The 122,069-nt window shown below is 36.2% G+C and overlaps 1 protein-coding gene across 6 annotated transcripts; it reads right to left on the reverse strand.

Annotated features, from left to right (window-relative positions):
- Window positions 1-24,169: 24,169 nt before the first annotated feature.
- LOC149822661 (uncharacterized) lies at window positions 24,170-99,663 on the reverse strand. Of its 6 annotated transcripts, none has more exons than XR_016425705.1 (19): window positions 99,539-99,663; window positions 97,636-97,796; window positions 96,850-97,113; window positions 96,619-96,716; window positions 56,426-56,588; window positions 56,221-56,331; window positions 54,657-55,718; window positions 54,414-54,566; window positions 54,221-54,320; window positions 54,055-54,149; window positions 53,796-53,981; window positions 53,656-53,712; window positions 53,498-53,569; window positions 52,876-52,974; window positions 52,599-52,730; window positions 52,337-52,510; window positions 52,104-52,270; window positions 24,730-24,826; window positions 24,170-24,594 (listed from the first exon to the last, which is right to left on the reverse strand). XR_016425705.1 is itself a non-coding variant. In XM_089979947.1 (18 exons), the coding sequence occupies exons 2-18, from the start codon at window positions 97,732-97,734 to the stop codon at window positions 51,426-51,428; spliced, it is 3,060 nt and encodes a 1,019-aa protein (XP_089836073.1). In that variant the 5' UTR covers window positions 97,735-97,796; window positions 98,532-98,722; the 3' UTR covers window positions 51,293-51,425. The 6 variants fall into 6 exon arrangements, 2 of the variants coding, with proteins under 2 accessions (XP_089836073.1, XP_089836074.1); XR_016425706.1 differs by having other exon boundaries at window positions 97,636-97,799; window positions 99,539-99,661; XR_016425704.1 differs by lacking the exon at window positions 99,539-99,663 and adding an exon at window positions 98,532-98,723.
- Window positions 99,664-122,069: the final 22,406 nt, after the last annotated feature.

Raw genomic sequence — 122,069 nt, forward strand, 5'->3', positions numbered from 1 at the left:
TGAGGTATTTAACGACATTTTGAAGCATCGCTAAAGGTCCCAGCAATAGTGTTTCAAAAGCACTATTAAAAGTTGTTTTTAAGCAAAAAAAATATTGAGCATCCATCACGCATGTGCGATGAATGCTTAGCACGTGTGTTTTCATTAAGCAACAATGTGATTAAGTAGCTACCACTTTTCTTATATATATATATATATATATATATATATATATATATATATATATATATATATATATATATATATATATGTGTGTGTGTGTGTGTGTGTGTGTTAGCTGCCTATCACTTTTCTAGCCTACTGCGAACCTACCAAGCTTTTGAAGTATTTTTTTTTTATTTTATTTTTTAAATCTGACCATACACACTAAATTTTATATAGGAATTGACTTTTGGATCATCCGATTCTAACATGTAAGTAAGATCTTATAAGATTTAAAAAACCGCTGGTCTATAATTTTCATAAATATTCAATTCTTAAAATTTCATGTTTTTTATCAATTATTAAAAAACATTATTCAAGTATCATTTCCTAGCAAATCGACCGTGTCAAACACATCTACAGGGTCAGATTTGTGAAAAACAACCTGAAAAAAACTATTCGCTGGTGGTAGGCAACTAACACTTTTCCTCTATGAGTAGGTGATAGTTGCCTACCACATTTCTAGCGTACTGTGATTTTGAAGGGCTTTTCTTATTTTTTTAAGTCTGACATGTGATCTACATGCTTGATTTTGTAAGAATCAACTCTTGGATCAACCGATTTCGTCATGCAAGTAGATTTTTATAAGATTTAAAAATTGATAGTCTACAATTTTCATAAATATTCAATGCTTAAAATATCATATCCAACTTCTTATCATTATTGTAAGAAGAAGATTGTTCTCTCCCTCTCCTACAGGTAATCTCTCTTTCTTTCTTGCTTCTAGTTTTTTTTTTTTGCATTCTTTTTTTATCAGTCATTCTTTTTTTTTAATGTTAGCCTTTTTTTTTGCCAACACAAATTCTGTACTCATTTGTTTAGATAAGAATGCATTTTTTTCTCCCTACATGCACATTTATATGAAGGCATTAATTCAGGAATACAAATTACAACAACGATAAGAATTAAGAAATAATACATTTTATATATTTTCATACAAAAATATAAACAATTAAAAAGTTTTTTTAAATATAAAACAAACCAAAACTGAAAACAAATACTTAAAATATACTAAAAAGATGTTCATATTCTCTTCAATCTTTCTCAGGCATGGTTTAGGTTGTGGGTTCTGTTTAGTATTGAGACCGGGAATTTTATCATGTTTCTTTTTTATCAGCTAGAATTTTAAATGCAATGCCATGTTACATGTTTTTGGTCTTTTCAAGTTCAAAGTGTTATACAGATGTTAAATTGTCAATGGTTATATGCATTTTCTAATGATGACATGATGTTGAGAAATTTGATTGTTAGAGATTTTATTACTTAATTTTTTATTAAATACTCATATTTTATTTCTTAGATACTTACATAGATCAAGTTGTTGCATCAATGTTATTTTTACATGTTAATCTCACATTTTTTGATATTTTTTTGAGCTATTCTATTTCTTATTGATCGTTGCTTAATCCATAAAGCATTTTTTTTGTTTATTTGTATGTTTAGATATTTTTTTAAAAAAAATTAAGTTTCAAAAAAAATTAAGGCTTATGCCTGGCTTTGGTTTTTGGTGGAACATCTCGTTGTTAAAATGCATTGTATACAATGAGTAGAGCGTAGGTGCTTGAACATTAGGTGCTTGCAACATGTGCTTGATAGGTTTTTTATTTTTATTTTTCATTTTATTTTTAAATTCTGACCGTACAGATGTGATCTATGTACTTGATTTTATAGGGACCAACTCTTGAAGTGTTCGATTCTGACACATTAGTGGGTTTTTATAAGGTTAAAAAAATCAATGGTCCAAAAATCTTTATAAAATTTTGAGGCTCCAAATATCATTTTTTACATCGAAAACATATGATCTAAGTGTGGTTTCCTTGTAAATCGACCATGCCCAACACATTTATGGGGTCGGAACCGCAAAAAAAATACCAAAAGAATAAAAAAAACCCATCAAGCAAGTATCGCACGCACCTAATGTTTAGGTACCTTCTCTCTCTCTCTCTCTCTCTATATATATATATATATATATATTGAAATACCCATCAAGGGCATTTTAGTCATTTTATCATTATAATAAGTGTAAGTCACACTTTTTGCATTTTTTGCTATTGTAAAAATAGTTCTTGGACCAGTCCCAACGGCTATAAATCTAGCTTTGTTGTGTATTGGAGTGCCAATTTAAGGGCACTCCCGCCTTTGTATTTGTTATGCTTGTTGCAAGCATATTTGAATAAGAGATTATATTTTTTCCTTGTGTTATTGCTCTCTTTTGAGAGATTTATGTTTGGCCCAACACATAGGTGTATTTGGAGATGGAACAATAAGTATGATTCTGGAAGAGAACAAGGACTTTTGTACAAGTTCAGCACACTTAGGGGCTTATAATTTCCGGCAAGTTCCAGAGATTTTTTTTTTGGCGAGTAGGAGAGGTGGGCAACCTGTGGGTAGATGAAAGAGGACCGATTAGGTAAGGTGTGTGAAGTTTAAAGAGGGGTAGAATGGTCATTATGAACTCATCAATTAAATAGTAAATTTTAGTGAAATGACATAAAAACCTAATATCAAAATTATAAAATGGCCACATTTAGGGGCATATCATGTTTTAGAATTCTTTGTGCAGGATATTACAATGCATGAATGATTGTGCATTGTAACTATATATATATATATATATATATATATATATATATATATATATATATATATATATATATATATATATATATATATATATATTGGAAGGTGCTTAATCCATAGCTGATTTATGGAAACACACTCATACTTTGGACGTTCGGCATTAAAACAATGCAAAAAATAGTATTCAGCATCGCTTTTAGAGTTTAGAGTGCCGTTAAAAGTCCGAGTTACCCTGGGACCTTTAGCGGTGCTAAACATCGCTAAAAACAAATGTGTTAATACTCGTGGTTCCCCCTGTTCCCTTGCGACTTACAGTGTACAGTTGCGCTTAGAGTCTGTTTTGCTTTTGTTGAGTCTAATGTAAGCTGCCCGGTTCAGGTGAATTAATACCCCGAAGGGGCAACCCGTATACTTGAACTGTAATAGCCTGCGGGCAAAATTGTGAATGAATCAAATGCGTTGAGCTTTCTTTTGTTCACCCTCGTTGTGATTGCTTCTTGTGATTGCAACTTCTCTCCCTCTATTCTCTCTTGCTCTCTTGCACTCTGATCATCAGCTTTCGCGACCGGCAAGCGAGCTGACGAGTAGGCTTGCGGCGGTAAGGAAGGACCGTCGCGCCACGCTGGCCCATTGAAGGAAATAGGCCCGTGACAAGTGGTATCAGAGCCCGTTCTCGTGCTGGGGAAGGGACTCTGGAGTCGGTGTCGACAGACACGCCGACAGGCTGCGATTTGTGAGCAAGACATCGTGGCGCCTTATCAACACTTGCGCAACACCAGAGGCAAGGCAGTTGCCGAAGCTGAGGAGATGGGTTCACCTCAGGGCCAAGAAGAGTTGGCTGCAACTGTTAATAAGTTGGTGGAAGATGTGACTTCGCATGATGAAGCGATTTCACGTGCATGTGAGTCATTCAATGGATTGAATGATGTGGTGGCGAGCCTGCAAGAGCAGGTGAACTTACTAATGGGGCAGGTCACTTCGTTGACGACTACAGTGGCCGATCTTGAGTTGAGAAACCGTACGTTACAGCGGACGGTGACCCTGAATGGCGGAAATGGTGAGAGATCGTCAAGGATTGATGTACCTAGACCCGCAAAATTCAATGGTTCTCGCGACAGCAAGGCCATTGAGAACTTCTTGTTCCAAGTAGAAGACTACTTGGATATCCAAAATGTGACCCTTGAAGATCTGAGGATCAAGGCTGCAGCGGCCTTACTTGATGGTGATGCTATCGCTTGGTGGAGGCGGCAGCGCAATGACATGGAGAGGGGTCAATGTGTGATAGACACCTTTGACGACTTCAAAGTAGAGTTGCGCAACTACTTCATGCCAAGAAATGCGCAGAGACAGGCTTACCGGATGGTTCGTGAACTCAAACATACTGGTTCGTTGCAAGACTATGTCCGAACGTTCCAGAAGCTTATGCTGGAGATACCTAACATGCCAGAAGATGACATGCTCAACTGGTTCATTGTGGGACTTCAACCATGGGCACAGTTCGAAGTGGAAAGGAGCAACCCCCGTATTTTGGAAGATGCATATGTGGCGGCGGAGCGCTTAGTTGATACTCAGCGCAAACCTTTCACCCCCTCAACCAAAGTTGGGAAGAAGCCTGACTACGGAGGCAAGAAGGATGAGCAGCGCAACGATAAAGGTGAGGCGTCGACACGCCATCAATCCGAAAAGAAACAGAACTACACAAAGCATAACAACAGCAACAAGGGTGCGGTTGTGACATGTTGGTTCTGTGGTGATAGACATATCGCCCGGCAATGCCCAAAGCGCCTTGTAAAGGACGACGGGCAAGCCAATGCTGCACAGGAAGAATGCAGCGATACTGAAGGCAGTGACACTGAGACCATGCAACCGAGGATGGGCGCCATGCGATCGATTAACGCAGCTAGAAGTTGCGCAGCTAAGAACATGCAGGTCAGTAAGGAACTTATGTACGTAGAAGTCATTATGAATGGAAAGTCTACTTCGACAATGGTAGACTCCGGGGCCACACACAACTTTGTCTCGCAGGAAGAGGCAGAGCGATTGGGCTTGAAAACTGGGCCAAAGCAGAGGACTATCAAAACAGTAAACTCTGAGGCCAAGCCCATTCTTGGTGAAGCAAGAGATGTAGCTACTCAAGTGGGGAGTTGGGTCGGCAAAGCTAACTTCTCTGTGGTGCCCCTGGACGATTTCAAGGTGATTCTGGGTATGGAGTTTCTGCGAAGCCAGAATGTGATGATGCTGCCAAAGTTTAACACGTTGACGATCATGGGATCAGACCTGTCCCACACAGTGCAGTGCCTTACGCAGAAAGGCAAGTCTTCAGTGTTATCAGCAATGCAACTGAAGAAGGGTGTCAAGCATGGGGAGCAGACATTCCTAGTTGCAGTGCGTGCAGATGAAGGGAAGGTAGAAGCAGCAGTGCCGCCGACCCTAGCCCCTCTATTGGAGGAGTTTCGGGGGGTGATGCCTCCGGAATTGCCAAAGCGTCTTCCGCCAAGACGCGAGGTCGACCACAAGATTGAGTTGACCCCGGGAGCAAAGCCTCCCGCATTTGTTCCATACCGTATGGGGCCAGCAGAGTTGAAGGAGCTGCGCAGGCAGCTAGACGAGATGTTGGACGCAGGCATTGTTCGTCCATCAAAAGCCCCATTTGGTGCCCTGGTCCTTTTTCAGATGAAACATGATGGCTCTAAACGGTTATGTGTGGATTACCGGGCCTTGAACAAGGTCACGGTGAAGAACAAGTACCCATTGCCATTGATAGCAGACTTGTTCGATCAGCTAGGCAGTGCCCGTATCTTTTCCAAGCTAGATCTGCGATCGGGTTACTGGCAGGTGAGGATTGCCGAAGGTGATGAGCCGAAAATAACTTGTGTCACCCGCTATGGTGCTTACGAATTTCTAGTAATGCCATTCGGGTTGACAAATGCTCCAGCCACATTCACGACTTTAATGAACCAGATTTTCTACCCTTACTTAGACAAGTTTGTGGTAGTCTATCTGGATGATATCGTGATCTACAGCAGTAACATGGAGGAACATGTCGGGCACTTGCGAACAGTGTTTCAGGTGCTGAAGGAGAATGACCTCTGTGTTAAACGAGAGAAGTGTCTCTTCGGGCAGGAGGAGATCAGCTTCCTTGGCCACGTTGTGGGGCGTGGTGTGCTGCGTATGGATGGGCAGAAGATAAGGGCCATCCAGGAATGGGTTCCGCCAAGCAAAGTGCCAGAATTGCGGTCATTCCTCGGCTTGGCAAATTATTATCGGCGTTTCATCGAAGGTTATTCCCTCATTGCTGCGCCCCTCACAGATTTGTTGAAGAAAAATCGGGTATGGCTCTGGACAGGAGCGTGCCAAGATGCCTTCGAGGGCTTGAAGAAAGCCTTAGTGAGAGAGCCAGTGCTGCGACTGCCTGATCATTCGAGACCCTTCGAAGTCCACACTGATGCCTCAGACTTTGCCATTGGTGGAGTTATTATGCAAGACGGGCATCCGATCGCATATGAGAGTCGTAAGCTGAAGGATGCAGAGAGGCGGTACACAGTGCACGAACGTGAGATGACCGCCATTGTGTATTGCCTCAGGACCTGGCGGCACTACCTTTTGGGTGCCGAGTTCGTCGTCAAGACGGACAATGTGGCCACGAGCTATTTTCAGACGCAAAAGAAGCTGACGCCCAAGCAAGCTCGATGGCAGATGTTTTTGGCTGAGTTCGACTTTGCCTTGGAGTACAAGGTTGGAAAGACCAATGTTGTGGCGGATGCCCTGAGCCGTAGGGCTGAACTGGCAGCTGCGCGTGCGGAGTCTTCTGAAGTGTATTTGGAGGGTGCACTGCTGAGCCGCATCCGCGAGGGTACGCAGCAGGATCCGACCGCACAACACCTTGTTTCTCTAGCGCAGACAGGGAAGACTCGACGATTTTGGCTACAAGATGGCCTCCTCATAACAAAAGGGGGACGCATCTTTGTACCACGGTGGGGAAGCCTTCGCCGAGAGCTACTCAAGGAGTGCCATGATACACTATGGGCCGGCCATCTTGGTCAGGAGCGGACCTTAGCACTCCTTGAGCGCGGCTACTATTGGCCGCAGATGAGAGACGATGTTGAGGGGTATGTGCGGACATGCCTCATCTGCCAGCAAGATAAGGGGACAAACCAGAAGGCTGCCGGTCTCCTTGAGCCTCTACCAATTCCAGAACGTCCTTGGGATAGCATCTCCATGGACTTTATTGTTAGTCTGCCAAAGGTAGAGGGCCTCAGTTCTATTTTGGTCGTGGTGGATCGTTTCTCAAAGTATGCCACCTTCATTTCAGCTTCTAAGGAGTGCCCTGCAGAGAAGACTGCAGAGTTGTTCGTAAAGCATGTGGTGAAGCACTGGGGCATACCAAAGAGCATTGTGAGTGATCGCGATGCTCGCTTCACGGGCAAGTTCTGGCGTGAAGTATTTCGGCTACTTGGCTCTGAGTTGCTGTTTTCAACTAGCTTTCATCCGCAGACTGATGGGCAGATAGAGCGTATCAACGGGATCTTGGAGCAGTACCTCAGACACTTTGTTAGTGCCAATCAGAAAAAATGGGTGAAGCTCCTTGATGTGGCACAGTTTTGCTATAATCTGCAGAAGAGCGAGTCTTCAGGCCACAGCCCGTTCGAGATAGCCACGGGGCAGCAGCCACTGACCCCGCACACGCTTGCCGCACAAGAAAAGGGAAGGCCATCCTTTGCCTATCAGTTTGTTCGCGACTGGCACAAGCAGAATGAGTTGGCGAAGGCATTCCTACACAAAGCGGCAAAGAGAATGAAGAAGTGGGCGGACAAACACCGTCGGCCCGCAGGGTTCCAAGTTGGGGACCAAGTGTTGGTGAAGTTATATCCTGGTCGCACAGGCATCTTCCGCGGGCGGCACCGCGGACTACTCAGAAAGTATGAGGGACCCTTCACCATCACAAAGAAGGTGGGCAAGCTAGCCTATAAGCTGGAGTTGCCCCCAGACTTCAAGGTGCACCCCGTGTTTCACGTGTGCAACCTCAAGCAGTTCCATCCAGATGATGGATACCCGGAACGCAATGTGCCGCAACGCGCTCCCATCATGCAGAGGGCCCCGGCAGCACAACGGGCCGAGAAGCACCTCAGTCAGATCCTTCGCCACAAGGTCAACTACTTGGGGCAAGCGAAGAAATACTTGGTGCAGTGGGAGGAAACAGCGGAACCAACGTGGGAGCCTGCATTTCGAATGAACAGCCGCTACCCGGCTGAAGTCAGGGCTTACCACGAAACAGATGGCGCCGAGGACGGTGCATGATTTGAAGGGGGGAGCATGTTCCCTTGCGACTTACAGTGTACAGTTGCGCTTAGAGTCTGTTTTGCTTTTGTTGAGTCTGATGTAAGCTGCCCGGTTCAGGTGAATTAATACCCCGAAGGGGCAGCCCGTATACTTGAACTGTAATAGCCTGCGGGCAAAATTGTGAATGAATCAAATGCGTTGAGCTTTCTTTTGTTCACCCTCGTTGTGATTGCTTCTTGTGATTGCAACTTCTCTCCCTCTATTCTCTCTTGCTCTCTTGCACTCTGATCATCAGCTTCCGCGACCGGCAAGCGAGCTGACGAGTAGGCTTGCGGCGGTAAGGAAGGACCGTCGCGCCACGCTGGCCCATTGAAGGAAATAGGCCCGTGACACCCCCTGCTGAGGTATTTAATGATGTTTTGAAGCTTGTTTTTAAGCAAAAAAAAAACATTGAGTGTCCATCACGTGTGTCCCATGAATGCTCAGGGCACGTACGTTTTTATCAAGCAAGAATGAGATCAAGAAACTCCCACACTATATATATATATATATATATATATATATATATATATATATATATATATATATATTAGCTGCCTATCACTTTTCTAGCATACTACCAACCTATCAAACTTTTGAAGTATTTTTTTTTTTTAAATATGACCATACAGGTGTGATCTACGCGCTTAATTTTATAAGAATTGACTCTTGCATCATCTGATTTCAACACATAGGATTTTATAAGATTTAAAAACCGTTTTTCATAAATATTCAATGCTTAAAAATTCATGTTTTTTTTATCAATTATTAAAAAAACATGATCCAAGTATCATTTCCTATCAAATCAACCATGCCGAACACATCTACTGAGACAGATTTGCAAAAAACAACCTAAAGACACATTCGCGGTAGGCAACTACCACTTTTCCTATATGAGTACCCTATTGTGCTTTTAAAGGGTTTTTTCTATTTTTTTTTAAATCTGACCCTATAGATGTGATCTACAAGCTTGATTTTATAGGAATCTCCGACATGTAGGTAGAGTTTTATAAGATTTAAAAATCAATAGTAAAAAATTTTCATAAAATGTCATATTAAAAAAACATGATCTAAGTGCCATTTCCTAGCAAATTGATCATAAACACATCTGTAGGATCATATTTGCAGAAAACATCCCAGAAACACTTATTCGCCATCCCAGAAACACTTATTCGCTAGGATGATAGTAGGTTAAAAAAGTGATAGTGATGCAGTGCATCCTGAAGATCCGAGCTTTGAAGACGAATTGGATCCAAATCAAATTCTCAAGATCCAATCCAAGATGCGATCAAGGGTAGATCCAATCATGCAGGACTATCAGGGTTCAATTGGACCTCTACCAACCCAGACCTATCTAAGATATTTTGCATCGTTCTCAGAGATTGTATTTTTATTATTCGATTTCATTTTGACATATGAGGAATCTCGTTAAATATGTTTTTATTTATAATCTTTTTTTTTAGGATCCGAATTCTACGGATCCGGATAGTTTTGGTGCCCTGTAGGTTCTTTTTGTGGTACTAGAGGGTGTATGGAGAATGCAGGTAGTTTTTTATTTTTTCGTATTTGCATTTTCTAATGTGTTTTGGTGCAGGATCCAATTCGTTGCACGATCCGGATCTGGATCTCGATCCATCTCAGTGGAGCCCTAGTTGACGCTACTTTGGGGTGGACCAATTTGGGCCTGGTTCAAATTCAGTTTTGACTATTCCAAGTCAAAAATAGTTGTTGGCCCTTGTTAATGCTCATGGCCAAAAATAGGCTAGTCAAACTCATTTTTGGAGCTTGGCTTTGGAAGGCCATTTAGCTCTTTAATGTGCCCCTTTCCCAAGCCCCAAGCCTTTTAATGTGTGGAGGTCGACCAATGGGAGGGGAGAGCTTCTTCATTTTCGTTTTTTGTGTGTGGCTGGTTCAAAAGAGGGGAAAATTTCTATTTTGGTGGTTGGTTTTGAGAAAAAAAACTCCTTTGGAGAAGGTGGAACCGAAAGTCGTTTTTGGTGTAAAGGTGATCTTATCAAGATCGACCTTGGCGTGTTGACGTTTGTGGTTCGTGTTGGCTGTTGGTTTGAGATGCGGTTCAAGAGGATTCTTCCTGGTGTCGATTGCTTCCCAGCGACATCCATTGTCTTCGTCATCCAGATATCATATTCTCGGGTTCTCTTATTCTTACATCTTCGTTGTTTTATCATTGGTGTTTTTTTTTTCTATCAAAGTATATTGCTTGTGAGTTGCAATAGGTTATGTATTGTTTTTCTAGTGAATGAATAGAAGTCTTTTATGTTACGGAGTGATTCTATTGTTCACAAATATCCAGTTTTATTGGTTAATACATAACTTGGATTTTTCTGTCAAAACCCGTATTCACGAGTTGTCTGAAACGACTCTGAAGAATTACCTGTATCAGCTTCGATACTGGTTGGATTCTTGCGTTCTTTAGCTTCCAAGAAAGCTAAAACAATTTCCTATAACTTTGTAGTTGGGGTCATTTCATGAATCGACCGTTCCTGAAAAGTGTTGTCAAAGTCTCAGAATGATAGGAATCCATTGTCTCTTGTTTGGTTCAGAACACTCCTAGCAGTGTTCGGTATTTTTTTGTTATCTGGAGATTCCCTGCATGAAAAATCAATTTTTTTATTCTGTGGAAAGCTAGAACCTAGATGTACAATGTTCATGTTGTGAGTTTTAATTGAATCTTCGTTGAAGTACCTCAAAAATATCAATCTTTGCTACTGTCGACTAGTAGAAAATTTAGTTCTTTATTCAATAACTCATACCATTTTCCAGAATTCAAAAATCCATAGAGCCTTATAGAAAACTCAGAAAATTCTGAATTTTAATTCATTAGAAAGGTTTGAATCCGACCTTCGATTTCTCAGTTGGGAGTTTTTGCAAACTCCACTGTTTGCAGGGTCAAAAACCCTGTTGAACAGACTGTCCGCAAAATCCAGAAGTCTGTCATAACTTTGTTCGTCAGTCCCATATTTGAGTTTGTAGAACAGACACCGCTGATCTGAATCCAGTGATTTTGGATTCGTTGGAAAGCTGTGCGAGTCGCGCACAACTTTTATTTGGGCTGCATCTGTCAAAATAGAGTGTGTGGGTCCCAAAATTCCATTTTCCCAGAGCCTTGTTCGGACCCATTATCGTATAAGCTTCCACGTGTGTTACGATCCATTTGGATCTTGGATCGTAGATCAGAGCGTACCAAATTCACATCATGTTACTACATCATTTTGGTATCAGAGCGAGGGTTGCATGACATGATTTCCGGTGTTGTGGTAGTCTAAAAAAAAACTAGGTACCATTCACCATGGCGGGTCGAATGGGCGGGCGAGGTCAAAATAATTTTAATAGAGGAAAAAATGAACGTGATCATCGATATGAGGTGCGAGATTTGCAAAGACAACTCACCGAGACTAATTGCCTAGTTGAAGATTTAACTCGTCAAATGGCCAAAAATACTAGAGTTAACGAACGACGAGTTGAGCGGAGTCTACACAGTTCTGGAGGAACACATGAGACTCATTTATATGATTCTGATGAAGACTTCGAGTCATATCGATAAAGTCCAGAGAGGAGAAAGAACTTACAGCCTAGAAGATCCCATTGGGATTCGGGCTTGTGTTTTGATATCCCAGAATTCAAGAGAACTGGAACTCTAGAAGAATTCCTAGATTGGATTAGCGAAGTCCGCGAAATCCTCAAATTTAAGGAAGTCTCGAAGGATCGACGTGTGTGATTAATCTTCCTCAAATTGAAGGGTCGAGCTGCAACCTGGTGGCGTCAACTCAAGAAAACACGCAGATTTCAAGGTCATGCCCCGATTAAGCGTTGGGAGCACATGGAGCATAAAATTCATGCTTAATTCTTTCCGTTAAACTATCATCGTGAACTATATCAAAAATATCAAAGTCTGAAACAAGGAACCCGTTCGGTGGATCAATACACCGAAGATTTTTATAATCTCATTGCATGGAATGACATTCGTGAAAGTGAGGAACAATTAGTATCGAAATATATTAGAGGTCTGAACTTCCAATTACAGGATATGCTGAACTTCGTTGAGTGTTAGACTGTGTCTGAGGCTCATCAAAAAACACGTCAATGAGAAAGGTCTACTTAGCAAAAGACCTTGGTGAAATCTAGTCAGACTACTAAACCCCCAGTGCGGGCCTCAGTAGTTTCAAGTGAAAAGGTTGACCCACCATATTGTCACCCCAATGCGTCAAACCCAGCTAGGGTTACGAGCCAGAATGACCCGATAGGAAACCAGGCTAGGACCTCGAATTTGAGCACCCCCATCAAGTACTATATTTGTGGAAAACCCGGTCATAAGTCCACAGAGTATCGTGGCAAGGCCCTCTTCATTGAAGGATCGCAATTTGAGGATGATATTCGAGATTGGATCTAGAATCCAATCCCATTTATGATGAAGAACAAGAAGATTTTAAGGAAAATCCTAAAGAAGAGTATCTGGAAGAAGTGTTACTACCTGATAGAGGTGAAGCACTTATCTCTAGGCAGATTTGTTTAGCCCCGCGTCAAGAAACGAATGATCGATGGTTAAAAACTCACATATTTGAGTCTGCTAGTACCATCAATGGAAAAGTATGCAGGTTCATCATAGACTCTGGTTGTTGTGAGAACGTGATTTCGGTCGAAGCCATGATCAAGTCAGGTTTGAGTTGTAAGACTCATCTCCATCCATATCAGATGTCTTGGGTCCAAAAGAGCATCAATGTTCGTATCGACCGACAATGCTTGGTCAAGTTTTCTATTGGAAATACCTACTTCGATCAAGTCTGGTGCGATGTGCTCCCTATGGATGCGAGCCATCTTATTCTCGAAAGACCTTGGCAATATGACTAAAATGTCATACATCATGGTAAATCCAATGTCCATTCCTTCACTTTTGAGGGTAGAAAGATCAAGTTGCTTCCTTCAAAAGATTTGCCTCATTTGTCTTCCACTTCATCATCCGTAGTCCAATCCACCATTCTTGTTATGGTTCCTCCATCTCATGCTGTTATCCCCATTTCTCCTCATGAGTCCCTTAAGATCGTTGCATCTCAAATCAAGGGACCCAGTGTGTTCATTGTCAGGCATGAACCTCAAGAGTTATTGAAATCTCATGCTATCGCAAAGGATTTCCTAGCAAATCCTTCTCCCAAAGTTGATAGTGATCCTATCATTGAAGTTAAAGAGGAAACATGAAGGAGTCCTCACCTGTATTTGAGGATGTTCCTATGAGTGCGTTCATTACTAATCCAGTCTTTGAAAAGATGTATGAAGAGATGCCTCACATCTCGTCATTTTGAGAAATAGCACTTCTAGAAGACCTGTCCTATGTCAGTCTTGATGATCCGGTCTTTGAGAAATTTTATGAGCCCATAGAAGGTACGATTTTGCCTCGAGATGCGTTTGACATGATTGTCAACATTAATCTGTCAAGTCTCATTAGTTCAACCATTTTCGAGGATGATTTCAAAATTGAAAAGACTAATCAAAGTATTAGAAATTCTCTTAGTGCACCATTAGAAAATTTTGAGCCTCATGTAAACCCAAAATGTGATTCGGGTAAAGCTAAATTGACAATCATACATACCTCAAATTTATTTTGAAAATATAAGGATTTAGTCAATAATGTTGATTCTGTATCCTTCATAAATCCTCCTAGTAAGTTTGAATTATTGTTGTATTGTCTTGCTTGTGACTTGCCTTATAATTGCCAAAATTTTAGTAAAAATTTTGAAATATTGAAAAGCATGATAAATGAGCAAATTTTATCTCTGGTTGACCCAAAAATTGTTACTATCTGCAGAGTGTTGATGCAAGGTAAAATGATTAAATATAATGTCTTAGATGCTTTTGAGATTCAATTTCATTGTTCTGCTTTGAATTTATCTGAATTAGATTTTATAGAGCATATTGCACATATTCTTGTCATTCTTATATAGAATTTCCTGCCTTGTTTAGTTCTCTTTTATTTGCCTTGAACAGATTCTGCGCTGATTATATTTTGAATGTGTGCAGGGATTATGGAGTGACACTTTAGTAGAAATAGGCTTCGAGGATGAAACCTTTCGACCCAGGAGGGAATGACTGAAGATCCGAGCTTTGAAGATGAATTGGATCCAAATCCAATTCCCAAGATCCAATCCAGGATGTGATCCAGGGTAGATCCAATTGTGCAGGACTATCAGGGTCTACTTGGATCTCTGTCAACCCAGACTCGTTTTGATTATCATGCTATAATATCTGAGATATTTTGCATCTTTCTCAGAGATTGTATTTTTATTATTCAATTCCATTTTGGCATGTGAGGAATCACGTTAAATATGTTTTTATTTGTAATTTTTTTTAGGAGTCGGATTCTACGAATCCAGATAGTTCTGGTGCCATGTAGGATCTTTTTGTGGTACTAGAGGGTGTATGAGAAATGCGGGTAGTTTTTTATTTTTTCGTATTTACATTTTCTAATGTATTTTTGGTGTAAGATCCAATTTGCTGCACGATCCGGATCTTGATTTCGATCCATCTCAGTGGAGCCCTAGTTGGCGCCACTTTGGGGTGGACCAATTTGGGCCTAGTTCAAATTCATTTTTGACTATTGCAAGTCAAAAATAGTTGTTGGCCCTTGTTAATGCTCATGGCCAAAAATAGGCTAGTCAAGCTCTTTTTTGAAGCTTGGCTTGGGAAGGCCATTTGGCTCTTTAATGTGGCCATTTCCCAAGCCCCAAGCCTTTTAATGTGTGGAGGTCGACCAAGGGGAGGGGAGAGCTTCTTCATTTTCGTTTTTGGTGTGTAGCTAGTTCAAAAGAGGAGGAAAATTCTGTTTTGGTGGCTGATTTTGAGGAAAAAAACTCCTTTGGTGAAGGTGGAACCGAAAGTCATTTTTGTTGTGAAGGCGATCTTGTCAAGATCGACCTTGGCGTGTTGACGTTTGTGGTTCGTGTTGGCTGTTGGTTTGAGTTGCGGTTCAAGAGGATTCTTCCCGATGTCGGTTGCTTCCTAGCGACATCCATTGTCTTCGTCACCCGGATATCATATTCCTGGGTTCTCTTATTCTTACATCTTCTTTGTTTTATCATTGGTGTTTTTTTGTTGTTGTTTCTATCAAAGTATATTGCTTGTGAGTTGCAATAGGTTATGTATTACTTTTTTAGTGAATGAATAGAAGTCTTTTATGCTATGGAGTGATTCTATTGTTCACAAATATCTAGTTTTATTGGTTAATACATAACTCAGATTTTTCTGTCAAAACCTGGATTCTCGAATCCTGAGTTGTCTAGAATGACTGAAGAATCACCTTTATCGGCTTCGATACTGGTCGGATTCTTGCGTTCTTTAGCTTCCCAGAAAGCTAAAACATTTTTCTACAACTTTGTAGTTAAAGCCATTTCATGAATCAGTCGTCTGAGTCCCTGAAAAGTGTTGTCAAAGTCTCGTACTGACATGAATCCACTGTCTCTTGTTTAGTTCAAAACACTCCTAGTGGTGTTCGGTATTTTTTGTTATCTGGAGATTCCCTGCATGAAAATTCATTTTTTTTTATTATATGGAAAGATATAACCTAGATCTACAATGTTCATGTTTTGAGTTTTAATTGAATCTTTGTTTAAGTACCTCAAAAATATCAATCTTTGTTGTTGTCGACTAGTGAAAAATTTAGTTCTTTATTCAATAACTCATACCATTTTTCAGAATTCAAAAATTCGTAGAGCCTTGTAGAAAACTCAAAAAATTCTGCATTTTAGTTCGTTGGAAAGGTCTGGATCTGACTTTTGATTTCTCAGTTGGAAGTTTTTGCAAACTCCACTGTTTGCAGGGTCAAAGACTCTGTCGAACAGACTGTTCGCAGAATCCAGAAGTCTATCATAACCTTGTTCGTCAGTCCCATATTTGAGTCTGTAAAATGGACACCGCTGATCCGAATCAAGTAATTTTGGATTCGTTAGAAAGCTGGGTGAGTCGCGCACAACTTTTATTTGGGCTACATCTATCGAAACAGAGTGTGCAGGTCCCGAAATTCCATTTTCCTAGAGTCCTATTTGGACCCATTATCGTATAAGCTTCTACGCATGTCAATATCCATTTGGATCTTGGATCGTGGATCGAAGCGTACCGAGTCCACATCGTGTTACTGCATTAGATAGGCTATTACCACTTTCATATATATATATCAATGTTATTAAAAATGCACCATATAAGGCACAAAAGGAATGGCACTTTGCACCATGATGCCCATGGTTAATGCATAAAATCGCTCAAGGTGCACGCCTCATGGCATGGCACGCCTCGATCAAATGGGGGTCAAAGCCCATATTTTACATGTATGAGGGGAGAGGCCCTACCCCTCTTTCCCCATTTCTCTCTCTAGATATTGCTCTCGCCCTCTCTCGTCTCCCAATCTCTCTTTCTTTCTTAGTCTCGCTCACCCTCCCTCTCTTTATGTCTCTCCCTCTCACTCTCTCTCTTGTGCTTCCTCTCTATCTCTCTATTTCTCTCGCTCTCCCTCTCTGTCGCTCGCTCTCTTCTCTCTTTGTCTCTCTTTGCCGAAAGGAAAAGGAAGAAAAAAAATAAGATTGCTCTCTCTCTCTCTCTCTCTCTCCATGGAATATGTCTTTTGGTTCTTTTTTTTTTTTGCATTTTTTATGTTAGTCATTTTTTTAATGTTAGCCACTTTTTTTTATTTCCTCCAACACAAGTAAGAAGAAGAAAATTGTTCTCTCCCTCTCCCCCTCCCTCTCGCTCTCTACTGATAGGTAATCATCTCTGTCTCTTGGTTGTAGTTTTTTTTTTTTGCATTATTTCTGTGTTAATCATTCTTTTTTTTAACACAAATTTTGTACTCTCTTTTATTTAGATAATACTGCATTTTTTTGTCCCTACATACACATTTATATGAAGGCAATAATTCAATAATACAAATTACAATAATGATAAGAACTAAGAAATAATAGATTTTATATATTTTCTTGCAAAAATATAAACAATTAAAAAGGTTTTTTAAATATAAAACAAATACTTAAAATATGCAAAAAAGATGTTCATATTCTCTTCAATATTTCTCGGGCATGGTTTAGGTGATGGGTTTTGTTTAATATTTAAACCAAAAATTTTATCATGTTTTTTTTTTATCAGCTAGAATTTTAAATGCAATGCCATGTTAAGTGCTTATGGTATTTTCAAGTTCAAAGTGTTATACAGATGTTAAATTGTTAATGGTTATATGCATTTTTTGATGAAGACATGATGCTGAGAAATTTGATTGTAAGAGTTACTTAATTTTTATTGAATGCTTATATTGTATTTCTTAGATACTTACATAGATCAAGTTGTTGCATTAATATTATTTTTACATGTTAATCTCATATTTTTTTATATTTATTTGAGATATTTTATTTCTTATTGATTGTTGCTTCATTAATAAATTATTTCTTCTATTTATTTATATTTTTAACTATCTTTTAAAATTTGTTAAGTTTTAAAAAAAATGAGAAATACGCTTAATGTCTTGAGGCTTGCACCTTGCTGTTATATATATATATATATATATATATATATATATATATATATATATATATATATATATATATATATATATATTGTGTGTGTGTGTGTATGTAAACCGAAATACCCATCAAGGGTATTTCAATCATTTCATCATTGTAATAGATGTCAATAAACTAGGGACTAACGACTTTTTTTTTGCTTTTTTTATTTTTGTAGTTTTACTTTTTTTCTATTGTAAAAATAATTGTTGGAGCTGGTCCAACAGCTAGTTGGGTCAGCCCCTTGTGTATTGGAGTGCCTATTTAAAGGCATTCCCTCTCTTGTATTTGTTATGATTGTTGCAAGGATATTTGAATATATTTTTTACTTGTGTTCATACTCTCTTTTGAGAGATTTATGTGTTAGCCCTTAGTGGCTCATTATATTTGGCACATAAGTGGCTTGTGTATTTGTGGATGTGCACACTTGTAGTTGTGTTTGTGCACTTAGTATTTCATTACATGGTATCAGAGTCAACGGTTCTTAAAGGCATGTAGACTCATAAAGCAAAGGCACTGAAAGAAGGTGTTGGAAGCTTAAAATGTACAAAGAAGCCTACGGCATATCTACATCAAATTGGAATGCCACCTCTTCTTCTCATCTATCCCTCTTTCTTACTCTTACCACTCTTTCTCCTCTTCTTCTCCACTATGGTCGATAGAGAAGTTGTAATGGTAGTTTCCATAAAATTTAATGAAAAAAACTACAATATGTGGGTTGCAGTGGTTAAGATAATTCTTATAGGAAAAGATATGTAGCAATTTGTTGATGGTTTTGCAATGGAACCACAACTAATTCTCACAAAAATAGTTAATGGAGAAAATGATGAATGCAAGGAAGAGAGTCTTAAGGGAGTTAGAGATAAGGCTATGATTGAATATAAAAAAACCTATAAAGAATGAAAAGTTGGCAATGCCAAAGTGCTCTCCTTCTTCATGGATAGTATGCTTGAGGAACCATGTTCTGACATACTTGCATTTGAAAGAGCCAATAAAGCTTGAGAATATGTTAAACAAGCATATACAAAAAAAGATGTGGCTCATAAGTGGGATCTCAAATACAAAATACATAATTGCAAATAAGGTGACAAAACAATGAGAAAATACTATATTACCTTCAAGAGGATTTGGGATCAATTAGCTAAACTTGACACTATACGAGAAACTCCTAATGATGCTCAAGAATGAAAGAAATACAAGCACGAGGAACAATTGTTTTAATTTTTTGAGGTCTTAGACCCGAATTTGAACAAGTTCAAGTCAACATTATTTATATGAAAAAACCTCTTTCCTTATATAAAGCTTTGTCTCAAGTATGTATGGAGAAGACAAGATTAAGATCCATGTCTGAATCTAAGGAGATAAAAGATAATGTGTTGGTTGTATCAAGGCCGAGTGTCAATACAAATGTTTATAAACCACCACATTTTTCAAAGTCTTACCATGGGAGGTCTAAATATGATGACAACAAGAAAAGAAGTATATTGACTTGTAATAATTGTGGAGAACCGGGCCATATTAGGCCATATTATCCCAAGTTCAAAAAAAGAGACGACAAAAAAGTAGCATCCGTGAAAGCGTCGCACAAAGAAAGAAGTATAACCAATGAATATTCAAAATTTATTGGAATCATGTTCTCTCAAATCATAGAGGCCCTTCATCCACTGATCAAAAACTCCTCTCTTTTCGATGTCGTGGTCTCTACATCATCACCTCTCGGTAAGGTTTCACAGCTTTTGGATTCTAGAGCCTCATTTCATATGGCTCAACATTCCTCTTTACTTTTCGAGTGTTGCATTAATTCAACATAAAATAATGTTTTTACAACCGATGGATCCTCTTTTAGCATAAAAAGCATGAAAATTTTGAAAGTACTTCAAAATACTCTATTCTAAAAGTTAAGCTTGTCCTAAAACTAAATTTAAATCTCTTTTCTATTTCATAAATTATCAACCATGGGTGTAGTGTCTTCTTCTCATCCAAAAAGTGTTTTGTACAGGATCTCTAATCCGATAAGCAAATTGGGAAAGGACATAGAGAATGAGACCTTTACTACACGGATCGTCTTCTTCTTCCAAAAAAATAAATTTTGTTATAATGTTCAAAATATAAACTTAGCTTTATGGCATCAAAGATTGAGACATCCTAGTTTATCAAAATTATCTCATGTACCCCATTTAAACAAATTTTGTAATAAAAAATTTTCTATTATGAGAACTGTATTTTTGGTAAAACGAAGGCTCGTTCATTTATAAAAAAATATTTTGTTCCTCTAAACCATTTGAATTAGTGTACTCGGATGTATGGGGACCTTCTCCTATTTTTATCTAAAGGTGGTTTTTCTTATTAGTAATATTTGATAATGATTATATAAGATACTCATGGATATACTTTTTTAGGCACAAAAATAAGGTTTTTGAGAACTTTAAAAAATACCATAACTTTATCAAAAACCAATAAGACTGGAATTTCTTTCGCTCTGACTTTGGGGGAGAATGCATGTCAAATGATTTCAAAACTTATTTTGAAAATAATGAAATTATTCACCAAAGATTATGTGCTTATACTCCTCATCAGAGAAAACATATGCACATAATTGAAACTACTACAACTCTTTTAATTGCAAAAGATGTTCCAAAACATTTTTGGGCTGAAGCATGCTTGACGGTTGTGTATCTCATTAACAAACTTTTGTCATCTAAGCTTCAAAACATTTCTCCTTATAAAAAACTTTTTAAAATCTCTCCTAATTATCTTAGACTAAGACCTTTTGGATGTAAGAGCTTTGTTCTCAATGAAAAAAATGATAAAATCTCTCCTAAAGCCCTACCATATGCTTTCTTTGGATATGGAGAGACTAAAAAAGGATTTAAATATTTTGATTTCAAAAAGGACAAACTATATATCCATGAATGTTCACTTTTTGGAAAATGAAAGTTTTTTTTTAAATATGCCTAAAAAAGACTGAGTATTCTTTTTTGCTTGTATTATTGCCTCAAAATAAGGATGTTTCTTTGTTTGAGAATGATAGAAATAAATAGCCTCAATCAAATCAAGATGGTGAAAATATTAAAACTGAAGGACCTAGCATAATTTAATATAGAAGAGGTGAAAATGATAGTCAACCAAATGCCTTAGAAAGATATTCCACCTTAGAAAATCAACAATATGAAGGAGTTAAAAGATCATATAGGACTTTTATAACCCCTAATAGATTTGTCTCATATAAATCCTTTTCACCATAATATAGGGCTTATCTAGCTAAAATTTTGTCCTATTTTAAACCTACCACATTAAAATAAGCAAAAGAATATCTTGAATGGATGAAAGCCATGAATGAAGAATTAAGGGGCACTAAAAAAAATTATGACTTGAAAAATATTTGATTTGCCTAAAGGCAAGAAAACTATAGGTTGTAGATAGGTGTATAAAGTCAAAATTAAGAGTGATGAGACCCTAAAAAGAAATAAGGTCAGGTTAGTTGCCAAAGGGTACGCACAAGAATACATGATAGACTATGATGAGACATTTGCACCAGTAAATAGGATGACTTCAGTTAGGATCCTTATTATTGTTGCTGCTATTAAAAGTTTCCCTATTTACCAAATGGATGTAAAAAAATATATTTTAAAAAAAAGATTTAAAAAAAAAAGTTTATATGGATTCACCTCCTGAATATGAAGTCCCTTCTGAAAAGGGCTTAGATTAAGAAAGGTTCTTTGTGGTTTTAAATAGGCACACAAAGCCTGGTATGATTATTTTAGTTCTGTTATGCTAAAGCTTTGTTTTAAATCTTGTTATACTGATATTGTCATGTTTACTAAGAAATCTAATGCAGAGATTGTTATACTTCTCATTTATGTTGATGATATGATCATTATAAGTGAAGATAAATAGAGAGTAAAGTATATTAAATGTTTTCTTAAAAAATATTGTGAGATGACTGATCTTAGATTTCTTAGATTTTTTCTTGGAATTAAAGTTGCTTGCTCTCCTAAAGAATACTTGTTTTCTCAAACCAAGTTTGTTAATGATATCATTGATAGGTCAAGTATTACTGATGAAAAAATGGTGGACACACCTGAAGTTATTAATGCAAAGATAAAGATTGATGATGGGACACCTCTCGATGATCCTACTACATATCGCCAAATGATTAGTATCCTGACTTATTTAACTATTATTAGGTCTGATACTGGTAGCCAATTTTAACATTCTTCCACCACAGTTTGCATGACTGTTGTGATGAGAATTGTTAGATATTTACAAACATCTACCTCTAAAGGTCTTTTGTTATCCTCTCCTTCCTTTCTTGAGTTGATTGCTTATTTTGACTCAAATTTGAGAGGAGATTCAAATGATTGACATTCAACTATTGACTTTTATGTTTTTTTAGATGATTCTTTGGTACCATGAAAGTACAAAAAACAATAAAAAATACCATTATCATCCATTAAGGCTGAGTATCGTGCAATGACTACGACAACATCAAAGATTGTTTAGTTGTGAAGATTACTTAAAGATGTGAGCGTTCATCTTCAGACACCTTCCAGATTGTGTTGTGATAATAAGAGTGTAATATACATAGTTGGCAAGCATACATTTCATGAAAGAACCAAACATATAAAAATTGATTATCACTATATGCGTGAAAAATTTTTGAGGCAGACCATCGGCCTACCTTATGTTACTTCTAAATATCAATTAGCAGACTTCTTCACCAAGGTGCCTTCATCACTTTGATTTTATTTTTTCCCTGACAAACATTCAGTGATCACACTGTAAGTTTGAGAGGGTATGTATATATATTCTGTGTATATAAACTGAATTACCCATCAAGGGTATTTCATTCAGTTCATCATTGTAATAGGTGTTAGTCCACTAGGGACTGACGACTTTCTTTTTGTTTTTTTGTTTCTTTTTTGTTTTTTTAGTTTTGTTTTTTTGCTATTGTAAAAATAGACCAGTCCTAACGACTATAAATCTAGCTGTTGGGGCTGGTTCATCAGCTAATTGGGCCAACCCAGAGTTACCAAAAGTGCCCTTACAGTAGAGGAAGCACGCTTCCCCGATACACGCTTCGGAAGCGCGAAACATCGCACTTCGGAAGCACGAAACATCGCGCTTCCGAAACACGTGGGGAAGCGTCCTTTTTTTTGGGAAGCGTGTTTCCTTTTTTTGGAAAGCACACTTCCCATTCCCCCTCACTTCCCCCTCACTTCCCCCTCGCTTCCTTCTTTTTTCCATTTTATTTTTTATTTTTTATTTTTCTTCTTTTTTCGCTTCCCCCTCGCTTCCTAGGTCGCTTCTGAGACGGTTCGTGACTCGCTTCTAAGTAGTCCCACACTTCCCGCTTCCTAAATTTTTTAAAGTGCCTCGCTTCCCGTATCGCTTCCCGCTCCCGCTTCCTCGACTGGCAACCATGGGCCAACCCCTTGTGTATTAGAGTACCTATTTAAAGGAACTCCCTCCCTTGCATTTGTTATGATTGCTGCAATCATATTTGAATAAGAAATTATATTTTTTTACTTGTGTTCTTGCTCTCTCTTTTGATGTATTAGCCCTTAGTGGCTCATCATATTTGACCCATAAGTGGCTTGTGTATTTGTGGATGTGCACACTAGCCCTTTTGTGGCATTGTGTTTGTGCACTTAGTATTTCATTACACTCGCTATGCCTCAGTCACTTTTCACAACATTGATATATATATATATATATATATATATATATATATATATATATATATAGAGAGAGAGAGAGAGAGAGAGAGAGAGAGTTTGCTATTGCCGTTTGTAGGTATAAATGATACCTTTTTTATTTTTTTTGTTGATTTTCATTAAACAAACCTTATAATTGTGATTTACATGTTTTTTGAGTGAAAATTGGCTCTTAAATCGTCCGATTACAACATGAGGCAGGTTTTTATAAGGTTTAAAAAATTAATGGCCTACAATATTCAAATATTGAATAAATAAATTTATTAAAGTCAGGGTTATCTTCTAAAATAAATAAGCCATGACCATAATCAGATTTACTTAACAATGCATGAATAATGAGATAATACTCCTTGATACCAACATCGTGGTGTGCACATTTGCACTAATACATTTTTATCAAAGGTGTTTATATCTTTTGAGGGCACATATAAAAGATGTAAAAGATGATTTGTCCAGATTTTAAGGATTCATAAATTGCTGAGAACTGTTAAAATCCTTTTTGATAACCAAGAATGTTGCCTTTTAAATTTGACCAAGTGTTTACTCTCTTAGATCCATCAACCACCAAGTCAATCGTAAGCTTTTCAAAATTTCTTAAATTTCTAAGAAGCTCAATCCATGCAAGGGGCAACCTTTTCTCTCTCTCTCTCTCTCTCTCTCTCTCTCTCCATACATACATACATATATGTGTATGTGTTATTGAAAAATGTGCATATATATAAGAGAACATACATGCCATGAACAAGGAAAGTGAAGCAAAAAGAAAAAGAGAACAATGAAATTAAGAAAAAAAGAGAATGTTTAAATTCCTTTTCTGGCTTTTCATTTTAAGCTGAGGCACAAGGAAACTCTTACCAATATATTCAATTACATAACAATTTGGCTAATGCACGAAGTCAATCTAGTGTTCGTCTTTCCACAATTTACAAAATCCCAACCTAGCATACAAAGCAAAAGCTCTACATAGTATGATCTTGAAATGAGGAACCAATATTCATTTAAACAATCATACATTTATATTTTATCTCTTTTCTGAAGTGTCGCTGAGTATACATACATACCACATTGCACCTGGATGACTTAATGATAGTCTTCAAATCCACACCAAGATGATTCAGGAATCAGACTATCAACCCAGCCCAGATATTAAACTCCTTTGCATCATGATAACTGGAAGGAGGAGTGAGCCTGACTGTGTTGGTCTTAATCTTCTATCATCCAGCCTGACTATTTAAACCAACATTGATGAGTGTGATCTAACAGAATTGGTTTTAATCTTCTACCATCCAGCCCGACTAATTAAACCAACATTGATAAAACCGACAAACCATTTATCAAAGCAAAATCTATACACTCACCTTTATCCAACATAGAGATTGAGAAATTCAAATTCCTTCCAGTAACCACTGGACTTGATTGGCTTCTCTTCTTTCACACTCATAATGAACTTCCTAACTGCATAGAAAATTTCATTCACAATGCATGTCATTGCATAAATCTTCTACAAATAGATTTTTATTCTTAATATCCCTTGATTTTTTTAACAATATGGAAAGTAGTCAGCCAGTATTGATGAACTACATCATCTCTAAGAATTCTCTTACCTAAACAAGCAACGGTTTCCCTCATGTCCAAGACAAAATTAATCAAGAGAAGAACAAATAAAAAGGAAATCCCACAATAGATTTACAAAGAGTACACTGTCTAACCACATATTCACCCCATAAGCACAACTGACCATGAGTGAGAAGCCATCATAATAGATTTACAAAAAATAAAGTCTAACCACATATTCACCCCATACTGCACAACTGATCATGAGTGAGATGCCAATTATCACATATTCACCCCATAGTGCACACCTGATCATGAGTGAGAAGCCGAAGGGTAACCACTGCCTTCATACTATGAAATTTCATCCAAATAGCCTCATGAAATGGAAGAAGACCTCCATGATCTTCCTGCAAATTCCATGCTGCTTCAATGAGAACCTCAAAACATTTGATTCCAATTTATCCCCATCAGTAGGGTGCTAGTTCTCACTTTCAATCAAGATCATCATTTACACAATGCCCCCTACAACATCAAGCACTTTTAACACTTGAGACACCTAAACATGGATCTGTGATCATGTGACTCCAAGATACACACACATAATATAATATAATATATATAGGGTAAATATTTGGTGCTATTGAAGGCATGGAACTATGGAGTATAAATCACTTTCTTTTCATATTTTTTAGATTTTTTTTGTAAATCGGACCATATGGATGTGATCTACAAGGTTTAGTACAAAATGAGTTTTGAATCATGTGATTGTGACATGCAAATACGTTTCTTCAGGGCTTCAAAAATCAATGGCCCACAACTCACTAAAATTTCACGACTCAAAACATTATATTTTTAGATTGAAATAACATGATCTAAGGCTTGATACCTTAGCAAACAAAGAGAGCTGAACATGTCTACGTGGTCAGATTGAGTTGATAAGGATTGAACCTATGATTTTCAGCTCAACAGTTTCATGCCTTCAATTGTTAAGATGAATGTAATATTTTATATATATGTGTGTACATTATATATATATATATATATATATATATATATATATATATATATATATATATATATATATCCTGTCCGCACCCCCACACCCAAGTTTTTTAAAGTGCCGCATCGCTGCATTCACACCCACATCCGCACCTGCACCTATGTGACATAGCTAGCCGTTGGACTAGCCTCCAACGACTAGTTAAAGTCAACCCTTATAAAATATATATATATATATATATATATATATTTATTTATTTATTAACAGTTTTAAGTTAACACTAATGAAATAAAAACAATTATCATATCATCAATTCATCATGCATAAATTCATGCAATAAATCAAATTAATAATCTACAATTGTTATTCCTCATAAATAAAAAATAACACCACACTAGTGCGGAGGTGCATATATATATATATATATATATATATATATATATATATATATATATATATATATATATATATATATATATATATATATATAAATAAAACTGAAATTCGTTAGGGTTAACTGAATCTACTTTTTTATAGAAATGGACCTCAACGTGGTTGACTTCACCTGACACAAAGGAAGCCGTGTCCAAGTGTTGCACCCGCTACGGTGCCCTGTTAGAGGAGTATGTGTTACATAGACGGCTAGATACCTAGCCATTGGAATAGGTCCAACAACTAGTCAAACTAGTCGTTGGATCCACTCCAACGGCTAGATAGGCTCTCTCTTTGTGTATGTGTGAAGGTTGAGAGATTGATGGGTAGATCTAGGTTATTTGTGAGTGTTATGAATGTTTTGTAGTGAGGTTATATTTTATTTTTTATTTTCTTATGTATTTTTGAATTTCATTTCACTCTTAATGAAATTATTCATTTATAATACTTGTGTTCCATTTTTATTTCTTATGGTGAGCTTGTATTAAAATATATTATATTTTGACTCTTGGTATTCATTTTGGAGTGCATTGGCATCCACACCATTCTGTGACATGGCATCAGAGCAAGGCATTGATAAATCTGCTAATAAACTGACGTTATCTGCAGAAAGTGTGAGAAAAGGAGGGGAAGAGAAGAGGTTTCAAAAATCGGCAGTCAATCTTTCTTGTTGTTGCACTAGTGTTTCATTAGTCTTAATAGGGTTACAATGATCTTTTTACAAGGATAAAAGTGCCCCTTGTTAGTAACACATGTTACATTATAATACAACTAAAGCAAAACTCGTGAATGGATAAGGATCCTTTATCGGATCCATATCCAATCCATATTTCACATTCTAATACCCTCCCTCAAGTTGTGCATGGGGTTGAACCATGTGCAACTTGTTCTTCAGATACCAGAAGCGGTGACTTGTAAGACCTTTTGTAAACATATCAACAACTTGGTCTTCTGAAGGCACATAAACTGGTTCAATCTCTTTGTCGGCTATCTTTTGTCTGATGAAATGTTGATCGATTTCAATATGTTTAGTCCGACTGTGATGAACAGGATTGAATGCAATTTGTATAACACTTCTATTATCACACATAAGTGTCGAATTTGATATATCATCTCCCATCTCTGTAAGAAGATGCTTAATCCAGGTCACTTCTGCTGTGGTAGTTGCCATAGATCTATACTCTGCCTCTATGCTAGATCTTGCCACAGCCTTCTGTTTTCTGCTACTCCATGAGACAAGATTTCTCCCAATGAAAACACAGTATCCTGAAACAGACCTCCTCTCATCTGGATCCCCTGCCCAGTCTGCATTTGTATAGGCCAGTATGTCATGTTTTGGTGATTTCCATGAACATTGAGTATATGTGAGTCCATCACCCACCGTTCCTTTTAGATAGCGAAGCATGCGTTTGACAGCATCCATGTGACCAGTCTTTGGTTCATGCATGAATTGAGATACTTGATTGACAGAATACACAATGTCTGGTCTAGTGAAGGTAAGGTATTGTAGCATACCTACTAAACACCGATACTTGACTGCATCAGGCTATAACTCACCATCACAAATACTCAGCCTTTGGTTAACAACACTAGGTGTGGGTAGAGGTTTACAATATGTCATTCCTGCTTTAGCCAGAAGATCAAGAGTGTATTTATGTTGAGTTAATGACATTTTATCACCTTGTCTGTCTACCTCTACTCCAAGAAAATATCTCAGCTCCCCAAGGTCTTTCATTTTGAACCGCATACTCAATAAAACTTTAATTTGTTGAATGTGGTCTGGAGCATTACCAGTGATAACAATATCATCAACATATATGAGTAAGAAAACCATAGTGGTACCGTTCCTATATATGAACAGAGAATGGTCAAGTTGGGAACGAAAGAAACCATGTTTATGGATTTCTAAGGAAAAGCTTTCAAACTATGACCTAGAAGCTTGCTTCAATCCATACAAAGCTCTAGTTAACTTGCATACATATTCTTTTGGGCTTCCCTCTGCATAACCTTGAGGCTGCTCCATATAGACCTCTTCATTTAAGTCCCCATGAAGGAATGCATTCTTAACATCAAGCTGACTGAGGATCCACCCATGTTCAATTGCCAGACCAAGTATAATGCGAATAGTTCTCATTTTCACCACTGGGCTGAATGTCTTATCATAATCCTGACCATATTCTTGAGTGAAACCCTTGGCCACAAGACGCGCCTTGTACCGTTCAATGCTACCATCCAGTTTATATTTAATTTTATAAACCCATTTGGAACCAACAACATTTTTGTCTGGAGGACGGCCAACTATCTCCCATGTTCGACACTCATGAAGTGCCTCGATCTCCTCATTCATCGCTTCAATCCATTTGTTGGATTGAATAGCTTGATGAAAACCAAGTGGTTCATCATTTTTTCAATCTGGGATAGAAAAATCTGAAAGTCCATAGAAAAGTTGTCATAACTAACCCATTTTTCAATAGGATGCCTTACCCTGCCTGATCTTCTTGGTGCTTCTCTGTCATTAGACAATGCAATGTGTTCTTCAGTAGGTACATTCGTTTGCTCTCTAGATCTCCTGGTATACACATTTCCTTTGTATCTCAAACACTCTGCTTGTGATGTATCATCTGAAACTGTCTCACCATGTATGTTTTCAGGAGACAGAATAGTATGCTCGGCAGCATGTGAAATAAGTTCAGCACTAAGCCATGGATCATACCAATTATCAACTGCACCAGTAGGTTCACGATTGACCTCCGCTTCTTTTCCCAGAAAATTATTTTCATCAAAACATTTCTGAGAATTCTAATCTTCTTACTGGCAGTATCATAGCATCTGTAACCCTTGTGTTCATCTGCATAACCTACAAATTGGCATATAGAGGCTTTGTCCTGGAATTCAGTCCTCATGGATTTGTCAATATGAACATAACATGTGCATCCAAAAACTCGTAACTCATTATAATCGGGATGTGCACCAAAGAGAACATAATAGGGAGATTGATTTTCAAGAATAGGCATAGGAAGACGGTTTATCACATGAGTGGCAGTGTGAAAAGCTTCAGTCTAAAGACTAATGGGTAAGTTACTCCCATGCATCATACTCACTGCACTTTCCACAATATGTCTGTGTTTACGTTCAGCAATTTCATTTTGTTGTAGAGTGTACGGGCAAGAAACTCTACGATGCATCCCATTATCTTAGAGAAAATCTAAAAATTCTTTGGAGGAATACTCACCACCTCCATCACATTGGAGAATTTGGATATTTTGAGAGAATTGATTTTTAACATAGGCATGAAAGTGACGGAAAATGGAAAAGACCTCTGATTTGTGTTTCATAAAGAATATCCAGGTAAAACGAGAGAAACTGTCAATAAAGGATACATAATATTTACTTCCAGAAGAGGAAGGATTAGGAGCTGGGCCCCAAACATCTGAACATATTATCTCAAAGGGTATAGAAGCTCTTTTATTTATTTGATGAAAAGGAAGTACATGACTTTTGCAGACCTGACAACTGAGACATATTTTATTCCTCAATGAAGGTGAAATAGACTCCGAAAGAAGACCATTGGACACTAACTTTTCAATAAAGACTTGACTATAATGACCAAGACGAGAATGTCAGAGATCTGACTTATTACATTTGGATGTACTTAGGACACTTTTGGAGACGAGATCAGACTGGGGCTTCAGGACATTGGAGGTTGGATCTTCATTAAAGACATACATGTCTCCACGTCGCTCTCCTTTAGCGAACATCTCCTTCGTTTGAATATCCTTGACAAAGACAGAAGTAGGAGTAAATTCCACAGAAGAATTGGTAGAATCAACAAGCTTGGAAACAGATACAATATTTTTCTTTATATTTGGTGCATGAACAACATCAAATAAAGGAATAGATGACTTAGACAAAGGAATGACGACATTGCCTATGTTTGAAATAGGGTGGTGAGTCCCATCTCCGGTTACAATATTAGATTTTCCAAAATAGGGAGTCAGAGTAGAGAACTTACCTGCATTACCAGTGACATGGGTTGCTACCCCAGAGTCAACATACCATATTCCATCATCATTTTGCTTCAGATTCAAATTGGCCATAGCAGATAGAAGGAGATCCTTAGCATCTTCACTGACTCGAAATGTACCTGCAGTTTCTGATATACCAACATTTCTGGCGTTTTACATTCTATTCTGATTTTGTGGGTTGAACCAGCAGTTGGCCTTGATATGACCTCACTTGTTGCACTGAAAACATATGGGAACATTCTTTGAAAATTTGACATTAGCATTTGGTGTAGGTAGAATCCCACGTCCACCCTGGATTGGATTTCCCTTGCCTCTGCCACATCCTCCTCGTGCACGATCAGCTATCACCCCTGTGGCAAGAACCTCATGCGTAGATGGTTGTCCTGTTGAAGCTTCAGACATGCTTTTCAGTGTCATCTCATACTGAAAAAGTTTGGCGTGTAATTCCTCAAAGGAGAGCAACGTAGGCAAGCATAATAAGGATGTAACGAGAACATGATATTCTGATCCCAGGCCATTCAGTGTTTGTTGCACCTTTTCTTTATCTGAGACTGGATATCCAACCATAGCTAATTGATCTGTGATGCTTTTGACTTGATTTAAGAATTCAATAATGCTCATTGCACCCTTTTTTTAACATTTGAAATTCACGTTTAAGAAACAACACTTTACCCTCTGATAACTGAGAGTAGGTCTGAGCTAAAGCATCCCACAAAACCTTAGAGGTGCAATCATCAGGAATGAAAATCAAGACTTCTTGTGACAATGTGGAGGTGATGTATGCGACGAGTGCCTGATCACGCTTCATCCAAGCAACAAAAGCAGGGTTGCAAAAAATATTTGGCAATCCTCCATCCTCTTTGGCTTCGATTGTGATAAATTCTGGAGGCATTGGAGTTGATCCATCAAGTAACTTGAAAGATCTTGACTCCGAATGAAAGGGACAATCTGTCTCTTCCAAGTCAAATAGTTGTTGGTAGTTAACTTTTCTGACACTAACTGCCCTAAGAAACTGGAAGAGAGACTTGAATTCCCTGAAGAATCCATTGATAGAATAAAAGGCTAACAAAGAATTAAGATAAATGAAAATAAGTAGGTCGAGGCAAATGGATTTGAGAATGGCAGCAGTATTGAACTTGGCTTTATGGGGCTGAAATTGCCGAAGGACAAAGATAGAATAGCAGATCTGAAGTGATTTCAGATCTGCGAGGAATAAAAGAGGCTTAAATCAGACAATGATCTTTAGAAATAGGTGAAAGAACTGATGGCAGATCTGTCGCCACTTTCAGATTTGCGACAGTGAGAAAAGAAGGATAAGCAAAGATTATAAATCTGAAAGTATTTCAGATTTACAAGGTAATGGAAGAAAAGAAACAGATTGACATTTAAAGAAATATAAATAATAGAGAGAAAAGGAGGAAAAACAAATGTTGCGTGACCTACCAACTTTCACGCTAAAAGGGATATTTTCTGAAAGTATTTCAGATTTGCAAGACAATGGAAGAAAAGAAACATATTGACATTTAAAGAAATGTAAATAACAAAGAGAAAAGGAGGAAAACCAAGGTTGCGTGACCTACCAACTTTCACGCTAAAAGGAATGACCAGGCAGGCACGTGATTTGGAAGACTGTTCACGCTGAAAAGGGGCTCTATGAAATAGAAGAAAGGAGGTTTCAGATCTGCGATTTTTAGATCTGTCAGAAGTTGTTCACGCTGACCTCAGAAGTTGTTCACGCTGACCAGGCACATGATCTGCCTGCTTTCAGATCTACGAACTGCCAACTTTTTCACGCTGACCAGGCACGAGCTTTATGTATTCATCACCCACAGGATTAACCCTGCTCTGATACCATGATAAATCTGCTAATAAACTGACGTGATCTGCAGAAAGTGTGAGAAAAGGAGGGGAAGATAAGAGGTTTCAAAAATCGGCAGTCAATCTTTCTTGTTGTTGCACTAGTGTTTCATTAGTCTTAATAGGGTTAAATGATCTTTTTACAAGGACAAAAGTGCCCCTTGTTAGTAACACATGTTACATTATAATACAACTAAAGCAAAACTCGTGAATGGATATGGATCCTTTATCGGATCCATATCCAATCCATATTCCACATTCTAATAGGCATCGTGGTCTTGGAAAAGATTCGTATTAATGAATGATATGGATTCAAAGATTTCACATTCCGGTATGTATCTTTGGTTTTTCTATTTTATATGTATGGTAGGTGTTTTTACAAGGGTTATATTAAAAATAAATGTTTCTTTTTTAAATTAGAATATGTAAAAATTGTTGTCTTTTCATATATGAAATTTATGTTTTTTAGATTATGGATATGTGTATTAAAAAATTATATTTTTCAAAACATGTGGTTTCTTAAAATCTTGTGTCATGTTTTGCAAAATATTAATTTTTATATTTTGTCTCTTAACGTATGTGTATACATGGATTATCTTTGAGATTTTTAATACATCGTGATGTTTCTTTGATGTTTTAATTATGTGATCGAGCATGAATTTTAAGATAGATTGTCTGAACTCCATGATTAAGATTGTGAATCTTAGAAGTTTTCTTTATATGGTATTATCATTGGTTATAACATATATGTTTTCTATGCTCTCGTAAAGTTTTTTTATCATCGTGTGAATGTATTATTCCATGTATGTTTGAGTGATATTGCTCTATTTAAAATACCGTATTAAGAATAATTATTCTCAAGTTAATGGCTTGTGTATAATGTTGGATTAAGGAATTCTTGCATTATATTCTTAGGTATATGCCACGAGTAATTTTTATGATTATTATTGGATGGCATAAGCAGGGTTTGTCATCATGTACTCAAATGTATTTTTTAATAATACTAAATGTGTTTCTCTATTATGCGAGTTCTTGTATTTATGCTTCTTCTTGAGCACTTTATGAATAAAACTTATATTTTTTGAAGACTTGTATGGTTGTGCTTTTGCCTATTGGTGGCTTATTGATTTGAGTATTTGTGCACTTTTGTAACCTTTAGTTGTTTCTTTCTTGTGCATTGATATTTCATTGGTAACGCCCCAAAATCCCGAACTTGTAACCTTTTAGAAAAAATTTGAAATCTTTTTTCAGAGTTTAAAATGGCAATTCAACAAAAAATGGTGTTTGAAATAACAAGTCAACAGACCTTAGGCACATTAAATGCAAACTTTCCTTTACACAATAGATTTGCATCATTGTATAAGCAATGAAACCACATAGATTCAAAACAAGGTTTTTGATAATTAAAGTTTATACAAAAGAGGGATTTCAAAAGAAAACCCCTTATGCAAAATTACAAAACATGCTCAGGAACGAAACGTCAGAGAAAGAGTGGGATCTTGATATCATCACGTCATCGCATCATCGCCTGCCGTACCGACCTAATCATCACATATATCCCATAAAACGGGTTAGACTTATAAAAATTTGATAGGTGCATAGATATCAAAATTCAGAACAAAACTAACATATGCGTTGTTCCTCTCGTGATATGTAATTCAGAATAAGTAAAATGAGCATGATAATCTTGTTTCGATATTAACTGTCCTAAGGGTACGCACAAAAAAAGCGTAGAAACAACTGAGACTACTCGGGGGTTTGTTATTCTATGTATTTTGATACCCTGAATAATTAATTGAGTTTGCTCTTAAGGAGACGGCCAGTGACCGAGAGAGAATTCCCGAGAGGCATACATAGCAAGGAATGCATCCAAACTTCTGCAGAAGTCTATGGGATCTACCACCTAGGATAATTTTTGGTAGCCCCATCCCCTAACTCCGATGACCGAGGATACCGAATCAATTGCTACTCGAGGAGCATAGTTGTTAACAACTTGTCCATCAGAGTTTTTGTACAATTTCATCATCTCTCTTGACGGAACCAAAGAGACGAATAGGTATGTCATGCTCTATTTTTAACTAACGACCCATTCTACACACTTTGGTCTTTCAAACCAAATCGAGCATCTTGCCTGTGAAGGCGAATCATCACCATTTATGTAACTTTATTTTAATCATCGCGCAATTTCACGCTACGAGGTTACCATAAACCTCTCATCCAATCATCATAGTACTAACATGCCATGCATGTCTGATAGTACCACTACGATGAAAGGGATATCGGTTTCTCAGAAAGAAACCCCAATATCATTTAAAAATTTCCAAAGTCCCATGCTTTAGGACGGGAATATCCAAGTCATTTCAGATACCAAAACGAATGACCGAACGTACGAACCACTTAAGGCTAAGTAATTGAAGCCCTTCCGTTACGTAGGTTTGAGAAAAACAGTCAGTTGCGAATACGCAAACGCCAAATACTTGTTTTGCTTTTCGAGACAACGAATAATACGAGCTTTGAAATCTCGCATGTAAAAACCTTTTGAAAATAGAGACTTGGCGAGGATGTGCAAATTTGCATTTTTAAATGTACACATAATCTAAAGTAGGTAGGAGTATGTGTACCTTATAAAGTCATATATATATACATATATATATAATACATATATATATATATAATACATATATAGTAAAGCGTAAGTTTGTGCATATTACAGCACGACGACAAAGTAAATGACATAAAGCAAGGCCCGATGTGCGAAACCACACATCAAGCTAAATAAATTGCGTAAACGACGCGCGATGTACGAAACCGAACATCAGCTAAATAAAATGCGTAAGCAATGCACGATGTACGAAACCATACATCATCTAAATAAATTGCATAAGCAATGCACGATATACGAAACCGTACATCGGCTAAATAAATTGCGTAAGCAGTAGCCTGTGCATATAACAGCACGGCGACAAAGTAAATGACATAAATTTTAAATGGACAAGAATATGCAAAAACTGCATCTTTGAGTTAAAAGCATATATATATATAAATATATATATATATATATATATATATATATATATATATATATATATATATATATAAGTTAGAAGTATTCTGTCATTTGTCCTCGTATGCAACTTTTCCTTACCTCGAAGATGGTCGGACTCACTGACGATTAGGTTTTTAAAAGCTCGTGCCTTAGTAAGCATGTCGCGTCCGTTGTGTCGGTGTGAAGCGCTAAAAAGATGATGTTGTGCTGCATAAAGGATGGTATTAAAACCTTATCGTGACGATGATTGCATCGCAGGGGTCAAACCTAAACCCAGTTTGACCGGACCGAGCCGAGCTCGGTACCAGAGGCGGGGGGTAAAGCTCGACTGAGCCAAACTCAGTTTGCTAACTGAGATGGCTCGGTCTGAAAGCGGAGACCGAGCTGAGATCGATTCTAGCCGAGCTTAGCTCGGCTAGCTACGCGAGCAACAGGAGGGGGTGGACTCGGTGGTCAGGCCGAGCTCGGCCTGGTCCCAATCTTGGACAGCAAGGGGGGACTAACAGGGGGCTACAAGGGAACGACAAGGTCCAGACACAACAAGGTTCTCACCCTCTCTGGTGCCCCCGATTAGGGCTGCATTCCCAAACAACCCAACTCGTTGACAGTGCCTCGTGGTGCGACAGGGGAGACGACACCCCCTGTCGGCTGTCTCAAAAAAGTAGCAGCAGCCTACGACTACTGCTGAAAAAAAAAGGGTGCTCACCTTTAGGTGAGTCAGCCTTCACCACAGAGAAAAAAATAAAAGGGGAGGGTGCTCGGCACCCTCCCTTTAGGTAAACTAGAGCTACCCTCGCAGGTGGCTCTGGTCTGCATGTCGTAAAGGTAGAAGAGAAGGGAAGGGAAGAGAGAGGGAGCAACAACTGTTCGACTGTTGCTGTCTTCGGGGAAACAGAGGAGGAAGAAGGGTGTAGCGGCACCCGCATGGTTCCGCTGCTTCTGGTAGGGCAGCAGTGCCACCACCACAGAGAGAGAAAGAGGGGCAAAAGGAGCAGATTGGGGCAAAGCTACCCTCTCTTTGTCCGGCTGAGTGCAGGGAAGAGAGACGGAGGAGGGGCGGGGCTGCCGCCCACAACCTATTTGTCGGCATCTGATGATGGATCGGTGGTGCCCCCCCCCCTGCCGAAAACAGAGAGAGAGAGAGAGAGATAATACATGAGGGGTGTCGGGAGGGCTCCGACGAGGTGTGCTGGTGCGCCAGCGAGAGGAAGAGGGAGAACTCGGGGTGAGCAGGGAGGTGTTGGGTCTCCGTCGTGAGAAAGGCGGGGGGAGAGTGACAGGGGGAAAGGGAGTCGGCATGACAGAGAGTCGGGGGGAGAGTGATAGGGGGGAAGGGAGTTGGGGAGGTTTGCATTTTGTAAAAAGAACCCCCCCCCCCCTTGGGGGTTTAAGTAGACCACGGGGGGGCATTTTTTTTTAAACCGCGGGTATTACAATGCTTCTTGCATTTTATGGATTGAATAAAATATTTATTTTATATATGTATATATATTTTAGCATTCTTGTGTGTGCCCTTTTGTGGGCTTTGTTGGTATGCCCTTAGTGGACACTTGTTGTGCTTACTCACTTGGATCTTTGGTGGACACTTTTATTCTTGATTGAAGGCTCTTGCCTCTTAGAGATTTTATATTTATTGCATTATGATAAAATTTCTTATGATATACTTGGGTACATGGTTGGTGATAGTTATGCTATTAAACTTTTATATAGTTCTTTGGGAATCTCTATATATGTTTTGACCCTTTTTAATGTTATGTGACGATGTTGTCTCTTAGTAGACCTGTAATCTAGATTGAGCTCACTCTCTATATAGCTTGTTTATATTGACCAGACATATGATTGCATCAATTGACTGAGACCGACCGATACGGGTAACAACATGATACTTATAACCTTGCTTATAATTATGTTTATCTGTGATGGTTATCTATTTTTGAAACCATGGTATTTCAAAAGATTGTTAAAATTGATGCTCTTTCATCTTGTGTGTTTCCTCCTATTATGTATATCTTATTTATGTGTCATTTTAAGCAGACAAGAGATATTGTTTTTTTAATATGGTGAGTTATGTGCACCCATTAGTATTGTTTACAGTTTTACAGTCATTTGTGAGGTGAGTGTAAAAATCTCTATAAAAAGAGATTTTGTATATAATCACAATGCTAGAAATATGAGGTGTGCACAAAGGCACAAAGGAGAACTTCTCACAAGTGCACAAAGGCACGGATACAAATGCACAAAAGTAAAAAATATCAACTTCAATACATTGGGTCCCAAAAGGGGCTTTACAAAAGCATAAGGAAACAAGAAGGGGAACACCCCTTTTTATACATGTTGGAGGAGTGAGGGGGCTCCAACATATATGTTGGAGCCCCTCCAATGGTTATAAATATAACCATTGGAGGGGACTCCAACGTGTATGTTGAGAGCCCCCCCCCCCCATGTGACACAAAAGACAATAAATAAAAAACTAAAAAGAAATAAAAGCAAGAGAGTACAATCATATTCTCAAATGAGAATATGTGCAAAAATGCTAGATGGTCGAAACACCCTTTATCGGGTTTTGAATATATATATATATATATGTAAATGTATCTCTCCATATATATATATATATGAATATATATAAAAAGATCATTACATTTTAACACCCCCCCCCTCAAACTTAGGGTGACATAACCGAAAGTTTGCCAAGAAGAAAGTTAAATCTTGGAGAGCACAACGGTTTGGTGAAGAAGTCTGTCAGTTGGAATTCTGATGTAACGTATGGAAGGTCTATGGTTCTTCTTAAGTATTATTCACGAACATAGTGACAGTCCATCTCAATATGCTTCGTGCGCTCATGAAATGTGTGATTTTTGGCAATGTAAATTAAACTTTTATTATCACAACACAGTTTTGTGGGCCCTTGAACTTGAATATTCATATCTTCCAGCAAGTTGTGAATCCAAACTATCTCCATGGTAGTAGATGCCATGGCTCTATATTCGGCTTCTGTGGATGAAAGAGAGAACTTCTGTTGTTTCTTGCATCTCTAAGAGATTAAAGATTCCCCTAAAAAGATGCAAAAACTAGTGGTGAAGTGATAGTTATTCGGGTCACCTCCCCAATCAGAGTCAGTATAAGCAATTAAATTTAATTCAGAAAAAGAAGATAGAAATACCTCCTTGTTCATTGTACCCTTTATGTATCTGATGATGTGGAGAATGACGCTCATATGAACTGTAGTAAGTGCATGTTGAAATTGACTAGCAATATATACTGCATGAGAAATATCAGGCCTCGTAATGTTGAGATACGTTAAAGATCCAACCAGTTGCCGGTAAGGTGTGGGATCTTTTAGGAGAATCCCATCATCAATCTTCAACCTTGAACCTACTATTTCAGGAGTTTCAGAGACCTCGTCATCTGTGATTCTTGGTCTGTCAAGAATCTCACAAGCAAGTTTAGTTCGAGACAAAAAATAGCCTTTGTGAGAATAGGCAACCTCAATTCTCAAAAAATATGTCAGAAATCCCAAATCTAACATTTCAAATTTTGAAGTCAAGATAGATTTAATATTCTTGATTCTTTTGGTATCATCACCTATTATTAACATATCATCAACATATAACAGTAATGTAACAATCCCTGTATCAGATTTCTTAACAAATAATGCAGTGTCAGTATAGCATGAAGAGAAACCATTTTCAGTCATTACATTGTTAAACCTATCGTGTCAAGCTTTGAGAGCTTGTTTCAAGCCATAAAGATCTTTACGAAGACGAAAAACTTTATTTTTAGGAATTTTCATACTAGGTGGAGCATCCATATAGACTTTTTCATTAAGATCACCATTTAAAAAGGCATTTTTGACATCCATTTGGTAGATATTCCATTTTTTAATGAAAACAATGGTGATGAGACATATGACAATAACCATACGAGCTAATGGAGCAAATGTCTCTTCATAGTCAATCTCGTATTCTTTACTATATTCTTTAGCTACGAGATGAGCTTTATACCTCTCAAGAGATTCATCACTCTTGGTTTTGACTTTGAACACTAAAGCATCCTATAGTTTTCTTTCCACTGGAAAGTGTTTGAAATTTCCAAGTGTTGGCTTTCCTAAGCGTTTTGAGTTCACTTTCCATGGCTTCTCTCAATTCAAGACATCGTTTGGCATCTTCAAAAAATTTTGGTTCAAAATATGAGTGAACGACACTTAAGCAAGCCTGATATTTAGGAGAAAAAAAATCAAAGGATACGAATCTAGAGGGAATTCTTCTAGTTCTTTTAGTTCTTCTAGGATTTGAATCATGTGCGGAGATAGATTTGCTAGGTTCACTATATTGCTCAATAGCACTTCTAAAGGTGCGTCTATCTCTATGAGTATAGGTGACAGGATCTCTAGTTATATTTTATTTTTGAAAGGTAGTAGGGTTAGAGTTGTTGTTGATTTCAACCACTTCATTATCACTGTTATATGTTGATTCATCATCGCTAGAGATATCAACTTTAGATAATAGATAAAAAAGAAAAGAATAGTCAGCATTTTCTAAATGAGATTCATTCTTTTCAAAACCACTATAATTTTTCAAAAAAGTTACATTCCTTGAGACATATAACTTATCATTCTTAGTATCATGACATCGAAACCCTTTTTGGGTTCGGAATAGCCAAGAAAGGCACAAGGAATGGCTTTAGGTGAGAGTTTATCATTTTTATCTGTAAGGACAAAGCACTTACAACCAAAAACTCTCAATCTATTATAATTGAGTTTTTTTATATAGTCTCAAAATGAGAGATTTTATCTAAATTTTTTAATGGAAGACGATTAATAAGATAAACAGAAGCAAGAGCCATCTCGGCCCAAAAAATTTTTAGAATACTTTGGGAAATAAGAAGGATTCTAGTGGTTTCAATGATATGCCTATGTTTCCTTTCGGCCAAACCATTTTGTTGTGGGGTCTTAGGACACGATCTTTGATTGAAAATACTATAGTCTTCAAGATATTTCTTAAATTCATTAGATAAATATTCACCTTCAAAATCGATCCTAAATATCTTTAAATTACTATTAAATTAATGTTTGATCATCATATGATATGATTTAAAACATGTAAAGACTTCATGCTTATGTTTGAGAAAATATATCCAACAATATCGTGAAAAGTCATCCACAAAAATCACATAATAGGCAAAACCTCCCTTTGATATGACGGGTGTCGGTCCCCAAACATCCAAATGAATCATTTCAAAAGGTTTAGTGGTAAACATAGATCTTTGTTCAAAAGGCATACTTCTCATTTTTCTAAGAATGCAATTATTACAAGAGAAAGTACTTTTACAAAGTTTTTTAGCAAAATCCAAATAAGATAACTTGGTGATATTCGGATGACCAAGTCTTTTGTGCCAAACATTTATGTCTTTATGTTGGGCCACATTACAAAAAGGGGTTTTAGGAATTTGAAGAGAGTCCACATAATATAAGTCTCTCTTCCTAGAGCCTTCCCCAATCAACCTCCTGGACCAGTGATCCTGTATTAAACATTTATTAGATGAGAATTGAATGTCACACCCAAGGTCCGAGAGTTGAGAGATGGAAAGTAAGTTCAAATTCAATTTTGGTATAAATCTAATTTTTAGAATAAAGAAGTTTTTGGGTTTTAAAATTTTCAATTTCCTTAATTTTAAGAGAAGTGCCATCCGCGGTTGAAACAAAAGATGGTGACGAACTTTCAAAATATTCGAAAAGAGAGAAAATGTTTGGCGGCACCGGAAAAGAAGCACCAGAGTCTAAAAGCCAAGAAGTTTTACCTGAAGGAGGAGTAGATACGGCGGCACCGGAAATAGCTCCCTTAAGAAGAGGTTGAAGAGCTTCCACAAATTGATTTAGAGATAGAGCTTCATTTGTAGATTCCGCTTTTTGTGGTTGAGATGTGGTGGCCATTGCTAGTAATTTTTTCCACTTAGGACAAACCGGTTTGATATGACTCGGCTCTTTGCAAAAGTGACACACAATTTGGCTATAATTCATTCTTCCGCCTTGACTACCTCGATTTTGGCTTTTAAAATGAGGAGGGTTTATATGTCCTCAAGTTGTTCCCAGGCCTAGAAACAGCATTTGCACCATCACACTCATCCTGATTTGTGGGCATTGCAAGAACACTTGGATTTTGCTTGCTAATTCTCATACGAGTTTCTTCTCCACTTAACTTGGTAATAACATCTTCAATGGAAGGAGATGTGAAAGAAGATAGAAGAGAGGACTGAATTTGTTTAAATTCGGGTCTAAGACCATTTAGAAAGTTAAAAAAGTGATATTTCTCTAATTGCTTGTATATAAGTTCAATAGCTTCGCCACTCCACTTGGGCTCAAGCATGGCAGGTTCATCCCCAATAGAGGATAATTCGGCAAAGTACTCTTGAATAGACATCTCATTTTGTTATAGGGTCAAGGCCCTCTTTTGAAGATAGTACTTGTGAGACAATTCTCGTGAAGTATACATCTTCTCAAGATATTGCCAAGCTTCGGAGGCTTTCTTGAATTTGATGATGTTGGCATTGATCTTGGTTTCAACGGATGAGAAGATATAAGATAGGATCTTGAAATTTCTCATTTTTCATTCCTCGTGTTTCTTTGAATATTCTTTAAGAGCCTTTTGTCTTTCTTCACCTTCAAGAATTTTTATTTCTCCTCTTTCAACCATCGTAATTTTTGGTTTGGGTTCCGTTATTGAACTTTGAACATATCCCCAAAGTTCATTTCCTTTAATATGGGCTTCCATGTTTCCGGCCCAAACATGATAGTTTGAGCCATTGAGTTTAAACCCAAGAGAAAAGTGAGTCTTTTTCGCCCATTAGAGAGGAGAGAGGGTGAAAAAAGATACATACCACAATAGAGATTTAGGTCTTACTTGACGAAGAAGCCTTCTAAAATATTGAACAAAGGAATGGATTCACGCCAATTTCCAATAACTTGAAGGCACATTTTTTGAGGCACCCAAGAATGTGAAGAACCACACGATCTTTCTTCTTTAAACCTTGCTCTGATACCATGTAAAAATCTCTATAAAAAGAGATTTTGTGTATAATCACAATGCTAGAAATACGAGGTGTGCACAAAGGCACAAAAAGAGAACTTCTCACAAGTGCACAAAGGCACGGATACAAATGCACAAAAGTAAAAAATATCAACTTCAATATATTGGGTCCCAAAAGGGCCGTTATAAAAGCATAAGGAAACAAGAAGGGGAGCACCCCTTTTTATACATGTTGGAGGAGTGTGGGGGAGCTCCAACATATACGTGTTAAAATATGATGTATATATATATATATATAGATTACGACACATACACATATATATAATATATATATGTCTATGTGTCTATCTACATATATATATATATATATTTATTTTGTAAAACCCGATAAGGTATTTCTGTCATTTCATCTGTACACGCATATCATTGATATGCTTTCTTTTCTTTCTTTCTTTTTCCTTTATTCTTTTTCCTTTTTGTTTTTTTAGTTTTTCTTTTTTCATTTGAGAGGGGTCCACATAGAGTCGTTGGACCCCTCCAACAGTCATAAATATGACCGTTGGAGGGGCTCCAACGACTCTATGGGAGCCCCTCCTTGGGTCCCTTGCTGTGTATAAATAAGGGGCATGGCCCCATGTATTTCCTAAGCTTCTTGTGAAGCATTCTATGAAGTGAAATATATTTTTTACCTCTTTTTGTGCTTGACCACTTTTGTGGTTTATTTTGCCCTTTTGTGGCCTCTTGTGTATGTGCGTGCTTTCGCTTGGAGACTTCGCCCTTTTCATTTGGCACTTTATTACATGGTATCAGAGCCTTGGTTAAGAAGGCTTCATCGGATCCTCCCTTGACAAGTAATACATCTCCTCTCTCTTGTCTTATAAATTCTTTTTCTATAAATGGCCAACAAAGATGCAAAAATCGATCTCATTCAAATTGGATGGGACCAATTACCGCATGTGGGCGGCCGCTATGGAGAATAATCTCAAAGGTAAAAAGCTTTGGGGTTACGTATGTGGAACCATTCCGGAACCACAATTGAAGTTAACTAAATTTGAAGGAGGTGAGGAAAAAGCTTTAAACGAAGAAGAAAAGGAAAAGGCCATTCTTGATTACTCTTCTAAAATGGAAGATTGGGAAAGTGAGCATGCTAAAATCTTAGCATGGTTCATGAACAATGTCGAATTGAAGATTTGTGCAAACCTTGCAAAATTCAAAAAGGCTAATGAAGCATGGTTTTTTATGAAAGGCATGTACACCCAAAGAGACCTTGATAGGCATTTTTTTCTACAAGAAAAGGTAAGAGCTACCAAGCAAGGTGATATGAGCATTGGGAACTACTATAGTGCCATATCCTTTTTATAGGATGAACTTGTCCTTCTCGAACCGCAATGGGAAGGAAGTGTTATTGCCATGAGACAAGAGCAAATGAAAAAAGAGAGGTTCTTTCAATTTATTCATGGGCTTCGTCCCGAATTTGAACAACTTAGAGGATCTCTACTTCATAGGGTCTCTACTCCTCTAAGCGATATTTTGGCTGACTTATGTCAAGAAGAAACTCGTTTGGCCTTGAAAAGAGATGTTGATGAAGTGCATGTCGTGTCTAGACCCGGCAACAATGTAAGATCATATAAACCACCACATTTTTGGAAGAATAATGGTGGTGGAGGAAGAAAAATCATTTGTCATAATTGTAATGAATCGGGTCATATTCGTCCCGATTGCCCTAGATTCAAAAAGAAGGTGGCTTTTGTGGGGGAAACTCCTCCAATCGTCAATGAAGATTCAAAGAAGGATGGTGACATAAAGGAGTCCATCGCTCATCTAATCGAAACTCTTCAACAATTTATAAAGATGAACGCCTCTACATCATCCTCTTCACCTTCCACTTCCGGTGCCGCCATCTCCTCTTTTCCAAGTATGACTTCTTGGATTCTTGATTCGGGTGTCTCTTTCCATATGACTCCAAATGCATCACTTTTATCAAAACCAAGTCTCAATAAATTTAAATCATATGTATCCACTGTCGATGGAACAACTTTAAATGTTGAAGGCATTGGAAACCTTGAGAAAACTTATGACCAAAACAAAGAATTTTTTGTTCCCAAAATCCGAATTATTCCAAAACTTAATCTAAATCTTTTTTCCGTCTCTCAAATTACCGATTTTGAATGTAATGTCTCGTTTTCATATGTGCAGGATCTCCGGTCCGGGAAGCGGATTGGGCAAGGCCATAGAAGAGGGGACCTTTACAATATGGATTTTTTGTCTTTGCCATCCAAATCATTTTGTAATCATGTTCAATCCAAAGATATTGAGACTTGGCATAAGAGACTTGGACACCCTAGTATTTCCAAGTTATACCTTTTTCCGTTTTTGGAAAAAATTTGTAATACAAATACATTTACATGCAATGATTGTATTCTTGGGAAAATTCACTCTCTTTCATATTCTCATAGGAATTTTGTGTCAAAAAGGCCCTTTGAACTTGTGCATTCCGATGTATGGGGACCGGCACCCGTTATGTCCAAAGGGGGCTTCTCTTAATATGTTTCTTTTATTGATGATTTTACTAGATACACATGGGTTTACATTATCAAGAATAAATCCGATGTCTTCACTAATTTTAAAGAGTTTCACGCTCTTGTTCAAAATCAATTCCAACACAATATAGCCACTTTTAGATCCGACTCGGGAGGAGAGTACATGTCTAAAGATTTTCAAAATTATTTTAAAACAAATGAAATTTTTCACCAACGATCTTGTCCTAAAACTCCGCAACAAAATGGTCTTGCGGAAAGGAAGCATAGACATTTAATCGAAACCACAAGAACTCTTCTTGTGTCTAAAAATGTTCCTAAAAACTTTTATGCCGAAGCTCTTCTTACCGCAACATATCTTGTAAATCGTATGCCCTCTTCTTCCTTAAAAAATGTTTCGCCCTTTGAAAAATTATTTAAAATTATTCCAGATTTTAATAGACTAAGAATCTTTGGATGCAAATGTTTTGTACTTAGTCAAGGACAAGATAAGTTGTCACCTAAAGCTATTGAATGTGTGTTCATTGGCTATGGTGAGAATAAAAAAGGCTATAGATGCTATGATATTCGAAACAATAAACTATATGTGTCGAGAAATGTAAATTTCATTGAAGAACAAAACGGTTTCGATATCCACACATCTAAGGAAGACATCGATTATTCTTTTCTATTCGACTTAGCTCCTAGAATTGAGTCCCCTGAGGCAATTACTTGTGATACTAGTTGTGATGGAATTTTACATTATAATGATATACCACAACATGATAATACTTCCCAAAATGAAAACCTTAATGATATAAATGTATATACCCGGCGGATAGGAAATGAACATCAAACTGCTATTAACAGATACTCTCAAGACTTCTCTTTAGAAGAATCTATTGACAACAATCCACCTAGGAGATCTTCTCGTACTAGTAGGCCACCACAAAAATTTGTGTCTTATGAATCTTTTTCTCCGAATTATAGGACCTGCCTCATGTTAATACATTCGTATCATGAGCCTACCTCATTCAAGGAAGCTAAAGATCACCCACATTGGATTAAAGCTATGAAAATCGAATTAGAGGCTCTTAACAAGGCCCAAACCTGGAGCATTATTCCTCAACCTTTAGGAAAAAAGGCAATTGGGTGTAGATGGGTATATAAAGTCAAAACCAAATGTGATGGGTCTCTTGACAGATACAAAGCTTGCTTGGTTACAAAAGGCTACGCCCAAGAATATGAGATTGATTATGAAGAAACCTTTGCTCCTGTAGCCAGAATGACTAGTGTACGAACCCTAATTGATTTAGCATCCATCAAACAATGGCCGGTATATCAACTTGATGTTAAAAATGCGTTCATAAATGGAACTCTCTGTGAAGAAGTTCTTATGGACCCTCCGCCGGGTCTTGAAATTGGGAAAGGCAATATTCTAAGATTAAACAAAGCTCTTTATGGTTTAAAACAAGTACCAAAAGCTTAGTATGATCTTTTTAGCAAAGTAGTTCTTGATAATGGTTTCTCCTCATGTTACACAGATACTGCTTTGTTTGTTAAATCTTCTAATGAATACATAACAATTTTGTTATTATATGTTGATGACATGATTATCACAGGTAATGATAAGAAAGGTATTGATCTTATTAAAAATATTCTTAAGAAAAATTTTGATATGTCTGATCTGGGTTTTCTAAGGTATTTCTTAGGAATTGAAGTCGCATACTCCCCCAAGGGGTATGTCCTATCTCAGATGAAACTTGCCTATGACATTATTGCTAGGTCTGGGCTGACAGATGACAAAAGGGTGGAGACTCCAGAAGTGATCAATGCCAAGATGAGAGCCAATGATGGCACTCCTTTAGCATACCCCACACCTTATCGTCAATTGATTGGATCTCTAACATATTTATCTATCACCAGGCCTGACATTTCACATGCAGTTCATAGTGCAAGCCAATTTCAGACTGCTCCTACCACTTCTCACATGGCAGCAGTAATGAGGATTATCAGATACTTAAAAAATTCCATAACTAAGGGAGTATTCTTATCCTCTTTTTCACCTCTTACTTTACTTGCGTATACTGACTCTGATTGGGGGGGTAACCCCAATGATCATATTTCTACCACAGGTTATTGCGTGTTTCTTGGTGAGTCGCTTATCTCCTGGAGGTGTAAGAAGCAGCGTAAAGTTTCTCTCTCATCTACCGAAGCAGAATATCGTGCGATGGCCACTACCACAACTGAGATTATATGGTTAAGAAGCTTACTTAAAGATATGGGTGTCTCATTCTCAACTCCTTCAAAGTTGTGTTGTGACAACAAGAGCTCTATTTATATTGCTAGCAATCACACTTTTCATGAACGAACGAAGCATATTGAGATGGACTGTCATTATGTTCGAGATGAGTTCTTACGAGGCACCATTCAACTCCCATATGTTCCTACCGAATATCAGTTGGCGGACTTCTTCACCAAAGCTTTGCCTTCGCCTTGCTTCTACTTCCTTCTTAGCAAACTCTCGGTGATTTCACCGTGTGTTTGAAGGGGGGTGTTAAAATATGATATATATATATATATATAGATTACGACACATACACATATATATAATCTATATATGTCTATGTGTCTATCTACATATATAAATATATATATATATATATATATATATATTTATTTTGTAAAACCCGATAGGGGTATTTCTGTCATTTTATCTGAACACGCATATCATTGATATGCTTTCTTTTCTTTCTTTCTTTTTCCTTTATTCTTTTTCCTTTTTGTTTTTTTAGTTTTTCGTTTTTCATTTGAGAGGGGTCCACATAGAGTCGTTGGACCCCTCCAACGGTCATAAATATGACCGTTGGAGGGGCTCCAACGACTCTATGGGAGCCCCTCCTTGGGTCCCTTGCTGTGTATAAATAAGGGGCATGGCCCCATGTATTTCCTAAGCTTCTTGTGAAGCATTCTATGAAGTGAAATATATTTTTTACCTCTTTTTGTGCTTGACCACTTTTGTGGTTTATTTTGCCCTTTTGTGGCCTCTTGTGTATGTGCGTGCTTCCGTGCTTTCGCTTGGAGACTTCGCCCTTTTCATTTGGCACTTTATTACAATACGTTGGAGCCCCTCCAACGGTTATAAATATAACCGTTGGAGGGGACTCCAACGTGTATGTTGGGAGCCCCCCCATGTGACACAAAAGACAAAAAACTAAAAAGAAAAACTGAAAAGAAATAAAAGCAAGAAAGAGAGTACAGTCATATTCTCATTTGAGAATATGCGCAAAAATGCTAGATGACCGAAATACCCTTTATCAGGTTTTGAAAATATATTTATATATATATATATATGGAGAGATACATTTACATATATATATATATATATATATATATAAAGATCATTACATTTTAACAGTGTTATGCACTTCTTGTGGTTGTAGCTGGTTTGTATTGTCAAGGAGTTTGTATTGTCGGTGCATGGTCACTGGAAGTCTGGAATGATTATTGCTGACATTTGCGTTTGATCTTATATTGTCAGTGAACCTGTATTGCCTATGCATGGTCATGAGAATGATTATTGTTGACATTTGTGTTCAGTTTCGATTACCAGTTTGTTTGTGCATAGTTATTGGTTTGGTAATGACTGACATTTTGTATTGAGATCTTGTTCTAGTAGCTGATACACTTAAATTTTGAGGTTTGGAGGTCTAGTAAGGTGATTGTTTGTAGTGGTAGAACTATTATTGAGGTTTGTAAAATATCATTTATTGATATTTGTGGGATTTTTAAATCTCTCCATAAAAGTTTTAAAATTTTTCACTTATTTGCCCTTGTATAGAAAATGGCTATTGAAAATACATTTTGCATTTAATTGCATGATTAAGGATATTTTTAAATTTGTTCCATGAGGGGTTGTCTTGCATGATTTACATTATGATATGCCTTGGCTGCATAGGATGCTATATTTTGAATGCATTTATAGATATTGTTTCTATTGTTGAGATTTAAATTGTTATGATCAGTTTGAGTCATTTCATCTCTTGGAGACAATGTTTGCCATTATTACAAAATATCTCTTGTTATGATTTGTATGTGGGATTTTGAACTTCCTCATTATTTCTGTTGTGCATTTAATATGGCTACTTGTTTTTGAAAAACCCTTCTTTATGAATATTTTTCATTGTATGGATTAAACTCCTTTGCAAGTTATTTATTTATGGCATTTAATGATTGTTTGAAAATCCATATTCCATGCCTTTTATGCATTCAAGTGATAAATATATGTGTGTATTGACCATGAATAATGCACGCTTTCATGAATGTTTAAAGTGATTAATAAACTTATCTTTGAGATATTTTATGCATGTATCTCTCCTTTTTTTGATAATATGCAATTATGTTCTCTTATGAATTAAGAACGATGATTTCTTAAAATTAATAATTTTTAAAAAATAATAATTTTTAAAAATTATTAATTTTTCAAAATTAATATTTTTTCAAAATTTTTAATTTTTCAAAATTAATGTCAATTTTTTTTTAATATTTTTAAAAAAGTTGTTAAATTGTCTTATTAAATATTTTCTATATATTGTATTTTTGGTGTATTTGGCCATCCTCTCTCCATAATATACATAGTTAATGTTGAAATTTTCTTTTATGGTTTATGATATATATGTGTATGTATAGTTGGGATCTTTTGTTAGCTCTATTTACAGCTTCTCAAGCTATGTCACATGGGTGCGAGGGTGCGGCACTTTCAAAAAACTTGGGTGCGGGGGTGCGGCAATATATATATATATATATATATATATATATATATATATATATATATATATATATATATATATATATATATATAATTTGTGCAAGGGAGGGGTCGAGACCCCTCCCTGCGCTCCCTGTTGGCAGGGGAGGGGTCGAGCCCCTCCCTGCGCTCTCTGTGTGCAGGGGGGCCAAGCCCCCTCCTTGTCCTCCCTCTTTATGCAGGGGAGGGGCCGAGCCCCCTCCCTGCACTCTCTGTTGGCAGGGGAGGGGCTGAGCCCCCTCCCTGCACCCTCTTTGTGCAGGGGAGGGGTCGAAGAGGAGAGGAGGAGAATAGAGGGAGTCGGAGAAGAGAGAGCGTACCTGAGGAGGAGAGGTTCGGCGGAGCGGTCGACGGCGGTGACGGGGTCCGGCGGAGGTCGATCGGCGTCGGCTTCAGGAGGAGGTCGGGAGGAGAGGAAGGGAGGATTAGGGCAAAAAAAAATTGCCCTAATCCTCCCCTCCGCAGCATATTTTATCGGGCAGAAAAAAAAATTAATATACAAATTGGACACAAATGACCCTGGGTGCGGTCAACGCACCCAGGGTTGGGTTGACCGCACCGGGTGCCGCACCCGCACGTGCACCCATGTCGCATCGCGTCGACGCCGGTGCATCACCCGGTTTCCCGGGTCCCTGTGACATAGTTCTCAAGTATTAATGATACTGAAGACCCTAAAGACCCTTTGTATAATAGAGCATATGTTTAAAGATCAAAGAGTACCCCTTGAGGAAGCAATGAATGGATAACTTGATGAAGTCAAATGAAAACTTTTAATATAATGGGTCCTTTATTTGTATTTGCAAACTTACAGTGAGTCACTGTAAGTTTGAGTGGGGATGTTAAGATGAATGTAATATTTTATATATACGTATGTATATATATATATAATGTATATATTATATATATTATAAGTCAACTTGGGTTGACTTTAACTAGCTGTTGGAATAGGTCTAACGGCTAGTCAAACTAGTCATTGGACCCTCACCAACGGATAGATAGGCTCTCTCTTTACTCTTTCTTCTCTCCTCTTTCTCTATATAATGGTGGATGGGTGGATGTGTGAAGGTTGAGAGAGTGATGGGTAGATCTAGGTTATTTGTGAGTGTTACGAGTGTTTTGTAGTGAGGTTATTTTGTATTTTTTATTTTCTTATGTATTTTTTAATTTCATTCTCAATGAAATTATTCATTCATAATACTTGTGTTCCATTTTTATTTTTTATGGTGAGCTTGTATTCAAATATATTATATTTTGGCTCTTGTTGTTCATTTCAGAGTGCATCGGGATCCATGTCATTTTGTGACATCAATAACACCAAATATTAACCCATATAACTCTATCTATCTATATATATATGGTGGTTTTGTACCATGATACCGTAGAGTGGTACACTTGTTTGTATGGATCTAGCCACCAAATGGCAGATCTAGCCATACAGATGGTATTTAGCATAGTTTATTTAATGTTAGAAGGTTTTATCTAGTGATACACCATAAGATTTCATTTTTGAGGTGAAAAACAACTGTTTACAATTCATGAAAATACGAGTGATTTAGAAATGGTATAGAACATCATGTTTGAGTCAATTTTAACATGAATATAGCAAACAGAATATGCTAAAACATGATCCAAACGTTAGATTTTTCTTTTGGAGCTTAAATCAAGTGTGTTATCACCACAGATAGTGATGAAAACCCCATTTAGCATGTTTTCATCACTCTACACACACACCACTGTAAAGAAAAACTTGCAACACTATCCCATGATATTGAAAATCCAACAAGCCTATTCTTCAGTTGACCTTCTCCGCCATGCTTTTATTCCTGTTAACAGAACTAACGATTGTGAGTTGTAATTTGCATGAAGTAGCAACAACATTGTCCGCGAGTTAGATGGAATGCAGATCTAAACCTGGATCCTAATTATAAGGCCCTTAATTTCATCTAGCCCATATCCATATCCAAACTGGCCACATGAATTCACTAAGGAAGCCAGATTCCAAGGTCGATTACATCTCACAAAACAATCATCTGGTTTACTAACTGCAGGCACAAATACTATCTAGATCAGGACAGATCAGACATTATCTGTACAATCCAAATTGGGACTGAATTCAGTTATGCAGATCCACAGAAACAGAAACAGGAACAGGTTGTCAGGCTTTAGTGCAAAGATCATACATCATGTATTAGTTTTCCTTGTGCTGGAAAATTTGTCTTCTTGCAGTAAAAAATTTTAGTTAGGTTCTGCTGCGCGATTCCTACCATACATTTGTTTTATATATTTCATTATGCTACCATAAGATATAAACAAAGAGAGCTCATGCATGCTCCCACAGCAAAACTCACCCACCACAGCATGCCCCCCACCAACAGATGAAAAAATGCACAAAAAAAGAGGCAACATACTGTAATTTGAAGGGATTAAATTCTATACAAAGAACATGTGCAGCCTTCAACTTAGATAATACCTAGATGCTGTCAAGTTTGGGTTCCCTGGTCTTGAAGCAGCAGTTTCAACACCAGGCACTGTCAGCAAGCTGCCATCATCAGACATGTAGAAGTAATTGTAGTTGATACGGGTTACTAGATCCGCTAAATGAGGAAAGTGACCAACATTTGTTTTCGAGGACAAAACCTGTTGTGAAGCACAAGATCAGGCTGTGACAAAAGAAAGAAAAAATGGGGGGAATAGTGTATGAACCTTCAAAAGAAAGGCAATGCAGTCATCAAACTGTTTTTCAATGCGATCCACTTCCATCTCACATCTTGCCTTGATAGAAGGTGCAGCTCCGCCACAACAAAGAGTACGTTGTATAGAATGGAAATCAAGAGCCAAACCTAGAATGCTCTTAATACGGCTTGCAATCAATGCCAACTGAAAGTAACCAACAAAAAGATGGTGAGTCGCTGAATTACATACCATAGACCTCAAAGCATCAGAAAGCCTTTTTTAAGAGTCAAACCAGTTTATCTGAAGCCACAAAGCATTGCCTCTGGATAGATATTAGATATGACTCATGCACTTCTATGACCTCATCAAGTGATCTGGCAGAGGCCATCCCTTCACTGAGTTCAAGCCAAGCATTATGAAGAACCTGTTTAAAGTACAAAGAATTTTCATAAACTAGTAGCTGACCTAATTATAGGACAAGATTCAAATAAAATTGAGTTGATGACATTGGTCAAATATATATATGCAAAATGCAGAAGATATATGAATTAAATAGTGAACCAACTTACTCGGTCCATGACATATTGGTGAAATGCATCCACAAAATGTAGAAGTTTTTGCTGTGGTAACAAGTGGTGCTTGTGATTGACATTTGAGGAGCCCCTATCCTAAGTGGCAACACAAAATATACACCAGTAAGTTTTGCTGATCATGCTGTTAGTGACAATACAACAGGCTACTCCAGGGCCTCCCTAAACTCGAACAAACAAAAAATAGGCTCAGGAAAAGAGAGATCAACTGTCTTAAATTACTAAAGACTGAGAAAAAGATGGATGCAGAAATCATCATTTATAATATTCATTTACTCTGAACCTAAGTAGATGACATGTAGCTCCATTCAATTCTTAGTAAAAGTTTTGCTTCTCACTGCAGTTCCCTCCTACTTTTAGTTTTTGCTCAAAAGAATATATCAAGACAAACAACACATATATTGAGACTGATAACATGTACAAATACACACACATGCGCATACACAGAGACACACATGCATAATGCACGTATGCATGCCTGAACACACCCACATGTGCACACATGCAAGCATCCACACACACATACATGCACCTGCACACATATATGCACATGCACACACACACACACACCTTTCACATCTGCTAAGCATGTATTGCGTACCTTCCACATCCATCTGCGAGTTTTATCGAGAACAAACTTTGCACGCTTCACCTTCAGTAAGAAGGCCAACACCTACAAGAAAGAGGAAATCATTGCAAAAAAAGAAAAAACAAAAAAAATAGAGAATGCACGCAGTCAACTCCAAAAGCAAAACCAACCTGATTGTATTTCCTCATTGCATCTTGATTGGCGATAACTTCCAAAGGCCAAGATACCTATCACATTGAAAAAATATAAAACCTTTGAGAAAGGAGACACTTGATGCAACATGATAGAACCTCACTCATTAATTACAAACCTTGTAAATAAATTCAATCATGTCAAAGGCATTGATTCCAAAACATTGGCTACTGCTAATAAGCAAACTAGGAGCTAGGCCAGGCCGGTTTTCATCCTCATCATGGTTATGATGCTTTGAGATCGTCACAATTAAAGAATTTGGGGAACTTAAAAGTGTACCATCTGCAGAGTTTCTAATTGAATCCTGTATTCAAAAAGCACAATCACTTCACAGCATTCACACTGAGGAACATAAAAAGATTATAAGCCAAACACACCTGTAGCATGGTATTCAACTCAAAATAATCATCCCATGGTTCACCCTCATCTAACTTGTCAAATAAGACAGCTGAGAACTGCTGCAGTAGGTCACCTGAAGATGGTGACAACAGTTTAGGCATACATGGCATCCATCAGAAGGACCACAAAGAAATCATTTGATACCTGAACCTAATAAATAAATGGCACGCAATATGCCAAGCTCATCCAATAGCCTCCAACTATTCATCAACTTTGATAGAATCTGGTTACCAACATAATCCACCTGGAATTCATACCAAGAAATTTTGAGCAGGCATGATTTCAGATGGAGAATAATCAAGGCAGGTTACACATTGTTGGACTAACAAGAAGAAACCTGTTTCTTTATGTAAACTGCAAGGCATTCCTGAACTATAACCACAGGAAGTAGTTGTATCTTAAGTTCACAATTTTGGATCCAGCTGAGTACTCTTGAAGCAACTGTGCTATTTTTCTGGTATGGTAAGAAATCCATAACAGCAAGATCTTCCTGGTGAGGAATAAATGATATCACAACAAAGCCTCAATAGGAAATGACTAAACCAATCGACCAACCGTCATAAGAGAATTGCAATAATACCTGGAAACAAGGAAGAAGTGTTGGGAAAGGATATAATGTTTCCATATCTTTAATGCAGTTATCGCCTGACTTGGAAAGTCCAATACGTGAAAGATAGTTTGTTGTTATGAATTCATCATTCCTACCAAAAATAGCCTCTCGCAGTGAACAATCATCTAAAGAAGGGAGAAACCAGAAAGTGGATATGTTCAATTTATCCCACAATGCATGGTTCTTTTCCAGTAGGCCATAACATACAGTTATGGGTGGATTACGAGATGATAAATACTTAATTGAATGTATATCTAAACCATCTTTGCCACACAGATCATACACACTATGGACTTTCTCTCCCTTCATGCCAACATGAGCCTTCTGCAGAATTGTTTCCAGAAAGAATCTACACCAGGTCTTCCCCTTGAAAGTTGAAGTTGACTTCTTATCAACGTTGCCTTCAAGGTTTTCCACATTCATGTATGATCTACATATGCTGGCCATCTCGGGTGACCATGGATATTCTTGATTGAAGTACTTACACAGGTGAATGTCATCACCAACCAATGCAATAAAGGATACACAGAACAGCTCAGACAATGTCAAACCTCCAATGCCCTTTGTATGCAGCATCTGCTTCACTTGACCAGCTGGCTCATGGCCCAGACAACTCTCTTCAAGTTCTTTATCTTCCAATAACAAAAAACTTCTGCCCTTTCGTTTAGTAGCCAATATATCTCCTTCAGCTTGTGATTTATTACCAAAAATAGAACTTTTTAATTTCTCAAACTCCTGATCTTTGTCATAGACATTAGCATTCCGCCCAGGAACATGCCTCAACAATTGTAGTGACTTCCCAGCCGATACAATTGGCTTGGCTAACTCATGTAAAAAGAGTGGACAAGCAATGTTATTGGCGTCAAAGTTAGATTTCCCAGGGCAGGGTTCCCCAAATGCTATTTGTCTCACAGCAGTGGAAGTACTATCATTTTTGTTAATAGCATGAGATGCCAATTGCCGCAAACTATAGCCCTTTTGCCAGAAAGCAGCCTCATCAATAGTTATTGCATCATTTTCATAGAAGAACAACTGTACACAAAATATATATACCAAGAAATCAGAAAATAGAAAGAACAAAAAAATAATTGGTGATAAAGATTTCTATTAATCAAAGGCCCACAATTTATTAATTCAAGTATCAATTTTCTACATTATTTTCATCTAACGAAAAACTTAGCCAGTTTCAGGAGCAATTTTCAAATTATCAAAGGAGAAAAAAAGGAATAACAAAACATGAAACAAACAAAAAACTAGAAAAATCTATGGAGAAGATTATTCCTAACTACGATAAAATCTTATGAAATGAAAGACCTCCAGGTGTTAATGGAGAAAGAGATGCACCTCCTACCTAATGTAACAACCCAGATACATGTATCTATAATGATATTTTAGAATGTACAAATAAATATCACCAGTCACATACAAATGAAGCTCTAAAATACCATTACTATGATAATTTCCACATTAGCTGATTTTAGTGACAAATCAGAACACAACTGAAGCACATATAAATGCGTCAAGCAACAGCTACCTCTTCAAATGGATCATCAAGCATTCCCTCATAAAGCCAAGAATCAAGGCCCTGTATAAGTGGCTGCAAACTGCCAATGAACAAAATTAATAGCATGTGATATGCTCCATCCTGAAAATAAGATGTAATGATGAGCATCAGAATGTAAAAGCTGATAAGAACCTAAAGAAAGGCTGAGAAATCAATATGCAAAAATTTGATCAACCTCTCCGTCTTGCACCAAGCAAACTTCATTTAATTTCAGATAAAGATAATCAAGGATATGGACTGCCATCTCACTAGCTTGAATAGAACATGCAGGGTCAAGATAGTTGCAAGGAACAGATTCCTTGACAATTTGCAACAGATATTCAGCTCCAGCACAAACACTGCAAGTTTTACAATTACACAAACTGCCATATAAGAAAATCACTCAGAACAAAGGATTAAGTGCATAAAGAATAGATAGCTTAACACATACCAAACTAAACATACTTTAGTACATATAATCATTCTGCAAAATCTGTCTTAGACATATCAATACCTCTTTCTTCCTTTGTACCTTCATTCCAGCTTGAAGTTTTGATTCAAGAGTAACCATGGTAAAAAAAAAAACCAGTGGAGCAAAGGGCAATTAAATTATTGAGTATATAATTTGCTGCATTTATAAAACATATTCAGAAAGATATCTGATTAACCAGCAGAAGGGGCAGAAGGAAAAAATTTATACCCTAGTACATCACAACTTTGAACCTGAAATATACACTGTGTAACTTATCATACTCCAGATATCCAAATCAAGTGTTATATGTATGCATCTGTATATACAGTTTATAAAACCAGATTCTATAAGTGGAAAGTGCACATAGTCTATATGCAGGAATACAGAAGTTCTGTACAGAGTTCCATCTGAATCCAATACAGGATTTGAAACTCTCTCAAAAAAACCGCATGCCTGCAACTTAAAGATTCTGCCCCCAAAGATGTATGAGCAAATTTCATGATGTTGACTTATTGAAACAGCATTCCATTGTCATGAGAATGACACAAATCCCGATGAACTCTGGAATGGATCAAGAATTGACAAATACAATGTATTTGAATACATAGAAATAACAATGGAACACAAGACTTGAAAAATAAATAATTTCATTAAGAATGAAATTCAAATAATACAAAAGAAATGCAAAATTATAAAGAGCCTCACTCAAAACACTCATTACACTAAAAACTACCCATACACTCTCTCAAACCTCACATATGCACACACCCACTAATTTATAGAGGGAAGAAGAGAGTAAAGGGAGAAGAGAAAGCCCCTTCTAGCCGTTGGACACCCTTTCCAATGGCTAGAAGTCAACCAATGTTGACTAATCATATATGTAATATATTTATATATATTTATATATACATACAATATATAATGTATAGAATATATAAATATATATTATATTAATATATATATATATATACAAAAGAATACATCCATCTTAACACCCTCCCTCAAACTTAAAGTGTCACACTGTAAGTTTGAAGTTACAAAATGAGGAAATCCATTACATAAAATGTCTTCATAGACTTCAACAATTTCTTCCATTTGGTGCTTATTTAGAGGGTGCTTAATCATATGCTTCATTACACAGAGGAACTTTAATATCATCAATTTTTTATATGCTCAAAATGTCTTTAGAATCAACAATACCGTCAATATTTAGAAAACCAGTAAAGAGACCAAAACAAGAGCAATCTAACAAGAGATGGAGAGAGCATAGGCAAACACATAAATATATATATATAGAAAATAAGTCAATTTAACAATTTTTCAAAAATATTTAGAGAAAGAATTAATTTTAAAAAAATCATTAATTTCAAACACGATAATCATTTATCACTTTAATCATTCATGAAAATCATGCACACATATATCTCTCACAAAAGGCATCTTATTGCATAAGAGGCATGAATTTTCAACATTATCAACATCATGAAGAAGTAACTCACAAAGATATTTAAATAGCAAATCATTTTTATACAGTGAAAGATAAGAAATGATTTCAATTACTCAATAAAAGATTTAAGAAAAATCAAATACACAAATCAATTTCATTTTAGAAGCAATATTAGCCATACAATTAAAAAGGTCACTTATTGACTAATTTTAAGAGATAACACATGCTTAGAAAACAAGCAAAAAAAAAAGGGATCCTAATAAGGATCTACACAAATACAATAGGAGTGTACAAGAACCAGTTTTACCAAAAAGTAATACAAAGTAAGATCAATCTCATGAGCAATCAGATGTACACAATAGCCACTATGAGCATACTAATGAAATGCTTAGATAAGCATGTAATGGAGTATGCGGGATTACAAAAAACAAAGTGCAAAAGCACATACAAGTCCAAGAGTGAACAATACAAAGGCACGAAGGCATAATATAAGCACAAAAGTACAAAGCACAAGTCCACTACGAGACAACACAAAGAGCCAACGAAAGGCAACACAAACAAGTAAAAAATATATGCTTTATTAAATATATGCTTGAAAAAGCATAAACTTATGCAAATTATGCAAGACAATCAATCATGGAATAGCTCATGCAACTAAAGCATAATGCAAAATGCATGAAAATATTTCAACAACTATTTCTCATAAAAGAGCAAATAAATTTAGAAAAAATTATGAAGAGATTAAAAACTCTCATGCATCATAATGAATGAATTTCGTAAATTAAACCACTAGTTTGACCACCATAAGAAATCACCTCACTAAACCTCCAATCCTCAAAAATCAAGTGTATCGGCGACTAGAACAAGAGCATCACTTATGGGCTAAAAACACACACAAAAGTGTGAATAAATATCTTTTGTCTACATATAATGATACTCAAAATGAGTGTATCAGCTACTAGAATAAGAGTATTATCTTAATGCTACTTATGGGCTAAACAAACACACAAAAGTGTGAATAAACATCTTTTGTCTATATATAATGACACTCAACATGAATGTATCAGCTACTAGAACAAGAGTATAATTACAATGCCACTTATGGGTTAAACAAACACACAAAAGTATGAATAACCATCTCCTGTCTACATATAATGACACTCAACATAAGTATATTAGCTACTACAACAAGAGTATAATCACAATGCCACCAATGGGCTAACAACACACACGAAGGAGTAGACAAACATCTCTTGTCTACATATAATAACATTTAGATATGAGGCATAAAAAGGAGAAGACACTCGAGAGAAGAAAGCTTGTAATAGAAACACACTAATGTTATCAATAAGAATATCAATTTTAATCATCTTTCGAAACACTATGGTTTCAAAAATAAATAGCCATCACAAATAAACAGAGTTATAAGCATTCATAATAATAATGGTCATACAACAAATGAGTGATACAACACACTCAGTTCCAAAGATCAAACAACTACCAATTAGAGTCAAACAATAAGTTGACAATCTAAAGTGATATAAAATGAGGTACACACAACTCGCCCCATCAAACATCTTTGAATCAACAAAAGCATATATAGATTCAAAGGTCAATCAACTATCAATCAGATCCAAGACTGGTGTCAAGACGACACTCATAAACTTTGATAATTGCATATTGATAAGATGATTTGAGATGCACGCATAACTCACCTCAACGGCTAACTCGGAATACCAACAATAATGAGTTCAGAGGCCAATCAACTATCAATCAGACCCAAGACAAGTGACAACACATCACTGATAACCTTTGAAAATTTAGATTGATAAGATGACATGAGGTGCACACATAACTCACATCAATGGCTAACCCTAACCCAAAAACAAGGCCAAAAGAGATGATGCACTATGTCACATGGGTGAGGGGGTGCGGCAAAAAAAAATTATATATATATATATATATATATATATATATATATATATATATATATATATATATATATATATATATATATAATTTGTGCAAGGGAGAGGTTGAGCCCCCTCCCTGCGCCCTCTTTGTGCAGGGGAGGGGTCGAGTTGATAAGTTGTTGAGTCTGATTCAGAGTTTTTGCCCTTGCACAAAGGGGGGTCCGGGGGCTCTCCCCGGCACGGGTCTTTAGGGGGCCGCCCCCCCCAAAACAATTTTTTTTTTAATAAAAAAATTGAACACAAATTTTTTTTTTAATAAAAATGTTGAATGACCCTATAAAATTTTGTAATGGACAAAATCAATGTCATAAAAAGGCAATAAATACTTACGGAAATCAATTTTCAAATAGGTGAGTTTATATCAAATGACCGATTTGAAAAAAAACAAGTTTCAAATCAAATTTAATAAAGGTAGATAAAAACCTTAGCATGAATATAGTGCAATCATATGCACAACAATATGTCAATTGATGCAACTATATGCAATACATGATGACCATTTTTCACAAATTTAAACAAGCAAGCAAACAATCAACAAGGATTATGCTCAATTTTAAGCAATTAACAGAGAGAAGATGAAATTTTTAGATTTACCTTTCATAAATTCGCCAATCAAGGGACACGTGCACCAAGGCACAAAGATCTAATAAAAGAAGACAAGAATAATAGTTTTAAAAAGCTTAATCTAAATCATAAGTCTATTATCAGACAATGAAGGCATGTATGTAAAGATTCATGAGGATCTTTCATATAGATGTTTAATACATAATTTTCTCTAATCATGAACGCGCATATGTCATAAAAGAAATTTTGCAACAAGTATAAAATCTCTAAAAATCATGATATAAAATATCAAAGAAAGAAACCACTAAGAGTTGCAAGAAGGCACAAGTACCTAAGTCAATAAATCATCACTGGGCAAAACACAGTCACTTAAGATTTGATAATAAGGATTTTTTTTAAATAAGTTTAACATGAAAAGAAACAAGGTTTCCCAAAAATGTTCACCAAATCAACAAAGTGGACACTCAAAGAGTTCCACCATAGCATTAAAAGAACATGCACAAGCCACAAGATGAGCTCACTCTTAAGATATATACCCACTATGAGTTTAAGGGGGTGTGTTAAGATATATATATATATATATATATATATATATATATATATATATATATATACACACATATCTTAGTAAACTGAAATACCCATCAGGGGTATTTCAGTCTTTTCACTGTAATAGGCGTCAACCCATTAGGGGCTGATATTTTTTTGTTTTCTTTTGTTCTTTCTTACTTTTCATTTTTGTCTTTATTTAAGACTGATGGGACACCTCTGTATAGCTGTTGGAGCTGCCCCAATAGCCATATGGAGTTGCACCCTCTTGGCTCCTTGTGTATTATAAATTGGCCTCTTGTGGCCTTGTATTCTCAACTCATTTATGAGTGTCTCTATGCAATAACAAATTTATTTGACCCTTGTGTGGGTGGTTTGATGATTCAATCAAGTATTCTACCGGATTGAAAGTGTGTTCTTGCATGTTTATTGGATTAGATCCATTTCATTACATGGTATCAAAGCTTTGGTGCTCTAAAAGCAACTTTTTAAGAGGAAGGTCGTGATAACATCAAATGGAGGATCGTGAGCTTGGCGAGTACAACAAAACGTGGATCGTTGCATCAGAAAGCGCATCATCTCTCAAGCAATTTTTTGTATTACATCCTCTTCCTCTTCCTCTTCCTTTATTCTTTTTTCTTCTTTATCTCTTTTCTTCTTATTTTAAAAGAATGGAGAATGAAAGGAAAGTAATAGTCTCCATTCACGTACGCCTAAATGATACAAATTATATGATATGGGCATCCATAGTAAAGCACAAAATATGGAAAAAGGGACTATGGGGTTTGGTGGATGGTTCCGAAAAAGAGCCTAAACCCATTCTTACTAAAATCGAGAATGGGAAGGAAGTTGCCCTTGAAGGAGAGGAAATGGCTAAAGTCATTTCTGATTATGAAAAAAGATGGAAAGAATGGAAGATGGGTCATTCCAAGATAATTGGATGGCTCATCAATAGTGTGGACATCCATAAGTATTCTAGTTTGGCAAAATTTGATTTCGCTAGTGATGCGTGAAAATATCTTAAAGACATGTATAGTCTTAAAGATATTGCTCACATATGTAATGTTCAAAACAAGGTAAGAACCATGACTCAATGAGAGATGAACATTAAAGAATGCTACAATGCACTTTTTCTTCTTTCGAATGAATTGGCTCTTCTTGAGCCAAAATGGCATTGCCCACAAGATGTAGAACTCCGCGAAAATTAAATTAAAGCGGAGCACTTCTACCAATTTATTAATGGGCTTAGGCCCGAATTTGAAGGAACCAAGTCGGCTCTCCTTCATAAAGGAGGGGTACCATCCATAGTAGAAACTCTTAAAGAATTGACTATGGAAGAAAATAGATTAAAGAAGCTCTCCACTTCTAAAGATGAATTTATGCTTGCTATGTCAAAGCCCGGAAATCATACTAGAAGTTATAAACCTCCTCATTTTGTAAAAAATGAGAATGGAAGAAACCCCAACAACTATGAAAAGAGGGGCGACCATGAATATAAAAAGGATAGAAAAATTATTTTCTATCACTATTATGAACCAAGGGGACACATCAAGCCATTTTGTCCCAAAAGAAAGAAAGATGATCATAGAGAAGACAAAAGAGTTGCTTTGGTTGAAAGGATTGATGCAGATGACTCCAAATGTATTGGCTCACTATCTTTGGCTCAACTAATGGAAGCGCTACAATCTATGCTTAAAGCTCAAGCTTCTTCTTTCTCGGGAGCGGCCATATCCACAAGTGGTGACCCTGGTAAGATTTCTTGGATCCTAGATTATGGTGCATCTTTTCATAGGACTCCAAATAAGTTCATATTATCCGAATGTAATTATAACCAAAATGATTCTTATGCCTCAACCATCAATAGAACGTCCTTACAAATCAAAAGTTTTGGAATTTTTCAAAAACCACCAATCTTTCACATGTCAAATATTAGAGTAGTACCAAAATTAAATTTAAATCTATTATCGAATTCTCAAATTACGGATCATGGTTGCAAAGTACTACTTTTATCTAATGATTGTTTAATACAGGATCTCCAGTCTGGGAAACCGATTGGACGAGGCCATAGAAGAGATCTCTATGTAATGGACAATTTTGAGTTATCAAAACAAACCTTTTGTAATTTTGTGAAAAAAAAGACAGAAATTTGGCACAAAAGACTAGGACATCCTAGTGTGATCAAATTACACTTGTTTCCATTTCTTTCAAATTATAAAGAAAGAGATTTTGTATGTGAAAATTGTTTTCTTGGTAAAATGAAGTATTCTCCCTTTGGACCAAGACATTTTATAACTAAAAATCCATTTGAGTTAGTATATTCGGATGTATGGGGATCGGCTCCAGTTGTATCCAAAGGAGGTATGACCTATTATGTTGTGTTTGTAGATGATTATAGTAGACATTCTTGGATATTCTTTCTAAAACAAAAATCAAAAGTATTTGATTATTTTAAAAAAAATCATGGTTACATAACGAATTAATTTAAAGCTAATATTCAAATCTTTAAAACTGATTCTAGGAGAGAATTTGTGTCAAAAAAAATTGAAAATTATCTTGGTCTATATGGGATTGTTTATCAAAAATCTTGTTCATGTGAAAACTGCTGCAAGGATTGAGAAATGAGAAGAGAAAAAGAAGAAAGATAACTCGGGTACCTGTTAAGAATCGGCCGCCACACTGATCTCTCTATTCTGCTGTTAAGTTTAATAGGGTTACAACTTCTTTTGCATGGACAAAACTGCCCTGCATTAGTAATACAAAATACATAAATATACATGTGATATGGATCCTTCAATGGATCCATATCCGATCCATATTCTAATACCCTCCCTCAAGTTGTGCATGGGATTGAACCATGTGCAACTTGTTCTTCAGATACCAAAAACGATTACTTGTGAGGCCTTTTGTGAACATATCGGCGACTTGGTCTTCTGAAGTCACATAAACTGGCTCAATCTCTTTGTCTGCTATCTTTTGTCTGATGAAATGCTGGTCAATCTCAATATGCTTAGTCCGACTGTGATGAACAGGATTGAACGCAATTTGTATAGCACTTCTATTATCACACATAAGAGTCGAACTTGAGATATTCTCTCCCATCTCTGTAAGTAGATGTCTAATCCAGGTCACTTCTGCTGTGGTAGCTGCCATAGATCTATACTCTGCCTTTGTACTAGATCGTGCCACAGCCTTATGTTTCCTGCTACTCCATGAGGCTAGATTTCTTCTGATAAAAACACAGTATCCTGAAACAGACCTTCTCTCATCTGGGTCCCCTGCCCAGTCTGCATCTGTGTAAGCCACTATGTCATGTTTCGGTGTCCCCCATGAAGATTGTACATATGTGAGTCCATCACCTACTGTGCCTTTTAGGTAACGAAGAATACGTTTAACAACATCCATGTGACCAGTCTTTGGCTCATGCATGAATTGGGATACCTGGTTTACAGAATATACAATGTCTGGTCTAGTAAAAGTAAGATATTGTAACATGCCCACTAAACTGCGATACTTGCTTGCATCATGGTATAACTCACCATCACAAATACTGAGCTTTTGACTGACAACACAAGGTGTAGGTAGAGGTTTGCAATCTATCATTCCTGCTTTGGTAAGAAGATCAAGAGTATATTTGTGTTGGGTTAATGACATTTTTCCATCTTGTCTGTCCACCTCTACACCAAGGAAATATCTCAGTTCTCCAAGATCTTTCATCCTGAATCGCATACTCAGCAAATCTTTAATTCGTCTAATATGGTCTGGAGCATTACCAGTGATCACGATATCATCAACATATATAAGTAAGAAAACTATATTGGATCCATCTCGGTATATAAATAGCGAATGATCTAGTTGGGAGCGGAGGAAACCGTGGTTCTGAATCTCTAAGGAGAAGCTTTCAAACCACGACCTGGAGGCTTGCTTTAAGCCATACAAAGCTCTGCTCAATTTGCATACATATTCTTTTGGGTCTCCCTCTGCATAGCCTTGAGGTTGCTCCATGTAGACCTCTTCCTTTAAATCCCCATGAAGGAATGCATTTTTAACATCAAGCTGACTAAGAGTCCACCCATGTTCAATGGCCAGGCCAAGAATAATACGAATGGTTCCCATTTTCACTACTGAGCTAAATGTCTCATCATAATCTTGACCGTATTCTTGAGTGAAACCTTTGGCAACAAGACGTGCCTTGTATCGTTCAATGCTACCATCAGGTTTATATTTAATCTTATATACCCATTTTGAACCAACAACATTTTTATCTGGGGGATGACCAACTATCTCCCATGTTTGACACTCATGAAGTGCCTCAATTTCAATGCCACCTGTCCTTCTGTAGGTACATCAGTTTGTTCTCTGGGCCTCCTGGTATAGACATTTCCTCTATATCTTTGACATTCTGTTCCTGATGCCTCATCTAAAACTATCTCATCGTTTATGCTTCCAGGAGCCAAAGTAGTATGTTCTGCAGCATGTGAGATGAGTTCAACACTTAGCCATGGATCATACCAATTGACAGATGCGTCAATATGTTCATAATCATGATCTGCTTTATTTTTCAAAAAACTATTTTCATCAAAAATAACATTTCTAGAGATTCTGATCTTCTTGTTGGCAGGGTCATAGCACCTGTATCCCTTGTGTTCATCTGCATAACCTACAAATTGGCATATAGAAGCTTTGTCCTGAAATTTAGTTCTCACGGATTTATCAATATGTGCATAACACATGCAGCCAAAAACTCGTAACTCATCATAATATGGATGTACTCCAAAGAGAACATAATAAGGAGACTGATTCTCAAGAATAGGCATAGGTAGACGATTTATCACATGAGTGGCAGTATGAAAAGCTTCTGTCCAAAGACTAATGGGCACGTTAGAGCCATGCATTATGCTCATTGCACTCTCCACAATATGTCTATGTTTACGCTCAGCAACTCCATTTTGCTGTGGAGTGTATGGGCAAGAAACTCTATGATGTATCCCATTATCTTGAAGAAAATCTAAAAATTCTTTGAAGGAATACTCACCACCCCCATCACATTGGAGAATTTGAATATTTTGAGAGAATTGGGTATTAACGTAGGCATGAAAATGACGAAAGATAAGGGAAACCTCTGATTTGTGTTTCATAAAGAATATCCAGGTAAAGCGAGAAAAGTTGTCAATAAAAGATACGTAATATTTACTTCCAGAAGAAGGATTGGGGGCTGGGCCCCAAACATCAGAACATATTAACTCAAAAGGCATGGAGGCTCTTTTATTTATTTGATGAAAGGGAAGTACATGACTTTTACAAACCTGACAACTGGAACACATCTTATTCTTCAACGAAGGTGGAACAGACTCTGGAAGAAATCCATTGGACACTAATTTTTCAATAAAGACTTGACTACAATGACCAAGACGAGAATGCCAAATTTCTGGCTTATTACATTGAGATATACTTAAAACACTTCTAGAGACGTGATCAGAGTTGGAAGGCTTCAGAACATTGGAGGCTGGATCTTCATTGAAGATATACATGTTTCCACGTCGCTCTCCTTTAGCGAACGTCTTCTTCGTTTGAAGATCCTTGACAAAGACAGAAGTAGGAGTAAATTCAACAGATGAATTGGTAGAATCAACAAGCTTGGAAACAGAGACTATATTTTTCTTTATATTTGGTGCATGCACAACATCAGATAAAGGAATGGACAAAGATTCAGACAAAGGAATGAAGACGTTGCCTACGTTTGAGAGAGTGGTGAGTTCCATCTCCAGTTACAATATTAGATTTTCCAAAATAAGGGATCAAGGTAGAGAACTTACCTGCATTGCCAGTGACATGAGCAGCTGCCCCAGAGTCGACATACCATATTCCATCATCATTCTGCTTCAGGTTCAAGTTAGCCATAGCTGACAAGAGAAGATCCTTAGCATCATCACTGACACGAAAAGTACCCGCAGATCCTGATGTAGCAACATTTCTATTGTTTTGTATTCTATTGCGATTTTGAGGATTCTGAGGATTGAACCAACAATTGGCTTTGATGTGGCCACGTTTGTTGCACTGGTAACACGTGGAAACATTCCTTGTCAGACTGGGAGTGACATTTGGTGTAGGTAGCAACCCACGTCCACCCTGTATTTGTACTCCCCTACCTCTGTTGCCACGCCCTCCTCGTGTACGATCAGCAGTCATCCCGGTGGCAAGAACATCATGCATAGATGATTGCCCTGTTGAAGCATCAGAAATGCTTTTCAAGGACATCTCATACTGGAACAGTTTAGCACGCAAATCTTCAAAACTAGGTAACATAGGCAAGCACAGTAAGGAAGTCACAAGGACATGATACTCTGATCCCAAGGCATTCAGGGTCTGCTGCACTTTTTCTTTATCAGACACTGGATATCCAACAATGGCTAGTTGATCTGTGATGCTTTTGACTTGATTTAAGAACTCAATAATAGTCATTGTCCCTTTTTTTAAAAGCTGGAATTCGCGCTTGAGAAACAACACCTTAGCCTCTGATATTTGAGCATAAGTCTGAGCTAGATTCTCCCACAATTCTTTAGTTGTACAATCATCAGGAATAGAAACAAGTACTTCTTGTGTCAGTGTAGAAGTAATGTACGCGACGAGAGCTTGATCACGCTTCATCCAAGTAACAAAGGTAGGATCACGAACAATGTTTGGTAAGTTTCCATCTTCTTTTGCTTCTTGTGGAATAAATTTTGGAGGCATTGGAGTAGAGCCATCCAAGTGGCCTGAAAGATCTTGGCTTCGGGTGAAGGGAGTGATTTGACGTTTCCAGGTCAAATAATTATTGGTATTCAATTTTTCAGAAACTAGTTGTCCAAGAAAATTGGAGGAAAGCCCCCGAGCTGACTGAATTGTCCATTTGCAAACTTATGATAGAGAACAGTTTTGTGGTAGGGCCAGACACACAAAGGAGATTATGTCACTAGTCACGACAGAGTAATGGAGAATCAAGAAAGAGGAAAACAGCTTTAAGTCAGCAAATCTGCGTAGGGTTCAGATCTGACTCAATCAATGAGAAATGCAAACAATGATAGATAACAGTGGATAAAAGAAAAGGAATGTAAAGACTCTATTGCTGCGTGCTTGAGCAAATCTGTATAGGGTTCAGATCAAACTCAATCAATGAGTTGCGTGGACCAAGAAGATGTGAAAACAGAAAAAAAAAACACGAATGACGTGAACAGGAGGTGTTCGCGTGACCAGGGTGTTTAAGTGACCAGAGCTGAGTTGCGTGGACCAAAGCAAAAAAAATAAAAATAAAAGGGACTTGTGTGACCAGACTTTACCAGGTGTCACGTGAGATGAGGAATCAAAACTGTTCCAGGGCAGCTTTATTCAGATGAGACAGAAATGATGAGACAAGAAGAATAAAGGAGTAAAACCTGACAAGAAAAAGAGGGTGCAGCCTTATTCAGATAAGACAAGAAATAAAGGAGTAAAACCTGATGGCTAGAAGACAAGGGTGCAGCTTTATTCAGATGAGACAAACTTGATGGCTAGAAAACCAAGACAAAAGTGCAGCTTTATTCAGTCAGCAGCCTTGCGTGAGACAAACTGGAAGACACGAAGTTGGAGAACACAGCTTTGATGAGAAGGTGAACACAGCTTTTCTTGGTCCCGATGAAGGCCCTTTTTATTCCCAGAGGGGTCGATGCTCTGATACCATGTGAAAACTGCTGCAAGGATTGAGAAATGAGAAGAGAAAAAGAAGAAAGATAACTCGGGTACCTGTTAAGAATCGGCCGCCACACTGATCTCTCTATTCTGCTGTTAAGTTTAATAGGGTTACAACTTCTTTTGCATGGACAAAACTGCCCTGCATTAGTAATACAAAATACATAAATATACATGTGATATGGATCCTTCAATGGATCCATATCCGATCCATATTCTAATAGTTCACACATTCCTCAACAAAATGGATTAGCTGAGAGAAAGCATAGACACATTATTGAGACTACTAGAACACTTCTTGTGTCAAAATGTTCTAAAAGTGTTTTAGATTGAAGTCGTCCTTATGGCAGTCTATTTGATAAATAGAATGCCTTCAAAAAATATTAAAAATATCTCCCCTGTTGAAAAACTTTTTAAAACATCTCCCGATTATAAAAGGTTAAGGGTCTTTAAATGTAAATGTTTTGTCCTTACCAATAAGTATGACAAACTTTCTCATAAGTATGACAAACTTTCTCCAAAAGCAATTCTTTATGTTTTCTTAGGCTATGCCGAAAACCAAAAAAGATACAAATGTTATGACATTGAAAGAGATAAATTATATGTTTCTCGAAATGTCACTTTTCTTGAAAATGAAAATGGTTTTAGCAAAAGAAAAATCCAAGAAAGATGTGACTATTCATTTTTTTTATCTTGTCAATGAATATGAAGGGTGTGAAGACCTTCATGACATACATGAGCATGAAAATGAAGACACTCATGATGCGAATAATATGAATCTATTTTATAATAACATACAACCCTATACTCGACGTACCGAAAATCATCCACCATGTGCTTTAGAAAGGTATTCTCAAAATCAAGATATAGATTCTTTTAGTCTTAGAAAATCCATAAGAATTTCAAAAGCTCCCAATAGATTTGTATCTTATGATTCCTTTGAACCAAGGTATAGATCATGCTTAATGGTCATACATTCATATTTAGAACCAACGTTTTATCATACCGCTAAAAATCATCAAGAATGGATTAAGGCAATGAATAATGAATTAGAAGCCTTGAAAAAGATAAAAACTTGGGAAATTCAAACATTGCCTAAAGGAAGGAAGACCACTACGATTAATAGAATGCCTTCAAAAAATATTGAAAACATTTCTCCTATTGAAAAACTTTGTAAAATGTCTCCCGATTACAAAAGATTAAGGGTTTTCGATAGCAAATGCTTTGTTCTTACCAACAAAAATGATAAACTCTCCCCTAAAGTCATTCCTTGTATGTTTTTGAGCTATGCCAAAAACCATAAAGGATATAGGTGTTATGACATTGAAAAAATAAGTTATATGTTTCTAAAAATGTTACGTTTCTTGAAAATGAAAAAGGGTTTACCAAAGAGAATATCCAAGAAAGTTGTGATTATTCGTTCCTTTTTTACCTTGTCAATGACAAGAGTGAATATATTCATGAGAGTCAAAACATTCATGAGGCAAATGAGAATATGAGTAAGAGTCTCGACAATGTGGACCTACCTCACGATAATTTACAAACCTATGCTCGTCGTACTGAAGATCACCCACAAAGTGCTTTAGAAAGATACTCTCAATGCCAAGAAGAAGATTCTTCTAACCTTAGAAAATCCATAAGAATTTTGAAAGCTCCTAATAGATTCGTATCATATGATTCCTTTGAACCTAAGTTTGGATCTTGCCTAATGGTCATTCAGTCGTATTCTGAACCTCAATCATATCATAAGGCTAAACACCGGCATGAATGGATTAAGGCTATGAATGACGAATTGGAAGCATTAGAAAAGGCAAAAACTTAGGAGATCCAAACATTACCTAAAGAAAGAAAAACTACAGGATGCCGATGGGTTTATAAGGTAAAAACCAAGTACGACGGAACATTAGAAAGATATAAGTCTAGGTTAGTAGCCAAGGGATACAGTCAAGAATATGGGATTGACTATGATGAGACATTTGCCCCAGTTGCTCGCATGACTACTGTTAGAACTCTCATTGCTATAGCATCAATAAGAAAATGACCCATATTTCAAATGGACGTTAAGAATGCATTTTTAAATGGCAACCTAGATGAAGAAGTATACATGGATCATCCTCCTGGTTTGTCTTTAGCACATGGAAAAACTCTCCGATTACGTAAGGCCTTGTATGGCCTAAAACAAGCTCCAAAAGCTTGGTATGATAGGTTCAGTAATGTGATGACTCAACTTCATTTTAAATCTTGTTTTACTGATACTGCATTGTTTGTTAAGTCTTCTGATGCAAGAATGGTGATTCTGCTACTGTATGTAGACGATGTGATAATCACCGGAGATGATAAGCAGGGAGTTAACCATATCAAGAATGTGCTTAAAGCCAACTTTGATATGACAGATCTTGTTTTTTTACGATATTTTCTTGCAATAGAAGTTGTTTACTCAAATCGTGGTTACTTTTTGTCACAGACTAAATATGCGGCAGAAATCATTGAAAGATCAGGACTCTCGGATGAGAAATTGGTTGACACTCCGAAAGTCATAAATGTCAAAATGAAGATAGATGATGGAGAGCCCTTGCAAGATCCAACACCCTATAGACAGATGATTGGGGTTTTGTCTTATCTCTCTATTACTCGCCCTTATATATCCCATGATATTCATTCTGCTAGTCAATTTCAACATGCTCCCACTACAATACATATGAGTGTTGTTATGGGAATTGTTAGATATATTAAAAAATCTATTAACCTTGGCTTGTTTTTATCATCCTCTTCCTCACTGGAAGTCATTGCATATTCTGACTCTGATTGAGGAGGGGATGTCAATGATAGACGCTCAACCACTGATTTATGTGTTTTTGTAGGTGATTCTCTAATCTCATGGCGATGCAAAAAACAACATAAGGTGTCACTATCTTCGATTGAAGCTGAGTATTGGGCAATTGCAACCACTACGTCGGAATTAGTTTGGTTGAGATAACTTCTCGAAAACCTAGGGGTTCATACTGTAATATCGAGTATTTTCACACAGCCATTTTGAGATTTTTTCAAAAATTTTGCCAAGTCTAGAAGAAAAATCTTTTGAGGCTCGATTTTTAGACTAATGTCTTTGAGTCTGGGCTTGACCCAGGTCTCATCGACAAGGTCGAGGCGAGCCAATCGAAGCGTGAGAAAGACTTTTAAATTTGACCTTTAAATTCAAGCGAAATTCAGGTTATTTTCAGGCGAAATTTGGAATTTGGTATCCGTATAATATATCGTTTGATGCATCTCAGAATTTTGAGCGCGATGATATTTTACTTTTCTAAATTCAAGTCCCGATTGGCCCGAAAATCGTGTTTTTCTGAAAATTGAGCAGTTTGTCGAAATGGATCCGGAGTTGAATCAGACTGATCCAAGGCCTAGGATCCAAATTTTTATGGATTTGGGTTCCATTTAGGTCCTACTGAAATTGGGATTGGATCCCGGTCTTGATTCATTTTTGTTTTGGGTATGGGTTTTGATCTTGGATCCGGATCCGGATTCAAATCCAAGCCCAATGTTTTTCTAACTTTAAATTAAAGATAAAACTTTATTTTGGGTTTAAATAAGGTTAGGGAGCCTTTAGGGTTAATTTGGTTATTTTTGGAAGTTTTTAAATATTTTTAATTAATTAATATTAAATAAATAAATAAATAATATCAATTCCGAAATTTTATTTCAGGGATGAGTGGGACTCCTTAAAAGAGCCCTTACACTTACTTAAAAAGAGTTTTAAGAGTTTTATAAATTTTGAAAAGCTACCAAATGTGAAAAAGTCAACATTTGGTAGTATTTAGAAAAATTAGGAAACTAATAGAGGGAGAGTTCCACCTTTTGGGAACTCTCTCTTGTAGAGAGAGCTGGAGAAAAAGGGGGGCCGTCACCCCCTCTCCCATTCTTTACTTAAAAAAAAAAGAAGAGAGAGAAGAGAGGAAAAAGGGAAAGAGGAGGAGAGGAAAGAGAGGAAGAGGGTTCCTCTTCTCCAACAACACCTTTTCCACCTTTGATTTTCTCTATTTTTCGATTCTTATCAAAGGTACGGGTCTCTTCTTTTGACATAAGTGAGAAATTGAATGCCGATTTGATTCTTATGCTATACCATGATCTAAATCCATGGTTAAGGAGTGAATCTATGTGTTCACTCAAGTATCCATGAACGAGGATCCATAGATCCGCTTTTATAATGGGTATTTTCGGTTCTTTTTATATAAAAAATTTCTATGTATAGTTTTCATCCTTGAACAAAATTTAATTCACGGTAGTGATGGATTGATATATGGGTTGCTTTTGTATTAGTGCTCATCTCCATGAACAGTCCATCGTATGAGCCGTGGGAGGCATGTATATTGTTGTGAGAAAAGAAAAAAAAAGATAATATATTTGTTTATGCATATATACTTTAGCAATAATCTCTACAAGCAATCCATGAGGCATCACATGACTATTTTTGACCATGATATGCATACGTCTTTCAGAGTGACTCAAGGATTCATGAAGAACGTCATAAGAATGACCTCTCTATTTATTTATTTTACATGTATATGATTGTGCGTGTGTATGCATATTTGGGCCATGGAATATATTATACACACACACCTTTGATTGGAAAATTTTTGCATATGCATATGTTCGAAAGCCTGAAATATATATATATATATCTGTGCAGGAATCAGCCCGTGGCGACCAGCAGCCCGGTTGGGCATGGCCAAGCCTGGCAGCCCTCATAAGGTACTGCCAGACTGGGCTGGCCGTGCTTGGTTCGGCAGAACCGAGCCCAACAGGCCTGCTGGGCAGCAGGTTGACTTTTGCAGTGAAAAAAAAGGGGGGATGTTTAAAATAAAAAATTTAAGTGCTTCAAAAAAAAAAACATGCGGGGCTGTCAGCTACGCCCTGACAGCACTCACACAGGCCCGGGCTGGGCCTGTGTAAGGGCTGACCCGGCCAGCTCGGCTTGGCAAGGGTCTGCCAAATCCAGCCCGGCTCTTGGGCAGGGCTGGGACAGGGCTGGCAGCCTACTGACAGGCCCTACCTGGGGCTGACCAGACCCGACCCAGCTGACTAAGGTCAGCTGGGCCTATTTTTTAAACCCCCAGATGGTTGGGTCGGCTGGATGGGTGTAAACCTTCTTCAAAAAAAAAATTGGGTATTCAGTTATGCTTTTTAATTTTTTTTCAGACTTGTTAATTAAATTAAAGCTGGCTTCTTGTGTACAAAAGAATGGGGTTTGGTTTCATATGCTCGGAATTGGTACTATATGCATTAGCAATATACTATCTCAAGTGATTCCAAATGCTCATGTACACTTGAAAAGAACGTGCCGAGTCATGTGATTATTTTCTAGATTTCTGCTATGTATGGTGGACTAAATCTGACGAATGGAGTTCTTATGCTTTAGTTGAATTTAACATGTTGGATATGAATGCATGCTTGTTAACATGTTATTGCAAAGTTTGTTTTGGTACAGGTGCATACATGATATGAATATGTGCAGCCCTGAAATTCAATTTCTAGATCCGGGTTATGTTCATGTGTGTGGATGTTAATACATGTTATGAATGAAAAGTTTCATATGCCTACATTTATGGGACATGTTTAATTATCGTGCATTTATGGATTGGTTCCAAGTGCATGTGCATACATGAAATCAATGTGTGTTTAGCATGTACAATATGTAAGAAAGTGAAAATACACCACAAAAGATATCTCTCAACAAGTTCTCACAAATACACCACAAGAACCTCTATGGTTCACAAAGAGAACTCACAAACAAATACAACCCAAAAAGGGTATAAAAACATAAAATAAATAAGTTTAATGGAGTGGGATAAAATCTCATACAAGAAGAATTTTATACAAGGGGAAATAGGAAGGATATATATAGGGAAGAGAAGAGGAGCCTCAAGGGAGTCATTGGACTCCCAACAGCTCTAGTCCAACGGCTCCCACGGGGCTGCACCTTTTTGACTAGTCAAAAAGGTGCTTTTTGACTAGTCAAAAAGGGGAGGCTCTAAATGTCCTAAAAGGAGACTGATTTAGTTCTTTCTAGTTATATTTCAATTAGAAAAAACTAAACTAAATACTAACTAAAAGAAAAGAAAAATACATGAGGTCATGTGCCTATGAGATTACATATGAGATTACACATATATGAGATTACATATTTCAACACTCCCCCTCAAACTTACGGTTGGATAACCGAAAGTTTGCATAAGAGAAAGTGAAATCTAGAAGCAACGAGAGGCTTGGTGAAGAAGTCGGCCAACTGATATTCTGAAGCAATATAGGGAAGATTAATGGTGTCACGCAAGAATTCCTCTTGAACATAATGACAATCCATCTCTATATGCTTGGTGCGTTCGTGAAATGTCTGATTGCTTGCAATATAAATAGAGTTCTTGTTGTCACAACACAGATTTGATGCTTTTGAACTTTCAACTCCCATATCGGAAAGAAGACGTCGAAGCCAGACTAATTTCATCGTGGTTGTAGCCATTGCCCAATATTCAGCTTCTGTTGAAGAAAGGGAAACCTTTTGTTGCTTCTTGCATCTCCATGACACCAAGGATTCTCCCAAAAAGGCACAAAACTCTGTAGTTGAGTGGCGGTCATTTGGATCTCCACCCCAATCTGCATTAGTATAACCAAGCAATTCTAAATTAGAAGAAGCAGATAAAAATAAACCTCGAGAAATAGAATTTTTAATGTATCTAATAATGCGCAAAACTGCTCCCATATAAACAGAGGTTGGGGCATGTTGAAATTGACTGGCTGTATGAACAACATGTGAAATGTCAGGTCTTGTGATGGATAAATACGATAGAGCCCCGACAAGTTGTCTATAGGGAGTTAGATTCTTGAGTTGTTCCCCATCATCAATCTTCATTTTGACATTCACAATTTCAGGGGTATCAACATGTCTCTCATCTAAAATACCTGACCTGACAACAATATCCAATGCAAATTTAGATTGAGTTAGCAAATACGCTCTAGGTGAGTAAGCAACTTCTATACCAAGAAAATATTTCAAGAAACCCAAATCACTCATTTCAAAGTGTGTTTTGAGAAATTTTTTAATGTCATATACTCCCTGTTTATCACTTCCGGTGATGATCATGCCGTCAATATAGAGTAGAAGGATGATAATACCTGCATTAGAATTCTTAACAAATAAAGTTGTGTCAGTAAGACAAAAACGAAAACCAAAATCAAGCATAACCTTACTAAACTTGTCATAGCAAGCTTTTGGAGCTTGTTTGAGACCATATAAAGCCTTGTTCAAACGGAGAATTTTTCCTTTAGAAACGTTCATTCCTGGTGGTGGGTCCATATATACTTCTTCAGCTAAATTTCCATTTAAAAAAACATTTTTGACATCCATTTGATAAATATGTCATTCTTTTATTGATACAAGCGCTATTAAAATTCTAACAATGGTCATTCTAGATACTTGAGCAAAGGTCTCTTCATAGTCTATTCCATACTCTTGGGAGTATCCTTTTGCCACCAATCTGGCATTGAATCTTTCAAGAGTGCCATCACTCTTAGTTTTCACCTTGTACACCTAGCGACACCCAATAGGTTTCATGTTGTTTGGAGGATGGTCTTGAATGGACCAAGTATTTGCCTTTTCTAAGGCTTCTAATTCAACTTCCATAGCCTTAACCCATTCTGGTTTATTCTTGGCTATCTCATAACTAGAAGGTTCTTCATAAGAATGAATTAAGGCAATAAAGGCTTGATGTTTTGGTGAAAAAGACTCATATGACACAAACTTTTCAGGAACCCTCGAGATCCTAGTGGATTTCCTAGATAAAGTCACAGGTTCTTGTTCCCTTATGTATTTATCCAGAGCACACTGTCTTTCTAAGTTTCCTCATCTAGAGTATCGAAAGCAATCCTGATTGTTGCTAACAGGATCAGAATCAGTCACATCTGTCTGATCATCCAGATCAATTTCTCTTTCACTATCCCTTGGAACTAGATCCAACAAGAAGGAATATTCATCTATTTCAGTAGAGTTTTTGTTTTCAAAAAAACTTTCATTTTCTAGAAAGGATACATTCCTTGAGACATGTAACTTGTTATTTTTATGATCAAAACACCTGTATCCTTTTTTATGACTTGCATATCCTAAAAATGCACAGAAGACAGCTCGAGAAGAGAATTTATCATTCCTATCTGTAAAACAAAGCATTTGCACTCAAATACCCTCAATCTAGAATAATCAGAAGTTTGTTTGAAAAGCTTTTCAGTGGGAGAAATATTGTTTATCGCGGATGAGGGCATTCTATTAATAAGATAAACAACAGTCAAAATTGCTTCGACCCAAAAAACCTTAGGAATTTGATGTGTAATAAGTAATGTTCTAGTTGTTTCTATAATATGTATGTGTTTTATCTCAGCTAACCCATTTTGTTGAGGGGTATAGGGGCAAGATTTTTGGTGTGAAATTCCATATGAGTTCAAATATTCTTTAAATTCAATGGACAAAAATTCTCCCCCTGAATCAGTGTGAAATATTGAAATATTATTTTTAAATTAATTTTTTACCATATTATGAAATATTTGAAAAAATGAGAACACTTTAGACTTGTGTTTGAGGAAGTAAATCCAGGTATATCGAGTAAAATCATCTACAAAAATGACATAATATAGAAAACCACCTTTTGAAATAATCGGTGCAGGACCCCAAACATCAAAATGTATTAATTTGAGTGGTCGAGTAGAAACAAAAGTTCTTTCTTGAAATGGTAGTCTTTTCATTTTTCCAAGAATACACTTTTCACAAGTGAAAGCTTCGAAATTACAAAATTTTTTCATGTTTGGAAAATATTGAAGCTTGGATATACAAGGATGACCAAATCTTTAGTATAAAAGATCCAAGCCCAATTTTTTAACATTGCAGCATAATGTTTTCTTGGGTAATTCCAAAAAGTTCATGTAATACAATTCTCCTTCTCTATGGCCTTCCTCAATCAGCTTCCCTAACTGGTGATCCTGTACTTGAAAATCATGAGAAGAGAAGGAAACATTACACTCATGATCAATTAATTGTGAGGCAGATAAGAGGTTTAGATTAAGCTTAGGGATATATCTAATTTTGGAACACAAAAGCCTTTTGAGTTTTGAGAGCTATTTTCGAAATTCCCTATTCCTTTTATCTCAATGGCTGATCCATCCGTAGTCAAAACATTCGATCCACTTGACTTATAATAGTGTGACAGTAATTTTAAATTTGGTGTCATATGAAAGGAAGCACCAGAGTCAAGAAGCCATAGGGGTTTACCTGGATCGAAGATGCCAACAGAAGAAACAACAGCTCCAGCAGAGGTAGAAGTTCCTTTAAAGAGAGGTTGTAGAGCCTCCACCAGCTGAGTTAGAGACATATTTCCAATCGATATCTGATTGGATTCTCTCATTGATTCCACAGTAGCTACCTTTTTCTCGTAAGGTTTTTTCAACTTTGGACAATAAGTTTTAACGTGTACTGGTTCATGACAGTAATAACAAATAACTTTTCTTCTTTTAAAATCGCCTCATTGCCTTTCATTATTTATCCTCCCAATATGTGGTGGTTTGTATGTGCGAATGTGATTGTCGGGTCTTGATACAACTAGAATTGTATCATCATCACTCTTGGCGACTCGTTTCTTGAGTCTATTTTTTTCCATACTTAATTCTTCAATTGTATCTTCAATAGAGGGAATCTTTCTCCTATGTAGAAGAGCGGACTTGGTTATTTCAAATTCGGGTCTCAACCCATTAATAAATTGAAAGAAATGTTTTGCATTTACTTGATTTTGGCGAAGCTCAATATCTTGTGGACAATACTACTTTGGTTCAAGAAGAGCGAACTCTTCCCATAACTCGGATAAGCTGTACTCTATAATACTCTTCTCCCCTTGAACCATATTCCGAATTTTTTATTGCAAATTACAAATGTGAGCAATATCTTTAAGAGAATACATTCTCTTAAGGTACTCCCATGCATCATTGGCGTGTTCAAATTTTGAGAGGCTTGAACACTTCTTTATATCCACATTAGAGATTAGCAAGACATGATCTTGGCGTGATCCATTCTCCATTCTTTCCAATTTTTTTCATACGTAGAGATAGCCTTAATTTTTTTTACCTCTGAAAGAGGTACTTCTTTACCTCCTTCTTCTTTAGTTAGAGTTAGTTGAGGTTCCTCATCGATTCCATCAACTAAGCCCCATAAACATTTTCCCCAAATGAGATGCTTCATGATAGAAGTACATGTTACATAATTTGAATCGTTGAGTTTTATGGGCTTAATGGTGACATTATCATTGTCATCCATTTTACAATCTTAAAAAAGGGGAAGAAGAAAAACAAGTAGGAAAGGTAATACCTTTACCACAAGAAACAAGAATAGGTAGCCTTCCAAGCTTTTCATGGCCACACACAATCAATTCTTCAAAGCGCCTTCACTTTCTTGAAAAAAAAACTTGAATGGCACGCTTCCTAATGCACATCTACTAACGGCTTTGATACCATCTAAGAAAGTGAAAATACACCACAAAAGATATCGCTTAACAAGTTCTCACAAATACACCACAAGAACCTCTATGGTTCACAAAAGGAACTCACAAATAAATACAACCCAAAAAGGGTATAAAAACATAAAATAAATAAGTTTAATAGAGTGGGATAAAATCCCATAAAAGAAGAATTCTATACAAGGGGAAATAGGAGGGATATATATAGGGAAGAGAAGAGGAGCCTCAAGGGAGTCAATGGACACCCAACGGCTCTATTAGAGCCATTGGGAGTCCAACGGCTCCCATGGGGCTGCACCTTTTTGACTAGTCAAAAAGGGGAGGCTCTAAATGTCCTAAAAGGAGACTGATTTAGTTCTTTCTAGTTATATTTCAATTAGAAAGAACTAAACTAAATACTAACTAAAAGAAAAGAAAAATACATGAGGTCATGTGCCTATGAGATTACATATGAGATTACACGTATATGAGATTACAAATTTTAACACAATCCTGCATAAATGTTCTCATGTACTTATGAATCATGAATGAATGCATGTGTGTAAGTGATTACGGGAAAGCAATTGCACATAGATGGTAAACACATGCATATGACTGTGGTAGCTCATGCACATTGTTAAATTGGTATGAATGAATATGCATTTGGAATCATGTTGGTATCATTGCATAAATTACATATTGTTATGATTTTTGCATACGATGCATCGATGATCGAAATGAATCATCATGGGTCTGGTGGGCCTCGAGCTTTGGTTTGCTCTTTCTTTATGTATTTTAAATGCATCGCAAAAATCACATTTATTTTGATTGCATTGTTCTATGTGTTTCTACAGGCGGAAGTCCCGTGCTGGTTTTCGCAGGGGTAGATGCAAGTTTTTGCATGCTGAATTGCAAAACTCAATAATTGGCTTTTAATAAAAAGATAATGAATAAGAACAGTGTAATATATATTCTGGGATCTCCCATCGGAAGAATGAAAATCTTAGAGTTTCGGTTTTGGAGGACCACGAGGATACAAAAACTTCATGTGCTTTATTTTGACCCCTGATATTGAAGTTCTTTCTCCTGGCCATGGTTTTAAGGAGAGTCCGCCACTTTACCTGAAGGTGGTGTGTTCGACATAGTTGTTGTTTTGGTATACCAAGAAAGTGGTACTTGTGGGCGTGGAGGGTCCCTGATGTCCCGACATTAGATGTGGAGGTCTAATGTTCCGAAGGTGATTCGGTCGAGGGATAAGTTTGGAACCCAGTAATAAAATACAACTTGTATGTAAGCTACCCTGGGAACCTAACTTGACCTCGAGAAATTTTACTTGTTTAGCGTATCCACAGACAACGGTAATTAAAAAGAGGAAACTTAAATTGTGTGTATTTAATAGGGCATGCATATGGAAAGAAAAACTTTAAGGAAAGATAATAAAGTGTTCATGCATTGCACATAAATCATGCATATTACTGCTATGCATTAGATCATGCATATTGTACATGTTCCCTTAATTATTACATGTTGGTGGATGCATGATGTTTAATTTTTAATGCATGTTGAATGTCCTGCTTACTTAAATTGTGATTCATGTCATTGATTAAAGTTCTTTCATGCTTAATAAATGCTCCATGTTGTATGGATGTTTAATTGACTTATGCAAATATCATAATTATATTCTTCTGAATTATTGCATGAAATCTTATCCGTATTCTTTAGCTCACTTGTTTCATTAGAAGTACCTGTGGTCAGGATTTCAGTTCTGACACCCTACTTCTATGGTTTTTCGGAGCCGTAGGTGATTAGTGAAGCGACTGGCTTCTAGGAGAGTTATGGGTGTCACGCACTTGCTAGACAGATCACAGATGGACAATGTGGCTCTTCTTTTATTTTATTTTCGTTTCATGTAATTGTTATTGCACTCTGAATTCTTCATTTATGCAATTGTCTCGAGACTTATCACTTATTATTTCAATAAAGATTTGGTTTGGTATGGATGATAATTGTAAGCTCTATTGTGGTTGGTTGTTTTATCCAATTGGGAGTGAAACTCTAAAGGCCTCGGATTTCTGAGAAGATTTCCGCAATTGTTTAAAAAAATCCGCATTTTCAAAAGGTACGAGTTGAGGTCGTTACATATACTGCAGAACCTTCGAAATTATGTTGTGACAACAAGAGCGTTGTTTACATTGCAAGCAATCATACATTTCATGAGAGAACGAAGCACATTGAGATGGATTGCCACTACGTTTGTGAAGAGTTCTTATGAAAGACCATCACACTACCTTATGTTCCATCAGAATACCAACTCGCGGACTTCTTCACCAAAGCGCTACCATCACCCAGATTCCACTTCCTACTTGGCAAACTCTCGGTGGTTGTACCATGAGTTTGAGGGGGGGTGTTAAGATATGTTATAGTATGCATATACATATATGTATATGTATATATGTATACATATACATATGTGTATGTTTAAAGGTTGTAAACTGAAATACCCATTAAGGGTATTTCGGTACTTTCACTATAATAGGCATCAACCCAATAGGGGCTGACAACTCTTTTTATTTTTTCTTTTATTTCTATTTCTTTTTTGTTTTTTTGTCTTTTTCATTTTATTGTTTTTTGGGTCATTGGGAGCAACTCCAATATGACTGTTGGAGTTGCGCCCATTGGGAGCAGCCCAAGAGTCACATTGGGCTGCCCCAACAGCCCTCTCTTGCTCTATGAATTGGCCTTGAAGGCCTTGTATTTTCTACACACTCTCTTGAGTGAATATATGCAATATTAATTTGTTAGACCCTTGTGTGGGTGGTTCGGTGATTCAATCAAGCATTCCACTTGATTGAAAGAGTGCACTTGCATGTTCTTGCATGTGTATCAGATTCAATCCACTTCATTACAAAAAAGAATGTTATATTTTTACTAAGCTTTGCGAAAAACATAAAATATCAACCATGCTATTGGTTTCGCATGTAAATATGGTATATGATACGCATATAAATGTCATGACCAAGTCCAATGTATGTTGTTAAATGCATGTTTTTTATAATTTGCAGAGTTATGAAAATTTGCAGGGTCATGATTATGAGAAAGCTCAAAAACTAAGCATGCAATTCCGCAAAACCCTTGTGGTGTCATACTTGTGAAACTTTGTACGCGTAACTGTAAAAGTATCTTTAACAAGATACTATAGTCGATGGAACGATATAAATGTATGAACATACACACACCAAAAACACTTGGAACACTTGTGCACAAAAAGCACAAAACACGAAATAATAAATGTGCAAATGCACTCATAAGTTTCATAAACAATAAAAAGGTTGGGCAATAATCCCCAACACCCTTAAGAGAAATACAAGAGGGAGTGCCCATATTTATAGGGCATTAGGAGACCTTGGAAGGGGCTCCACATAGTCGTTGGAGCCCCTCCAACGGTCATAAATGTGACCATTGGAGGGGTCCAACGACTAGTGTGTTGGGCCCCTCCCAAGGTAGGTACAATGCATTAATTAAAAGAAAAAGAAATAAAGAAAAAGAAAAAAAAAGAAAATACAAAAACATATTCATAAAAAAGAGTATGTGTAAAATGCCTAAACTACCCCTAAGACTAAAGATAGGAATATATATATTTTATATATATAATAGGTAAATACATATACATATATATAATATATGTATATGTATTACCTTATATATATAAAATATATATATGAAATTACAAGTTTGATTTACATAATTTAACAGTAACATGCCATGAATGTATGATGATTCAACGTTATAATACGTGCACCTGTATGATTGCCCGAGATTGGGCATATGGTTGAAATAGACCAATGGGATACGTATGCCCAAGTTATGAAATTTAATAATTTGCATGCACACATAACCTAAATTAATGCTCGCGATTGGGCATGTGGTTTACATCTTTGTGTTTGATGATGTTATTTTGTAGTTAGAACTTCCCTTAAATGGGAAGTACGCTTCCTTCTTTTTTTTTGCTTCCCAGCACGTTTTGGAAGCGCCACGTTTTGCGCTTCCAAAATGCGCTTCGGAGAAGCACGCTTCCCCATGTACTATGGCGCTTTCGGTAACCTCGGTTTCACGTGAGTTTTGATCAAGGACAATTCCTTATCAAAGTTTATATTTAGAATAAGTGACTGGTGCCTATATGTATATGGACTGTGTGTTTCTTGGATACATATATATATATATATATATTGACCTACATCTTCCAAGAATCTAATCTGCATGTTTTCTTGGATTGAGTTCACGCTGATTGGAGTTCTAATAAACAGGTCAGGTTGATCGAATCTGTACTGAATCACCCTGACAGCCTGTTCAGGAATTTTTATAAAATCTGTTTTTTTATAGGTATATGTGTCCTATGTTTTCTTTTATGGACTTGTTGGTCTGTTAAAACTTGTGCATTAACCCCTGGTTTTTTTAATCACATGTACATCCTACATTTGGCTGAGTGTTTTTCCCATAAAGAACCCTGATTTGACTCCTTCTAGCAGCATGAAATCCGATTTCCTATTGGACTATGGGTTTAAACCCAAGTAATCTGCCCAGAAACTAGATTCATACTGGGTTATGATCGAAATAAATTTTGTTTAAGTTAGATTTGTTGGTCTTATGTTTTCTGATATGCGTGATTCCTGGAATTTGATCCGTGTTGGGCTGTGAACAGTGTCATCGTAGTTTGAATTAGATTGATGCATCATAGTCTATATTCTTTTGTTTTTGACACGGTTCATATTGACATTATAAATTCCAATCTGCATTTTTCTTTTCGGAATCAAATCAGTCTATTTGCTTTTGTTTCCATTGTTCTTTGTTGAAGAGTTATAAAGTGTTACATGTCATTTGCTTTTAGTTAAAATGCATGTTACCATTGGCCAGCATGCTCAAAAATAACTTGTGTAAGTCTGTACGTTTTGATAAGCAGCTTGCTCAGATTAAACCCTAGCATTCATTAAAAGAATAAAACCAAGGATCTAAACAGTTTAAGATCGATGCTTGGGTTTATAAGAAGAGTGGTGTCAATTCACAGTTAAATTCGATAACTATATTATGATTGAACTGGCATGACTGTTTTGAAAACTTTATTTTCCAGATTCAAGGAAAAGGAGAATCGGTACATTTCTGAACTAAAATCTTGACTGAAACAAAATCCGTCAAGAACCCAGTTTTTCTGGGCTGTTTTAAGTATTGAACGGGGACAGATTTCGGATATTAGAACTCGCATATGCGAGTAGGGCAGATGTTGAATCATGCCTGCCAGCTGATCAGACTTTGATATATATATATATATATATATATATATATATATATATATATATATATATATATATATATATATATATATATGTTGAACTTTGGTAGTTCTGTCCCAGTTTGGCTAAAAGTATAAATCTGATTTTCTTTGTGTCATTTGGTTTTTTTCTTAACTTGATTGGTTATATATATATATATATATATATATATATATATATATATATATATATATATATATATATATATATATATATATATATATATATATATATTGTGAAGATATCTCAAAAAATGAGATAAAGTGTGCGATAAGCACACCACCACCAATGTGCACAAATGTACAAGAACACTTAGAACAAATGTACACAAAGGTACAATAAAGAAACTCAAATGCACAAAGGCATACAAAATATAAAGAATTTTATTGAGAGGAATGGAGAATAAAAGCTCCAAGAAGTGCTCTTTACAAAGGGGGAACTCCCCTATTTATAAGAGGAAAAGGAGCCTTGGAGGGGCTCCACTAGCTGTTGGAGCACCTCCAACGGTTAGAATTCTAACCGTTGGAGTGGCTCAACAGCTAGTGTTGAGCCCTCCAAGTTGACTTTGAGTCAACAAAAAATAAAGACAAAAAAGAAAAAAGAAAAAAGAAAAAGAAGAAAAGTAAAAATACAAAAAGAATTACAACATATTCATAATTATGAATATGCGCAAAAGGAAGAGAAATGACTAAAATACCCTTGCGGGTTTTACAAGAAAAAAAGGAAACATATATATTTACATATATATATATATATATAAAGATAGATACATATACATATATACATGATGTATATATGTATATGTATCTCTCTTTATATATATATGTAAATATTTACATAAAGAGAGATACATTTTAACACCCTCCCTCAAACTTAGGGCACAATGATCGAAAGTTTGCTAAGGAGAAAGTTGAATCTTGGAGAGCAAAGCGCCTTGGTGAAGAAATCTGCCAACTGATATTCTGAAGTTACATAAGGAAGATCGATGACTTTTTGTAGATATGCCTCTCGAACATAATGGCAGTTCATCTCAATATGCTTTGTCCGCTCATGAAACGTGTGATTCTTAGCAATATAGATTGCACTCTTATTATCACAACACAACTTTGTGGGTTCTTGAATTGGAATCCCCATGTCTTGCAGCAACTGATGAATCCAGACAATCTCCATAGTTGTAGACGTCATGGCTCGATATTCTGCTTCGGTGGATGAAAGAGACACCTTCTGTTGTTTCTTACATCTCCATGAGATCAGGGATTCACCTAAAAAAATGCAAAAGCCTGTAGTGGAGTGACGATTATTTGGGTCACCTCCCCAATCAGAGTCAGTATATGCAATTAAATTTAACTCAGAAGATGAGGAAAGGAAAACTCCCTTGTTTAAAGTTCCCTTTATTTATCTGACAACTCGGAGAACGGCACTCATATGAACGGATGTAGGAGCATGCTGAAATTGGCTTGCAGTATGCACGGCATGAGAGATGTCCGGCCTTGTGATGCTAAGATACATTAGAGATCCCACAAGTTGCCGGTAGGGGGTAGGATCCTCCAAAGGTTTCCCATCATCGATCTTCATTTTTGATCCCACAATTTCAGGGGTCTCACAGATTTTATCATCAGTAATACCTGATCTGTCAAGAATCTCACAAGCAAGTTTAGTTTGAGACAAAAAATAGCCTCTATGAGAGTAGGCTACTTCGATACCAAGAAAGTAAGTCAGATACCCCAGGTCTGACATTTCAAACCTTTCTTTTAAAGTGGTTTTAATGTTTCTGATGCCCTTTATGTCACTACCTGTTATCAACATATCATCAACATACAATAGTAAAATCACAATTCCTGCATCAGACTTTTTGACGAACAGAGCAGTGTCAGTGTAACATGAGGAAAAACCATTTTGAACCATCACATCATTAAATCGATCATACCAAGCCTTAGGGGCTTGTTTTAAACCATAAAGCGCTTTTTGCAAACAAAGGACTTTCCCCTTTGGTACGTTCATACCAGGAGGAGCATCCATGTAGACTTCTTCATTAAGGTCCCCATTTAGAAATGCATTTTTAACATCCATTTGGTAAATATTCCATTTTTTAATAGATGCAATGGTGATCAAACACCTTACAGTAATCATTCGTGCAACAGGGGCAAAGGTTTCTTCGTAATTGATGCCGTATTCTTGACTATATCCTTTTGCGACAAGACGAGCTTTATATCTTTTGAGAGTGCCATCACTCTTGGTTTTGACTTTAAAAACCCATCTACATCCTATTGTTTTCTTTCCTTCTGGAAGACATTGAAAAACCCACGTTTTGGCTTTGTTGAGGGCTCTAAGTTCATTGTCCATGGCATCCCTCCATTCTATTATTTCCTTAGCTTCTTTAAAATTTCTAGGTTCTTAATATGAGTGAATGGCACTAAGGCATGCCCTATGCTTTGGGGAAAAAGACTCATAGGATATAAATCTAGAAGGATTTTTCCTAGATCTTTCAGTTCTTTGAGAGTTGTTGGAAGATTCACTAAGGTCACTATATTTCTCTATTGCACTTCTAAAAGTGTTTTTATCTCTATGTGTATAGGTAATTGGTTCATTTATCATTTCTTCTTCATCATGAATGGTTTGAGGAATACTTTCACTTATATCCTCATTCTCATTTAATTCATCATCGCTAAAAAAATCTTCATTTCTAGATAATAGTTCAAACAAAAAAGAATAATCGGCATTATCTTCATGAGTTTTGTGTTCTTCAAAACCACTTATGTTTTCTAAAAAGGTTACATTTCTTGAAACATATAGTTTATCGTTCTTAATATCATAACACCTAAAACCTTTTTGGGTTTCCGAATATCCTAAAAACGCACAAGGAATAGCTTTGGGAGATAATTTATCATTCTTATCGGTGAGAACAAAACATTTACAACCAAAAATTCTTAACCTATTGTAATCGGGTTCTTTTTTATACAAGATTTCATATGGAGATATTTGATTCAAGTTTTTGGATGGAAGTCGGTTGATGAGATAAACCGATGCAAGAGCTGCTTCGGCCCAAAATCTTTTTGGAATTTTTTGAGAAATTAGCAAAGTTCTTGTAGTTTCAATTATGTGTCTATGTTTTTGTTCGGCCAACCCATTTTTTTGAGGAGTTTTGGGACAAGACCTTTGATGAACAATCCCATTATTTTCAATATAACTTTTGAAATCATTTGAGAGATATTCTCCCCCGGAATCGGTTCTAAGAATTTGTAATTTACTATTGAATTGATTTTGTATTAACATGTGAAAAACCTTAAAAGTAGATAAAACCTCATATTTATGTTTGAGGAAGTATATCCAACTATACCTTGAGAAATCATCCACATAAATAACATAATACAAAAAACCTCCCTTAGACACAACGGGTGCCGGTCCCCAAACATCCGAATGCACAATTTCGAAAGGCTTAGTTGAAAACATAGTTCTTTGTCCAAAAGGAAAGCTTCTCATTTTACCAAGAATACAATCATTACAATTGAAATTGTCTTTACATAAGGTTTTAGCAAAATGTAAATACGAAAGCTTGACAATATTTGGATGCCCAAGGCGTTTATGCCAAACATTTATATCCTTATGTTGGGCAACATTACAAAAAGAGGTTTTTGGAATTTGAAGAAATTCCATGAGATAAAGATCTCCCTTCCTAGAGCCTTCCCCAATCAACTTCCCGGACCGGCGATCCTGTATCCAACATTTATTTGATGAGAATTTGATATCACACCCACGATCCGATAGTTGAGAGACGGAAAGCAAATTTAAATTTAGTTTTGGTATAAATCTAACTTTTGGAATAAAAAAAACTTGTCTTTCAAAATCACCAATTCCTTTTATTTCAAGAGAAGCCCCATCCGCGGTGGAGACAAAAGAGGGAGACAAATTTTTTGAGTATTTAGAAAGTGAAAAAACATTTGGAGTCATATGAAAGGATGCACCCGAGTCTAAGAGCCAAAGAGTCTTACCGAGAGGAGAGAATGTGGTCATGGCGGCTCCGGAAACGGATCTCTTGAGGAGTGGTTGAAGAGCTTCCATGATTTGATTGAGAGACAAAGTAGCATGATTGGAAGTAGAAGGAACTTCCTCCTTGGTTGATTGGAAAGTAGTAGACATAGCCACCATCTTCTTCCATTTAGGGCATACCGGTTTAATGTGACCCGGTTCTTTGCAAAAATGGCATATGATCTTACTATAATCTCTTCTTCCATAATGCCCACCATTTTCTCTTCCTCCTTGATTTTTGTTAAAATGAGGGGGTTTATAGGTTTTAACATTATTCTCCGGTCTTGAGACGGCATAAGCACCCTCATCCTCATCTTTAGAGGGAACGACCAACACACTTAGATTGGTTTTATTCATTCCCAATCTAGTTTCTTCTCCACTTAATTTGGTAAGCACATCTTCCAAAGGAGGGGAAGAGAAGGAAGATAAGAGAGAGGATCTAGTTTGTTCAAACTCGGGTCTAAGCCCATTTAAAAAGTTAAAGAAATGATCATCTTCTAATTGTTTGGCCCTCAATTCAATAGCCTCACCACTCCATTTAGGTTCTTGGAGGGCAAGCTCATCCCAAATAGTGGATAACTCGGCGAAATACTCTCTAACGGACATTTCTCCTTGTTGAAGGGTTAAAGCCTTCTTTTGGAGATAGTATTTATGGGACAAATCTCTTGAAGTATACATTCTTTCAAGATATTCTCATACTTGATATGCCTTTTTGAACTTTAGAATGTTGGCATTAATTTTGGTCTCAACCGAAGAGAAGAACCATGAGAGTATTTTGTAATTTTTCATTTCTCACTCTTCATGCTTCTTATTGTAATCTTCAAAAGCCTTTTCTCTTTCTTCTCCCTCAAGAACCTTGATCTCCCCTCTCTCAAGGGTAGTAATTTTTGGTTCGGGTTCGGAAATAGTTCCTTGAACATATCCCCAAAGACCCTTACCTTTTATATGGGCCTCCATATTCCCGGCCCATACATGATAATTCGTTCCATTCAATTTGAAGTCAAGAGAGAAGTGAGAATCCTTTTCGCCCATTAGAGAGGATACAAAGAGAAATAAATGCGTACCACAATGTGAAATGAGTCCCTTCTTGATGTAGAAAGCTTCTAAAATATAGAATGAAGAGCCGAGTCTTCACTCCAACCACCACAATTTAATGGCACGCTTTACGAGGTACTCCAACGAAGAGAGAAAAAAGCACGATCTTCTTTTCCATTAAGCCTAGCTTTGATACCATGTGAAGATATCTCAAAAAATGAGATAAAGTGTGTGATAAGCACAACACCACCAATGTGCACAAATGCACAAGAACACTTAGAACAAATGTACACAAAGGTACAATAAAGAAACTCAAATGCACAAAGGCATACAAAATATAAAGAATTTTATTGAGAGGAATGGAGAATAAAAGCTCCAAGAAGTGCTCTTTACAAAGGGGGAACTCCCCTATTTATAAGAGGAAAAGGAGCCTTGGAGGGGCTCCACTAGCTGTTGGAGCCCCTCCAACGGTTAGAATTCTAACCGTTGGAGAGGCTCAACAGCTAGTGTTGAGCCCTCCAAGTTGACTTTGAGTCAACAAAAAATAAAGACAAAAAAGGGAAAAGAAAAAAGAAAAAGAAGAAAAGTAAAAATACAAAAAGAATTACAACATATTCATAATTATGAATATGCGCAAAAGGAAGAGAAATGACTAAAATACCCTTTCGGGTTTTACAAGAAAAAAAGAAAACATATATATTTACATATATATATAAAGATAGATACATATACATATACATATATACATGATGTATATATGTATATGTATCTCTCTTTATATATATATGTAAATATTTACATAAAGAGAGATACATTTTAACATATATATATATATATATGTTTGTGTTTTTTGCATTAAGCATTGGGCTTAAGAGACTGTCAAAATCGTTAAATTTGATATGTACATGAATTAAAAAAAATCTGATTTGAAGATTGGTTTTAGAAAACTGAAATTTGTATTATGTTGTCTAAAAATCTTATTGCTATTGAAGCTGTGAAATCTGGTCAATTATGGATATTTAAATTGAATCTGAACTTAATAAGTATTGAATTTGGTCGGCCACAAAAAGTTTGAGATTTTAGGCTAATGTGATAAATCGGATGTGCTTGATAAAGTTTGCATTCGTTTACTAGCCATGAATATGCTTTTGTGTCATGTATTGTGCGCTATTAATACTAAATTGTATTCGTTTATAAGTGATTGTTGTTCACTGCAAAAATTTACAATGGTTATTTAAATTACATTAATTTGTGGTGTGGTTGTGTATGAACCACAGATGGGCCTTTAAAGGTCAGGAACATGTGTTGCTCATGAAGTAATAAGTTGTAAATACATTGCAAAATTTTGTTGTATTGCTTTTGAATCAATTATACTATTGAAATTGATAGGGCGAAGTCCCGAATTTGTTATTGCATGTTGATTTGCATAATTTTTTTTGTGTAAAAACTCTTAATTGATTAAGAATGGTAAAAGAGACCAAACAGTATAATCATTTTTCTTCCTTGGTGGCCCTCTGAAAGGGTAGGAACCTCGGATGGTGGTCATGAAAGACCGTGAGGATACTAAACGCTCTGTGTACTTCTTTTCCCAAGAACCCAATATGTGGTACGTGTTTTCCGTTATGGTTGTAGGAAACTCTCGCCACTTTGCTTGAAGGTGGTGGTGTTAGACTCAGCTGTAGTTATTGGTATATCGAGAAAGTGGCATCAATGAATGTTGATTTTCTTGTTGTTTAGGCATTAAGTGATGATTCCTAATATTTCGATTGATGGTGATGATTTCTGACGTCGGTCGAAGAACGTGTGTAAAACCTAGTTAATAAAATACAAATTGTGTGTTAAGATACTGGGAACTGCCTTGAACCTCAAGAATTTAGCCTGTTTTGAGTATTCGCGGGTTTTATACAAGTGAAAACTTAAATGGGTTGTATTTAAGTAGGAAAATGCAAGTAAGTCATACTAATAAATAAAGTTAAAAAGTCATTCATGCATTCCTAAATGGTTAATTTAGCATGAAATTATTAGTTTGATTTGAACTGCTTATATTGCAAGTTTGTTCTTAATATGTGATGTTTGTTGAGCCCTCTTAAACTTATGTTTGATTTTATTTATGTTAATTTTCTTAGTGTTGGATTTCGAGAGGGTTTCGTACGAGAACTTCGGTTCTTACACCGTTTTTAAAAATCTTTTTCAGGTATTGAGGCTCAGTGATAAAGGAACTGGGTTACAGGAGGGAGCGAGGGTTATGATATGGTGGCCTGGATTCTGAATGTTTTAGAGAAACATGTAAACCCTAAATAAGGACTATTCAATTGAATTAAATTCAATTTCAATTCATGGTTTGGTATATTCTATGTGTGGGATGTATGTTGAGTTGAGTATATTAAATTTGTAATGTACCCTGGGTCCTTGGGATATTTTTTCGCAATGTTTTAAAATTATTTATTGTTTAAAAAAAATCTGCAAAATTTTTTAGGGTCAGTTTGGGGTCGTTACAATGAATGTCATGACCATGTCCAGTGTATAGACCATATGTTGTTAAATGCATGTTTTTGATAATTTGCAGGGTCCTGATTATGCGAAAGCTAAAAAACTGAGCATGTACTTTCGCATAACCCTTTGGTGCCATACGAGCACTTGTGAAACTTTGTATGCATGACATGTCATGAATGTATGTTGATGCAACCTTGTAATATATGCACTTGTATGTTTGCCCAAGATTGGGCATGTGGTTGAAAAAGACCATCGAGATATGATACGTACGCCCAAGCTATGAAATTTAATAATTTGCATGCACACATAACCTAAATTAATGTCTGACTGGTTTAAAGGTATCGAGGCTTTCTTTCGGCACTCGTCTGGTTTAAATGCACCACGAGTTTTACTGGATGGGTTATTGTAATGTACCAAAAATAAATGATTTGACTACCACACTTGTGTAGTTTGTTGCTCATACCTGGAGGCAGGCATGTTGTGTAACCTGGCATGGTACTTGGGTTGTCAAAGTCCTGAATGCCCAATAAGGCAGGTACAAGTGAGATTTCGCATGAAACATTATGTAAAAATCTAAAAAGATGGATACCCATCCAGTCTTGGGCTACCTTAGAGAGGGTAGGTGGTTCAAACTTTGTTGGGCTGTTATTGTTTTATGCTACAGGTAGCAATGGCTTGATGGTCCCCCACCCACAGAGTTAGGGGCCTTGGATTACCAAACTTTGTGCTAGGTGGGTATGTCTTGTGACTTCTGCCGAGGTCAGATGCATCCTGTTTAGCCCGACCTTTAGGGGTTTTCTCTCGGTCATTATACTACCCCTTTAGGAATCCGATTCAGATAGTCATTCGGGGTATTAAAACACGCAAGCATAATAAACCCCTGAGTAGTCTCATATATCTCGACGTATTCAAACTACGGGTACCCACAAGGGGTTAATCAATGAAACATAAATATACTAGTACAGCTTTACCTTACTCTAATTAGTTGTTTATGCATACTTTACTATTAATTTCGATATGCTTTGAGTTTATTTATACTTGCCTTGAATGATCTTAATGTTAATTCCAAATGTTAGATGATATTGTGTGTTGGCACATTATTTGTGTCTTGGGAAATGTTCCCTACTGAGACTTGTGAAGTCTGACCTGCATTTACTATAATTTTTCAAGTCAAGAATGATTCAAGCAAGAGCAGTTGCGGGATGTTGCGTTTGGCACTATGGGATTTACATTTTCTTGAGATTTGGGACATTGTCCATTTAATTTCAAATAATTCCTATTTTCAATCAGATAAACTCAGTGTAATAAATATTTTTAATTTATATGTTGAGTAACAATTGATTCTTATAAATGTTCAAGTTGGATGCTAACACCTATAGTCTGCCCAAGATTTTTACCAATTTAGTTTAAGTATTTTCAATGTGCTTATTTCAAAAAAAAATTGCTGAAAATTTGGGTAAAATTTTGGGGCATTACATTCATCCTCAGTGCACTTCTCGTAACTTATCGTGTACAACATGTCCTAAACTTTTCAAAAGGCAGACATTTTTGCAACCATAAGAAAGTTCTTCATATGAGAATGTAATTCACATAAAATGGTTCCTAAGAAATGCTTTCTCAAGTTGACAATCTCCTCTCTTTCACTAACCACCCAAGAATTGGACTCGGCAAGAGATGCGTACACATCCATAAATATATGTCACACATGCATATTTCTTATTTACAAGTCTGCTCTTTAACCTATATAACTCAAGAACATATGAAATGTAAACAAGAATGTACAAAAATTGCAGTGATTCTTTCATATGTATTTGGTTATAGTGAAATATACATTTATATTATATAGTTTGTAGCTATCAAATGGATAATTTGTTGGATATATAAACAAGATAAAACCAAAAAGTGCATCATCAAGAAGTGATGATTCACCATGGTATTCCATGTCCAAGGCTGGTGTTAGATACTTCATTCAAAGTAAGATGCAAATTGAAACTACTGCATACGGACATATCAACAAGAAAAAATGCAAATGACAAACCAAACCATCTGTCAACATGCATTCTACGGATGCACCTTCCAAGTTTCACCTCTATTTCTGGGCTCACAAACACCAAACAGTTTCCCCTCAAGTTTCAAGCATTTTACCAAATGCTTAGCATGCATACTGAGCTCAGTTCAACCCACAATACATATAGGTCAATTCAGTAACAAAACCAATTTCATGAGCACCATCGGTGGAAGCCACCCATCTTCCCAAACATATACAGGCTTTAGGAGCAAATCTGAATGAACATATGTCCAGCTTGATGGCTTAATGATGACCCAACAAGGGGTAAAATAAACAAGAACATCTCTGCTATAACCAAATCTAATATATTTTTGAATTCCACATAAACAGATGTCAGATTTTTGCTTCCTTGGATAACAAGATCGCATTATTACTCTTAATTAGAAGAAAATCTACATTTTCATTAGTTTGGTGAGAAATAAAGACAAAAATTAATAATAGGGCAAAATATTTGTCTATTGTTTGTATTATGTCTATTGTTGTTGTTAATTTTTTTTTATACATGATTTTATTTTTTGTGTATTGTTCATTCACATTGTTAGTTGTATGGTTTGTTATTCAATTGTTAATTTATTCTTAATTTGTTTGTGCAGGTTAAGGTTATGTATATAATTGTTTTACAGTGTTCAATGACATATTATTTGTCTATTGCTTATTATTGATTGATTTTATGTTGTATACATGTTTCTTATTATGTTTTTTTCTGTTTTTTTTTTGTTTTTGTTTTTTTGGGTACCGCCTAGGCCTTTTTAGGGGTTCACCGCCTAGGCTCCGCCTAGTGCTTGTGACAACTAAGGGTAGGGTTGGATAAGGTTAGCCTGATGCATATCAATAGTCAAATACTTAAATGCTGGCCAAGAAGAGAGTCGAGGATATTATGGGTGAAGAGGTGGGAAGAGCCTTGATCCAAATTCAATCGTCTAGGCATGATAACTTATCTAACCATTCTTTTTTAACTTATATTCGATGAACATGTACTCAGGCAGTTTAGAACATGGCCTTAAATTGTCTCACTGACATCACGCCCATGGACAGGTGGTGATGGTGCAACAGTGAACAGAGGGAGATGATGGAAATCAGATGGGCTAACCACGAGAAATGCTGTCAACTGAGTAAAATAAAGAACACCGACCCACCTTCAAAATTTTCCTGATGATGTTTATGCTATAACTTTTTCACTAAATAAAGTTGGGGAAGAACCTATAGGTAACTAAAGACAAAGGAAACCGGTTTGCATGCATAATCATGCATAGCACAACTAAATAATTAAAACAAGACATGCAGAAATAGTGTAACATATGCAACTACAATGCACATCGCTAAGGTGGATGTCTAGAATAACAAAGAACTAGCACATCAGAAGAAGCATACGAATAGAACCAATAGGATAAACTTAAGAAGTAATGCTGGAGATAGTATGAAAATGTTTTATATATAGTTAGACCACTTATATTCTACTTTTCTTAGATACATGTGAATTTCTACCTTTCCAACTTCACCCTTATATACTTCCACATTTTGCTTACATAAACATTCACTTAACTCATTAAGGTTTAACTATTAATTCACAAAGAAACTGAAATGAATTGATCTACCTCATACTTCATGATATTCTTAACAGGTCTAACAAATTTAAATTGATATAGAATTTACTATCACCTCTAGTCATTACATGTTTGAGAAACTTCAAGAAACTAACTATATGATGCTTAAAATGCTGCATGCATTTGCTCAGAAAGTAATGGAAATGGAATATTAGCAGGTTACCAATTAATTTGCATGCAAATCTTACAATCCCAAATCGTTTCAAAATGTCAACAATATGAAGAAGCCTGTATTTCCCTTCAAGGATAAAAAAGGAAGAAATGAAAGAAAAATATTTTAGCAAGTGTGATAGTGGTAATTCCTGTACACACATTTAATCTGTTGTGATCATGTATTTTGAGGCCTCTGCTGTTGCATGTACACATGCACACGTGTATGTGCAATTCCATGCATGGAAAATTAAGACCACACAATTTTCAAGAGACTAGGACTTTGAGATCATCAAAAATAAAACCTGTTACTGCTTTTTCTAGAGTTTTGAAAATTTTACAGGAGAAATTATAACCAGCTTGCTATATAGAAATTAGTAAACAGAGATGAAACTTCATGAAGTATTTCTAGGCGAATGCATCTAAAGACATCCAAACCTAACACAAACAGTTGAACTGAACGTACCACCTCAAATTTTCCACCAGTCCTAAAAGTGTTGTCTTAGCCCTGTGATCCAACTTAGTTGATTTCTCCTCCTCACTTAAAGCAATCTTCCGTAAATTCTTTACACATGAAATTTAACTCCATCAATGGCATGAAAGCAGAAAATATATACCCAGAAAGACTGGAAGGCTGATACGCAGACCTACGGTCCTTACAGTCTTTCTTTTTGTTTGAAAGTAACAAGAAAAGTACCTTTAATCGTTCAAAAACAGAATCAGTAAAGGCCTTCATAGTAGGTGGATATCTTTGGGAACATAGCCCAATGTGCTTGACAAAGCTTTCGACAAGTTGTAAGCAGTTAGCAGCATGGATAAACTGACTAAGGATGTCATTCAAACTTGACAGAGAAAGATGTGCGACGTGAGTCCCATTCTTTACATGAAAACTGTGCTCACTACCATCCCAGTAAAAGAGAGCACTTGAAAACCCTTGTAGCATTTGCAGGACACTGCTTACCTACAATACAAAAAAAAAGGAGATCATAAACAAGCAACCAGATAGGATTTATGACAGTCACCAATATCGGCATCACAATAATATTGGCAATGGTTTTCTCAGAAAGTCTAACAATAAATGGTTTTTAGAGAAAATCTTGGGGATTTCTTAAAAATAAACAATAAAATTCCATAATTCAAAAGATATAATTTCCTGGAAAGTATTGCAGTATTTGCAAATTGAAATTTTTAGAATATCATGATATCTTCCCCTGTTTTTGTTGAAAAACCTATAAAATTGTGAAAAAACCAATTATTTGGCTTTGAATTTTTATAAATAATAAAATTTCATAATTCGAAAATGAAACCTCTTGGAAACTATTGGGATATTTGTGATTTTTTAAGAATATCATGATATTTTCCTTTGTTTTGTTGAAAAACCTATAAAAATGCAACCAATCCAATTTATTGCGAGAATGATGACAATGATTTGTAAAAAAATGCCTGAAAAATAAGACCACAGATCCTTATACACAGAGATTACCAGTTCAGCCTCTGTTGTCCTTGAACTCACAGCAGGTGCTGAGAATGGGAGGTCTCTAAAACGTGTTTGGTAAAGCTTCTCGATAAAACTTTGAGCCATCTTAAGTTTCTGATCCAACTGCCAGTCCAGCACCTAGCAGATTCATAGACCATCAAAATATCCTGCTAGGAAAAAGCAAACTTGTGATATCCGTAACATCTAAGCACCTGAGGAATAAAATACAATACAAAAACCACACCACATTAGTATGCTCCAGTGTAGAAATTTTCATGAAGGGTGACAGAAACTTCAAAAACTATCAAAAGAGTTTCAAGAGAACCAACTCAAACGCCCATAAGAGTTTTTCAGGCCTTATTACAAACTCTTGGTGTGCAATCCCATCAAATTCTTCATAATAGGTAACAGATTGACCAAAAGAGCATCAAAAATTTTCAAGAGAACTGAGTCAAACCCCCATAGCAGTTTGCTTTTGTTTTTTCAGGCCTTCATACAGACACTTGGTGTGCATACCCACCAAATTTTCATGATGGGTGTCAAAATTTTGACTTGAAAAGTATCAAAATAGTTTCAAGAGAACCGACTCAAGAGTCCGTTTAAGCCTTCCTACAAACACTTGGAATTGCATACCCACCAAAATTTTCATGACTTGAATCAGAAATTTGACTTAAAAAATATGAGGATTTCAAGAGACGCAACTCAAGCCCCCCATAAGAGTCTGTTCAGGCCTTTATACAAACACTTGGTGTACACAACCATCAACCCTTTTGTTCCTTTCTCCTCAATAGAATTTTAGTCAATTAGAACTCTTAGTCCATCACCAACCACTTATTTCTTAGATGGAACTGACATAAAAAAATCTATCAAAAAAAGAAAAAGAATTCATTATTTGTCCTCACCTTTCTTTGTTTCTCTTAAACTCTTATAAACCCCTTTTCTTCAGAATCACTATCTGCTGGTAGAAGTATCAAACTGGCCCAACACTCTTTCAGTCATCTTCTTTTCATTGTTTCTGCCTCCGGTTTATTGGTTGACTGTTTCTCAAATGAAAGAGGAAAAGGCTTTCCTCAATTATCAGATCCGATCTGATCTGGATTCATTTGGTCAGATTCAGTAAATTCACCATGTGAACCTGATCGAAGTCTTGAAGATGAACTAACATGGAAAAACATAATTTGATAACAGTTATACACATGTAGAATTCCAATTTGATCTCAAGCAGAGAGCAACTACATCCCATATATGCCAGCCAAAAATCCTTTGAGAAATTTGCATCTTCACTAGGACCATCAACATGGTCACCTCTGCTCTATTTTCCATGAGCTATGGTTGTAACTCCTATAACAATTAAGAGCAGCCACCCTACTGCAGCTTCTCTACCATTTAGAATGAAATTAACAACACTATCAACTATTTAACAAGCATTGACAATACTTCTCCTTTTAAAACACTTTCTTGGTTACTAAAAAGAATCAAAGACTAGCTATTCATGCTAACAGAATAGAAATTGAGAAGTATACTAAAGTTATGCTACAGAATTCAGTAACACCAAATGTCTCTGCTTCTGTTTCTGAACAGAATGAAATGGATGTCTTAAGATGATATTGACCCGTTGTTTTATTTCTCTTTCAATCAAAATTTAGCCCAAAAAAAGACCGGATATCATGGATGGTCATCAGCAAATCATCCCCCAACACACTAAAAGAAAACTGTATAACTGAAAAAATGTACCATGGCATTGTATTCGCTCATCAAGATGGAATTTTTTCAAGAAGGTAGGCTAAGATACCTTTAGACATGCAAAATAAGTGATCACCCAATTCGTCATTTATGCAAAGTTTGCAATAATTGAAATCATTAGTCATTACACGCAAGCATTTTAAGGTTTAGGGTTTACGAAAGATACCCGAATCAGCAACACAAACATGCTCCTGATCATCCACTGTGCTAGAGCAACAGATCGCCAAATGAGAGAGAGAGAGAGAGAAGGGTGGCCTTTGCTTCGTTAGTTTAAAAAATAATCAGGTGGGCGCATACTATACAGATCTTATTCGAACTTAAATCTGAACCGAAAATGTGCAACATAGATCCGAATATGGGTCCGGATATGAATCTGACCCGATACGGTAAATGGAATCTGGATCCGAAACAGAGGTGGTAATATAGTAATACTGGATCCTGTAAAAACAATTAAAAATTAAGGCCCTTACATGTTAAAAAAAGAGTAACAAGATCGGATATTGATCCAGATCTGAAATAGAATCGACTTAAACTACCTATCCAAATCTTTGAATCCTATTAGAATCCACTTTCAGGTCCTATAGTAAGGATCCAAATCTGCAAATAATGTAGCATATCCAAATCAAATATCTAATTATATCCGATCCATTTGCAATCAGATGATTCAAGAGTTGATATCTTTAAAACCAAACATGTAGATGGCATCGGTGCAGTCAGATTTAAGGAAAAAAAACCATAAAAATATTTGTTCATACTCTAGTTCTCATATTTCCAGTTCTTACGTCCTATAATCGTTTGTGAGTACTCATATCTTATAAAAGAGACATAAATTTGGTTTTTAAAATATATACATAACCCTACACGGTACCCACATTTTTAAGTTTGCAGTGTTGTACCTTCACACCCACACCCACACCCAAGTGACATAGGTAAGTACAAATGTCTTTTATTTCATTTTCTTATTTGTTCTTCATGAAACTAACCTTATAGAATTAATCTACATGTTTTTCTTAGTGAGAATCGACTTGTAATCGTCCAATTATGATATGTAAGCAAGTTTTTATAAGGCATCAAAAACCAATGGTCCATAATATGTGATAATTTCTTAGTCATAAAATCGCATCTTTTATTGAAAATAACAAGGTCCAATTGGATCATAACAACAGTTGTCACGGAAATCCAAAGCTATTAGTACCTTTAAACATTTGTAATAAAACATCACCTTATATATATATATATATATATATATATATATATATATATATATATATATATATATATATATTAAAGTAGTTGTATTTAGCATTAGATGAATTCAACCGTATTAAAAGGAATAATACTCTTAAAAGTGATATTTTTTTAATTATATGATTACTTTTTTAGGTGAAAAAGGTAAATTTGATGAATTCATAAAGTTAGTTTTTTGGAAAGTGTTTGACTTTTTAATTTCCTTCAAGTTTAAAATGCCTATAATGCCCAAAAAATAGTCATGCATTTTTAGAAGTTTCATTTTTAAGGGTACTTGAGTTGTTTTTATAATGTTGAATCAATATAATTTTAAACACAACTAGTTTGATGTTAAATTAACCCATATATATACATAGGGTGTAGTGTAGTGTTAGGATGCAACGACATGCTTTTATTTATGAAAAACAGGAGTTAATGGTAGCAGCAACCATCGCTATAGACCATCGGGTCTTTAGGGTGGTCATTGATCGCCACTAATTCCCATTTTTTGCACTGATTTCGTGCAAATTGAGCACTTTACAAGAAAAATTGTCTTGGTCATCCACTCTGCTGGAGCATTGGATCGGCAGATATGAGAGAGAGAGTTGTGCGGTAAGTGGCCTTTTCTTCCTTGATTTAAAAAATAATGCAAACAGGTCGTATACGGTACATATCATGTTAGATCTAAATCTGAAACATAAATCCTTATGTAGATCTAAATCTGAATTAGATTTGATGCATTAAAGTTAAATCTTGGTGCAAAATAGACCTGGTAGTACTGGATGAGGTTAAAAATTAGTTAAAACTAACCTCTTTAAATGTAAAAAAAAACAGTTTTCATTTTGATTTGTATCCCAATTAGATTCAACTTAAACTACTTATTCAAATCTTGGAATCCCACCCGAATCCAACTTCAAGTCCTATTGTAAGGACCCAAATCTTAAAATAATATAGCCAATTCAAGTCAAGTTTCCAATTATATCCCATCCATTTGCAACTCTCTCTTTAAATATTTGTTAGAAAACACCATTTTTTATTTTCTTTTTTGGAGATCTAACCTTATGGATGTGATCTACATAATTTGTTTTAGTAAAAAATAGGTTTGGGATAATGTGTTTGCAACATGTAAGCAAGTTTTTTAAGGGTTTCAAAAAAATCAATGGCTTACAATTTGTCAAATGTTTTAGGAATTAGGAACATTTTTATAAAAAAAGACCTGAAGTGTGTTTCTTAGCAAATAAAATTTGTTGAACACATCTATGATGTCAAATTGATTGGATACGACTTTCACTTTTTATTGTCCAAGAAGATTGTATATACCATATATATATATATATATATATATATATATATATATATATATATATATATATATATATATATATATATATATATATATATATATATATATATATATATATAACAAAACTTGATCATGATTGTTACACTCGCCACTTAGCAGATTGAGGTAAAAGGTTTTACTTTCACTACCAAGGCTTTGATACCAAAATAAAGGGGGACAAAGAGCAAGTCGTGAACCTGCACAGGGGTGCTTTGTCTTAGGACTATATAGGTAGATACTAAAGTAATGGTGATATGGTTATTTTTCTATCTTATCTTAGTACTTGTTAAGGAGAAAGCAAAGCTTCAAGGATTTTTGAGAACCAACAGGGATTAACTTAATAACCTGGAGAAAGTCTATTAAGAAAGTAACATGGCTCAGTCAACCTTAAGCCTTACAATAACATATTATTTATAGACAGCAGGGTTATAATTTACAAAGATACAACAAATTTACAACATTACAGCGGGCTAATATTCAACAAATTTATACATTTACAACTGGCAAATATTTGTTCCTTTAATCCTTATCTTTTTGCTAACCATTATTACAGTTGGCGAACATTCTATGTCTGCCATGATTTTGAATATGTTGTCTGCCAATGGTTATCACATCATCAAATATGCTATCAACCATGGGTTATCACATCACCTTTTACTCTATTGCTTTCTTCAATAATTATTCCCTCTAACTATAACTTGTGATGTGGGCAAACTTTTGCAGATTTTTTCTAGCACCTTCTACATGTTTTGATACTTTCTTGTATTTTCTTTAGCCTTTTTGTAATGATATTCAGATTTCCTAACCTTTCAATTAATAACTCATCTTGGTAAAATTTGATCTTGGGGTAATCTAGCAAGTTTATTATGTGTAGATCTTTACATAGTCTAGATTCACCATCATTTTTTGTTAACAAGCCATTTAACCATTTTCAAGAAACTGAATTTGCATATAATTGTCTCCTAGGTAAATAGTATGTTATCCATCATTCTTTTTCTACTACCCAATTTAAAATTCCATGCTCCATGGGATTCCATCCATAGTGACAAACATTTTTATGGGCAATTTCTCGTTTTTCAAAAACTCGTGAGAAATTGAAAAAAATCCATAAATCTTGCATTTTTGGCAAAATCTCCTCACTAAAAAAATCAATTAAAAAATATAAAATTTATTTTTTATAAGAAAATATTAATAAAAATTAAATAGCCATTTTTTGTGATAAATAGCCATTTAAAATGTAAATATCACGTTTAAATCATGATATTTATGTTTTTTATATATCTAGCGATATTTTGTAAATCTTGTGAGAAATTGCCATTTTAAACTTTCAGACAATTTCTCGCGATATTATCGCGAGATTTTCATGCAAATTGATTAACAAATATCCCCCTTTTGTGGAATATGCTTCTTTAGGTTATAAACACCTAATTTTCTAATTGAATTTCCACCACTAATCTGGTGATTGAATTAGCCATTTTTTCCAAGGATAAATATTTGTTTAAAGAATTTTTATTTATCTAGTCAATGCATATGACATATGATGACTTATTCCTGAAATTCTTTGGAGAAGCCATATTTACTAGGGATAAATTGTCACCAAGCAAATCTCTATAGTTTTGAGTTGAGTGTTATTTTTCTTTTAAGCAGTGAGGCTAAGCTTTATGAATCTGTTCTTTAAATGAATGGTTTACTTATGAGATATGGGTGAAACATTTCTAATCTTTTTTATAGCTACCAATTTTTCTTTTCTGTTGGCCAATAATTCACTTCATATTTTTAAATTAAAGTGAATTATTGGCCAACAGAAAAAAAAATTGGTAGCCAATAATTCACTTTTTCTTTTGAAGCATATGTCGACAATGCAAAAGGTCCTTGATAAGTTAGTTCTAAATCTGGTAGGTTTTGACACTTTTTTTAGTTGTTACACAATTTTTCAGTTTTTTTGTTCCATCTAAATAGTTTAGTGAACATATAACCTTTCTTATAGGCTTTATGTTTTGAGAAAGATGAGGAATACAAATATGCACATAATTTAAACATCCTAAAAACTTATGGCAATGTTTTTTTATTTGTTAAGGCATTCTGAAAATTTTTTATTTTCTTCAGCACATGTAGTTGCATCCTTGTTTTCCCCTTTTTTAAAGTTACTCCCAAGAATTCTGTCTCTTTTTTGCTACCTGAAACTTTTTTTATGAGCTTCATAGTCTAATGTCATGTTTATGAATTAATGTTTTAAACTATTCTAAATGTTGAATATTTTCCTACAAAATTTTAAAAAACAACATAAAGTCATTTATATAATTAGCAACAAACTGTTGATATGGAACAATTTTTTTGTCCATCCTCCTTTGGAATTGTGAGGGATCATTTTTCAAGCCGAACGACAAAACGAGCCACTCAAACAGACCTATTGGTGTTGAAAAGGTTGTTTTGTGAATATCTTCATATGCTATTTTTATCTTATGATATCCTAATTTGCAATAGAATTTTGAAAATACCTTTTTTTTAGCTACCTTTTGTATAAACCATTCCTTGTATGGCAAAGGCCACTTGATGTCTACCGTGACATGATTCAAAGGGATGAACTTATTGCCATTCCGACTATAAATCTGGCAGCTTGATTAATCCTTTTTCCAAGAACTCTTGCACTTATGCAGTTATTTCATTTTGATCTTCAATGTTAAAAACAATGAGTTTACTTTGAACTAAGATGACATGTACAATGGGAATATATGCTATTGGGGAATCCTTATCCCAATGTGATAGTAGATGATCTACACAATTTTTTACTAACCTTTGTGTAATTTGTGATAATGGCACTAATTGTTCATTAATCCAGCTAAAAGCAAACATGTTTACTGCCTTATTACCTTACTTTTTTCAGTCGTACCCTGATGAACCATTTTTGGGGTCAAAATCTCCACTATACTCTTGTTTTTTTATTCCATTCTCCTTTGTTAGAATAGAAATACGAAAGACTTTGGGGATTATTTTTTGTCTTGATGTATGTTAAGGATGATAAAAATCCTTGGTCACTGTATATGGACCAAACTTATACAAAGTAAGGGTGCCTATTCCCATGTCATGTCCTGCATCATTTGTCTAGACAAAATCTAAATAAACTACTTTTTTTTAACAAGAATATCAAGGGCAAATTTATCAAGTATTCTACCCATATTCATTGTTGATACCATTTTACCTTTGGTGTACTGTATCGAGATTTTTGCAAATTCTTTTTTTTTTTTTAGTAGCTCATGTGTCAATGAAATCATTGCATTTTCACCACTTATCTTTTCTATCGATTGCTAGATATACTAGAGTTCATATATTCACCATTGTCTGAGCCAATTTTTAATTTGTTTTAAATCTTTTGGGGCAATGTCTGACTGCAGATTTGTTTCTTTTAGTTTTGAGGGTTGTATGCCTTTTTTAAGGCATTTTTAATTGGTTATATCCTTTGCAGTGTTTATCTTAGTGTCTGAGGATGCTTGCCTTGCTAACAATTTCTCTTCTTCAAAAGCTAAATCAATATATGATAAATTTGAACTAGACACAATATTCCCCTTCATTTTACCTTTGCATGTCATGATACATCTTTTGGATACTCTGTTGATCTCTTAATCTAGCTCTTCTCTATGGCACTACTTGCTTCCTTCTTTGACATCGGTTCAAATTTGCATCTTCTGACTTTGTTGACTCTTGTTTTTGCTTTGTCATATTCATTTTGAGATTAGCATCTAGTTCTTCTTATTCTTTTTATGGATCTAAATCAGAAACTAGCATGTACACATTATCATTTTCAAATTTATAACATAGGCTTGCTTCATTTTTAATGATATCCCAATAGTAATCTATTTCCTTATCTTGAAATATCATTTTTATTTCTTTGAGAGCCTTTATGGGATAGTTTTTTGCATAATGACCCTTTTTTTTGCAACTATAACAACATACATTCCTTATGTTTCTATTTCCATGTTTTTTTCTGATTTTCTTTTTCTTCTGAAAAAATTATAGGGATCAAAACTTTTTCTCTATTTGATTTTTCTAAATTTGGGCTGGTTTTTTACACTGTTTTTTTGGTAAACCACACTTCTCTATGCCTTCTATTCTGACAATTTTTTTTCGTGAATTTCAAGATTACTTCCTATGCTCTAATTTGATAGCAAATCTTTTTGATGTCTTGTCTTACATGCTGAATGAGATCACATAATGCTAACTATTCAAGCAATATGTTTAAAGCAGCCTGTGCTTCTAACACCAAATTTTCAAATGACTCTGATAAGGAAGCTAGAAACTGCATATTGATATGCTCATATTTATCTAGTCCTAGTCTATAGACTTCTCTGGCATATTTTTCAGCATACTATTCAAAATTATCTAGGTTTTTTAGTTTTTTTTTTTAGCATGAGCATATTATTGTAAAGTTACACTTGGACTGAACGTGGTTAACCAAAAGTGTGAGGCACACACACACAGTCATGGTGAAAGGGAATAAAGAAAAGATAAAACCGAAAATGTTTTTACGTGGTTCGACTAAGCCTACATGGGTCTATCACACCATGTTTTTAGGCACTAGAGGTTACACGAAACAACTTGATTATTCGTATCTCCAAAACAAGCTGATGTCGACTTTATCTTCTTATGAGACAGTATCTTCTCATGAGACGTTGAACCATTTGATGATATCAATGTTGGATCATTTTGACTGTGTGTTGAACCCTTTAACGGATCATTTTGCGTCTTTCATAAAGAGCGAGAATCGGTATGCGCACCTGCACACCCTACGAGCCCTATAATAGCAGGGTCACTTGAGGCAAGCCCTTGCTTCGAGTGTGATAACAATAGCATGCAATAGCAAAAAATAGAACGTAAAGGCAGAAGTATGAGCACAAAGAATTCAAGTACCAATATCGAATAAGTACTGAAAAGTAGATGCAGAAGGAAATACGTAAAATAAATCATCTTTAAATTTTTATATATTTATGTACTTTAGCATTTTGTTCATTTCTAGCCTTTTTGCGCGACTTGCCCCTACCTTGGAGGGGTTGCGGTTATGCGTACGCTTACGAGCATAAGAGTTGACAATCTTGGGATGCGGGGGCACGTGCGGCACCATCATGCAGCCTGTGATGCGTAAAAAGGTTAGGATGCCAAGATCCAAAAATAGGAGGTGGGTCCGATAAGACCCGTAGTGGTCGACAACCCGAACCCTAAAATGAAGGTAGGCAAGGAGCTCACCTCCCCGCCGAAGAGTAGTAAAGGCAAGGCTCCCTGTCTGCTAGAACAACAAAGACCCTCCTGCCAGGGCCTTGTTGGTTACAAATAGCGGCAGAGGCAGGGAGCCTTGCTCTCTGCATGCCCGAACAACAGTGGGAGGGGGTAGGAGGCTCAACCCCCTACCAGCCCGATGGAAGGTCACAAAGCCTGCCTACAGGGACAAGGGGAGATAGGGGTTGAGCCCTTGTCTGTTCGATAAGAACAGAGAGAAAATGAGAGAGGCCTGACCTCTCCCCAGTAGAGGCGAAACACAGGGAGGGGTTGTGCCCCTCCCATACCGAAAAGAAGGGGCAGGGAGGGCATTCCCCTCCCCTGCCGCAACAGGGAGACAAGGAGGGGGGTGAGCCTCTCCCTCGCAACCCCAGCAAAGAGGGAGACAGGGAGGGTCTCAACCCCTCCCTTATGAAGAAGGGAAACAAGGAGGGGGCCGAGCCCCTCCCCTGTAACCTGAGAACACGGGGAGAGGGATCGACCCCTCCACTGTGAAAGAGGAAAGAGAAAGGAGGTGGGGGAGGGGCTTTGCCCCTGCCTGCAGAAAATACTAGGTGCCAAGGGCTTTGCCCCTGCCGGAAAGAAGAGGAGTCGAAGAAGAAAAAGACGAGAGTGAGAGAGAGAGAGAGTGGTTACCTGCGAAGGGAGTCGGGTGAGGAAGGCGTCATCAGCGCAGAGTGTTGTCGGAAGATGGCTAGAGGTCGAACACATGGTTTCGACTAAGGTCAGGTGCAGGATGGGGTCACCGACGAGTCAGAGGTCAGAAACCGAACAGGATGTGAGAGGCGAGCGAGGGAGCTTCAACGTCAGAGGCTCCTCTGTCAAACCGAAGAGGCATGAGGGAGAGAGAAGGAACAACGGGAAGGGGAGACTGTCGCTAGCGAGAGTGGGCTTCGACGGTGCTCTTGCTGGCAGCAAAGAGAACACAGGAGAGAGAGAGAGAGAACAGGGAACGAGAGGGCGGGGCCGGCGATGCTCCCAGAAAATAGAAGAGAGGGAAGAGGGCAGTGGTGACAGGGTGAAGAAGGTGGTCGCCAGGTGGAGGCGGTGGTCGACGCGTGGGGGAGGGGCTCGTTGGTTGTCCCTCCTCTGCGTGCTTTACTGCTTTTAAGCATGCAGTCGGTGGCAGCGAGGCGGTGCCCGACCCGACTGCATGTTTGAATCCAGGTCAGGTCCAGATTTGGATCCGACCCGGGTCCAATAGAATTTTTTCAAGGATTTTACATCTTACCCCTCTTAAAAGAATTTTGTTTGCGAAATATGATTACGTTCATGGTTTTAAGTACAAGTCAGGATATTTCTCCCTGATAACAGCCTCAGGCTCCCAAGTACATTCGTTGATTCTATGATGTTGCTATTGAACCTTAACAAAAGGCATTGTCCTCGCTCTCAATACCCGATTGCGATGATTAAAAAATTTCTATCGAATTTTCTTCAAATGTCAAATCCTCATGAATGTCTACATCATCTTAGCGAATGATGTGTGACAGTTCATGAACGTACTTCCTCAACACAAACTCATGGAAGACGTCTCAAATATGGGCGTATTGAGAAGGTAAAGACACATGATAGGCTGCCTCACAAATCTGATTCAGGATCATAAAAGACCTGACAACCATGGAAATTAACTTCCCTACATCCTGAATCGGAATATACTCTATGTCATGGATCCCTTGACAAACACCATATCTTCTATCAAGAAACCAAGCTCTTGGTGATGCCGATAGGCGTACACTCCTACCGACTTTGCGTAGTGCGAAGTCCCTCCCGAATCAACTATACTTGTAGAGTATAGTGTTATAGTATTACTGATGAATCCAATTTTTACCTTCCAACCTTGAAAGGTGCCTTATTGATGCTAGCGTGATACCACTAATATGTGAAATTCCATAAGACTGGTATAAGAATCACATTCTCACTTACCCATTATTATGTGGGCTCGCAATATAACCTTCAAAGTCTGAACCATGAATTCAGACTGACCATAAGGGTTAAGTAGAATGTACAACATGTGTGTGTGATCTCAAACATGTATGCTTTTTAAGTTATCTGGACAACACATAATGAGTTTCTAAGAGAAGTTTTAAGCAAAAAGTTTATCTCAACAAAATTCATACATGAAAAATTTGCTTGGCAAAATCCATCATAAATCACAGAAAGTCTTAACCTAAGACTGTTAGAGTGTTCATTATCAGGTCATCGTTTGTTGCCCTCACTATGTCTAACAAACTCTTTGTCCTGAATAACCTTAACTTATTCCCATTTTCTCAAGGCCTTACGCGGCCAACTGTTAGGACTTCACTTAAGTTATCATTCTTAGAATGACCATATCTTTTCATGAAAGACAAAAACATATCCTCTTATCAAGATCTAAAATCAGTAAGGATCTGATTCTCTAATCTAAAACCAGTATATAATCATGCTAGAATAGAAAGTCAAATCTACATATTCATAACTGGCTATATCAATTGATCTCAAAAGATCATCACCATACACCACCCTAATTCTCTATGTAATCAAAATCTATAAGTTTCACGTCGGATCACTTGGTCTGAGAAATGTACGACCTCACAAGAAATTATCGCCCTAGAAAGTTTACCTGGTCTTGGACAATACACTTCCTTACAAGAATTCACCATCTTTGTGGCTACCCGCTCTTAGACAATGTACTTCCTCAAAGAGATTCATCGCTCTAGCCAGATTACTTGATCTTGATCATACATACCCTCACAGAGAATCATTTGTGGACAAGGTCCTTAACAGGTACCATATTCAATGATGCATGCATAAAACAAATGACCGCTCTCAGGGTCGATAGCCACCAATAATGGGCACAAGTATATATATCATCAATACGCATCACATCACTTCATATGACACTTAAATTACAAGATCACACATTTCATTATTAAGGTTTCATGAATCATAGTTTACTATTGAACTTAAACATTTATCACATGCTTTCAATATTTCATATCAAGTGGCATTTCAATCACATCATACAAGAGCATATTATCCAAGGCATCATATATTGCCATAAGGAACATTGTATTTCTAAAATTGAACCTCGAAGTATGCATAACTTAAGCATGAGTTCTATGCACACGTGAACTTGCAAATATCATAACACGAAGCAACTATACCTTAACATACGTAACTCTTACGTAGTTCAAGTAATTCACACATGATTCAAGTTATATATGCAAATATTCAGATTATTGCATCATCTTCCTATGCATTAATAATTCTTACATCAAATCACATCGCATTCGACCATTATAGCATGAAGCACACACTCATACCTTTCAAGACATTTAGTCAAATATCCATGATACCCACAACTATCATGCTATACAAGTATGATATATTCACTTAGACAATCATAATGCAATCCTCTGCAATGAAACTACATAGGCGTGATACATCATTTACCTAATACGCCAAGTCTAATCATTTGTAGGCATGCTGTGTCATCAACTTAATAAGTCAGAACTAATCATTTGTAGGCATGATATATTATTCACCTATGTAGTCCATGCTAATCATTCGTAGGTGTGAGGTGTTACTCACCTAATTGCTAATATAAGCATCACAATCATAAGAATCTCGGGGGCACAAAGTTCATACATAATTTCATTGATAAACCCTTGCTTGACAAAATACGTATTGACACACAAAAAGTCTTAACCTAAGAATATCAGGGTATCTATTATTTATTTTCTATGTGTTCTGTTATAGTGGGATAGACACGGCCAGACACCACTCATGGTAGTTATTGCTCGAGTTGTTCTTGCTGCTCGACTAAGGAGGCTGGGGTGTGCTGCCCGTCCGTTGGAGGTCATCATTTTTCTTCCTACGACAATCACGGATAAAGTGGACCATCTTGCCACAACACAGGCAACCGCCTATTTTGCGAGGGCAAGGTTGTGATTGGATGTAATAGACCGCCAGGTCTCTAATGCTCGATCTTGACTTGCTCGCAAGTCAGATACTTGGAAACATAAATTGCAACATCTTTCTTCATATTATTCTATCAATACCTCTGCTGAAGGTCCTTGAACATCTTGGCACTGCTAGGGTGGATGTTATATCGAGATTTGTGAGTCTCATCTAGAAGTTCATGCCTAAAGTTGAAATCATTAGGTACTCAAATACGGTCCTTCATACGAATATTTTCATCCTCTCTAAGGTAGAAAGAGGTGTTGCTCACCTAAGGGCCTTCAGCTTCTCAAACTGAGATATCTTCTGCTTCACTGCAATGATCCTGATGAAGATGTCATATTACACGACTAGGCTAGCTAGCTTCAGCATGCCTTGACCCACAACAAAGGGTCTCCAAATAATAAAACCCTCTACAAGTTTTCATCCTCCACTAAGGCAACTGGATAGTATACCACTAGACTTTTGGCTAAGTGCTTCGGTAACAACATTAGCCTTACCCGGATGATCGGATAAAGAAAAGTCATAATCTTTAATGAACTCTAACCATCTACATTGTCACATATTCAACTCTTTCTAGGAAAACAAATACTTTAATCTCTTGTGATCCATAAACACTTCAAACTACTCACCATACAAATAATGATGTCATATCTTCAACGTGAAGACTACAACAACCAAATTGAGATTTTGGGTTGTGTAATTACACTTGTGGACTTTCGACTAACGCGATACAGAAGCTATAACCTTACCATGTTGCATCAAAACGCACCCCAAACCTGTGCTTGAAGCATCCACTTAGACCACAAAACCACCAATGTCGGATGGCAAAGACAAAACTGTAGATAATATGAGCTTCTGCTTAAGCATCTAGAAGGTCTCCTCACAATTATCTAACCACTCAAACTTGACTTATTTCTTTAGAATTTTCATCATAGGCAAAGTAATTTGAGAAAATTCCTGAATAAATCATCAATAATAACAGGCAAAAATCAAGAAAACTCCTAATATCATGAATGTTTTGCGATTGCTTTCAATCTAACATTGCCTCAACCTTAGCGGTATCCATAGCCACACCTTATGCTGATATTACATGACAAAGAAAAAAACTTCTTGAGCCAAAACTCGCATTTAGAGAACTTAACATAGAGTTGGTGCTCTCTAAAAATCTCCAATACAATACACAAATGCTCTTGATGTTGACTCTCGTTCATTGAATAGATCAAGATATCGTCGATAAAGACAATCATGAAAGAGTCTGAAAAATATAATTCATCATATCCTTGAATAAAGCTGGGGCATTCGTGAGTCTAAATGGCATCACCATGAACTCATAGTGCCCATAACATGTCCAGAAAGAAATATTGGATATATCCTTGGATTTAATTCAAAACTGATGATATCCAAATCTCAAATCAATATTCGAAAAGACTTTAAAAGATCACTGTTAAAACACGTATCATAATAAAAGTAATAAAGGAATACATATCCAATAAAAAATATAAGCACACAGGTCTAAAGTGAAGTTTTACCTTAGCCTTTTGCAACTGATCGAATAGGTCTTCGATACAAGGTAAAGGGTACTTATTCTTAATGGTAACTTGGTTAAACATATGATAATCAATGCACCTCATTTTCTTCTTTACAAAGAAAATGGGTGCTCCCACGATGTTACGTTCGATTGAATAAATTTATGTTTTATAAGCTCTTGGAGTTTCTTCATTAGCACCTCCAACTCAACTATCACCGTATGATACAAAGCTTTAGAGACTTGAGTAGTCTCCGATAAAAGCTCGTTGCCAAACTCTACTGCTTGAAGTGGTAGAAGTCACGGTAACTCCTCTGAAAATACATCTGGGTAGTCTCACACTATCACGAGTTCCTCTAAAGATGAGACCTTTGACTCTTTTGAACTCAAACTCACCAAGAATATGATAACTCCTCTGCTCACATACTTCTGAGCCTTAAGCGACGAAAGCACACGGTGTCTTAAAGAAGGTCTAGACACACGATAGAAAATTTTAGGACAATCAGGTCGTGATAAGAGAACTTTGTCCTTTCCGCATCAAATAATGGTGTAATGCTCATATAGCCAATCCATGTTGAGGATGACATCGAACTCGGTCATCTTGAGCAATACAAGACTGGTAGGTAAATTTTGCCCATCCAACTTAACATACATGTTAGGCATATAAAAAGCACAAATATAGTTACCACCTAAAGGATTGCTAACGTCTGGCACATGTTTTAGAGGTTCTATAAGCAGCTATAAGTGACAAGAAAATCAAGCAGAGATAAAAGAGTGAGTAACACCACTATCAAATAATTCCAAAGTGACTTGATCCACAACCAAAATAGTACCTTGGATCAGGTCACTGTCCTGCTGGGCACTCCCAGAAGCTGTGTAAACTCGACCTATTGCCTTCTTTTGTTCTCCCTGCTCCTTGCCCTTCGCTTTATATTTGATTGTTCTCCACTTGTCATTTGTCTTTTTAAAGCAAGCCTAAACAAAATGGCCACCCTTGCCACAATAACGGCAAGTGGCAGATGCGACAGGGCAAGGCTTGCTGCCATTAACATGAGTATATCTCGTATAATGCTCTTCCTTAGTCATTTGTCGCTTGGGCTGATTCTATCGGTTACTGTTTGCCCTATGTACACACAAATGTCTTCTTGGCAGGCAAGGTGAACTTATGCTTCCCATGAATTTTTTTCTTCTACTATTCTCCTCCAGATTGATGCCTAAAGACTTTCCTATGGCCTTTACATTAGAAATTCAATCCTTTCGGAACTATGGCCACTTCCATGGCCTTTGTGAGGGTCTTAGGTCCTTGAATCAGAACCTTAGTTCAAAGTGCAGGCTTCGAACCCCGAGTGAATTTCATCGCTCTCTCATGCTCGATAACATAGACATTAGGGCAAAATCTATCAAGTCCTCTAAACTTCTGCTGGTTTGAAGCATAGGTTCTTTTGGGGAAAATCGGTCCAAAAGAGGTGAGAATCGAACAAAAAGATGAATGAGATGAAATCCAAGCTACTGTTGTTGACAAAGATTGCACCAATCTGGTGGTACATTTCTCTAGGCTGAAAATGACACGCATTCTAAGAACAACCAATTTAGGTGAAATCGGCTAGAAGAAAACCCAAAAAAAAGAAAGGAAAAGGGTAAAAAAGATGGAAATGGGGAAGAAGAGACTCACCTCTGCATAAATGGTGGTGTGGGTGGCACAAATCCCAAGAAAATTGGGTGGCACAGATCCCCATGTTGTCGGCTAGGGTGAGAAGAAGAAGAGAGAGATGGTTTTTCTCAAAATCAAGGGGAAGAAAAGGGGAATAAGGGGTCGACGTTGGGAATTTGAGAATGAAAAGAGATAAAGGGGGTCGGGTGCCCTAGTGGACCACACCTAATCCAACTTAAGTCCCCCTGTGCGCCTATGCTAAACCGAGTCCAAATTGGATCCGGTTTGGATCCTTTTTGCATCAAAACCTATATTGGGTTAAGTATTAACTCAAATACTAAAAAAAATAAAATTATAAAATTGCATACATGTATTTGATTTTAAATTTACAAAGTATAATTTATCATAAATCACCTTATTTAAAAATTCATCGAAACCCTAGTTTGGGTCGGTCCATAAAGGAAAAATCCATTTCTTTTTGCTAAACAATTTTCTAAATTTCGCTAAAACAAAAAAACTATTCTAACTCTAAATAATTTATTGTCTTAGCAATTCCATAATCAATAATTATATTAAATTAAAATATCAATTTAAGTTATTTTTAACCAAAATACCCTTTTGTTAAAATTTCTTTCATAAGCTATCAAAATGCATCTAGTTAGGCTCAAAACACTTTGAAAACACTTCGATAAGTTAAAGACACACTTAATATATAGTTTTAATTGAAAATTAACTATTATTAATAGTTAATGGTATGAAATAATTTTAAAAATGTCAATTATACCCTTATTGTCCAAAAATGAGTAAATGAACATGAAATTTATTCACAAATGAGATTTAAAAGGGATAAACAAATTACTAACTTAAAGATAAAGATGCTTACTTTATTAATTTATAATCCTAAAAAATTGCAGGTTTTACAAAACCTGACCGTTGACAAGCCTAATTTTAGATAGTAAGTTTTATGTTTTGTAGTTCTATTTTTATTCTTTTAACAAATTTACATAAATATAAATAGAAAATATTTCTTTCTTTAATATGAGAAACTTATTTTTGCTTCTACTACTATTTATCTTCTTCCATTTTACTACTATCACCACCACTTTTTCACCGCCATTGCTATCACCACTTTTTCACCATGATCACTTCTTTACTATTACCCCTTCTTCACTGCCATCACCGTCCCTTCTTAATCACTATTCATCACTATTTCCATTACCACCTATTGCTGAAATATGTTCACCTGCAAGTACAAGTCCTTTGGATTTGAAAGGAGAAACAAGACTAAGGATGATGCAGGGCGGATCTATAGTATCGTAGATCCAGATAAAGTGGTTCAAGATCAGAATCCAAACCCGACTTGTTAGGATGATTATAGATCCGAACTTGAATCATGTATGGGCTTGAGGCCTAGTCGAGTGGATACTGATGAGTGCAGGTCTTTTGAGCTGGTAAGAGGACAAAAGAGGCCAACATATAGTCCTTCACTAACTTGGTGCAGATCTAACTGGGATATGGTTTGAGCAGGTCCCTACATGCAATCCATACAACTATCTAAATCCAGTATTTCAATTTGGCTATAAATACTTCAGAGAGGAGGAGGAGTTTAGATTATTGGAGATTGAAATCCTAGTTTATTTTCTTTGCATGTTATTTGCTTGATTTTCTGAATTTATAATTCATAGTTAATTTAATTTTTAGCTTATTCTTAGTTGATCTTCGTTTTGGTATCGAATCCAATGGGGTTCAAGACCAATCCTCCTGTTTATTGCATCAAAGGAGAAACAAGACTAATTGTGCTTCCAATTTTACTTGTAAATCTGCTCAAGACAGGAGGAGGCAAGCTCAAGAAGGGGTGTTAGTATGGGCATTATCAGGCTATTTGGATCATTGGATGCAATGATCTAGTGCATCCAAGACCCTTTTCTAGCACCCCTGTAAATACGACAAAAATGTTTCACCAAAGCACCATGCAATGGTTCTTCCTGCATTGGTGGGACATCAGTGTCTATTGTTTGATGAGGGACACACTATAAAGTTCACATTTACTGGCACCCCTGTAAATGCGACAAAAATATCTCACCAAAGCAGGATGCAATGGTTCTTCCCGCTTTGGTGGGACATATGTGTCTCTTGTTTGATGGGAGATACACTACAAAAAAAAAATCACCTTTACTGGCACGAAAATCACACTAGTAAAGATGGGAAAAGCATCAATAAAGATCTTTACTAGCACTATCATTACGACAGTAAGTGCACCATAGTTGGTCTTGTCGATATAGCCTTTATTGGAGCAAAATGTTAGCTTCAGTAAACATTGTCTTTATTGATGCAGAAATTGCACCAATAAAAATCTCTTTACTAGCTCTAATATGACGCCAGGAAAGATATTTTCCCATATTTTTAATTAAAAAATATCTTTAATGGCACAAAAAAAATTGAGATAATAGAGGTCTTTTTATTGAAGCTAATATGGTGCAAGTAAAGAGATTTTCTCATATTTTTAATTAAAAAAATATAATCTTTACTGGTGCTAATATGGTGCTAGTAAAGATATTTTCTTATATTTTTAATTAAAAAATATCATCTTTATTGGAGAAAACATCTTTTGTGCAAGTAAATATCTCTTTATTGGCGCTAATATGGCACCAGTAAAGAGATTTTCCCATATTTTTAATTAAAAAAATAATCTTTACTAGTGCAAAAAGTGTTGCGCTAGTAAAAGTCTCTTTTTTTTGTAATTTTTTTGCGCTAGTAAAGATGATATTTTTTTTTATTTTATCATTATCAACCTTTTCATACATATATACATTCATTCATAAATTGCTCATATATACATTCAATACTATATATTTGTTCATTCATTCATTCATTCATGAACCTATTTATAAATTCAATACTATATACATGTTTACATCCAATACTATATACCTGTTTATTCATTCATTCATGAGTCTACTTATACATTCAATATTATATAAGTGTTCATTCATGCATTCATGAACCTACTAAAACATTCAATATTGTATACATGTTCAAACAATATGACCCAATACTCATTATTTTGCTGCAAGAGTATTGCTTTGCTTGGACTTTCACCGAACACATCCTTGGAGAATACCCCATGCCAAGCATTCATACACATCTATATTTGTCTAGTTCTAAAACCTAAGAGAGGACATCCACTTGTGATGGACAACCAACTGATGAATATGAAGTCTCAGATATCTAGGTTATCCTGTCTTTGAACTTCGACTTGAAGACAACATATTAATTCAATAATAATTATATCTTTTTTTCATACATAATTCTTATACGACTAACAATGAACCTTAATCAAACAAGTAGGTCTTACCATTGCATGATTTGTTTCTGAATTTACAACCCCAAGTTTTTTGCTAGTATGAGTCATACAGAACATCTCTCCTCGATAAGCCCTAGCTCCATCATCATCAACCTACGAATAAATAGAATATGATTAAAAAATATAAATTAATGATAAACATACAAAATAGTATACATACATTTCTATCCCACAATCGAGCGAAACTATTCATGCCAGTTGTATGCTGATTATTTTTAAGGCATGATGAGTTGTCTTCTTTGAACTTGGGGTCTATGAAGACATACAAGATATATATACTATCACATTCGAATATATAAGATTGCATATAACATTAACATATCATGAAAAATGCAAATCTTTTATTGGCAAGTATCAAAATGACGCATCAAAGCCTCCCACTGAAGATTAGGAATGTAAGGTCAACGTGTGCAGTCAATTGGTTCTCGAGAGTACTATGTTAATCGTAAATCGTCTTAAGCTCAAACTTGAAGTTTCTCTAGGCTCTGGCGTGTGTATTCCTTCATCACCCATTCCTTTATCATTTCAAGAATCTCAATTTTTTTTTGCATTAATAATATATGTAGCTTGAATATTTTTAAAAGAATAAATGCTAAAGATCAAATCAATTATAAAATATAGCTATAAGGAATATACATACATTAACATAAGCCCAAGTGTCCTCCTTGCGAGTAAATGGTAATAAACACCAGTTAAAAAAATTCAATGATATCTGGTTAGGATCACATGGGATAGTTCCTATATAGGTACTAAGGTATTGTGTCTCTCACCCTATGAGTTATCCATACTTATTAATGCCAACTTTGTGCTTCTGTCACAGGCAAAGACCTATAGTAGCCAACACACGTATATGCCCTCGTTGTCTCCTAGTTGTTGCATTGAGAAGCCAGGTATTGATAATTTATTAGTTACAATAAACAATATTTCATTATCAATATGACATAGCAAATACTTGATGACTCAACTTGTGCTTTAGATTCCAATGTCGATGCTTCTAATGATACTAGCTTAAGATTTTATATATGTTGAAAATAGGTAATTAAATTGTAAAACCTTCAAAATCTAAATCATATATAAGAAAAAAATATATTTAGCATGCATTCAATAAATAAATCATAAAATAATTAATTAAAATATAAAACCACTAAAATCTAAATTATATATGAGAAAAAAATACATTTAACTTACATTCAATAAATAAATCATAAAATAGATAATTAAAATATAAAACTCCTAAAATCTGAATCATATATGAGAAAAAAAATATATTTAATATGTATTTAATAAATAAATCATAAAATAAGGAGTTAAAATATAAAATCCCTAAAGTCTAAATCACATATGAGAAAAAAAATACATGTAGAATGCATTCAATAAATAAATCACAAAATAGATAATTAAAATGTAAAACCCCTAAAATTTAAATCATATATGAAAAAAACATATTTAACATGCATTCAATAAATAAATCATAAAATATACAATTAAAATATAAAACCCCTAAAATCAAAATCATATATGAGAAAAAAAAAATATTTAACATGCATTAAATAAATAAATCACAAAATACACAATTAAAATATAAAACCCTTAAATCCAAATCATATATAAGAAAAAAAAATATTTAGCATGCATTCAATAAACAAATCATAAAATAAAAAATTAAAATATAAACCCCTAAAATCAAAATCATATATGAGACAAAAAAATATATTTAACATGAATTCAATAAATAAATCATAAAATATATAATTAAAATCTAAAACTCCTAAAATCTAAATAACACAAAAATAAATACATTTAGCAAACATTTAATAAATAAATCATAAAATAAGCAATTATAACTTAAAACCCCTAAAATCAAAATCATATATAAGAAAATAATACATTTAGCATGCATTTAATAAATAAATCATAAAATAGATAATTAAAATGTAAAACTCCTAAAATTAAAATCCTATATAAAAAAATATTTAGCATGCATTGAATAAATAAATTATAAAATAGATAATTAAAATATAAAATCTTTAAAATCTAAATCATATATGAAAAAAATATATTTAACATGTATTAACTAAATAAATCATAAAATAGACAATTAAAATGTAAAACCCTTAAAATCTAAATCATGTATGAAATAAAATACATTTAACATGCATTCAATAAATAAATCTCAAAATAAATAATTTAAATATAAACCCCTCCTAAAATTATATATATATTAGCATGCATTCAATAAATAAATCATAAAATAGATAATTAAAATATAAAACCCCTAAAATTTAAATCATATATAAAAAAAATACATTTAGCATTCATTGAGTAAATAAATCACAAAATACGTAATTAAAATATACAACCCTAAAATCTAATTCATATATAAAAAAAAATATTTAACATGCATTCAATAAATAAATCATAAAATAAGTAATTAAAATCTAAAACCCCTAAAATTTAACATGCATTTATTAAATAAATAAAAAATTAAGTAATTAAAATATTAAAACCTTAAAATTAATAAATAAATAAAAATTACTGCATCGATGGACACAACACGAGGGAGACAGAGGAGTGAGAGAGAGAGAGGGGAGCAAGAGTGACAAATTGAGGGGGCGGGGGAGAGAGGGGAGGGGCGACATAGAGAAGGGGTGGGGGCGAAAGAGAGGGGGTGGGGAGACAGAGGGAGGAGGGCCAGGGCAAGAGAGAGAGAGAGAGAGAGAGAGAGAGAGAGAGAGAGAGAGAGAGAGCTGTTTTTATTTTTAACCATCATCTTTACCGACGACATGAATCGTGATAGTAAAGCATGTAATATTGGCGTGAACTAATGTCACATCAGTATAACGTAGATTGCTATTGGCACAACCATATTTTGTGCCAATAAAGATGCTTCGTTACTGACACACATAAGAGGCGCACTAGTAAAAAGGTAATTCTTGTAGTGACATGTAGGTCTGTCAAGGTGTTGGGTAAACTGACTCATTTGAGTGTATTCGTATCTGACCATATAACGGATTGTTGGGTATGGAAATGGGTTCGGGCACTTATTGGGTTGTATATTAGAGATCACATACCTAACCACATTTTTGCATTCAATTGGTAGACCCATTTATAACTGAACACGGGGTTGGATCAGAGACGGGTGGGGTTGGTTGAGATGAAGTGAGATTAGTACTTGTAAAATTTGTTACGGCAATTACAACAAAATAACACTACAACATTGTGGATCGCTGGTTTGCTTTCCAAAGGGGAACCTTGCTTTGAGTTTTGTGTGTCATTTTCATTCTCATACACAGAGATTGGATTGGATAAACAACTTGTATTCCAAAATCAGGTTACAATTTTTCCGGGTCGAATGTTCCACCCAACTTCTACATGTCATGCTTGTATCCAGACCTGAACCTGGTCATGTTTCAAAAGAAAGTTTCAGACCCAACCATTTTCTTGTTCCGGTTTATTTTGATTTTAGTAGACCTGAAAATTTGGCTTGGAACCAGATGGGTACCCGACCCAAGTTATGACCCATTGACAGCCCAAACAGACATAGGGCCAAGGTGAGACAGGACAACGGTGTCAGCCTATCGTTGTATCCCACCTATCAAATGTGCTGTGTGTATATCTATGTCACAAAACAAATTGTAAGAGTATTATGATTTTACAAAAGCTGATATAATGGCAACAAAAAGTTAAAAGTGGCAAAAATTGTCAAAAGAAGAACTGGGGTAAGGTATAGAGTATAGTCTAGAGACAGAAACCATCCAAATGTATTAAGGTTCCCATTTTACTCGCACTATAAAAGCACATTTGCACATTTAATCTTAGTTTAAGATGCAATAGACATTGTTAAGGATGTTGATTCCTTCATTGCTCAGAATTCGAGGAAAAATCCTCGACTTCGCATTTGATCAAGATAGATAGCATAAGCAAGGGCCAATGTGACGAAATGACAGAAGAGAAAGATTTCAGCAATGGATGAGTTATGGAGGGTTTATTGGTGATTGTAGAATTCGATAGAGATTTTCTAGCACCAATTGAATCTCACTGGCTATTGCTCCTTTCCCACTGGTAAGCACTCCTGGTTTTCTGATAGTTAATGCACATCAGAATGATTGAATAAGCAAAGGAGCATAAGATTTAGAACTCCAGCACTCATAGGGTGTCTTTGCAGTGCTGCAGAATGCCCCAGTTGTGTTTGCATGCCATGGAAAGCCCCAGCTTTCCTCGGAATGCACAAACAAATGAAGCGTTTCCACAGGCCCCATCACAGCAACACAAACAGCCGCACCTCTTTCCACAAGGAAACAGGGCAATCAAGCCACCCAAGTCCCCCACCAACAGCACACCACCAAACCGCAAACCCCCACACAACACCGTGCAGACC

Source organism: Nuphar pumila, chromosome 11 (assembly GCF_984573655.1).
Source record: "Nuphar pumila chromosome 11, dmNupPumi1.hap1.1, whole genome shotgun sequence".
In the NCBI taxonomy this organism is placed as follows: domain Eukaryota; kingdom Viridiplantae; phylum Streptophyta; class Magnoliopsida; order Nymphaeales; family Nymphaeaceae; genus Nuphar; species Nuphar pumila.

What these genes read in the sequence shown, in the direction of transcription:
- LOC149822661 (XM_089979947.1), bottom strand. Translation starts at nt 97,734, where the DNA reads ATGGCTCAAAGTTTTATCGAGAAGCTTTACCAAACACGTTTTAGAGAC. An exon ending in CACTTCTTCCTTGTTTCCAG is followed by an intron (nt 54,567 to 54,656) that starts GTATTATTGCAA and finishes ATTCCTCACCAG; the next exon opens with GAAGATCTTGCTGTTATGGA. An exon ending in TGATTGAATTTATTTACAAG is followed by an intron (nt 53,713 to 53,795) that starts GTTTGTAATTAA and finishes TCAATGTGATAG; the next exon opens with GTATCTTGGCCTTTGGAAGT.